Source organism: Gobius niger (assembly GCF_951799975.1).
Source record: "Gobius niger genome assembly, chromosome: 1".
Classification (NCBI taxonomy): Eukaryota; Metazoa; Chordata; class Actinopteri; order Gobiiformes; family Gobiidae; genus Gobius; species Gobius niger.
In genome coordinates, this window is record NC_136852.1 from 40,441,959 (window position 1) to 40,586,137 (window position 144,179).

The 144,179-nt window shown below is 42.3% G+C and overlaps 5 protein-coding genes across 6 annotated transcripts in view; 3 read left to right on the plus strand and 2 right to left on the minus strand.

Moving 5' to 3' along the window:
• Nucleotides 1-2,734, plus strand: part of shld3 (shieldin complex subunit 3) — a 15,049-nt gene extending 12,315 nt beyond the window's left edge. Inside the window, exon 5 of the mRNA XM_079568785.1 lies at nucleotides 2,461-2,734. Coding sequence (XP_079424911.1) covers nucleotides 2,461-2,667 — 207 coding nt within the window. The 3' untranslated portion in view covers nucleotides 2,668-2,734. The remainder of the gene's footprint in view (nucleotides 1-2,460) is intronic.
• An 8,675-nt stretch (nucleotides 2,735-11,409) lies between these two features.
• On the plus strand, nucleotides 11,410-29,267 carry LOC306971396 (phosphatidylinositol 3-kinase regulatory subunit alpha-like). Of its 2 annotated transcripts, XM_079567651.1 has the most exons (16): nucleotides 11,410-11,718; nucleotides 12,675-12,804; nucleotides 14,280-14,372; nucleotides 14,441-14,512; nucleotides 14,584-14,700; nucleotides 16,374-16,572; nucleotides 16,835-16,917; nucleotides 23,108-23,216; nucleotides 23,306-23,404; nucleotides 23,480-23,660; nucleotides 24,846-24,971; nucleotides 25,202-25,344; nucleotides 25,473-25,649; nucleotides 25,720-25,794; nucleotides 27,149-27,319; nucleotides 29,047-29,267. In XM_079567651.1, exons 1-16 carry the CDS (start codon nucleotides 11,527-11,529, stop codon nucleotides 29,234-29,236), a joined length of 2,157 nt encoding a protein of 718 aa, XP_079423777.1. In that variant the 5' UTR covers nucleotides 11,410-11,526; the 3' UTR covers nucleotides 29,237-29,267. The 2 variants fall into 2 exon arrangements, with proteins under 2 accessions (XP_079423777.1, XP_079423778.1); XM_079567652.1 differs by lacking the exons at nucleotides 11,410-11,718; nucleotides 12,675-12,804; nucleotides 14,280-14,372; ... (2 more) ...; nucleotides 16,374-16,572; nucleotides 16,835-16,917 and adding an exon at nucleotides 21,315-21,562.
• An 11,457-nt stretch (nucleotides 29,268-40,724) lies between these two features.
• On the minus strand, nucleotides 40,725-88,303 carry LOC306970745 (protein mono-ADP-ribosyltransferase PARP14-like). Its single transcript, XM_079566772.1, has 23 exons — nucleotides 88,062-88,303; nucleotides 85,942-86,027; nucleotides 83,321-83,348; nucleotides 83,180-83,236; nucleotides 72,804-73,043; nucleotides 69,904-70,029; nucleotides 69,351-69,452; nucleotides 64,706-66,884; nucleotides 63,341-63,451; nucleotides 62,519-62,591; nucleotides 62,205-62,441; nucleotides 56,961-57,182; nucleotides 55,421-55,526; nucleotides 55,207-55,359; nucleotides 54,607-54,669; nucleotides 54,351-54,536; nucleotides 54,075-54,275; nucleotides 52,600-52,724; nucleotides 52,238-52,470; nucleotides 44,082-44,353; nucleotides 43,474-43,613; nucleotides 43,216-43,390; nucleotides 40,725-41,150 (listed from the first exon to the last, which is right to left on the minus strand). The coding sequence occupies exons 1-23, from the start codon at nucleotides 88,234-88,236 to the stop codon at nucleotides 40,870-40,872; spliced, it is 5,571 nt and encodes a 1,856-aa protein (XP_079422898.1). The 5' UTR covers nucleotides 88,237-88,303; the 3' UTR covers nucleotides 40,725-40,869.
• Nucleotides 88,304-90,665: 2,362 nt separating this feature from the next.
• LOC306973848 (L-rhamnose-binding lectin ELEL-1-like) lies at nucleotides 90,666-99,802 on the minus strand. Its single transcript, XM_079570907.1, has 6 exons — nucleotides 99,594-99,802; nucleotides 96,952-96,987; nucleotides 96,816-96,866; nucleotides 94,910-95,039; nucleotides 94,658-94,821; nucleotides 90,666-90,701 (listed from the first exon to the last, which is right to left on the minus strand). Exons 1-6 carry the CDS (start codon nucleotides 99,622-99,624, stop codon nucleotides 90,673-90,675), a joined length of 441 nt encoding a protein of 146 aa, XP_079427033.1. The 5' UTR covers nucleotides 99,625-99,802; the 3' UTR covers nucleotides 90,666-90,672.
• A 37,099-nt stretch (nucleotides 99,803-136,901) lies between these two features.
• LOC306970477 (NLR family CARD domain-containing protein 3-like) overlaps nucleotides 136,902-144,179 on the plus strand; it is a 10,034-nt gene continuing 2,756 nt past the window's right edge. Inside the window, exons 1-5 of the mRNA XM_079566460.1 lie at nucleotides 136,902-136,977; nucleotides 137,045-138,804; nucleotides 138,962-139,021; nucleotides 142,348-142,382; nucleotides 142,644-142,811. Coding sequence (XP_079422586.1) covers nucleotides 136,923-136,977; nucleotides 137,045-138,804; nucleotides 138,962-139,021; nucleotides 142,348-142,382; nucleotides 142,644-142,811 — 2,078 coding nt within the window. The 5' untranslated portion in view covers nucleotides 136,902-136,922. The remainder of the gene's footprint in view (nucleotides 136,978-137,044; nucleotides 138,805-138,961; nucleotides 139,022-142,347; nucleotides 142,383-142,643; nucleotides 142,812-144,179) is intronic.

Here is a 144,179-nt window from a genome sequence, read left to right on the forward strand (position 1 = left end):
TGACAAAAATACAGCAAAAAAATGACAAAAATCCAGCAAAAAAGTGACAAAAATACAGCAAAAAAGTGACAAAAACACAGCAAAAAAGTGACAAAAATACAGCAAAAAAAGTGACAAAAATACAGCAAAAAAGTGACAAAAATACAGCAAAAAAGTGACAAAAATACAGCAAAAAAGTGGCAAAAATAGAGCAACAAATTGACAAAAATACAGCAAAAAAGTGGCAAAAATACAGCAAAAAAGTGACAAAAATACAGCAAAAAAGTGACAAAAATACAGCAAAAAAGTGACAAAAACACAGCAAAAAAGTGGCAAAAATACAGCAAAAAAGTGGCAAAAATACAGCAACAAATTGACAAAAATACAGCAAAAAAGTGACAAAAATACAGCAAAAAAGTGACAAAAATACAGCAAAGAAGTGGCAAAAATACAGCAACAAATTGACAAAAATACAGCAAAAAAATGACAAAAATACAGTAAAAAATGACAAAAATACAGCAAAAAGTGCCAAAAATACAGCAAAGAAGTGGCAAAAATACAGCAAAAAATGACCAAAATTCAGCAAAAAAGTGACAAAAATACAGCAAAAAAGTGACAAAAATACAGCAAAAAAGTGACAAAAATACAGCTAAAAAGTGACAAAAATACAGCAAAAAAGTGACAAAAATACAGCAAAGAAGTGGCAAAAATACAGCAACAAATTGACAAAAATACAGCAAAAAAGTGACAAAAATACAGCAAAGAAGTGGCAAAAATACAGCAACAAATTGACAAAAACACAGCAAAAAAGTGACAAAAATACAGCAAAAAAGTGACAAAAATACAACAAAAAAGTGACAAAAATACAGCAAAAAAGTGACAAAAATACAGCAAAAAAAGTGACAAAAATACAGCAAAAAAGTGACAAAAATACAGCTAAAAAGTGACAAAAATACAGCAACAAATTGACAAAAATACAGCAAAAAAAATGACAAAAATACAGCAAAAAATGACAAAAATACAGCAAAAAAGTGACAAAAATACAGCAAAGAAGTGACAAAAATACAGCAAAGAAGTGGCAAAAATACAGCAAAGAAGTGGCAAAAATACAGCAACAAATTGACAAAAATACAGCAAAGAAGTGGCAAAAATACAGCAACAAATTGACAAAAATACAGCTAAAAGGTGACCAAAATCCAGCAAAAAATGACCAAAATTCAGCAAAAAAGTGACCAAAATCCAGCAAAAAATGACAAAAATACAGCAAAAAAGTGACAAAAATACAGCAAAAAATTACAAAAATACAGCAAAAAAGTTACAAAAATATAGCAAAAAAGTGACAAAAATACAGCAAAAAATGACAAAAAATCAGCAAAAAAGTGACAAAAAAGGCAAAGAGGAGAGAATGCATTTGGTTTTGGCGGGTGGCAAGAAGCACTGGGAACAGAAAAAGGTTTCGGTACTACTGGTATTGAAAATAATAACAGTAACAAAACCAAACAAAATTCCAGTTTTGATGCCTGTTGGTCCAGGGACAGCTCAAATAAATGCTTTTAGATTTGGGTAAAGCCAAACTGGAGAAAATGTGCTCGGTTCAGGCGGGGGTTGTTCGTTGAAGTCGAAGTCATATAACAGCTCCAGTTAATTTGAGTAAAATCATGAAAACTTGACTTCAAAGCCACACCGCCTATACTTTTATCCAAGAAACAGAACTGAAATAGGAGCATTTCTTTTATGACAGATATTGAAAAATGCTTCATAAATGTACAAACAACCACATGCTTTTGCTGTGAGTGGCACATCTCTCCTATAAGACATGACTGTGACTTTACCAGGAGTGGGTGCGTCTCCAGCTCGTCTCCATGGAGATGTTGCTAAAGTCAGGAGAATTTTAGATTTAAAGACGTTAGATCCTTCATCCATGTCTATTCTTTGATTACCCACTGCAAAAATAGCGTTTTCTGTGTTGAGCTGGTCATTAGGAGCAGGTTTTGTGTTGATGGCAACGGTGTAGTCTAAAATGTTACGCTGTGTGCCTTTAACCTGAACCCCTTTCTCCTCTGGTTCAGGTGTTAAACTTAAAGGAACAGGCCACCGTTTTTTTTTACATACTGAGATATGTTCTTACCTGAGCTTAGACGAGTTGATGCGTACCTGTCTGGCCTTTGTGCGTGCGCTCAGTCATGCAAATAGACCAAATACGTTATACGGTTAGCATTTAGCATTTAGCCTCTCCCGGCATATTCCTATTTATGAAAACGTGGAGCAGCTTGGTCGCTTCTAACTTTGGAGCTATACCTATGCTGGGAGAGGCTAAATGCTAACAACGTATTTGGTCTATTTGCATGACTGAGCACACGCTTAAAGGTCAGACAGGTACGCATCAACTCGTCTAAGCTCAGGTATCTCAGTGTACAAACGGGGGCCTGTTCCTTTAAGTGTGGACAGTGTGGACTTGAACTCCTCTCTCCCCTGGTTCAGGTTTGGCGCTGCCTCTCTCGCCCGCCGCTCGGCCCCTCGCTGCCCTCCTGCTGCAACGCCCACATCGACCGCGGCCTGGCCCAGGTCTGGGTCTACTGTGACCTGCTTCAGTCCGAGCAGGTGGGGCTGAGGCTGAAGCACGGGCTGAAACTCCGAGGACAGATCTCACTGTGGGAGCGCAGACTGGGCAGCTTCTACAGCCTCTGACACACCGATGTGACAGTGAGGCGAGCGGCTGCAAACAGGGATGCATTTGCAGAGATCAGGAAGAAATGTGCTGCAGGCTTTCGGCATAAAATGTCCAAAATTGCCTGTGTTTGATGAGTTTTTCTCAAATCTGCAGCCTCTCGCCTTAAATGAAGACTGTGCATCTTTTCAACCGTTCAGTGCAATCAACACAAATGCAGTTGTTTAATTGCTGAGATGAGATTCTGAATCCGCATTTCAAAGCCACACGAAGGTAATTGTAAAGTACAGGCTGCCGTATTTAAAGGCAAGACAATAAAAATGTTCTTTAACCGCACAGTTCCATGCACAAGCGGCTCAAAGATGCGTGACAAACATGCCACCAAACTGGATTTGTGTAACCAACGCTGACAGACAAGTGGTAAATGAATGTGCGAGAGGCAGGTTCACTCTTGTAGCTCAGGGTGAGAGACTGACTTTGAAGTCACTCTGCTGTATGGAATATTGATGTACGGCCGGTCTGGGCCTTTAAACGGATATTTGTGAATAAGCTGAGGTCCACTGACGCTCCGTTCTTCCATTGTGCACAGCGTTTGCTTCTATTGCATTCAAGTCGAGCAGAGCGAAGGCGGTGTGGCCATAAACAGACTTTACATTCGACAAAGACCAGAACTGAAGAGAGTTGAACATAATCAAAATGAACTCTTGTGAGCTTTTAAGCTGTTGGGGTGGTTTTCCTGTGCAGTTAGAAGAAAAAAGAGAAAACCTCTCATGCCGCCTCTCTCAGGAGCTGCTGGAACATCAGCGCCAACTTTTTTTTTGCTGCTGTTGTGCAAATGTTTTGGATTATTACAAAGTCCACCCATCCATTTTCTTCCGCTTTATCGGGGGCCGGGTCGCGGTGCAGCAGTCTCAGCAGAGATGCCCCGACTGTAATGTCACAGTCTCCATGAGGAAAAGGTTTCTTTGGACGTCAAGGTGAAGCATCATTTTGAAGTTTCCAGGCCATGACACAAGGCCAGCTGCTCTTTATTTGTGCTCAGCATTTTACTAATGAACGCTTCAGTGGCATTGATGGCATTGATCTGCACAGCGCCACCTACTGTTCATAGAGTGAGCATTACTAGGAAAAATGGACTTTTGACTGTGGAGCCTTTTGCCAAGAACGTAGATTCCTGCCACAGTAATAGTTATATTATACTTATCGTTCAAATGTAATGGAGTAAAAGTAAAAAGTTCTCAACACAAATACTATTTGAGCAAAGTACAGATCCTCAAAAACTCTAAGTACAGTACTGTAGTAAATTTAAGTTTTTTTATTTACTTACTTACTTACTTACTTAATTTATTTACTACAGTACTGCAGAGTGCTAACGCTGATCGCACACTACCAAACAATCCAGCACCAAACTAAAAGGAAAGGAGTTTCATCTGATATGGGATCCGTTTATAGAGCGCTTCAACCAGTGTTCATTTCGTCGACTAAAATATTTAGTCTTAATTTTAGTCAGTGATATTTTTGACGACTAAAATTGGACTCAAACTGGACTAAACTAAATTAAAAGTTTTTCATGAGACAAGAAAAAAAGTTGTTTGAAAAAATGTTTGAAAACAAGTCGACTAAAAAAAAGACTAAATAAAAATGAAAAGGAGAGGCTAAAATCATCCAAACTTCTATTGAGCGTCTGAAAGAGCCTCAGATCATGAACATTCACTGTCAAAGGATCAGCTCTGAGCTTTGGTCATGTGGAGCAGAAACATAAAGCAGATTGTGATTAAATATGATTATAATGAATATTATAAATGTAAAATCGACAAATTTACTTGCAATTTTAGTTGACTAAAATTGAAGATATTTTTTTGACAAAATCTCGACTAAAATGTAATTACATTTTCATCAAAACTAAACTAAAACTAAATTAAAATATGCTGTCAAAATGAACACTGACTTCAACAAATTTAAACAAGCAAATGTATGAATGTAGAATGAGTGAATGGCCTGTGTTGGGGATGTGTGAGCTACAGAACTTGGTCAAAACTGATTTCAGGATGAATGCAGCCTGTTATTAAAGAACACTGGAGGAAAAGTGTCACTCATCAGCCTGGAAGCTGCTCATGGGACGCACTTGGACGTTCCATCATGACAACGGTCTAAAGCACAAGGCCATGTCGACCTCTCATTGGCTACAGCAGAATAAAGTGAGGGTTCTGGAGTGGCCATCTCAGTCTGCTGACCTCAACATCACTGAGCCACTCTGGGGAGATCTCAGACGTGCAGTTTATGAAGACAGCCCCGGAATTTACAGGAACTGGGGGCATTTTGTCAAAAAGAATGGCCAGTTTTACCATCCGAGGAAATAAAGAGGCTCATCCACAATAACCACAAAATAATCCAAGCTGTCATCGAGCAGTTTCTTTTTTCTTTATGATTTAAAAAGAATAAACTCACCATAAATGCCTTTGTTTGTGTTATCTTTCATATTCTTTGAAAAAAAAAAAAAAGGAATAAAATAGTAAAAACAGATCTGCCAAGGTAAATAAACTTTTTAGCACAACTGTACTATTATAACAATAATTTATGATCTAATCTTATAGCATATTCCTTTTGTAATTAATAGATTTAAGCTGTTTTTATGGCTTGCCTTGACTGGAGAAAGAGCTGAATTATCATGATAACTTTACTATGATATGATCTAACGGTAATGTTAGTGTATTTTAAAACCATTTTAGATTCTGGACGGATTCGTCCATTGACAGCAGCACATGGGGAAACCTTATTTCATGCTTTAATTCCACAGTGAAACAGAACAGCTGATGTACAGTGTGTCCTGAAATATCTCCCGCAGCAGAAGTGTCCTCATAAAGGGCATTTCTCCCACACACACGTAACACGTCTGGGAAAAAACGAGGCCAGAGCCGAGACAGCACGACCCCCATCCGCTCAGCTCAGCTCAGCAGCTTCTCTCCCTCGCTGTCATCCCCTTTCTCCCCTTTCTTCCGCCTCACTACTTCTCTTCCCCCCCCCCCGTCGCCTCTCTCTCCTTTATCTCTATTCCCTTTCATCATTCCTCTCCTTTCGTTCCACCCCCCTTTCTCCCCCCCTTCTGCATTAAAAAAAACACTGAAATATAGGTTAGCGGAAGTGACGTCAGAGTCGTGCCTCCCAGACTGTCCAACCCGATCTGTCAAAACCAATAATTTTCGCCTTTTTTTACCATGTGAACTAAGCAATATTTGCCTCAAAGCAAACTGAAACAAATAGCACGTGTTTCCTTTATCAGTTTTAGAGGAAAAAGTCGCGAATAATAACGTTTAAGAGCAGTGGTACAGATCTTGTAAAGACGATGTAGGTAAACAAGCGCAGTTATGTAACAAGCTTAGACAGGGCAAAATCCTATTAAAACGTAGAAACATTCGTATTCTCATCGCTATTCAAAAGTTAACAATGCTCTGTAATGATTGCACTAGACACCAAGCTTTAATTGTACGTTAATGACGTTTTTAAAGGCAAAACAGCGCTGAAACTTTTATGTTGACAACTCAAACCGGAAGTGGGCAAAATTGCTAGCTTGACATAATCCTGCGCTCAGACGTCTGAAGCCACGAGTGTTGGGGATTTGGTGGCATTTCTGAGGATTTCTCCGCATTTGGACATTACCTAATCGTGTTTGCGGATCGTTTCGGGTTCACACTTCGCGATGGCGCCAGCTTTTGGCATCGAGGAAGTGTTTTGATGCTGAAATTTGAAGCGGTAAGTCGGGACTCCCGCGAGAGCTAAATGCTAACGGCGGCTACCCTTACATTGGCGTTTCCCTCAAATAAAAGGCGTCCTCTGTCTGCCTCTCACGACTCCGCTTTTTCTGGATTTTTTTTTAACGATTTCACCGTTAAATCTTCTCCGTGGGAGACTTTACGAGCTGCAGTAAGACTTTCTGGTTAAATATTTCAACGCTGTTGGCCAAAAGCTCGTTACTTATTTATGCAGGCTAAAAACTAGACACTTCTTTGTAATAAAAAAACACACAGCTTTTGTTATTCGTTCAGTTTACTCAAAGGATTTAGTGCGTGTAATTCGGCAATGACAGATGTGAGTTGAATTAACTTGTATTGTCACGTTATGCCCCCGGGCTGTTGAAAGTATTAATCATTTGTGGAAATGGTCACTGTTTTCTCGCATGTTTGACAGCTCTTTTATTAAACAACTCTCGTCTACTCAAGCAGCGGCTTTGCATAAGGACATATCCTCACCTTTACAAACATGTTTCCATCCCGCCCATATTTGAGATATTTAGACTAAAATGAACGAATAATGTCTAGTAAGGTGTACATTATTACAGTTCTATTATTAGTATGTGTGTAATATATATTAGCGTCTCCATCACACGGACTTTGTAGTTCATTTAAATCGGTAATACGTCGCCAAATCCCTAAAGTCTGACTGAGAGAGCAAATTACAGATGGAGATTTTGCAAAGTCAGCCTAAAACAAGGCACACATTGAACTGTAGAAAAGGTCGGTTTAGCTCGAATTGACCGAATGTAGTTACATTTTAGCCTCGTCCAGATGCTGTTTCTACTATTGACACAATTTAGCAAAAAGAAAAGACTTAGAATTTCTATTTAAATTGAATGGAAAATGCCACTTTGAAAGCAATATTATCGTTATCTCAATAATGCTCAGTCATATATTTGTTTTTATGTTGTTGTGCAGCCCTAATAAAAACTCGTCAAATCGTGATATCAAGTGCTTACCGTGAGAGGAAGTCGACTGAAAATAACTTTTCTACTAATGATTTAAATTAAAAATCAAGTTGGTAAGTCAAATCGCTTCAATTTATTTTTTATTATTTTTTTATTAATCATTTGGATGTTCACCTATCCTGTAACATTGTATAATTACTACACCTTATTTAGTCTTATAAATGATGAGTTTTATCAATTACTTATTTGTGACAACCCTTAACAATGAATAAGTGAAGTATGTGAAGAACTGTTCATTATGAGTTTGGCATTAAATGTAGTTAAGTGTTAGTCACACTTAACTAATGAATTGTTCATGTTTATTTACGTGTTAATTCATCAATTATTAATGCTAAATAAGGTTATTATAAAGTGATACCAAAAATCTTTGTTAAAAAGCCTTTTTACAGTTTTACAGTTCCTTTTGCATTTTGTTGGTTTGCTGATGCACTTTAAAGGCACACTGCGTAACATTTTAGACTATAGTGTTGCCATCAACACCAACATGCTCGTAATGACCAGCTCGACACAGAAAAGGCTATTACTGCAGTGAGTTATCAAAGATTGGATCTGGATGAGAACCTATAACCTGTTTGAATCCCAAATCCTACAGACTTTAGTCACATCTCCATAGAGACGAACTAGAGACGTACCCACTCCCTGTGAAGGTACAGTCATGTCGTAGGTGAGCTGAGCCGCTCATGTTTGTTTGTGCATTTATTGGTATTTTTCAATAATGAAAATATCTCTCATGAAATAAATGCTTGTATTTCAATTTTATTTATTGAGTCAAATTCTGCGCGGTGTGGCTTTAACTAAAAACAATAAATATATCTCTTTACAATATATTTACAGTCAGCAGTTATTTTGTTTTAAATGAGGAAAAAAATAGTTGGGAGAAATCTCCAGCTCTACTTTGTACCGTGTCCGTTTGATAAACGTCGGTTTGTTGACGTTTCTGATCATGAGATGGATTTGCGACGCGTTTGTGGTGAGACAGTTTCCTGTGGAACTTTTCTGAGGTGTTTCATTACTCAGCTGATGCTCGCTTTGTCATCCGCTGAAGATTGGACAGAAATAGTTTCCTCTAGATTTAAGTATTTATTTATGTAAGCGCACGATTCACAGAACGCTGTACCGTCTTCTTGGTAGGAAGCGGCGTCTCCGGTTAGAAATGTTACAGGCCTCATTTATAACAAAACTAAGCAGCGAGAGGCAAACAGTTCAAAGCCAGTTCCGACACGCTCTAAAAATGGCTTTAGATTTTGTCAGTTCCTTGGTATGAAGTTTTCCACAGACCCAAGTGCTTCTCATTCTGCGGTGATGCAGGTTTTAGATGTGCATCAGTCACGTTTAGATTAGGGGCGAGCTGTGACTTTAATTTGCACTTCCACAACGGCAATAAAACTCCCATTGGCTGCTCTGTGTGCAGTGGTTTCTTTAACTCCTGGCTTCACAGACTAAAATAGAACCACATCAGTTTTATATGGCGATGTTCTAAAGGCACTGGAGTTACTTTTGTGCAGTTTTCATTCACACACAGTTACACAAGGGTCTTTCTTACTGCATAGATCTGCCTGAAACCCCAAAATTGTTTCAATCTGTGGCTGAAACTGTGTCATTTGTTCCCGTTTGCTTTTAAATATTATCTCCGATCATTTCTTTAGAGTAAAAACAGCCCAAACTCTCTTTACGAGGTTTATTCTCTGATGTTTTGTTGCTTTGAGCTAGAGATTTATCCAGGAAGTGACTCCAACATGGCTGTGGCGCTCCCTGGTCATTCCCACGCGTCTTCATTCACAAATACTGACATGTTTGGTATCCACGTGTAGCACGAAACGCTGTGACCGCGATGAATCTGTAGTCCAAATATGGTCATTTCCTTTGTGGGAGACAGCAGCGACTAAAGACGGGAGAAATATACGCAGGGCGCATGTGCAGACTAAACTTTAGGGCTGTTTTTATTCCACTCTTTAAAGCAGTACTACGTAACTTGTTTACCTTAATAAATCCTTCCCGTAGTCCCTCTGGGGGTAATACAAGTGGTAATGGGATGATTGGAGGGTCTTTCATCTCCCCCCGGTGTGTCTGGCCAGAAAACCTCACTTGCAACTTGACTGCCACCGGACCAGAGCCACCAATACACACTAATAGAATCATGAAGAAGAAGCTAACGGGCAAAGCTAACTGCGGGCTGGTGTTTGAGTGAAAAAAAAAATGTCCATTGTGTCATTGGATGTACAATATCTCTCTCTCCCTTCGCCTTTTCTGTCAGCGTAGTGTTTACTCTCACGGACAATTAATGAGTTAAAAAAAAATCGCAATTTGCTACGACACCTGCAGTTGCGCTAATGGCCTCTAGGGGTAAGAGTTACTTGGTACTGCTTAAACAACATCTGCACTCCTACAGACTTGTTAGATAATTCCTGCCTGATTCTTCACCCCAAAAAAGTAGATTTTTTGCAGGTTTTATGCTTTAAGTGGCTTATTTTTTATTTAATATAATATAAAATGACAGAAAATGTACGGAATATGTCAGTAATCTGCAGGAAATGTTTCAAATTGACATTTCACTTCACCGGCAGCATTAGTTATGTAACCAGTGCTTAAGTGTTTCCGTAGATGACGGCTTACGCAACTAAGTGAAGTCATCATTTTCATATGAATCTAAAAGTTTCCTACAGCCTATAGCCCAGTGCCTCATTTGAACGCTAAGACGCTTTGTTGACACTTTGTTGTGGCTTCTTTGTTGCGTTTTCATCTCGGTTTTTGTCGTTATTTTGAGACTTTTTTCGAGTTTTGATGTGGGAAATGCCAAACTGTCGAAATGTGCTGCGTTCAGGCGGGGGTTTAGAGGTTTAATAATAACTCCCTCTCTGTCGGCTTTTCCAGATGTGCGCCCCGCCTCCCCCCCTCCGCCCTGCCGCTCCCTCCAAGATGGCGTCCGCGCGTCCCCTCGACGTCTCGGCCGACTGACGCGGCCCGGATTCAGGATGGAGAGCGGAGAGACGCACGCCGCGCTCCCGCTGTGACCTCTCACCTCAGGAAGCAACGAAAACCCCATATTTTTGTATACTCCAGTCGCTCAGGTCCCAAAGCATTTCTCCTCCACACCCTCTGCTGCTACGACCGAGACTGTTCTGATCATCAGGGTTCTATTTCCAAATAAAGGCTATTTTTCTCACTCACGGCACAATATTTAACCTAATCTCAAGGAGTTTCCAGAAGAATCACTTTGACTAAAACGACTAAGCTTTTCTTTACTTAGCTGTGTAGGGCATCCGTCTTTTAAAACCTTACTTTTAAGTCACACAAGATAAAAATCCTTATTTTTTAAATTGTAGACAAATCCAACACCATCCTCCGGCAAAAGGTTAAGTCGGATGTTTTATCTTTTGCGGTTTGTGGATCAAAACCTCAGAAACATTGCCTAGAATATCTTCTGCAAGATCCGACAGAATCTTAGGAAATCTGAACCATTCCTTATTTTAAGTGTTTTCCACCAATTTATCTCAAGGAAAATCATTCCGCTTTTTCTATTACACTTCAACATTACGCAAACTTAATCCATTCTCTTGAAATTCAAGTTTGAAAAACAAGATCGTTTTTTTCTCCATCTAAACTTTCCGCTTGAACATCTTTTAAAGAACCTCTTTAAAGCTTAAACCTCCTGCCTTCCTGATTGCGCTGCTCATATTTATTCAGGCTTGGGACTGGCTCAGAGTACAAGACCAATCGGAAGTTAATTTTTTCCAAACGACAAACTTCCTTGGACAGTGTTTCTTCCGACTTCGAACATTCTCAGCTTTGAACGGCTGGGAGAGAACTCGTACTTTTTTGTGGATATTTTGTTTGTTTTTTTCCACCACCAAACCTTTTTGTTTCTCACTTTATAAGGAAATTTACTCCGTATTCCAGCAATTCTTCCTTTGTGGAGAGAGTACGTATTTTTGTTCCTTTTTTGGCCGCGATATTTTTAATTCTGCGATCACATTTGGACGTTTTCATTTGCGCTGATTCAAAGGACGTTGAACTTTGGTCGTCTGAGCGAAAGCTTTTTCTGCATCTTTTTGCGACAGTATTTTTTGATTCGCGGAGAGACTTTGAAGCTTATTTTTCACGTGGACATTTAGTCGAAGCCATGTCTTCCGAGGGGTTCCAGTACCGCGCTCTGTACGACTATAAGAAGGAGCGCGAGGAGGACATCGACCTCCACGTGGGCGACGTGCTGCTGGTGTCCAAAGCCGCGCTGCTCGCTCTGGGCTGCACCAACGGCGTGGAGGAGCGGCCGGCCGAGATCGGGTGGCTGCCCGGGTTCAACGAGACCACGCAGGTGAGCGCTCTGGGGTTTGAAAGGTTTTGCACTTGGGCTATGTTGAGATTTCCTTCCAATAACATCTTAGTTTTAATGTCAGAGTAAAAAATAGACCAAACTCTCCCTTTATGAGGTTTATTTTATGATGTTTTGTCGACTAGTTTTCCAGGAAGTGACTCCAAACATGGCTGTGTCGCTTCCTGGTCTTTTCCACACTTCTTCATTCACAAATACTGACAAGATTGGTATCCATGTGTAGTAGGGCAGCTCGATTATTGAAAAAATAATAATCACTATTATTTTTGTCATAATTGAAACCCCTATTATTCAAACAATTATTTGTTGCCTTTAAAAAAAAGTCTATCTTTATTTTATTTATTTATTAATCAAAACACTACACTACACTTTCTGTTTTCTGGACAGTCAACATAAAAGTACAAATAATTCCAAGTACGCCTTGATTAAAGAGAGGTCCCTGTTTCACACCTGCCCCCTGCTGGCCAGCCCTCACACTTTCGCAAGGCTGAGATGACACTGTAATCCAAATATGGTCCTTTGTGGGAGGCAGTTTGGAAAAAAGTTTGGAAACATTTTTGAAAATGTTTTTGAAAAATAAACAAATCAAAAATAAATTGACGGAAAAATGGGGGGAAAGGGAAAATATTAGTAATAAAAAAGGAACAAAAATGAGGGGAAAAAATTGGGAAAATTAAAAGAAGAAACTGGCAAAAATAAATACAAAAAATTGGTAAAATGTTGAAATAAATAAAAAAGGAAAAAGTTTGGGGGGGGAAAAGCATTTACTTGAGCTGAAACAGCCAAGTCACTTCCTTTAATACTGTCTCTGGACCAACATCAGCAAAACTTGGATCTAAACTTCTTCCCGATCCCAGACTGGTGCAACGTTATGAACCCTGGATTTGAACTTCAGATTTGGGGCTTGTGCTCATGTGTGTGGATCCTTGTGTTTTCAGGAGAAGGGAGATTTCCCAGGGACGTATGTGGAGTTCGTTGGCAGGAGGCGCATGTCTCCGCCCACCCCCAAGCCCCGCCCACCCAGGCCGCCCTCGGCCGCCTCCGCCCGCGGCGACTCTGAGTCCGAGGGTGAGTTTTTAATCCACACAAACATTTATTCTTCACACTGAGGTCAGTGTTTGGTCACTCAGCTCAGGTTGTTTTTGAAGTCCGCTCTCAAGACGCACTTCCTTTCCCCGGCTTTTGATTCTACTTAATAATTAACCCCGACTGAACCGAGCACATTTTCTCCAATTTGGCTTTACCCAAATCTGAAAGCGTCTTGAGAAAAGCGTCAAAATAACAACAAAAACGAGACAAAAACAAGGGAGGAGGTTAATCATGATTTTACTCCTCATTGCCTTTGTGTCGGCTCTTGTTCACTCTTTTACTTTTGTAGTTACTCATTAGTTTGTGCTGCACTTTGGAACAGTTGGATTGGACTGTGCTGTAACAGTTTTGTAAAAAATCACAAAAATATCACAATATTGCACAACTGTATGTTTTTTAAGAGCCGTAATTACTGCTACGGCTAATTACAACCGTGCAAACTGCAATTTTGATATGTGACTCTAACCCAGAGTCACTTAAAAATGGCTCAAGGTCTTTTAGAAAAACGCATAGTCACTTGTTTAAAGCATCGTTCTTCAGTTTCCTGCGTCTCCTCAATGATCAGATGTGAATGTTGTCGGCCGTCTCTGAGCCGCAGCAGCCGCTTCAGAGAAAACGGGAAGCAGCTCGTATGAACGCGTTCTTGCACAAAACCATTTCCTGTTAAAAGTCTCAGGTTTAACTCTATTTTTAGGTTTCGGATCTGAGGTTTATCTGAGAGAGGGATGAAAACTGTGGTCATAAAACCTGCTTCAAAGCGGCGCCGTTTTGTCAAATCAGCGCATCATTATAAAAGCCACACTGTGGAAAATATCGCCACAAAAGGAAAATATGGAATGATCTGCAAACGTTTGTTCCAAAGCTTCCTCAGAGTCCGGTCTGAGCAGAGGCCGCTCACAGCTGAGCACAGTATTTTCATGGACCATTTTCTCCATGGATGAAAGAGAAGCTTGGATTGGATTCTGTTTTTCAGGTCCAATGCTCTGCAGTTTGGCTTTAGGTCAATTTTACAGCCTTCAATTTCATTACAAAGCATCACCTTTGATTCTTGACATTACTTCACTATTTTTACTGCACACGTTCATCAGAAATACAACAATTCTGCAGTTTGAGCTGAAGTTTTTACTCTAACGTTCCCTGTTGTGTCCAATCATCTTTTGGATATAAATAAAGTCATATCCAATTCCTTCCTGATTTATTGAGCTTTGAACAAGGAGGAAATGAGGAGAAATTAGATTTTTGATTATTTTCACTAATTAGTAGCTTATTAAAAAACTAAACGAGGGATCTCAAATCCTCTCATCTCAATCTTTTTAAACCTGGCTCCATCAATTCTTTAGATTTTGTCGCTGAAATCCCTGAAATTTTGTTGAATATGTGAAATGTGTTTTCCCTATTCATCTGTAGCGCCGTAAAGATGAGGATCTCATTAGACTTTGAATGTTTTGTGTCAGGTTTTGCGCTCCCCGACCTCCCGGAGCAGTTCATGCCCCCGGACACGGCGCCCCCGCTGCTCAGCCGCCTCATGGAGGCCGTGGAGAACAAAGGTTTGTGCCTCAGACGCCCTCCCTCGCCCTGCAGTGCGTGAGTGTAACTGTGCCCTCTCCCCTCGTAGGCATCGACAGCCCGTCTCTGTATCGCAGCATGAGCGGAGGAGCTCTGGACACTCGACAACTGGCTGAAACCGGTCAGAACTGGCGTCAAAGCAGATCCAGATGTTTGGAGAGTTCCTGTTGTTCATGTTTTCTTCTGTTCCAGACCTGGAGCAGCTGGAGCTGTCGTCTGTGTGCGACGCCGTGATGCGGTTCCTGCAGGAGCTGCCGGGGCCAGTGTTACCCACAGCTCTGCAGGGAGACATGATCCAGGCCGTACACGGTCAGTGCACGGCTTTAATGTGGTCACTTTGGTTCTGTCCTGATATCTACACATGTTTGTGATGCGTTACTAATTACTAGATCGACACAATTTTGACAGAAAACCTAATTGCAATTTCTCTGACAGATATTGCGATTGTGATTTTAAGATTTTTTGTATAACTTTGGTTTTATTTTTCATGTAATTGAGCTGCAGATAAACGTCTAAAACTGCTATTAAACGTCCCGGTGCTCAGTTATTACATTTCAGCTTCATCAGCAACAAGATACAAATCTGCGAGAGGCAAAGAGGGATGTTAGAGAGTCAGAAAAACATCCTTAGCTCCATGAAAGCTTTCTGCTGGTTTTCTGAAAATCCGTCTCATATGGTTATATTTAGAAGCAGCTTTATGTCGTGTGTACGACGATGAGTCGAGGCACCCGCTCTGCGACGATGTTTCCGTGACACCGCAGGGAGTAAGACACTTGTTTGTTGCTGTGAGAATAACTTGCAGACAAACTTAATTGTTCTGCAACTTCTCCTGATTAGCTTGACATGTTTCGAGGTTAGGCTGTCACTGTAAATAAAACCTCCATTTTGATTTGATTAGGTTCATTGTGCAGCCCTAATGACTTCATTGATCCACGGTTATTGTACAAAAACAAATACAGAACAGAGTAACTAATTAGTTGAAAAATAACCAAAATAGATACTCCTGCAAATCTCAGTGAATAAGACCATTACTATTTTGATTTAGTTGCACCATCTCACAGTAGCTTTTCCTCTTTCTGAAGCTCTGAACCTGGAGATGGAGTTTGAACTTAAGCACTTGTTATTTTGATGGTGCCGCAAAGTTTAAGTTTAATGGTTTTGTAAAGCCCAACATCACAACAGGAGTCGCCTCACAGGGCTGCACCAAACATTAAGGCAATAAAACAGAGCAGTAAATAAGACAATTTAAAGTTCAGGTGAATGAAGTATCCAGGCAAACATAATGTCCAATAGGCGTGGGCAGCAGGTAGCGATGTCCTGTCCTTAGACTCTCCAGCACGGCGAGGAAAAACTCAAAAACCCGGCGGGAGAAAAGAGAAACCTTGGGGAGAACCACAGAAGGAGAGATCCAAATATTCCACCGCTTTAGCAGCATAAGAGATACTTATCTTTGTGTTGCATAAAGTTTCCTCGTCAAATTATGAGTCATTGATCCTCGAGCTCAAACGTCCCAAATCTTTGTCCATTTGACCACATTTGACCCACTTAACCCCGGCCATAACCAAGCTTTACCCAAATCTACAAAACTCATCTAAACAAATCATTTTAATTTTTTTCTGTTGCACTTTTTGGCTCTTTTGTTGCCAATTTTTGATACTTTTTGTCACTTTTTCCATCGCCTTTTCGTCGCTCTCTTGCATTTTCATCCTCGTTTTTGTCTAATTTTTGTGGCTTTTCATTTTTTTGTCACTTTATTGTTTCTCTTTTTTGTTGCAGTTTCTTTTCTTTCGTTTTTTTTCCACTTTGATATCGCTTTTTTGTCACTGTTTTGTCACTTTTTTTTCAAGACGCTTTTAGATTTGGGTGAAGCTGTGCTCGGTTAAGGGTAGGTCAGTTGAACCAAGTTGACTGGGACGATGAGTTTCTTCGCTGAGCACCAGCCTTTGTCGTCCTTTTCTTAATGTCTTGCTTCTCTCTGCCAGACGTGCGCGAGCTGGAGGAGTGCGCTCAGCTGCTGCGGACCATCGCCTCCACGTCTCTGACCCCGGCCCAGTTCGGACTCACCCTCCTCAGCGTGGTGCGCCACCTCTCCAGGGTCTGCCTCCACTCGCACCGCAACCAGCTCAGTCCCCGCGGGCTGGCGGAGAGCTTCAGCCCGCTGCTCTTCAGGAACAACTCCGGGTAAGAGAGACCCGGATTCCTCTAATGCTCCACTCTTAACCCCAAATCTAAAAGCTTCTGGGTAGGTCTTCGCTTTCAAATGAGGCCTTACACGGTTGCTTTCCAGTCAAGAAGCTTTTAGATTTGGGTAAACTGGAGAAAATGTTAAGAGGTTAAATTTCGAAATCACCCATTTGTCATAGATTTAGTTTCGGACCCTAAAACCAAAGCTAAGCCGTTTTTAAACATGGCTGAGATTCTCCTCTTCACTTCCTCCTTTCAGCGCTGACTCCGGCGTGGACCCGATGGTGCAGGTGCTGGAGATCCTCATCACCAGTGAACTCAACATGAACCAGGCTGCTCCAGGTAAGACCATGACCATGACCCGGACTCCCATCTGACTGATATTTAAACATTTCCAAAGAAAAGAGGAGCGAATGGTGGCTTTACGTTTGCAGAAGTTCTGTTTTGGGCTCGATTTGTCCTCATTTCTGTCCATTTATGCCTCGTTTTGGTCCAGATTGTTGAGTTTTCCACAATGTGACTCTGGTAAACAAAGCGCGTTCCTCCAGTTTGAGCAGTTGGTTGTTAAGTGGAGAGATCTCTCTGGTTTCACTTCCTGTTTGTCACACGGCGATGGCTCACACTCGCTCTGCTTCCTCTGACCCGAGCGCAGGAACAGTCTGTCGCAACGGGATTCACGTTCACGTCAAGATGCGGGAACGAAGTGTTGCATAAAACTAAATGTGGCTCAACTGCTATGTTTTTCTTTTGGTGTTGAGATGCACAGTAATATCGGCCTCCAATATCGGGTTTGACGGAATCGCCCATAATCTGATCATTCATTTTTAGCCCGATAATTACTGGCTCAAATTAGGGATGGGCGATACCACATTTTTTGGAATCGATGCGATACTTTTGGGGTCATTTTTGTCGATACCGATACTGGTCATTTCATATGGATGAATGTATTTCAATCAATATACATTTCTAAAACTGGTTATTTTATATAATAACTGGTCAATTAAAATTATATTACTTTAACTGGTTAATTAAACAATACTAATGTGAAATTAAATACATAAACAAAATTTTAAAGAGGGGGTATTCTGCTTTTTTCAGTCCCATATCACCAGTCTATATCTCTCTACAATGATGACCAAACCTTCTGTTGGTCTGTAAATGCAGTAAATTAGAATAACTGCCTTGTATGAAATGTCTCTCTCAAAATGGCTGTAGTGAATGTCTTGAAATAGGCCTCTGTTTCTTTAAGAACCTCTGAGCCTTTCCGACACGCCCCCTCCACACGCTGTCTGTGGCATCAGTGGGGAGGGGGTTCTGCTGAGGAGCAGTGGTTGGTTACTCGGCTGGTGACGAAAGCTCGGAGGCGTCTCCAGGAGGTGGGGACGTTCCTAGGAGGACTCAGGCAAACCTATTCCTAAAATGGCCGCCATCAGAGTTTTTACAGATTACTCAAAAATACGTGAATGTGCCAAGGCAACACTTCAGGCATGTTTTTAATGAGGGAATGACAGAATAACATGATGGAAAGCTTGAAAAAGTCGATTTTGCATAATACCCCCCCTTTAAATTAATACTTAAATGACAAACCTAAACCAGAATGATATGCCTGGCTCAGTTCAATCCATTGCTGTTGTGACTGTTTTGGCTCAGAACAAAGAAATAAATCATCCTTTTGGGTTGACAATTGCTGCCCCGCCTTCTTTTTACATAAGCAAATTAGTATCGATACTTTTTGCCCAATATCCATACTTAAAAAGTAGCCGTTTGGTATCGATATATTGATACTTTGGTATCGATCCGCCCATCCCTAGCTCAAATTGCATTGAATCTGCGGCTCCAGCTCGCTGCCTCTCACTGAGCGGCTCCGCCCCGCTCTCCTGCTGCCCGGAGCTGCTGCACTTTCAGGACCACAGAATCCTTACTTAACACATGAACAGAGATGCAGGAGCTACTGTGCCATGCAAATATGGTTTGGTAGTGTTTCGGCTACATTTAGGTTTATTAGTGTAATGTAATTGTGATCAAGCTGCACATATGTGACCAAAACATGACAAAAAGCAGGAAAAATGTGGCGTAAACAACTAAAAAGGACAAAAATGTGACGATCACAATGAGAAAGGAGCTCGATTCGTTTTGTGGGTCTTAGCTTTCAAATGAGGCGTTACTCTGGCCTGCAGTCGAGAAGCTTTTAGATTTGGGTGAAGCTGGACTGGAGAGAATGCAGGACTTCCAGCCAAAATGGAAGCCCAAATGTTTAGTATCAGCTCTGACATAGTGACACCCTCCGTTGCTGTGTAAAAAAAGGGGTGTGGGAGACCAGCCAATCGGCGCGCTCGGTTTGGGGACAGGCCTCCGGTTGTCACAGCGACGGGGGAAACGTCTGGATCCAATGCTGCAGAAAGGGAGAGGAATGCAGATTGGGTTAAAGTTTAGCTGCAGTTTTTAAAAGGAAAATGTCCTTCGTGCAAGTCCCGCTTTGTTTGAGGTTACACATCGTTTTCAGTCTGTGTCGTCCTGGATTAGGCCGGGTTTAGTTCACTTTTCAAGCTGCTTTAGTCTGGGTTTAGCTGTGGTGCAGCTCTGGAGGTACAGCCAAATATTTTATTATAATTTTACATTTCCTCTTTAGTCACTCCGGAAGAGCGACTAAAGTCAACTTTCCAGTCTTGGACTTATCAAGATTTGGAAGGTTTCTTTTTGTTTCTTTTCAATATTGAATTCCTGCCTCAACTATGCCTAAAACTAAGACTCTTTTGCCCCATGCTGATCTTTTCATGACAGTCTGAACGACACGGATCCGATGTTTTCATTTGTGACTCAGGCCACTTGGACATGACCTAACTCCGATACGTATCTGATCTTTTGTAATGACTTCAGCCAGGTCGTATTTATCCAACATGGGGCTGTGCAATTAATAGAAATTCTATTACGATTTCGATTACAACAGTAAACAATTACAGCATAATTGCAAAAAAAAGATTATAATTTTTTTTTTTTTTCAATTTTTCTATTTTTTCCCCCCATTTTTTGACGATGTCATCAGGCCGCACTGCTCAGTTTGCTTGCGCAGGTGTGAGGGCTGGCCAGCAGGGGGCAGGTGTGAAACAGAGACCTCTCTTTAATCAAGGCGTACTTGAAATCATTTGTACTTTTATGACTGTCCAGAAAACATAGTGTAGTGTAGTGTTTTGATTAATAAATAAATAAAATAAAGATAGACTTTTTTTTTTTTAAAGGCAACAAATAATCGTTTGAATAATCGTGATTTCAGTTATGGCAAAAATAATCGTGATTGTGATTTTTTTTCAATACTCGAGCAGCCCTAATCCGACACACCTCATCGATGCTCTGAAAACACCATTCATTCTGCATTAAAGTGGACGGGAGTGAAAACTACACGTGCACTTGTTATGAGTAAAGTTGGCGTGAGTGAAGTCGCTCGTCTCCTTCTCCACAAGATGTGACTTAAACTCAACCAAAAAAATGACAAAAATTCAACAAAAAGCGACAAAAACTCAACCAAAAGGTGACAAAAACTCAACCAAAGAGTGTCAAAAATTCAACAAAAATGTGACAAAAATTCAACAAAGATGTGACAAAAATTCAACAAAAATGTGACAAAAATTCAACAAAAATGTGACAAAAATGGAAAAAAACAAAGAAAGAAAAAAACATACAAAAGGTGACACAACACAGCAACAACGCGAGGAAAAAGATCAGTTTTGTGGGTCTTAGCTTTCAAATAATAGCCAAAGAGGACAGCATGCATTTGGTTTCGGCGGGTTGTAAGAGGTTAACCGGCCCCCTAGTGGCTGGAGTGAGCATTCTGGTGTTTATTTCTTTTTAAAATCCCTAACTCTGCACAGGAACGGGCTAACATTCTCCATTTGTGCTGTACAAGTCATGGGCCGGCTTGAATCGTCTCGTGGAAGTGGCCCGCGGGCCGCCTGTTGGAGACCCCGGCCTTACAGGCTCGGGCTCAACAACCTTTGGAAGGATGTGTTTCAATGTCTAATAAATAAAATATCGTCAGTTTTCTCCTTCTTTGTGGATGCTGTGCCTTGTTTTGCGGTAAAAAGACAAAATGAGAGAAAACTTGCACTACATGATTGTGTCCCACTTGAAACCTTTGCTGTAGATCAGTGATACAAGTGGACACCTCTACATTTAAACCCTCTCCTTATTCACCTGCAGCGCCTCGCTCTCTCCTCCCTCCATTCATTATTTTGGAGTCAATGACATCACCGCTCCGTCCCCCGCTCTGATTGGCCGGCGCTGCTGGTGACATCACACGTCTCCGGGCTGCGGTGGCTTTCCTCTCCCTCCCTCTCTCTCTCCCCCCTCTCGCTCGCTCTCTCGGAGCTGCACACGCATTTTCAAATGTGTCGCCACAGTAACGCACCTGCATTTCCAGCAAACCGCTTCAAACGAGGGATTTCGGAGACTCCGCCGGCCTCCCATCTTCATCCATCCTTTCCTACACTGCTTCCCCGTCTCCCTGCTTTTATCCGTTCTTTGCAAATGCGGCTTTTTTCTTGGACTAAATGCTTCACACCAATGGAATAATAGAAGATTTCCTGCCCGTCCTTCGTTTCCAGCGTCTTCTGGCATTTCAACATTTCTCGCAGTTCTTTGTATCCGTCCGAGCTCCCACCTTCCACACTTCATCTGTGCCGTTTACTTTTTACGTTTTCAAACCGTTTATTACCCCATTGTTGCGTCATGTCGTAACATGTCGCATAAATAAAATGGATTTCCCGTTTTTTTGCGACTCGCCGTCCTCGCTCATTGGAAACGCACCTCGTCTTGGTCCAGCGACGTCAGATTTTTAGATTCCAGACCCAATGGATTTCTCGACGGACGCTCCTCGTTCGAGAGTTGGGAAAAGTTTGTAGATTTTGATCAGAAATGGATCGAAGCGAAGGGGAAAGTGTCGGGACGCGAGGCCGAGAGAAGATCCTCTGCTACATCAACATGAAGAGCCCAGGTATCGACAGGCCGCCAACGAGCGCACATTTACGAACACGGTTTTAGAAAAGGAGCCTAGTTTAAACGCTACCGAGCACATTTAAAAGCTTCTCGACTGGAGCTTACAGCCTGTACACCAGTGTAATGCCTCATTTGAAAGCTAAGACCTACAAAACTAATCTAAGCTTCTTGTTATGAATGGCACGTTTTCATCCTTTATGGTTGGTGTTTTGGTCACATTTTTGTTGCTTGATCAGTTAAAAACAAATGAAATGCGGCCAAAACGCTACAAAGAGAGGAATTATTTGTTTTTCTGTCGCCTGTTTTGCTGCATTTGTTGCAGAAACTACAAGATAATGCACCGGCCTAAACAAAAAGGCAACAAAAACACGACTAAAAAGCAACGAAAACATGACAAAAAAGGGAAAAAACAGGACTTAAAAAGCAGTTAAGAGGGTAACAGATTTTTCACCTACACATTTTGTTGCTGCAATTTTGGCAATTTATATATAAAATACACCCCCCCTAACTTAGGTTTAAGTGAAGAGGGCGTATGATCAAATATGGTGCCTGCCTTTTTCATGCTGTTTGCTGATATCTGATGGTTTTGGAGGACGTAGTGAAATATCATCACTCAGCACAATTGTTCACCAAAAAAATGTGTTTCATCAACTTGCCGGGGTTAGTTTTCAAGTTATGTAAAGAAATGTGCCACAGATTTAGCTTTTCAGAGAAAACAGGAAGTTGAGAGCACGACCGGCCTCTGCTGATTGGTCAAATGCCACAGAGGTGGGATCTGTGATGTAGGGTGATCTCTTCTGATTGGCTGAGTGAGGACCACATGCTTCTTTATAGGGCTGCTCGATTATTGAATAAATAATAATCACGATTTTTTTTGTCATAATTGAAATCTCGATTATTTGTTGCCTTTAAAAAAAAGTATCTTTATTTTATTTATTTATTAATGAAAACACTACACTACACTTTGTTTTCTGGACAGTCATAAAATTACAAATGATTTCAAGTTTGCCTTGATTAAAGAGAGGTTCCTGTTTCACACCTGCCCCCTGCTGGCCAGCCCTCACACCTGCGCAAGTAAACTGAGCAGCGCGGCCTGATGACATCATCACACAGCGCTGTTTGTTTTTATGTCAGGCAAAAGCACGAGCCATGGCACGGAAAAAAGCGAAGGGAAAATAATCCCAGCGCCATGAAATAACGCAAGTCTGGCCAAAAAATGACCAAAGAAAAAAAAAATTGAAGAAAAAAAAATATATATATATATTGTTATCGATTTTTTTGCAATTATGCTAATTTTGTTATCGTTTACTGTTGTAATCGAAATCGTTATCGAATTTCGATTAATTGCACAGCACTGCTTCTTTACATATGGCCTCAGTGCGGAAATTACCAAAAATAATAATTTGTCTTTTTTCCTCCAAATTTTGGCAAAGCAAGACTTGAAAACAATCCTACATTGGGACCAAAACAAGGCTCAAATGGAAGTAAATGAAGGACTGGTTTGTATTTATTTCTTGTAAAAATGAATGTTTTCTCCTGGCAGCGCTGCCGCCCAAACCGTCGAAGTCTTCGGCTCCTCCTCCCGCCGCCTCCAGCTTCAACAACAGCATCTCGCTCCAGGACGCCGAGTGGTACTGGGGCGACATCTCAAGGTAACGGTTCAACGCTCAAAATCCCACCGCTACGTACCAAGAGTAACAGACTTAAGACAGTCGCTTTAACCCACACGTCTCTGTGACAGGGAGGAGGTGAACGAGAAGCTGCGGGACACGGCCGACGGGACGTTCCTGGTGCGGGACGCCTCCACGAAGATGCACGGAGACTACACTCTGACTCTGAGGTAACGGCTCCGACACCAGCGCGATGTTATTACACACATGCAACATTATTTTAAAGCTTCCGCCTCTGTCCACAGGAAAGGAGGCAACAACAAACTGATCAAGATCTTCCACCGCGAGGGCAAGTACGGCTTCTCCGACCCCCTGACCTTCAGCTCCGTGGTGGAGCTCATCAACCACTACCGGCACGAGTCTCTGGCCCAGTACAACCCCAAACTGGACGTCAAGCTGCTGTACCCTGTGTCCAAGCACCAGCAGGTCAGTGACGGAGCAACCCGTGTCCATGCAGGAGAGAATCATCCGGTTTAACCTCTTGACTCCCGCCTGAACCGAGAGGATCTTTTTCCTCACGTCATCAGATTTTTTTTCCATCATTTTTTTGTTGGGTGTTCAACTCATTTTTGTAACTTTTTTGTCATTTTTTTGTCATTTTTTATCACATTTTTGTAATTTTTTTTGTCACATTTTTGTAATTTTTTTGTCAATTTTTTTGTCAATTTTTTAATCACTTTTTCGTCACTTTTTTGTCAAATTTTGTCAAATTTTTTCGTCAATTTTTTGTGACATTTTTGTCACATTTCCATCATCGTTTTCGTCTCAGTTTTGTTGCTTTTTTCACACCTTTTTCCAGAAGCTTTTGGACTAAAGCCAAACTGGAGAAAATGTGCTCGGTTCAGGAGGGAGTTTAGGGGTTAAAGATGTTAGTTTGGAGAGTGCATTTGGATATTTGTCTTCATTTTCAAATCCCTATACCTTCAGCGTCTTGCTTTAGTTTAGTTTCAGCCTCATTTCAGTGCCAACAAAATGTGACAAATGTGATAAAAAATTGACGAACAAATGACAAAAAAAATGACTAATATGTGACTTAAAAATGACAAAAATGTGACAAAAATGACAAAAATGTAACAAAATGTGACAAATGTGATAAAAAAATTGACGAACAAATGACAAAAAAATGATAAATATGTGACTTAAAAATGACAAAAATGTGACCAAAAAAAATGACAAAAATGACACAAAAAATGACACAAAAAAATGACAAAAAAAATGACAAAAATGTGACAAAAAATGACAAAAAAAAAGACCCAAAATGTGATAAAAAATTGACGAACAAATGACAAAAAAATGACTAATATGTGACTTAAAAATGACAAAAATGTGACAAAAAAAATGACAAAAATGTGACAAAAAATGACAAAAAAAAGACCAAAAATGTGACAAAATGTGATAAAAAATTGACGAACAAAAGACAAAAAAATGACTAATATGTGACTTAAAAATGACAAAAATGTGACAAAAAAATGACAAAAATTTGATTTAAAAAAATGATGAAAAATGTCTTGCTTTAGTTTAGTTTCAGCCTCATTTCAGTCCCAAACCTCTGACTTTGACTGTGGTGAAGAGGTTGTGGGTTAGATTCCTGACTGTGTGTTGTGATTCCAGGACCAGGTGGTGAAGGAGGACAGTATCGAGGCTGTGGGGAAGCAGCTCCATGAGTACCACCTTCAGTATCAGAAGAAAAACAGCGAGTACGACCGCCTCTACGAGGAGTACACCCGCACGTCTCAGGTACAGCTCCGCCTTTACACCGGGACATGGACGACTGTCTCCTATAAAAGACAAAATAAAATATAGAAGTCATTCAAAGCAAAGACCTACAAATCTAACTTTTTGTTTTTGTTGCTCCGTGCCGTTGTCCCACAGTGACCCCTAGAGGACATTAGACTGTACTTGTTTCTCTCCCTTAAGGAGGAGACAGTATATCATATAACATGTCCCGTGTGCTCGTTGGTTTGCAGGAGATCCAGATGAAGCGGACGGCGATCGAGGCGTTCAACGAGACGATAAAGATCTTCGAGGAGCAGTGTCAGACTCAGGAGCGCTTCAGTAAAGAATACATCGAGAAGTTCAAACGCGAAGGCAACGACAAGGAGATCCAGAGGTACAGCACCGACTCCAGCTTGGCCACGTTGAAAGCTTTTAGATTTATATGGAAGGACCTCTCCTCCTGCACAAGTGTCTCGCCTTAAAGTAACGCTGTATCTTCTTCCTGTTCTCCGTCTGCCGCAGGATCATGGAGAACTACGACAAGTTGAAGTCCCGCATCTCCGAGATCGTGGACAGCAAGCGCCACTTAGAGGTGGACCTGAAGAAGCAGGCGGCGGATTACAGGGAGATCGACAAGAAGATGAACAGCATCAAACCGGACCTGATCCAGCTGAGGAAGACCAGGGACCAGTACCTGATGTGCGTGAGCGTCTCCTCCGAGCCTCGGCCTCTCTCCTGGATCACGGCCTAAACGTGTGTGTGTTTGCAGGTGGCTGACGCAGAAAGGCGTGAGGCAGCGGAAACTCAACGAGTGGCTCGGACTGAAGAACGAGAACACGGAGGAGTGAGTCCATTTTGTTTTTCTACACATCTCACACTGTTGGCTGAGCAACGTGGCAAAAAGAACAAATGTCCCTTATTCCAAATCTTAAAGTGTGCTCAGATCTTTTGGGATTTGTGGCGCTGAAGTGCATCTGACACTTTAGACACAATTTTTTGCTAAAACATAGTCAACACAATTATATTTAGGATTATACTAACAAACAAAATGTTCCCCGTTTTCTTCAGTTTGATCATTTTTGTGATGTTTACAGTTTCACTTCCTTATTGGACACTGACAGGAAGTGACATCGATAGAGGACCGACCATGTTATAACAGTTTAGCCCAGCGTTTCATCATTAACCCCTTAACTCCCACCTGAACCGAGCACATTTTCTCCAGTTTGGCTTTACCCCAGTCCAAAAGCTTCTGGAAAAAAGCTGTGAAAATAGCAACAAAACTGGGACGAAAATAATGATGGAAAAGTGACAAAAAAGTGAGAAAACATTTACAAAAAATTGACAAATACATTTATGAAGAAGTGGTAAAAATGTCACAAGAAATTGACAAAAAATTGACCAAAAAATGTGACCAAAAAAATGACTGACATGTGATGAAAATGTGATTAAAGATGTGACAAAAATGACAAAAATGTGACAAAAATGTGATAAAAAATGTGACAAAAATGACAAAAATTTGACCAAAAAAACGACAAAAAATGGCAAAAAAAAGACCAAAAAAATGACCAAAATGTGATAAAAAAAAATGACGAAAGTTACAAAAATGAGTTGAATACCCAACAAAAAAATGACAAAAATGTGACAAAAAAAGACAAAAATGTGACTTCAAAATGTGGCAAAAAAAATGACAAAAATTTGATTTAAAAAAATGATGAAAAATGACAAAAATGTGACAAAATGTGACAAATGTGATAAAAAATTGACGAACAAATGACAAAAAAATGACAAATATGTGACTTAAAAATGACAAAAATGTGACCAAAAAAATGACAAAAATGTGACAAAAAATGACAACAAAAAAAAGACCAAAATGTGGCAAAAAATTGACGAAAAAATGACCAAAAAGGTACAAAAATGAGTCGAATACCCAACAAAAAAATTATGGAAAAAAAAAAATCTGACGTGAGGGAAAAGATCCTCTCGGTTCAGGCGGGAGTTAAGGGGTTAAAATTGCCACTTCACTGAAATAAAATAATAATTACTTATAACAGTAACAAAGGCATATTGTAAAAAGCATGAAAACCTGTCGCGTGCACTTTAAACATTTAGGCTTTGAACATGAACATGAAAAAGAATGAAAATGCTGCAGCCTATAGAAGCCCTTTGTTTGGACGTGTCTGACTGAAGCCTGTTCTCAGTGAGTACAGCCTGGTGGAGGACGAGGAGGACCTGCCTCATCACGACGAGCGTCTGTGGCGTCTGGGAAACATCAACCGGATCCAGGCGGAGTCTCTGCTGCGAGGGAAGAGGGACGGCACCTTCCTGGTGCGGGACAGCAGCAAACCGGGCTGCTACGCCTGCTCCGTCGTGTACGCAATGCTCTTCTTCTTACTTTAAAGGGACTAGACAGAGTTTGAAGTATTTTCCTCCCTTTACGTGTTCCAACAATGTCCTAATGTGTAGAATGAGCCCAGACCTGTTCACCAAATCCTGTCACTCAAAAAGGTGTTGCCATTGTCGTCACTTTTTATTTCCCTTTTGTGTTTTTGTCACTTTTTTATTACTTTTTTGCTGCTCTTTTGTCACTTTTTTGCTGGATTTTTTTCTTTCTTTTTTTCTTCTTTTTTTGCTGGATTTTTGTCACTTTTTTCTGGATTTTTTTCTTTCTTTTTTGCTGGATTTTTTTCTTTTTTTTTTTCTTTTTTTGCTGGATTTTTGTCAATTTTTTTCTGGATTTTTGTCTTTTTTTTGCTTGATTTTTGTCACTTTTTGCTGTTTTTTGTCACTTTTTTTGCTGGATTTTTGTCACTTTTTTGCTGGATTTTTGTCACTTTTTTGCTGGATTTTTGTCACTTTTTTGTTGAGTTTTTGTCATTTTTAGCGTTATTTTTGTTGCGATTACATCCTCATTTTCTTCTCGTTTTTTGCCTCTGTTTTGAAGGAGCTTTTAGATTTGGAGAATTTGGAGAAAACGTGTTCAGGCGGGAGTTAAGAGGTTAATTCGGGTCTGAAGTGCCGTCATGCACGAGCTTAATATAGAAGCTGCAGTTACTCACTGCTGCCACCTCAGGTTATATGTGTATCAAATGGCTATCTTGCATCTAGCCTCTTTAAACTGGAAAAACACTCAGCTTTGATGGTCAAATGTCTGGGGCTCCTCCTGGTGGCAGCTGTAGGAACAACTTTGTTAGCTTTTTTTTTTCTCTTAACCCCTTAACTCCCATCTGAACCGAGCACATTTTCTAAAAAAAAATGACCAAAATGTAACAAAAAATGACAAAAATTTGATAAAAAATGTGATAAAAAAATTGACGAAAAAATTAAAGAAATGTGACCAAAAATGACCCAAAAAAAAAATGACAAAGATGTGATGAAAATTTGTCCAAAAAAATAAATAAAAATTGACAATTACAAAAAAATGACAAAAATGTGATGAAAAAATTGATGAAAAATTGACAAAAATGACAAAAAGTGATGAAAAAGTGGCAAAAATGTCACAAGGAATTGACAAAAAAAATTGACAAAAAAATACAAAAATATGACCAAAATGTAACAAAATAACAAAAATTTAAAAAAAAAATGTGACAATTTTTTTTTTTTAAATGACAAAAATGTGACACAATGTGACAAAAATGAAAAAAAAGACAAAATGTGACAAAAAAATTACAAAAATTTGACAATTACAAAAAAAGTACAAAAATGTGATGAAAAAATTGACGAAAAAATGACCAAAATGTGACAAAAAGTGATGAAAAATTTATGAAAAAGTGGCAAAAATGTCACAAGAAATTGACAAAAAATTTACAAAAAAATAAAAAAAATAAACCAAAATAAGACAAATGTGACAAAATGTGACCAAAAAACATTCAAAAATGTGATAAAAATTTGACAAAAAAAATGACCAAAATGAGTTGAATACCCAACAAAAAAATGATGGAAAAAAAATCTGATGACTTGAGGAAAAAAAACCTCTCGGTTCAGGCGGGAGTTCAGAGGTTAAATGTTTTAGTCCAGGCTTCTGTCTTTGTTTTCCAGTGCTAGAATGTGTTCAGCGCAGCAGTGCCTCTTTAACTCGTCTCTGTGTGTGTCTGTGCAGCGTGGACGGGGAGGTGAAGCACTGCGTCATCAACAAAACCAGCTCGGGCTTCGGATTCGCCGAGCCGTACAACCTTTACTCCTCGCTCAAAGAACTGGTGCTCCACTACCAGCACACGTCGCTGGTGCAGCACAACGACTCGCTCAACGTCACGCTGGCCTTCCCCGTGTACAGCCAGCAGCGGCGGTGACGCTCACGCAGGCGACGCTCACGCAGGCCGGGCACGGATCCACCGCAAAGCAACCGCGAAGCAACCGCAAAGGAACCGCAAAGGAACCGAGGATCGGGCGACAGGCGGTTTTGAAAAGGAGATTTTTGGACTCGGAACGCGACACTCGGAAACCCGGCGGATCATGAGCAGAACGAAGACTCCGGAGCTTCTATATCCCGCTCTTTTCAGGCTTTGGCATCACCTGCAGGAACACTCTGAATAATAAGCCACTCAAATTCAAGGATTTAGCTGTCAAATAATTGCGACTTTAAGGTTGTTTTTTTTTCACTCCGATACTCGGGCTCAGTGTAGTAGGTGCTAAAGGAGAAAGCTCCCACTTTGGGCGATTAAAGTCAGGAATGAGGACGATGCTACACCTCAGAACACAACTCCATTCTGCCCGTCCTGCTTCCTCTCAAGGCCAGACGCTGCAGGTGAAAGACTAAAGGTTTAGCCTGCACTACCAGCTGACTTTACAATACTACAGGTTTGTGAGAAGCCCTGGAGACACTGTCGGTGCCGGTCTTTGTAGCGCTCCTCATGCCTGTAGATTTACCTTTTTTTTCTCCTGCACATTCTCTAAAAAACGTCAGTGGAGCTAAGTTACCAAACTTTAGGGCCGTTCATTGCCGAGATACCAAGAGACTTTCTTAAAAGTGGCTTTCTCTGAGTGTAACATTAAAGTGACTCTTATTTCCATTTTAAGATCAATAAAGTCATATTTTACTGTCATGATGTTACCGATCAGTTATTATATCTATTGATAAACTCATGGAAAAGCTTTAAACAAAGATCACCGGACTTTTCTACACTGAATACTAGGGCTGATACATATCACGACACCCAGGGGCTGATCGGATACGTATTGTGATACAGTAAGTCATTATAACAACTGATATGTTTACCTTAAACTGTGTAAAAAGTCATGTGTCCAGAGTGTTTAGACCAGGGGTGTCCAAATTTTTTTCATGGGGGGCCACATATTGGAGCGTACACGGGGTAAAGGGCCATGGGTCGGTGGTTAGTTCCACGAAACCTTCGAGTAGCAGAGGTTTAAATTGTGCCTCATGCCTTTATTTATGCTTAAAACCCTAATGCCAGCTCTGTCTCACAATAAAATGCTAGTTGTTAGGTTAGAATTGTGTAGAATTATTACATATTAAATAAAAAGGACCATCTCTGATGACGTGAACCGATTCAGCAAGCAGCTCGAGGGCCACCAAACATTGGTCTGAGGGCCACATTTGGCCCGCGGGCCGCACTTTGGACACCCCTGGTTTAGACTGAGAAGTGCAGTAACACAAAATGTACCAAAGTGCAGTAACTGTTACTGGAAAACAAAGGAGTGTGATTAAACATAAAGTATTATAATATATAAAGCAGTTTTTAGTCAGTGAAAGGTGTGTTTTTAGGCGGTGAGAGCCAAAATTGATAAACGTACTTTTTCAGTATCTGCTCCGATATCAGTATCTGATCGCCACAGCCATAGGTCATCCCACTCTTCAGTCGCTCCTACAGACTCCACACATTTCGAAGCTTTTTCCACACGGATGTAATTCCTGATTTATTTAGGGAGATTTCGGCGCTGAAAACATCGGCCATTTTTATGTTTTCTTTCTATAGAAAAACATCAAATGAAAACTTCCAATATATTTGTTTGTGTCCAGAATCTACAGCAAAGGTTTCAAGTAGATTTTTCTCCTTCACCTGCAGCGTCTCGCCTTGAACGAACACGCTCGTGTCAGAAGCCCATTTGGACTCTTCCATTTCTCTTGGTTTGGGGCCGGCACAAAGCATCAACAGGAGGTTTTTCTTATCGTGAAAGGACCATTAACAGGATCAGTATTAATCCTTCAAAAAAAAAAACACTTAATTTTGCTCAAGTCCTCAAATCTGGCAGTTCCATCGCTTCCTGTTTGGATTCGTACCTGAACGTGTGGAGCTGATTTTTCTGGAGGATTTCAAAGACTTTGGAAAGCGGAGAAGCCGTAAAGGATCGTTTGGGACGAGAAAGAACTAACACTGTGACTTGGAACCAAAAGTTTGCAAAGATTCACCGAGAGATCGCACCCAAAGACGTTCACCTTCTGTTCTGCGCATGTTTCCACTTCTTCTTCAGCCATTTTTCTTCTTCTTTTTTTCAAAATCTTACAAAGAAATAATCTGACTTTTCTGGACTTCAGCGAGTTGTGGAGAAGCTTGTGCTGCTGCTGTGAGACATTTGTGGAGCTTTTTGTGACGGAAATGTGTATTCACAAAGTTCTGGGCAAAGAAAGCCACTTCTAGGGCTGGGCACCGCGACGTTTTTGTTCCCGATACCGGTACTTTAACGATACTTTTACCGATATACTCAAATATTTGAACAGAAATAAGAAAAATTTGGGGAAATCAGAAGAAAAAAAAACGGTATCCAGCCCTAGTGAAAAGGAAGGTCTGAGTTTATAGTTAAAGTATTTGTGATTATTTAGACGCGTCGAGTTAAATCACCTGAACAAGCCCGATTTGAACCATGTAGCATCTGACAAAATAAAAACAATCAAATTAAACCAAAATTGAGTCTGAAATATTAACATTTCCGAGAAGTTTCACGTAACTCAACTAAATCCAGTTTCCGTACAGTTTGATCAAACGTGGCTCAGACGCGATAACCATGTTTTTGTGTGTTTTTTTTCCTGATGTTTTTTCTGTTTCACAAACGGTTGGTCTTTAACCTCTCACTCTGCTCAAATAAATGACTGTCATCTGAACCTCGGGTCTTTGGGGTTTGTTCAAGGTACCGCACGTCTGTTTGCTGATGGGTTACTTCAAAGGTGCTATGTGTTATTAGAGTATTATTGTAGAAGGGAATGTCCCCAATGCCATACAAATACAAAATGTAAACATATTCTCACATTTTAGGATGTCTTCTAGTTATTCGTATCGCTAGGTAACATCCTAAAACACATGGCTTTAGAGAAGTGGGCTTTTAAAAGAAGGTTTGGAGTCGAACCACCATTGGAGGACGTTTCACATGACACATTATTCTTATTCTGCTGACCAACATCACGCTCATGTTTCTGAGTATTGTCTCCACTTTATGAGGAAATGTTTAGACCATAGTTTATATCAGTGGTTCTCAACCTTTTGGAGCCGCGACCCCCATTATAACAGTTAAAGGGGTTTGTGAACATTAGCCTACATAATTCTTAAAAAAACAAAGAAAAAAACATGGCTAAAATAAAATTAATCAAATTACGAACATATAATGGCACTCTGGTAAAATAGCACTCACAGGGTGCTTCCTCGTACTATGTAAAAAAAAAAAAAATTAAATCTGCTTTCCTCCAACCCTGCATTACACGATGCTTGTTATAGAGAAGCTGTAAAAAAAAGTTTTAGCTGAAAATATTGATATTTAGGACTTGCTCAACTCTACTGAAGTTTTTACCTTTTAAGTCACACGGCGCCAATCCAAGATTCAGACATTTTTATTACTTTCAATTAAATCAAAACAAGCTCAACTATATACGGTCTAAAAAGACTACAGTTTTGGTGTCAGGTGGTAAAACCGATGTAAAAATTGGAAAATATTACTTTAGTTTAAAAGTCTTCAGTTGTTTTAAAAGAAAATGTTTACCCATGCTAACAAATGTTAACGCTAATGCAAGAGTCCACATAAAAGCCAATTTAATTTGAAATTAGTTGCTAATGTCAGGTGGTGCAACTGCAAAAAACAGCAAATAAAAATCTGAAAAATATAGGGATGCACTTATCCAACACTGGTATAAGTTATCAGAGTCAAAACCAGAAAAAAAAATCAGATATTGGTTCAAAACATCCGATACTGAACCGATCACAGTTTTGGGCAGACACCGAGCACTCTGACCCTGGTCCTCTGGCTTTATTGCTGATTCCAGCATCAGTCAGTTACAAATTACTGATGAAATGTTCAGAGGAGAAAGGCTGTCTAAGATACACTTGGCAAAGATTTGACTTTGTACAATTTTTTTGGAAACTATTTAAATTTTAGAGAAAACTCCTGACACTTTTTATACAGAGAAGCTACAAATACATCAAATACATTTAAATACTTGTTAAATGTTATTTAACAAACATAACTTGTTTGTTAAATAACAAAATTATCGACTCAAAAATATGCATGCATCAGTTTTGAAAAAACTTTTTGAAAATATGCTTTTAGACCCTAATACAACATATCCATCCATTTTCTTCCACTTTTCCGTTGCCGGGTTGTGTGGGCAGCTGTTGGAGCTGCACCAGCCCCTATGGCGCCCCCTGTAGGTGGTGGGTCCACAGAAGGACGGCCTCATGGTTCTGACCGGGCCTGCTGGTCTCTCATAAGGGGCTTCTGAACCGTTCTTTGTCTGACCCGTCACCTAGGACCAGTTTGCCATGGGAGACCCTACTGGGGCACGAAGCCTGTGACAACAGAGCTCCAGGATCATTCGATTCTATTATTTATATTTTTGAACATTAAATCGCATTGAGCAAGTTCTAAATATTCTTTGAATTAAATAATATTTTGGCTACTGAATCTTTATATGACCCATAGGTGCATCCCTATATTTTTCAGATGGTAATTTGGTGTTTTTTGCAGTTGCACCACCTGACATTAGCAACTAATTTCAAATTAAATTGGCTTTTATGTGGACTCTTGCATTAGCGTTAGCATTTGTTAGCATGGGTAAACATTTTCTTTTAAAACAACTGAAGACTTTTAAACTAAAGTAATATTTTCCAATATTTACATCGGTTTTACCACCTGACACTAACCTGGCTAACACCAGGCTGCTGTGTGCGCTCGAATTATTTCGAACTGCACAACAGCCTGGGGACCATGGCCAAATCTCCGGTGGATTTGGGAACCAATCACAGAGCGAGGAGGGACGGCAAGACGATGACGCGCTATTCGATATATGGAAGCTTGTAGTTTATTTACGGATAATTTAAAAAATAGTTTATTTACGGATCCAACATGACAGCAGCAGACACGATGGTATTTTTTGATCAAGCTTTAGACCTTGTTCTAAATAATTTAGCTCAAAAGTTTACAGCGGGTACGTCATACGTCATCTCATACGATGATATGATTGGCTGGGGCTACGTGCAGACGCATGAGACTTTTTTTTTTTTTTTTTCGTATCGCCCAATAAACGAGTATGGACGATCGTAAACCACACCTCTCCTACGAGAAAATAGGTGTGTTTAAGATGAGCGAGGCGCTGCAGGCGGCTGCAGGCGAGCGGTGCATGCCGGTCAGAATCGCTGTGACGCCACCTGTGCGACGGTGCCCGTATTCTCGTGAGACCGAGGCGGCTGGAGCGCCTTGGGTAGGCGAGCGAAGTTGCTTTTCTCCGCCTCGCTCGGCTGGCTGAACTACAAAGGCCAAAGGGATTGTGGGAAATGAAGTGCCGTAAACACGTACGCTGACAGAGGACTGACAGATGATTGGATATGAGTTGTGTTTAGATCGGAGACGTGTTGCCGTGACGCTCCGCAGCTCCTGCATCCTTTTTTCTCATCACCAAGATCTACTTACATCTGCAGAAATGCTTCAGAGTCTTCATATTTGACATAAAGTGCCCGTGTGTTCAACATATGGCCTACATTTAAATATGCATAAGTTTATTATTCTAATCCCAAACTGTAAGAGGAGAGTCTGTTATTTTAGCTGTAGTGATGGGGCGTCTGTCTGGTGTGTGGGAGAAGCAGAAATGTGTCACAAACTTTTAAAATAGTTTTATTCCCAAACTCTTTCTAATAAACGCGAGACGCTGCGTGATCTGAGGCTCCTCTCTGTTCTCGGGGCTGAGATGTGTCTGCCTTGATTAGAGGCGCCTTTCTCCGCCCTCTGACGCCACCGCCTGGTCTCGTCTGGAATCGAGGCGAGGCGCCTCGCATCTTAAAGGAATAGGCCACCGTTTTTACATACTGAGATATGTTCTTACCTCACTTTAGACGTGTTAATATATCCCCGTCTGGTCTTTGTCCGTGCGCTCTGTCAGGCAAACGGAGCACATACGCAGCCTCTCCCACATGTCACATAGCTCCGAAAAAGCTCACGATAGAAGCTACCAAGCTCTTCCACGTGTTCCCTATTTAAATAAAGTTACGTGAAGTGTTTTCATGCGAAGTATATTTACACAGAAATGTAACATGTCGATTTTATAAGCAAATAAAAAGGGGGACTATATTGTGAGGCGTAATGATACGAGGAGCACAGCGTCCGCGTAGTAACTCCTAAAGACTTCCCCCCGCTCACTTCCGTCAATAACCTTTAGGAGTTACTGCGCGGACGTTTTACTCCTCGTATCATTACGCCTCACAATATAGTCCCCCTTTTTATTTGCTTATAAAATCGACATGTTACATTTCTGTGTAAATATACTTCGCATGAAAACACTTCACGTAACTTTATTTAAATAGGGAACACGAGGAAGAGCTTGGTAGCTTCTACCGTGAGCTTTTTTGGAGCTATGTGACATGTGGGAGAGGCTGCGTATGTGCTCCGTTTGCGTGACAGAGCGCACGGACAAAGACCAGACGGGGATATATTAACACGTCTAAAGTGAGGTAAGAACATATTTTAGTATGTAAAAACGGTGGCCTATTCCTTTAAACACACCTAGTGAATTGGTGGTCCCCAGACTAAATATCACTTGTGATTTTAGTCTGGTGTTAGCCAGGCTAACCTGACACCAAAACTGTAGTCTTTTTAGACCGTATATAGTTGAGCTTGTTTTGATTTAATTGAAAGTAATAAAAATGTCTGAATCTTGGATTGGTGCCATGTGACTTAAAAGGTAAAAACTTCAGTAGAGTTGAGCAAGTCCTAAATATCAATATTTTCAGCTAAAACTTATATTTACAGCTTCTCTATAACAAGCATCATGTAATGCAGGGTTGGAGAACACTGCCCTGAAACTTTCATTTTTTAGAAGCAACAGTAAAATATAATATACGCTAAAAAAAAGTATGTATATTTTATCTACATGATCTGGCGATCCCCCAAATTTGTCTCGCGACCCCCTTAGGGGTCCCGACCCCCAGGTTGAGAACCGCTGGTTTATATGAGCTGGAAGAGAAGACTTTTTTGTTTCATGTGAATTGGACCAGGAATTACAGAGAAATTCGAAACAAGCTAATACGTTACAGTGGTCACATGGAAGCTGCTTCACCTCATTGTTAAAGTATACATGCTTTCCAGTCATGTGACCTTTGTTGTTTTGACAGCCATTTTTGAATACCGAAGTAGAATTATGCAGTCCTACATGTAACAATATCTCTACTCAGGATTTCTCGTAATCATTGCAGAAGAAGATGACAGTTAAAACACGGCCCCAGAGACGCACGTTTATGTGAAGAAACCAGTGAGTCGGTGTTTTAGCTGCTCAAGACGTTAGCATGCTACCGGTTAGCATTTAGCTTCAGCAGCTCAGCTCTGAACACTGGACACAACATGTGACAGAGGTCAGAGCTGAGCTGTGACTGTAGTATTTCCTCAGTGTTCATAGATGTGAGCCACATGTGTTTATCATGTTGAAGCCGTTGACAGTTGATTGCTAACCGGTAGCATGCTAACGTCTTGAGCAACTTAAGCACTGACTCAGACTGAGACTCTGTTGACATGACAAACTGTAAAAATCTGTTTCCTCTTTGATGTGTTCATTTAGTCTGAGCAGTGAAGCAGATCTTCCTGTAGCTCGACAGACAGAGCTCCACATTTGTTGGTTATATCACATAAACGTGAGTCTCTGGGGCCGTGTTTAAACTGTTATCTTCTTGAGCAATGATCACGAGTTCATAAAAATGCCACTGTTGTCTTTTCATTTTCATGCTGAGTAGAGATATCGTTACATGTATGCCCATACATGCTCAGTGGACATGGCGAGGCCGCGTGTGTGGGACTAACTTTGTCATCAAGGTTCAGTTTCACACGTACGGCCTCGCCATATCCACTGAGCATGTATAGGCTCAGTGGATATGGCGAGGCCGTAAGTCTGTAGCCCATACCTGTGCGGAGGTATGGATTTTTAACCTCTTACCACCTGCCCAAACCAAATATATTCTCTCCTCTTTGCCATTGTCGTCACTTTTAATTTCCCTTTTGTGTTTTTGTCACTCTTTTATTACTTTTTTGCTGGATTTTTGTTTTTTTCTGCTGGATTTTTGTCATTTTTTTGCTGGATTTTGTCCTTTTTTTTGCTGGATTTTTGTAATTTTTTTGTAATTTTTTTCTGGATTTTTGTGTTTTTTTTGCTGGATTTTAGTCATTATTTTGTCATTTTTTGGGGGATTTTTGTCATTTTTTTCTGGATTTTTGTCTTTTTCTGCTGTTTTTTTGTCGTTTTTTGCTGGATTTTTGTCGTTTTTTGCTGGAGTTTTGTCATTTTTTGGTCTTTTTTTGCTGGATTTTTATCTTTTTTTTTTGCTGGATTTTTATCTTTTTTTTGCTGGATTTTTGTCTTTTTTTGCTGGATTTTTGTCACTTTTTTGTTGAGTTTTTGTCATTTTTGTCGCTTTTTTTGGTCACTTTTTAGCGTTTTTTTTTGTTGCGTTTTCAATCTCATTTTCTTCTCGTTTTTTGCCTCTGTTTTGAAGAAGCTTTTAGATTTGGAGAATTTGGAGAAAACATGTTCAGGCGGGAGTTAAGAGCTTAAAGAAATAACCAGTCTGCTCACTCCAGCCACTAGGGGGCAGCTTAAATTTAAAAAAGGGAAAGAATTCCACACGTGTCCAGCAGAGGGCACTGACATAAGAGATCAGGATATAAACAGCATGTTATGGCCATTATAGGTAAATGGTCAGTCTGCTCCAGGGCAGCTGTGGCTACAATAGTAACTGACTGCCGTTGAGTGTGGAGTGAATGAATAATGACTTCATGTAGCACTTTGAGAAACAACATTAAAATCATTTCCCCAGCTCTTAGTCTCTGACCAGCATTGAGAATAAGCTTTAACAGCCAGGACCGGGAATTGAACCCACAACCTTTCCATGTTTGCCATTATTATCATGATTGTCTTTCATGAGGCTATATTTGCATTAAAATGTTGACCTCTACGTCCAGTTTAATGTGAGTGCAGTTCTTTTTCAGGACAGTAGGTGGCGGTGGAGCGGAGTAAAAACTAAAAGCAGACAGACTTCCAGATTTGGGCAGATTTTATTGCATAGCAGCAAAACGATCCAGTGCAAAGTTTCACGATTGGCATCAAACAAAAAACAAGTAAATATTTAAGGCATTTTTATCAAACCCCTGACACTACGTCCACTTTAGTAGGTACGCTTGTTTAAATCAACTACAAAATGATCTCCTTCTGCTGTAGATGCTGACATAAAAGAAAGAAGTATTGCACATTTTTTGATTGTTTAACGTTTTCATAATGAACTAAAGCGCTTTATAATGAAAGTGGCTGAAGTTGTCTCTATTTCGAAGCACAAAATCGCATTTATAGAACGAGCCAGGTTTAAAATGATGAAATTATGCGATTTTAATGTTGATGTAAGTGTATATTACAGAGAGGACTTCATAGCAGATAATCCAACAATTTCACCTCGTCTTCATCTGTTAAATGCTAATTAAATCCGGGTGGAAGTGAAAGACATCGGCAAATCCCTCTGAAAACAAAACCAAACTACTAAAGTGGCCGCTCAGTGCGTTCCCGTAAACGCGTGTGGACTTCAGAGAAAAGGCAGTTTCCGCAGCATTTCGGTCGGTCTGAGCACTTCGGGTTTCGTTGCTTAAATTGTGCTTATTTCCCAGACAGCAGACAACAAGAAAGTTCAAAGACAACACTGCAATGTGTAAACATTTGGCGAAGCGTGAGAATGAGCTAAATAACAGAGGTCGACCGATATATCCAGCGCCCATAAAAAGCCGACATCCCAGAGACCGAAAGTGATGAAGTCAGGGCTTTAAAACGAGTCCTCACACGACTCCCTCGGCCTCAGGGGGACGGAGAAATAGAAATAGGTGAGCTACAAGTCTGTTAAACTAAACTTGAGTGAATATGGACATGCTGTATGTCCTTTTGAAGCTCAGAACTTGGAGAATTTAATTGCTGAGTTAGTTTTAACACATTCCTGATCGTAATGTCACTGCTAGAAATAGTATGCTAATGCTAACGGCAGCGTGGTGATGCTAACAGCAACTGATCAAAGCTGGGACGGACACTATGATCATTTAAGTCAGGAGTGTCCAAACGTTTTTCATGGGAGGCCACATATTGGAGCGTACACGGGGTAAAGGGCCATGGGTCGGTGGTTAGTTCCACGAAACCTTTAAATTGTGCCTCAAGCCTTTATTTATGCTTAAAACCTTAATGCCAGCTCTGTCTCACAATAAAATGCTAGTTGTTAGGCTAGAATTGTGTAGAATTATTACAAATTAAATAAAAAGGACCATCTCTGATGTTGTGAACCGATTCAGCAAGAAGCCTGAGGGCCACATTTGGCCCGCGGGCCGCACTTTGGACACCCCTGATTTAAGTGCTGGAGAGGCCTATTTATGTTTTTACAGGAGTATAGACCAGATATTTGGCCAAAAATATCGACTGAGCACATCGGCATCGCCCTGAGAAAATCCCATACCAGTCGACCTCTTCTAAATAACTTGCTACATGGTGAATAAATTGCCCTGTAGCGCCCCCTGGATAAAGGAACAGTTGCATTGTGTGAGCTAATTTTGTCAGGCATGATTATGTAACTCCTGGCAGGGGAGAAGCAGATAAATAAGCATAAGTCTGGCTGGGCTTAAACCTAAACGCATATACATAATGTGTACCCAGCTCTAATAATGTGCGAGGTCACTAATAGGTCAGGGCAACGATACTTGGTTTTCAAAACCTATACTAGAATATTTGTCGTCTAGAACCAGAAAACAGAACAATGTGTGGAAGATCTGCAAATTTACAATATCACGTTAATCTTCAATGCCAAGAAATGTGGGGGAAATGGGGAATAATTTGGGAAAATTGGGGCAGAATTGTGAGGAACTGTGGCGAAGTTAAGGACATTTTTATTTAAAAAAAATGGGGGGAAAAGTAGGGAAAAAATGGGGGGAAATTGGAAAATATTAATAATAAAAAGCCTTTGAGCTGAAACATCCATTCAGCATTTCTTTAATGCTGTCTCTGGACCAACAGCATCAAAACTTGGACCTAAAGAGAGAAGATTTTTTTCAGTTTCTGCTGTTGATACTGGTTTAACGGTACCCAGCCCTGCGCTTACTCTAGTTCCTCCTTTAGAAAAAACTTTTTATCTGCTGAAAAACCTTGGCCAAAACTGAAAGGTGATTTGTTTAAACATTGCCTTTAGAATGTTCAATATTTGAACATTTTTTAAGACCCCAGGCCCAGAATAGATCACCATTCTCATCATCTTGGTTTTTGGCTCAAGGATCAAACGAGGTCGAGTTGGAACAAAAAATGCTGGACTGAAGACAACTCGGACTAAAAGTGGGAGTCACAAATGGGCGGATAATGGGCTTAACCGGCTTGTGTTTGCATAGTTCGCCATAACTCTACATATAGTTTAAGAAAAAGGCGACACTGAAAGGCCTGAGCGTTTCTTTGGCATCACTCGGCTGCAGCCTCCGTCCTGTTTGTAATTGTAGCTCAGGTGAAAGTGATGAGGTACTGCGGGTAAGCCTGGACATCGTTGAAGATTATAAACATGGTTGGGTTTGGCGTTTGGTCGGTGACGCTGTCGTAGAGTTCGCTGGGGTTGCCTTTCGCCGGGGGAGTGATCATTCCCTGTTGACCTTTGGTGAACTCTCCGACCAGCACCAGAGCCACGTACAGACGCTTGTGCCCATTGGTATCCGGTTTGGAATAGCCTCGCTTAACGGAGTAGGCGGGGTCCACGGCGAAGTACGTACCGTTGCCGAACATCGCAGCTGTGAGGAGAAAAGGCAGCAATCAAGGGACGAACTGTACAGGTGCTCATCATATAAATAGAATATCATGAAAAAGTTTATTTATTTCAGGAATTCCATTTAAAAAAAACGTTTGTAGTGTATACATTCATTCCACACAGACTGTTATATTTCAAGTATTTTTAATTTTTTTATCGCTGAAACAAATGAAAACCCCAAATCAGTATCTTAAAAAAATCTGAATATTGTGAAAGGGTTCAATATTGAAGACACCTGGTGCCACACTCTTGTCAGATAATGGACCCAAAACACCTGCAAAGGCCTTTAAATGGTCTCTCAGTTGTTATAGACGACACAATCATGGGGAAGACTGCTGACTTGACAGTTGTCCAAAAGACGACCATTGACATCTTTCACAAGGAGGGCATGACACAAAAGGTCATTGCTAAATGAGACAGAGCTCTGTGTCCAAGCACATTAATAGAGACGCGAAGGAAGGAAAAGATGTGGTAGAAAAAAGTGTACAAGCAAAAGGGATAACCACGCCCTGGAGAGGATTGTGAAACAAAACCCATTTAAAAATGTGGCGGAGATTCACAAAGAGCGGACTGCAGCTGGAGTCAGTGCTTCAGTAGTATGCAAGACATGGGTCTCTATTGAACAAGAGGCAGCGTCAGAAGCGTCTCGCCTGGGCTAAAGACAAAAAGGACTGGACTGCTGCTGAGTGGTCCAAAGTTATGTTCTCTGATGAAAGTACATTTGGCATTTCCTTTGGAAATCAAGGTCCCAGAGTCTGGAGGAAGAGAGAAGAGGCACAGAATCCACATTGCTTGAAGTCCACACAGTGCCAAAGCTACCAGTATCTGGTTTAAGGTGTTCTTGATTGGCCAGCAAACTCGCCTGACCTTAACCTTAACTTGTGAAGAGGAAGATGCGATGCGCAAAACCCAACAATGCAGACGAGCTGAAGGCCACTATCAGAGCAGCATGGGCTCTCATAACACCTGAGCAGCGCCATAGACTGATCCACTCCATGCCACACTGCATTGCTGCAGTAATTCAGGCTAAAGGAGCCCCAACTAAGTATTGAGTGCCGTACATGCTCATACATTCCATGTTCATACTTTTCTGTTGGCAAACATTTCTAAAAAACCTTTGTTTGTATTCATCTCAAGTAATATTCAAATTTTCAGAGATACTGAATTTGGGATTCAGCTATAAACATCAAAATAAGATAAGACAAGAAATAAACACTTGAAATATATCGGTTTGTGTGTAATAAATGGATAAAAATACAAGTTTCACTATTGAATGGAATTACTGAATTTAAATAACCTGGCTAACACCAGTCTGCTGTGTGCGCTCGAATCATTTGGAACTGCACAGCAGCCTGGGGACCATGGCCGGAATTTTCGCATGGATTTGGGAACCAATCACAGAGCGAGGAGGGACGGCAAGATGATGACGCGCTATTCGATATACGGAAGCTTGTAGTTTATTTACGGATAAAAAAAAAAAAAAGTTTATTTACGGATCAAACATGACAGCAGCAGACGCGACGCTATTTTTCGATTAAGCTTTAGGCCGTGTTCTAAATAGTTTAGCTCTAAAGTTTACAGCGGGTACGTCATACGTCATCGGATACGATGATACGATTGGTTGTGGCCTCGTGCAGACGGATATGATAGACATTCGTAGCGTCCAATAAACGACTATGGACGATCGTAAACCACACCTCTCCTACGAGAAAATGAATTGGTGGTCCCCAAACTAAATATCACTTGTGATTTTAGTCTGGTGTTAGCCAGGCTAGAATTTAAATAAATGTTTTCACGATATTCCAATTATATGACGAGCACCTGTATATTATGAGACCTGGGGGCTCATTTATAAACCTCACGTACTAACTGTTCTGCACCAAAAAAATTGTGTTTTTCTTAAAACAAAGTAACTGCTGACTGTAAATATATTTTAGCCGCAGTACTGTTCGTACGTGAGCTTTTGGCCTCATTTTGTCCGTACATGAGCTTTATAAATGAGCCCCCAGATCTCTGCTGAGCAGCCCTACATAAGTAAGACTGTTTACCGTGAGTTCCTGCGTAGCTGCGGTTGAAGCCTTGTTTGTTGATGAGGTCGATGGAGTTGGGGCCGGTTCCATGAAAAAGCACCTTCTCGTTGTTTTGGTGTTTGTTCTTCGTGTCCATCTCCTCCTTCTTTATCTGATAATTCTTCCACAGAGTCACGTTCTGCACGCGCTCGATCTAAAAGGGACAAATGTCTGGATTAAACCTGGTTTAGTCTTTACCAAGCCTATATTTATCTGGTCCAGTCCTGGTTAACGTACAGAGAGGATGTTGAGCTGCAGCGTCGCCACTTCAGCCTCCACTTTCTGAAACTCCTTTGAGCCCGGTTTGAGTGTGACCAGTTTGAGCAGTTCCTTGCTCTTCATGTCGCTCCACTCTGTCGGCACCGAGGCGTCAGCGGCTACAAACACACAAAGTAAGACATTTTTGTTTAATATCTCTGCTGATGGGTTTTACCAACAGTCAACAGTCGACTAATGTGAAAGTCATAAGGAAAGCTGAATTAACAGTTACTGTCAGATGAGGCAATCAGAATGATGAACACTTAACCACCAAGCTTGGCCATATAATTCCAGCAACTGAACAATAACGCGTAACTGAAAGTGCTGCATTAAAACATAATTTTCATTATGTGTTTTTGAGCGTTTAGCACTTCAGGTTCTCCTTTGTATGAGAGTCTGTGAAAGCCCATAGTTAGAGGCAGATTTGTAATGACTTGTGACTGACTTTTCACACTAAACTGAACTGAAAATTGTTTTACCTAAATTCTTTTGTGCAAACTAAGAAGACGTTCAACTTTGTGACACTTTTTGTTTCATGTGGATAGGCCCAGTAATTCTATATTCAGATTGTTAAATTGAACTCTCACCTTTAACCTCCCTCCTGAAAATCTCCACTGTTTTCCTTCCGGAATCACAGACTGCTCTCATCCTCTGAGGGTCCGCAGTGAACGTCTGATTGTTTATGGTGATCTGTGTGGTTTTGTTTTTGGCCATAGCTTCCTCCAGAGCCAGGTTGGTCATTATATCAAAGGCTTGCTTGTCTCCATTGCCCAGGACGAGCTGCCACTCCACCTCACCGCTCAGGTAAAAGGCGTCCTTCTTCCGACTCTCAGAGCGCTCCAGTTTGCGGATCATGTCCCTGAAATCACAAAATTCACGTATCAAGTATCAAGTGTCTCTGACCTCTGATGTAAAAGTAACAAGACGTATGAGCCGTTTACACTGCTCTCAAACAACGCTACGTTAGTATTGGCCACATGCATTTTTTTTTACAACGCACATTTTTTTCCTCTAACCCCGGGCTTCACTGCAAAGGTAGGCCGTACTCATGTGGACAGGAGAGAACGCATTCAGAACCCCATCTGAACTGTGATTGGCTGAACTCACCAGTCACCATCTCATATTTTGTTGTGAGGCTTCTCACTAGAGGTCAATCGATATATGGACCAGCCGATATCTCAGGCTGATATTTGTTTTACAATATCAATAAATTAAAATGGGCCACTCCTGGAGCTGCCAAGTGTTTGTGTTTTAGTTTATGAAATAATTGATCTAACATATTTGTAAATTGCAACCTAAAGCCTGTCATTGATCCTTTAAAGGGGCTAGATGCAAGTTTACCATTTTATACTCACTACTGCCACCTCAGGTCATACGCGTAACTGCACCTTCTATATTAAGCTCGAGCATGACGCCACTTCGGTCCTGAATTAACACCTTTTTGAGTGACAGTGCAGGATTTTAGAGGCAGTTGTGGTGAACAGGTCTGGGCTCATTCTACACATTAGGACATGGAGGAACATGTAGGGGGAGGAAAATACATCATTTTAACATTTTTAAACTCCGTATAGTCCCCTCAAAGGAAGGGTATTGGGATTGGTTAATGCTGAAAGCTACTCAAACTCCGAGTATTGGTATCTGGAGCAGAAAACCTGGATCGGTGCATCTCTAGTAGCCTATTGACTGAAATGTTTTAATAAGCCCTATGCCCCTAATAAAGTGCCCCATGCTGTCCCAGTTTAGTTTAGAAGCTTCATACACAGGATTATAGACCAGACATTTGGAAGAATCTGACAAAAATATCGGTCAAAAATAACGGCCGTGCATATCGGCATCAGCATTAGAAAAACCCACATCGGTCAACTTCTAATTCACACATTTATATTTAGTCAGATAATGGCCTGTGAATAATTTGCAATGACCTACTTTTACTTTACAGAGCTTCAGAGTGGCCTCAGAAAGCCACAACATACGTTTTCAGGAAACTGCAGACCAATCTCAAAGTTGCTTTTTCTATCTAAAATTCTTGAAAAAAATGTTTGTAGTCAGTTGCACACTTGAATGAGCACAAATCATTTTAAGATTTTCCAATCTGGCTTTAAGACAATGCACAGCACAGAATCAGCACTTTTAAGGGTTTTTAATGACATTCTTTTATCGTATGATTCTGGCAACTTTGTGGTCCTTGTACTTCTTGACTTAACAATTTCACGGTCCACACAGTGGACAATGAAATTTAATTGCACGCCTTGAACTGTGAGTTGGCATAAAGGGTGTAGCTCTGGACTGGTTTGAATCCTATTTAAATGAAAGGACTTTTTGTATTAGTTTGGAGGACTGTAAGTCTTCTCATGCACCTCTGTACTATGGAGTTCCACAAGGGTCCATATTGGGCCCCATTTTTTTCCCGTTGTATTTGTTGCCTCTGGGATCCATAGGAGACATGGCATCTCCTTCCACTGTTATATGGATGTTTGCCAGATTTACTGTATGTACGCTTGAGAAAGAAGGACGGACTTTCTGTGGACTCTTTACAAATGTGTCTTAGTGACATAAAATCCTGGATGCCTATTAATTTCCTCAATTTCAATGACTCAAAGACTGAGGTGATGGTGTCTGGTCCCAGCTCCGGTGTCAGTTCTGTAGTAGAGTAGCACGATCTTGATATGTACTGTAAACAGGAGCTTGTGAATTTGGGTTTTAAAATGGATCCTGAATTTAAGCTTGACAGCCAAGTTTGCTCAGTTGTAAGGTCCGGCTTCTTCCATTTGAGGCAGTTGGCCAAAGCAATGCACTGTCTGTCACGTTAGCACTTTGAAACTGTAATTCATGTCTTCAGCACTACACTACACTACACTTTATTTTCAGGGCAGTCCTGCATTTCCCGACTGCAGTTAGTGCAAAATGCGTCTGCACGGCTTTTAACTGGTACACGCAAATTTGAGCACATCACCCCAATATTATCTTCTCTTCACTGGCTGCCTGTAGCCTGGCTAGCGCCAGACTGCTGTGTGCGCTCAAATCATTTGGAACTGCACAGCAGCCTGGGGACCATGCCCAAAATCTTCGCATGGATTTGGGGACCAATCACAGAACGAGGAGGGACGTCAAGACGATGACGCGCTATTCGACATACGTAAGCTTGTGGTTTATTTAAAAGTAAAAAAAGGAAGAAATAAAAACTAAAAAATAACTTTAAAAAAAAAGTAAAATAGTTAAGCTCAAAAGTTTACAGCAAGCACGTCACACGTCATGATAGACATTCGTAGCACCCAATGAACAGCTATGGATAATTGTAAATCACACCTCCCCTACGAGAAAATGAATTGGTGGTCCCCAGACCAAATATTAGGGGTGCGCCAAGATACAAATCCCACGAGACGAGACACAAGATTGAGATTTTGACATAATTTGCAATGATAAATAATATTTAGCAATTACCAGCATTTCCTTTGTACGGAGCCATTGTATTGTATTGTTTGTAACAAAATGAACAAACTAATAAGAATGGGAATTGATAAGATTTTACCAATATCATCAGGCTCTATTTGTGTGCATACAGTTTAATATTAGAACAAGGCTAATAATTGGTCAGCTCCCTTCATATTTGCAAAGGGATGCTGCAGCTTACAATCTTTGCTCACAAGATGACCTTTTATTATTAGTACCAAGGGTCAGATCCGAGTTTGGAAAGAAGGCCTTTCAGTTTTCTGCTCCAACTTGCATGGAGCACATTGCAGAATGTTTTGAAGTTGAAGGAACTGGTCTCGGTAGAGCCTTTTAAGAGAATTTTGATAATTCATGATTTGGAAAATTCAGTGTGTAACTGCTTTTAATTGATTTTGACTCTGTTTCTGGACGTTGACAGTATGTAAAATGTGTTTCTGCTGGATAGGCTCACTAACTTTGATTATTAATGTGATACGTGTGTTTGTGTTCTGATATTTTAGATTTGTAATCTGTGCTGCCATTTTTGGCCTGGACACTCTTGAAAAAGAGATTCTTAATTTCAATAAGTCTTTTCCTGGTTAAATAAAGGTTGAATAAAAAAAATAAAAATACATTTGGCTCTTTTGACAGGCGTATTCTGATTACCAAATTCTAAATAATTAAATATAATCTGAAGCTTTGTTTTGAAAAGTTGATTTCAGGTTGAGGAGGAGGAGACAGGTTTACATTTAGAATCTAAACAGTCTGTGCCAGACACTAACGCACAGGAGTTAATGATTTTCTTTTATAAATCATTGGTTGTCTGGATAAGAAATTTTAGTTAAATATATTTATATATATATTTAGGAGACAAACACAGTGTTATTTGAGAAGATTTGAGTGAAATAAAGTTTGTAAAAAGTGTGCAAGAATTATTTAAACAAAATTAGGCATGTGCATAAATTTAGGCACCACAAAATAAAAATTAAGTCAATATTTAGTGGATCCTCCTTTTGCAGAAATGCTTTCTAAAGCTTCCAATTAGAGTCTGGATTCTGGTGGAACGTATTTTGGACCATTCCTCTTTACAAAACATCTCCAGCTCTGTCAGGTTTGATGGTTTCTGAGCCTGGACAGCCCGCTTTAAATCACAACACAAATGTTCAAAAATATTCAGGTCTGGGGACTGAGACGGCCGTTCCAGAACGTTGTACTTGTTCGGCTGCTCTGCTTTGTGGCAACAACACTAAGGGCTGCCATTGGTCCGCCATTGCTGTAGTACCTCCATATCGCCGCTAGTCTCCCATTGAAATGCATTGGACTTAAGACACGTGAAAAACAACTTTAGAGCCTGGTCTAGGGATGGGCGATATGACAAAAATAGAATATCACGATTTTTGAATAATATACTCCCGATTTCGACTTTATCACAATTTTTTTTATAGTGACAACTTAAATTACACACTGAAGAAAAAAAAGATTGAATGAATATACTAATTCATTCTACTTTGTGATAATCAACACAGCAAAAATAGACTTACAACTAACTCTATACATTAGAAAACACAATTAAACTCTAGACAATAAAAGCAAAATAGGAACACAAATTTTGGTAAAGGCGTGTTGTTAAAGGATCTGTATCATGCTATTTTAGCCATTCCAAAGTAAAGTATAGGCATTCATATGATGTATTGTACCACTAATACTATGGAGCACTATTTTTTGTGATAAATATATAAGTATATATATTATGGCGTTCCATGTAAGCTTTCCCTGCCAGCATCGTACACCCTGCAGTTATGTAAAGCTGGATTGTCTCATTGGCCTCTTTGCACAGTCTACACCTGGGGTCTTGTCTGGTGTGATAGATCTGGGCCTCTATTGCTCTGGTGCTCTGGTACTCAAGGTCTGCTCCTGTGCAGCCATGATGAGTGCCTATATATATATATATATATATATATATATATATATATATATATATATATACAGTATATATATATATATATATATATATATATAGTATTTTCTGGAGGTACTATTCAAACCCGGAAGACACAACGCTTCGGATCAGTAAAATCCACCCCCTCTCTCCCCCTTGACTCACCACCGCTCTGGTCCATCGCTGTTTACATTAAGGGATTTGCGTTAGTTATAAAAGTTAATCCACTTTGATTCTGGCGAAGGTTCACCAAACATCCATCAAGAGACAGTCACAGAAAAACAATATTTTGGTGATAGTCTGGCTGTGATCTACGCAGAGCAGAGACTCCAGATTGAGGAGCCTGGTCATGGATGCGACGAGGAGCGACTTGCTGTTAAATGCTCGCATTAGCGTCCGTCATTGCATAGAAAGTTGAAAAGTTAGCAGACTGGGTTTCCTTCACTGACCGTGAAAAGAGTCAACCGTGCTGAAGTGTTCAAAGCCGTGATAAAATGATCCCACAAAAATGACAGATCGTCAGCTCTGGAGATCTTAAGACTGGTCCCTAATTTTCTTCAACTTTCTACAGCTAGATATTCCTCCTGTGATAACGCTGGGGTACTTACAATTAAGGAGACCAGGCTGGTTTTCGAAAGAAAATGTTTCAAAATCTCGTACTAATGAGGGCTGGACTGTTAGCACTGGGGCTGCACGAACTACACGTCACGCAAGGGCTGAGTCTACAGTGAAGATCCCGCCCTTATGCCCTTTTTAGGAACATGCTTCGTCAGAGCTGGGGAGGGGGAGTCTGTAAACCTGCCATGACTTCCCCTTCGAGCATAGCCATTGTGGCAAACGGGACGTCTCTTCTTCTTAACGGTCTATGGTTCCTCTGCATGAATGCGTTAGTAGATTTTGAGCAGTGTTTAGGGTCGTTGTCTTGTTGAAAGACCCAGCCCCAGCGCAACTTCGACTTCCAGAATCTGATGATATTGAGTGGAATCCATGCGACCCTCAACTTTAACAAGATTCCCAGTCTCTGCACTGACCACACAGCCCCACAGCATGATGGAACCACCACCACATTTTACTGTAGGTAGCAAGTGTTTTCCTTGGCATGTTGTGTTCTTTTTCCACCAAATAACTCAAGCGACACCGTTTGTGGCGTGTGCACAGAAAAGGCTTTTTCTGCTTTACTCGTCCACACAGCATCTCCTTGTGTAAAGTGCGCTGAATAGTTGAACTATGCACAGTGGCACCATCTGCGGAAGGTGATGTTGTAGGTCTTTGGAGCTGGTCTGTGGGTTGACTGTGACTGTTCTCACTAGGGTTGGGCGATGTCCCCTTAATTGTCAGTTGATGATGTTTACAGTGAACCATCGTGATGGACGATGATATCGTCCATTTCTCATTATAAGCATTTTTTAAAGACATTTACATAGCCTATATATAAGCTGCATATTATTTATGTTAAAAATGTTAAAAATGTGAGATTGCAGGAGAAATGGATCTAAACGAAACATAATCTGAACAATCATGGAACACAAATTTTAAGAGGAGAGGAGAGAGGAGAACGACTTATTCATCTGCCCCCCCAGTCCGTGTGCTCATAGCCTCGTAGCTCCTGCATCGCCTCGCTCTCTCCTCTCTCTCCTCTCGGTCCTTCGTGAGAATAATCTAAACCCATGCGCGCTCTGCTAACTCCGATGTGAGAGCCATCTCGTCATTTTAGAACGGTTTAGTTTCCGGTTTAGCAAAGCAAAGCAAACCCATGCTCTGTTAAACTCCGAGTTGCAGAGAGAGAGCGTCAGAAATAGAGCAGCTGCGTCTTTACGTTAACAATTACGGCAAACACATAATGGCTTCTGGCAGGCTACTGACACTAGCGTGTATATTAGTTATATTTGTGATTTAATTTACAGTGCAATCCCTGCAAAGTTTGAAGGTTTACAAGGCCCAATCAATAAAATGACAAGGGTGCCTAAATGTATGCACATGCCTAATTTTGTCTAAAATTCTTGCACACTTTCCATAAATCATATAAACTTTATTTCACTTCTCAAATATCACTGTGTTTGTCTCCTATATGATATATTTAACTGAAATCTCTTATCCAGACGACCAATTGTCTACTTGCACATGACCCATAATGCTTTGCGCCTTGGGGGGTAGCTAAAACCTGGAGGCCTTTGAGTGCGAGTGAAGCTCCAGACAAACAATGATGAAAAACACCTTCTGCTGTGCTCGTAATTGCTCCAACAATCGAAAACGGAATTCGTAACTACAAAGCCCTGCACACGAGGTTCACCAGAGCTTTTTCATGATTGACTTTTCAAAATCAATAGATACAAAGGTACACATTTTTAAAGCTTTGGCTTTGTGGTATTTATAAGATTTATATTAGTCTCTTCGATGACAGCTCGCAACGCCATATTGTTTACATTAGCGACCCCCCAAGGCGCAATGCATTATGGTATTGCGCAAGTAGCGAATGATTTATAAAAGGAAAATCCTGAAAATTTACAGGGGTGCCCAAACTTTTGCATACCCAGCCGGCTGACCTTAAAAACTTCAACCATTTTTCAACTGCTTTCATTTGTTTTTAAATGTTTAAATGATGGTGCCCCTTTGTACATCTTTGAGCTCCTCAAACCCTCCTCTCCTTCTCAATTTCTTAGGTCAGCCGTCCAGCTCCTCCTCCTTTGTCCAAAGACAAATCAGAAGCTCAGAGGGGACCGGGCTTTTGCAGTTTATTTATAAAGCTTCTTTTCCTGTTTTTAAATCTCTTCTTAAAACTCAGCTTTTTAATTTGGCCTTTGGTATACCCTAAGAAGTTGACTTTTTTGTTTTTTGCTTTTAGTGCAATTTTAAGTTTATTTGTATTTTGTAGCACTTTGGTCAACTTGTTTGTTTTTAAAGTACGTTATAAATAAAGTTGCAGTTGCAGAATCCTACTATGGTGTTGTTTTTTAAATGGTTGTAAAATGATAATTGATGATTGCGCGTTCCAGGCAACTGGTAACTGGTTTCTTTCCCACTTGAAAATGACGACTTACGACCTCAATGCGTCCAGGTGAATAAAGTCGTATGTAACAAAACAGCTAATGCTACAACAGCTAGCTCATACTATGCAAACGTTCTAACGTTCAGATATAATTAAAAAGCAAAAGCAACGTTCACGTTACTGATGGAGTGGTTTTGTGGTGTTGCTGTATCTGAACTCGGAGCTCTCTGGAGGTCTCCGAGTTTACAAGCTGTAATTACCAGTTCAAGCGGCTCCAAAGCATTTTTCCAAGTGGGAGGTGGGAAGTTACCAGTTACCAGTTTCCTTGAATACATCATTAGTTCACAGTATAACAGATAGTTGTGTGAGACGGGGCTGTGAGCTCTGACCTGACGGCAGACTCAGCCGTGGACACGTCTCTGGTCAGTCCCTCCAGATGAACACACGTCTCCTCCTCACTCTTGCTCTCCAGTCTGATGTGCACCGTGTGGTTCCTCTGCATCGCCTTCAGTGTGTCCACGTCCGACTGGGTCAAATTCACCAGGACTGGGTCAGAGATGGTCCTCTGGGCCTGCTCTGAAATGATCAACTCCTCGATTCTCTTTTTCGCCTGGAATACGGCCTGTGGACAAACAACACTCAATGACCTGATCACATATTCACAAAGCACATTTCCATAAAGTATTTCTGATTCTGGCTCATCACTGAGAGCATTTAGGTTAAACCAGTTTAGAACCTGGAACCTTCTTACCCTCTGTGTTTCCGCACACAGCTGAAAGACTGTGGGCTCAAACTCCTGATTCTCCAGAACCGGGGCATCTTTGAGCGGAGTCTCACGGCTCAGACCCAGGTAAGACGTCAGGGGTGACACGAAGTCTGCGAATCACACAGCAAAAACCTGATTAATCCATATGAAACCAATTTTCTATTCCAAAGAGTGAGTATTTTATTTAGAGATGAGCAAATTTTAATTTCAACGCATCTTCAGTCCTATTTGTTTTGAGAAACTCAAAACAGCAGAAGGCATCCGCCGTTTGACTGATAGGCATGTTCGCCAAGCAAAATAAACCTCACTTTCTTTGGCAGATTGGATTGGATCGGATTTAATGACTGGACCAGGTCTGACTCCCCAAAAGACGGCCCTGAATCTGCAGCGGCTCCGGCCTGCAGATTTACCGCAATGCTGCTAATGCTGTCGCTAAGGTACCACTGCTAACAGCCACAGCCTGAATGCTAACTGAGGATACCTCGCAGCCACTAAAACAAAAATAATGGCAAAGAAAGTATCCTTGTTTTCTATGCACAGATTCATTTAACCTTTTTTACAGAGGAGTCAGACTCCAACCCAGCATCCAACCCAACAGCAGAGATGATAGCGCTCTTATAATTAGCCATGTGCTCCTAGTATGGGTGGGCCAAGATACAAATCTCACGAGACGAGACAAGACACGAGATTGAGTCCACGAGAACGAGACGAGATTTTGGCACAACTTGCAATAATAAATACTATTTTGTTCTTATGTTTGCTTTGTATGGAACATGCTATCTCCTCCAAGGAAAACCTGGTGAAAAAGATCTAGAGAAGTGAGGAACCACTTTGTGGATTTTCTGCAGCGTAGCCGCAAACCTAAAATGTAAAAATATGCTTCAGTTTGCAGATATAGTGTGACATGTCAACCAAAATTAAGCGCAGAGTGCTCAGCTTTACTCTACTCCCATACTTTGTCCAAAAATCCTAAAACTGAGACCATAGGGGAAAAAGTTAAAAAACAAATAAACATAAAGGCAGTAGCAATACCGTAATTTTATATTGAGGGAGACAAAAGGGAGCGAAGCGCCCCTTGCTTTGGGCAGGGCGGTCGGCGAGGGCCGATAATCGCCGCTTTGCGGCTATATTTGTCATTGGTCTTTTGTTCCTAAAACTTATTTTTTGCATCTTGCAGCAGAGATAACCTGCCTGCCTCAGAGACCTCCTGCCAGACCAGTCTTAAATAATAAATAACAAAAAAACATTTTGTTTGTCATAGCTGCCATTGTGTCTGCTTTGGGGTGCACATAACAACAGTTCTGGAAGTAGGCTTTATAAAAAATATTAACATTACAAATAAGACTGCAAACACAATATCTTGCAATTTGGCTTTCTGCAGTTTTAGTCTTGTTATATTGACAGTATAATTATTGCGGCTCTTGTGATTCGATAATTGCACTGTGACCATCTGTTCTTACCTTTCACCTTTTCCATAAAGCTCTTGTTCAGCGGCTGTCCTTCGCGGATCGTCATGCTCTTGTGAAACTCTGAGATCATGGCGGTTTGGAAGATCAGGATTTTGACGCTGCGCACGGACTTGGGCGATTTCTTCCTCACAAAGTCCTCCACGGCGCCCACCATCGCGTCAGCCACGAGGGAGGGGTTTGCTCCACCCGCTCCTGTAAAGAACAGAACAAGAACATCAGAACCATGTGAGACTTTAAAGGTTTCTCAGACGGAGCGGCGTCTCTGACCTGTTCCTAACGCGGGGAAGGCCACAGACTGCAGCTTGTTCTCCTCACACATTTTGAGCACATTGTAGACCAGGTCCTTTACGGAGGCCGGGTCCTTGCTTCCTGTGACGTGGATGATGTTCTTCGACGGTAGCTGGCCTGCGGATGTTATAATTATGGATCTGGGCTGGTATCCCGGAGAACTCACTGTGGGAGAAAGTGGAAATTCATATTTAACTGTAAGAAAAGAAAAGGAAGGATATTTTTCCTGTCATACCAATGTTCGCACACTCAAATTCTACTCCACGTCCAGCAGCGTCTAAGATGGCCTTGGACACGCCTGAAACACAAAAGCAAAGTATTCTTCAGGCCTAGGGCTGAGTACTGCCACATTTTTTTTTATACCAATACTTTAACGATACATTGTGTAAAAGAAAAAAATGGGGGAAAGTGAAGGAAAAAAGAGAAAATATTAGCAAATTTTTTTACTTGCGATTAATTAAAAATTAATCGCAAGTTAACTATGATTAAGTATTTTAATCAATTGACGGCACTAGAGAATAGACAACACTTATTGATCTGACTCTGGAGAAAAGAGGATCATTCACAAAACCTCATAAAATAATCCTTGTAAAAGGAAGGGTTAGGTCTATTTTTTACTCTGACATTAAAACTAAAATGTTATTGGAGGAAAATCTCAACATAGCACTGACTGCAGGTGAAAAACCCCGAAACCCGAGAGCGCTCACCGCAGCCATGTTGTGGTTACTTTCTGGATTTCATAAAATAGGTATTGTACAGGGTAAGTTTTGTCTTTTTTTACTCTGACATTTAAACTAATCTACTGCCTCGCCTTAAACATGAAATGATGACTCACCTGACTTCAAGGTGAAGTTCTGATTGGACGAGTTGATGATGACATCACAGGTCTCTTTGGTGATGTCACCAGAGGAGACCTCGAGGGTCACATGACCCATCTGCATCTGGTGAACGCCGAGCGACAGCGTCTGCACCTGACCGAAGGAGGAGGCTGGACACAGGGTTTGAAGCATTACTCTCATCACACGCTACAGGAAATAAACATGTCTCACCTGACGACTGCTGTGATTGGCTGCTGGCTCGAGGCCACTGCTCAAACTCGGCCTCTGATTGGACGCTCCTCTGGGTGTTCTGACCTTTGAACTCTTTGGTGAAGCACTAGGAAAGACAGATGTTATAGTTCAGTAAATTTAGGTCTGATATCGATATGAAGGGGATGCACAGGCCTATATAGCGGCTGATATATTTGAAGTATTTCCTGTCTCCCAAATTGCTTAGAGTTACATTTTTAATGTCCAGCTAAAAAGATTCTTCTTTAGCTTCTTTAGGAGGAGTGCCCCAACATTCTATCTGTGAAGGACAAAATGGAAATGTGCCTGTGGGCCGCGGGCCAAACACAGCCATTTTAGGCGTGAAACACATATTACAGCGAATAATAATAGTTACTTTCTTTTATTTTTTTCAGTATACAGTTGCACTTTATTGTATTGTGCAAATAACATGCTACATCAAAACAAATGTTAACTATGGAAAAAGCTTAGTTTTAGTAGGACAAAAACAACAATTGAGAATGAACAGTGTTGGGGAAACGTATTACAAAAGTAACGAGTTACAAAAATATATGACTTTTTCAGTAACTAAGGAACATAACCTATCACTTACACAAACATGGGAATAAATTAGTCGTTACAATTCAAATAACTCGAGGTGCAAGTGCATTTAAATGTACAAACGAAAAAATGCCCAACTCCCCTCAAATAAAATGCAGCATGCCAGATCAAGTTGGACACTGGTGTATTAGATCTGCATTTACAAAACACAAGAGGATAAAATCTCCTACTGCACTTTTGCTCGGTGGCATTATTAGTATTTTCACTTTATATTTTGCCAAAACTAACTCAAAGTAATGTAACTCCGCTACATTTTTGAAACAGTAATATGTAATACAAACTTATTACATTTTTTAAGCTGTAATCACTAATATAACATATATTACATTTTTAAGTAACTTGCCCAACACTGAGAATGAATGGGAAAAGATATGAGAGTTAGTATCAACCATAAGCTGCTGCAAAAGTAGGTCGCCCTCTGGCGGGCCAGTGGAATTGTTGCGCTGGGCAAAATTTAGCCCGCGGGCCCCACTTTGGGCATCCCTACTTTAGACCAAGTTGCTTTTGGCTCTAAGCATTTAGGGTTCATGGGCTAACATTATCACTTGTTGCTTTGTCACTATTTTGCAACTAATTTAACTCCATGCAACCGCCATGCAAACAGTGGGCACATTCTGAGGATGAAAAAGACTAGTTTTAAACAAAACAATCTCCAAACGTTGTTTGGAACCCATGGACTACATGAACTAATGTAAAAAAGTAGTTCTGTAAAAGGATGGAGCCATTTTGGACAAACATTTTCAACAGTTATTTCACACAGCTTCACAAGGGAGGACATAATTATAAAGCACTAACCCTCCTCATTCCAAGTCAACATCTGCAGTATTATGGCTGAGATATCGATATAGCCCTGGTGCATAAATTATTGCAGGTTCTGAATGTCCCCGCGTGACCCCTCTGTTCCCCCCCCCTCTGTTCTCACCTCCACAGTGCGCTCGTCCGAGGGGTGCACCACCACGCTCACGGCCCGCAGGTGTCGGGGTCGTCGGTCACGACTGAAGGCGTGCACCTCCTGCAGCAGCAGAGCGGACACCACGCCTGCGGGGAAGCCCAGGGCCCCCGTCCCGAGAGCAGGCAGAGACAGAGAGGACATCTGCAGTCTCTCAGCATCCTTCAAACACTTGCCGATAATGCCCTCCAGCAGCTGAACAGCAAGAAAACACGAGGAAAGGGCATAAGTGCAATGCAAAAAATATTTTGATTGAGGGGAACCTACTGTACATGTTTTCAGTGGTAGGAGAAACTGGAGTACGGGGAAGAACATACAAACTCCACACAGATGGGAATTGAACCTGAGGCACGAGTGCTAACTGCTGCGCTACCGTGCAGTATAAAATACATATACAGTAAACTTTACATTTGCTAATGTGCTCAACCATGTGATCATCCACCCCCGGCAAGGCTCCGGGGGTGGATGAGATTCGCCCTGAGTACCTTAAGTCTCTGGATGTTGTAGGACTGTCTTGGCTGACACGTCTCTGCAACATCGCGTGGCGGTCGGGGACAGTGCCCCTGGATTGGCAGACCGGGGTGGTGGTCCCTCTCTTTAAGAAGGGGGACCGGAGGGTGTGTTCCAATTACAGAGGGATCACCCAATCCATCCAATCCAACTTTATTTATAATGCACTTTAAAAACAACATAGTTGACCAAAGTGCAGAACACAACAGCAAAAGGTCACAGTAAAAATTAAGAGCACATAGGTAAAAAGAATACAAGGAATACAGGCAAAAAAGATAAAATACAAAAGATTCTTAACTCAATTAAAAGCTACAGTAAACAGATAAGTTTTAAGAGCCGACTTAAAAACAGAAAGTGACTCGGCCTGTCTAAGGTGCGAGGGCAGTGCATTCCACAATGACGGGCCTGCAACTGAAAAGGCACGATCGCCTCTCAGTTTCCTTTGAGACCTTGGGACGACTAACAAAGATTGGTCTCCCGACCTGAGGCTGCGAGCCGGAGTGTGAGGCTGAATAAGGTCGGACAGGTACGAAGGTGCAAGGCCGTGAAGGCATTTAAAAACAAATAGGAGGATTTTAAAGTCAATGCGGCTACGGACAGGGAGCCAATGTAAGGACTTTAAAACAGGCGTTATGTGCTCACACTTTTTAGTGCCTGATAGGAGGCGTGCAGCAGCATTTTGGACAAGTTGAAGTCGGGCTAGGGAAGTTTGGTTTAGCCCAGTGTACAAAGCATTACAATAATCCAGGCGACTGGTGATAAAGGCGTGGATTAAAATCTCAAAGTGGTGCCGTGAAAGAACGGATTTTACTTTAGACAGTTGTCGAATCTGGAAGAAGCTACTTTTCACAACGGAGTTCACCTGAGCGTCAAGTTTAAGATCGCAGTCAAACCTCACACCAAGATCTGTGACAACAGGCTTCAGGTACTGAGACAGCGCCCCCACATCACCATGGGCAGAGGAAGCTCGACTCGGCCCAAACACGATGACCTCAGTCTTTTTATCATTTAAGAGAAGGAAGTTTAAAGACATCCATTTCTTAATTTCCTCAATACAATCTAAAAGCTGACATGCACTATAGGCATTATCTCTCTTTAGAGGCATGTAAATTTGTGTGTCGTCCGCATAGAGGTGGAAATCAATGCCACATTTTTTAAATATTGACCCAAGAGGGAGGAGATACAATGAAAAAAGAAGAGGCCCAAGAATCGATCCCTGAGGCACTCCACAAGTAAGACTGGATGCAGAGGACTCAGACGATCCAACACGAACACAGAACTTTCTATCAGTAAGATACGACTTCAACCATTCCAACGCGCTGCCTCGAATGCCAACACAATTTTCCAGACGCGACAAGAGGATGTGGTGGTCCACAGTGTCAAAGGCTGCAGTTAGGTCCAGCAGGACCAGAATGACATTGTGACCAGAGTCCGTAGCTACGAGGACATCATTAAAAACTCTTAGAAGGGCTGTCTCAGTGCTATGTCTGGATTTAAAGCCGGACTGGAACACCTCAAGAATGTCATGATCATCTAGGAACTCTTTCAGCTGGCAATAGACCACCTTTTCTAACATTTTCGAAATAAGTGGGAGCTTAGAGATGGGTCTAAAATTTGACAGGTCAGATGTGTCTAAGCCAGGCTTTTTAAGTAGCGGCTGTACCACAGCATGCTTAAAACCTTTCGGTACAACTCCACTTAAAAGGCTGCAATTTATAATTTCTAGCACGTGTTGAGCCACAGAAGAAAATATCTCTTTAAACAAACGTGGCGGAATGACATCATTTGGAGATCCAGAAGGCTTCATACTGCGAAGAATTTCTTCCAAAAAATTCAACGTGACAGGCTCAAATTGGTCAAGAATCACAGAGGAACTGACCACCATAGAAGGATCAGGTGAAGGAGGGCTAATTTGGGCCCTAGTGCTCTCCACTTTAGTAACAAAAAAGTTCAAAAAATCCTCACATAGTTCCACTGTAGGTTCAACACATGCTGACTGAGGGGCATTGATGACATTATTTATTGTTTTGAACAACACACGTGGGTTGTTGCGGTTTGACATGATTATGTCTGAAAAGTGACTCATTTTAGCTGTTTTTACAACTTTCTGATAAGAGCGCAGACTTTCTCTCAATATCTGGAAGGACACTTGAAGTTTGTCTTTTTTCCATCTGCGTTCAGCTTTTCTACATTCACTTCTAGCCGCACGTGTAACGTCATTTAGCCAAGGCTCATTACAAGATTTGGAGCGCCTCATTTTCACTGGAGCCACAGAGTCCAAAATAGACTGACAAGTAGAATTAAAGCATTGCGAAAGTGCCTCCACATCAGCAATGGGACAATCAGGCATATTATTCACATTTTTAATAAATGCATCTGAGAACTTAGCAGCAGTGGTGGAGTTAACAATACGACAACGTCTCGTGAAAGTATTGGCCTTGGTCGAATGGCAAGATAGAGGGAGATCAAAAACAACAGGGCTGTGGTCAGAGAACGTTGCATCACAAACACTTAAATTGGAGACAGTAAACCCATGCGTTAAAACCAAATCAAGTGTGTGCCCGCGCTCTTGTGTGGGGCCAGAGACAGACTGTATAAGACTAAAAGAATCAATCAGGTTCACAAAGTCCTTCGTTAACTGTATATCTGTGCAACACACGTGGATATTAAAGTCACCCATGATCAGGACACGATCATATTTTGGCATAAGATAAGATAAGAAGTCCGCAAAGTCTCCCAAAAAGTTTTTGTTGTATTTAGGTGGCCTGTAAATAACAGCGCACGCCATTGGCGAAACTGTGCCCAGTTCAAACAAGATCATCTCAAAGCTGGAGTAAGCTGTCATTGAGAGCTGTCTACAAACATATTTGTTTAGAAAGACGGTCGCTATGCCTCCCCCACGTCCCGTCAATCTAGGGGAATTGAAATAGCTACAGTCAGACGGTAAGAGCTCACGAAGAGCGCTAGACTCACCAACAGGAATCCAGGTCTCGGTGACGCATAAGAAATCCAACTCGTTCGACCTAAAGAAATCCTTTAGAATGAAGGTTTTATTGGCTAGCGATCTAGCGTTCACGAGTGCTATCCTGGCTGGAGCAGGAAGCGGAGCCGCGGTGGGAGCCCGCTCCACGGGTTGCAAGTTGTGGAGATTCACGCCGCGGAAGGAGAGGCGAAATGGGGGATGACGATTCGGCTGCAGACTCCCGTCCAAGCCGACCACTGGAACAAGGCTTGAGGCGATGGGATCCAGAAAGCGCCAGGGAACAGTACGGCGATGTGGCGAATCAGTAAATCCAAGAAATGCAGAGGGAGAGGTTCTGAGACGGGTCTTCAGCTTAACCAGCTTTCCACTGCGTTTCCCACGGTGTCTGCGCGCTCGGCGTAGAGGTGGAGCCGGTGGCACGAGCAGGTGAGTCGGTACACCAGAAAGAAGAGGGGGGCAAGACCTGCTGTTACCCCCTTCATTGCAGTCAAAATTCACCAAATAATTGAGCGGTGGTCGCAAATCCAGTAAGGTTTGGCGATCATACACCAGCTGACAGTTGACATCCAGGATGACAACAGACAAAAGTAGCAAAAATACAATCAGTGCTCGGACAGATAGGCAGCCGGCTACACACACTGGCGCCATCTTGGTTTCACTATTCCCCCAAGAATTTGGGGGAATAGTGAACCCTCCTTAGCCTCCCCGGTAAGGTCTACTCCAGGGTGCTGGAGAGGAGGATCCGGCCGATGGTTGAACCTCGGATCCAGGAGGAACAATGCGGTTTTCGTCCTGGTCGTGGCACACTGGACCAGCTCTATACCCTTCATCGGGTACTCGAGGGTTCATGGGAGTTCGCCCAACCAGTCCACATGTGTTTCGTGGACCTGGAGAAAGCGTTCGACCGCGTCCCTCGTGGTGCCCTGTGGGGGGTGCTCCGGGAGTATGGGGTCCTGGGTCCTCTGCTAAGGGCTGTCCGTTCCCTGTATGACCGCAGCAGGAGCTTGGTTCGCATTGCCGGCAGTAAGTCAGACCTGTTCCCGGTGTGTGTTGGTCTCCGCCATGGCTGCCCTTGTCACCGGTTCTGTTCATTACTTTTATGGACAGAATTTCTCGGCGCAGCCAGGGGCCGGAGGGTGTCCGGTTTGGGAGCCTCAGAGTCTCATCTCTGCTGTTTGCGGATGATGTTGTTCTGTTGGCTTCAACGAACCAGGACCTTCAGCTGCTCTGGGGCGGTTTGCAGCCGAGTGTGTAGCGGCCGGGATGAGGATCAGCACCTCCAAATCTGAGGCCATGGTTCTCCACCAGAAAAAGGTGGCTTCCCCTCTTCAGGTCGGTGAGTCTGAGAGTGTGACTGACCGTCTGTAGTTTCATGTTCTGAGTCTGAGAGTGCGACTGACCGTCTGTAGTTTCATGTTCTGAGTCTGAGAGTGTGACTGACCGTCTGTAGTTTAATGTTTTGAGTCTGAGTGTGACTGACCGTCTGTAGTTTCATGTTCTGAGTCTGAGAGTGTGACTGACCGTCTGTAGTTTAATGTTTTGAGTCTGAGTGTGACTGACCGTCTGTAGTTTCATGTTCTGAGTCTGAGAGTGTGACTGACCGTCTGTATTTTCATGTTCTGAGTCTGAGAGTGTGACTGACCGTCTATAGTTTCATGTTCTGAGTCTGAGAGTGTGACTGACCGTCTGTATTTTAATGTTCTGAGTCTGAGAGTGTGACTGACCGTCTGAGCCTGCCCCGTCCCCTTGTCCCAGGGCGGGCACACTGTGTGGAACACTTTCTGGCAGCGCAGGTTAAAGCCGTTGGTGATGACCACTTCCCCAAGCGGCAGCGGGTTGTTTGCACCGGCAGAGAGCACCGCAGCCTGTAGACCGGGGCCCGCCGCCCCCAGCAGAGCCTTCGACACCGCCCCCTGCTGGAGGTTCCTGTTCTCTGCAATGGTGTTCACAATCACGTCCGTCTGACACGAGACAACGTTACAATGAATGCACTTAAAACAAACCACTGCTAAAGACAAACAGGTTCATAAAGACTCACGGTTTGGTCCTGGATGTTTCCCTTCACCAGTCTGATGCTGACGCCTTCAGGTGTGGTCTGCTCCAGCTTCTGCCTGCAGCCAATCAGAGCGCAGCACAGTGAAGATGACATTTATAGCTTTGTTTTTTTAAACAATCATCAATGTTATTCTCTGGTGAAGGTTCTTGAGTCATCGTCTGTAGCTGAAGAGTAGAAAGTTTCACCTCTTCCTCCTAAAGGCTTCATCAGCGACACTAAAGCAGCTCTGACGTGGACTAAATATAGACAACAAGGAGGAGTTAACTTCCTTCCTTCTGTTAATGGGTGCTCTCCACCTTTGGGTAAAAAGTCTCAGCTAATCACTTAAACTGCAGAGTACAAGACTCAAGGACCTTCATCGATGATGGACAACTCCTACACAGACATCGATGTTATTGCTATTTTTTACTATTTTGTGTGCTACAATAGAAGGGTCATAAAGCTGATATGTAAATGAGAAAATGTGCATTTGTTTATTTGTTATGGACTGTGCATGTAAACCTCTTAACCCCGCCTGAACCAGGCAAATTTTCTGCAGCTCAAATCTAAGAGCTTCATGAACAAAGCGTCAAAACAGCAACAAAAACTTGACGTAAACAAGGAAGAAAAAGCAACAAAAACACCAAAGTGACAAAAATAATGCAACAAAGAAGTTACTAATAAGCAGTAAAAAGTTACAAAAATAAGCATTAATGGGGGGGGGGATTTGGGTAAAGCCGAACTGGAGAAAATGTGCTCGGTTAAGGCGGGGGTGTCAGTGCACATGAGCAAAGACTGAAATGACCCTCTTCGTTTAGTTCTTACCCTTTAGGTCCTGGTTTAAATTGTGCAACTGGACCGGGTTTGGGTTGAGCTCTCTTAGGTTGTTGATCTATTTCTTCATTAACAATCGCTTCCCATCCATCCTCACCTCCGCTGTAAAATAACAGTAAAAAAAAGGTCAAAACTATTTCTAAAGCAATTTATTAGAAGTCTAGAGAAGTTTTGCTTAAAAGGTATTGGTAAAACTGGTGGTCTCAATCCTGCACAGTTCTATTGTTCATCAATCATTGTAATTATGACTTGATTAGTATCAATAAAAACCTTCCTTTGTAAAAATATCTATAGCTTTCTTCTTGTGTTGCAAGGATTGACGTAACGTATGTGACACATCACGTCTTCAGCCTGAGAGCCACGGCACAAAGTAAACCACTAATGGGGAAGTAGAGATGCGCTTTTTCATGCTTGAAATACAACATAGTCACTATTTTGAGTTTGTGTCAGATAAAGATGACAATATTAAGGTTTGTTGTACGCTCTGCGTGTTATCTAGCTTCAAAAACATTTGGAGTTGCCGCACGGCAGTCAAGAAATTCCCATCGGGCGAAGCAAACAGGAGGAGACGGTTTATGTCAGTGTCAGGATCTGAGGCATGAGACACGCCCGTAAGCTTCATGGAAAATGCATTGATTTAGCCATAGCACTGAACAGCACTGAAGTGAAGCAGACTCAATCATCAACAGTAATGTAGTGTCCTCTAGTGGTCATGTACCCAAACTACGGTAGCTGTTTTTACAAAGACTACCCTCAGAGCAGTCGGCAGCTGCTAAATGTAACACATGAGTAATCTAACTTAAAAGGGACTATACAGAGTTTAAAAATGTTAAAATTATGTATTTTCCTCCTTCTACATGTTCGAAGGATTCTCCCTACTTAAGAATGTGTTGTGAATCTGGCACAGCTTCCTGACACTGCCTTTGTAAGGACAGTTTCTTAAGAAGATGTTTATGAAAGAGGCCCAATGCTTGTTGCTTCTCTGAGTAGCAGAATTCAAGGAGGAACAAGGTATTATTTAACAGTTACCGTTTTTAGCAGTTACTAGAATATGCACTAAAACGAGCTCATTCACGCCCTGTTTTCATACTATTTCACATTACTGTTTACTGAACATGAGTACTGTCAGTAGCTAGCAGCCTCAGGGAGGGCACATTTCTTTCCAATGTAAAAAAAAAAGCATGTTTCTATCACTTTTCGTTTCGAGGATATTCGCTAAAATCATTGGTAAAATAATATCAACTACAGTATATTGACAATGTTATGTCCGATTGCTGATATTTCTCTGGGTGCCTACATCAGACGGCTATTCTTCAAGTCTACACATTCTTCACAAATAAAGAAGTCTGAGCTCACCCCGCAGCTCCCTGCGTCTGGACTCTTTTCTCTCCAGACTCCGTCGTCGGCCCCAGGTCTGAAAACTCCGTCTTCACAGCTTCAGCCAGAGCCTTCACCGTTTTATTGTTATTATCCACCAGCAGCACCTCTCGTAGCGCCGGCTGCTGGTTTACCGGATCATCACAGAACTCTCTCACGGCTTGGGCGATGGTCTCCACGCAAAGTTCCACCGGGAAACCAAAAATCCCTGAACTTATTGCCGGTAACGCCACGCTCGAACACCGCAACTTCTCCGCTTGAGTCAGACTGTCTTTGACCGCGAGCTTCAGGAGGAGGCTGGCAAGTTTGGCTTCTTTCTCCGTGTACCTCGGCCCGACGGCGTGGATCACATGTTTGCACGGGAGTCGGTAGGACTTGGTCGCAAAGGTCTGCCCCGGAGGAAGCGTCCCATTTTGCTTGATGAATCCGTCACAATCACGCTGTAACTCGGGCCCGGCCGCGTTCAAGAGCGCCAACGCCAACCCGCCGATGTGCTTCAGCTCCTCATTGGCCGCGTTCACTACCGCGTCGACTTTCAGCTTGCACATATCCGCTTTCTTCACTGAAACCGTGATCCCGCTCACCGTTCGGACCTTCACGCCGCACTCGCCCTCTCTAACGTTCGGTATTTCTTCGTAATCTTCCTCGTCATCTGGGAGGTCGGGACGCAGAATCACCGCGCAGCCGAATTCGGTCAAAATGGTCGACAGAAAGAGCGCGCCTTGAGTCATGAAGAACTTTCTCGCGCCCGGTTTCTGCACCTGGAACGTGTCGGTGACGAGGGATTGCGTTAGTTTGAGAAAGAGCACTTTGGCGTTGTGTGCGTGAAGGCGCGGGCCGGATATCGTGAACTTCGGTCGCTCCGGGTCGAACTCCGCGTTGACTTGGTTGTCTCGGGCGATGTTGGACCATTCCTCCATCTTCTTCTTTTCGATGAACTGAATGACCGCGCATGACGCGACTTTTACCCTCTCCTGAACTCTCGAGAAGTCGTGGATGAACTTGCCTAAATTTTGGCCGGTCTCGTCCACAGGATTCGCGAAACCTGCGATTGTGATTTTCTGCGGTTGAACTTGGACTTGCACTATCCGCTTACTCGAAGTGTTGTACGATTCGAGCAGATTGTTAACCAGTTCCGACCACTTTTTGAGCTTCACGACCTCTTCATCTTGACAGCTTAGCGTCTTAACGATCAAAGTGGACTCTAGTTTCTTCTCTGCGTCGCCAATAAAGCGCTCTGAACTTCCTACGAGAAACAGCCCCTTCGTTTCGACGCTAATGAACGCGCAAATGCCCTGCGAGGTGAACAAGTCCTCTGACAGCTGCATGACATCAACGTTTCGGAGGAAATCTTGAAGCGGATTCGCCAAATCCAGCCTTCTCTTCTCTCTCTCAAACGAAAACGTTTTCTCGAGAATCCAGTTTTTTAATTTGAAAACCTCGCCTTGCAAACCGGAAATCGCCAAAACCCCTTGGTCAAAATGCACGCGCATGTCTGGGGAGATGTCTCGCACCTCTTTCTGTAACCCGCTATGGCTTAAGATGTGGAACATGGCCGGAGCGAGCGGCATTTTCTCCTCGACTCCGTTCATTTCTCGGTCGATCTGTTTGACAGCTTTGCCCACCGTGTCCTCCACTGCAACCCTAAGGCGTTTAATATCCTTCATTCTCCCGGCTACGGTGAGAACTCTCTTTGCCTGATCCAAACTCAACTCGACGTCATCTTTCACGATCGTGCGCACCTCTCTCTCAGCCTGCCTCCACGCCCCGTCGTTGACCGTGCACTCGAACGCGGCGTACTCGTTCATCTGCTCGCGAAACGCCTTCAGCGCAGAGCTTTGCCAGCCTTCCACCCGGTCTTTGGTGAGGTCCTTCTGGCGCAGAAAGTTCGCCGAGGGGCTGAGTTTGACCTGCGGCTTGTCCAAATTGACATGGCAGAAGTGCGCGCCCATGTTGTGGTTGATGGAGTTTGAGAGGCCTTTGCTGTGGAGAAACTTCCAGACCGGCACATGCAGGGGTTCAAAGAAAGAGTCGGGCATTTTGAACTCTGGACGATCCGGGCCCATCAGAGCCGCGTCCAAAGACTTGTAATATGGATAGACTTTGATACGAGTGGACTTGAGGGTGAGGTCTTTTAGGGAGCAGATGTCCTTCACCACTGCAGAGGAAAGAAGAGAAAATATTATCATAAGTATGCACCAGGCTCATAATGATTTTGGGAAATACACATTGTAACCAGTTCCCAGCCGTCCATCACCTGTAAATTGTGTTTTACTCATATCTTACACAGATTTTCCGAAACTACAAGGCCGTAGCTTTCAAATGAGGCATTGCAATTGCCTATGGGCTATAGTTGCTCAATTTTGATGAAAAACCTAAGCCATTTTTCTGACAGATATTACGGCTGTGATTTGATTTGTGATGTTAATATTTTATGTATAGTCTATGTTTTATTTTTCATTGCGCTGCAGATAAACTTCTAAAACTGTTGTTAAACATTATGGTGCTCATTTATTACATTTCAGCTTCATCAGCAATAAGATACAAATCTGCGACAGGCAAAGAGGCATTTTATGGAGAAAAACATCCTTAGTTTTATTAGGGCTGGGTAGTGTTTTTTTCCCCCGATACCACTACTTTAACGATACCTGCTTTTCGGTACCGGTGCCTTAACAGTACTTTTTGTGATACCTATGTTATTTTAATTGAATTAAAATAATGTGTATAAAAAAGCATCGTTCAAGAGAAAATCCTAAAAAAGCACAAGAGAAAGAACAGCAGCAGCGTCAAATGTAACTTCAGTTTTTGAGCAGAATTCCAACTTAAGCAGTGATAAAAAGAGAGAAACATTATTACATCATTACCTCCTGAGCTGAAGGAACAGACCAGATCCACATCAGGACACTGTTATCTTTCAGCTAAACTTTTCTAAACACACTGCGCTGTTCAACAGTGAAAGCTCCTCACACGTCAAAGATCTGTTACATAGTGAGAGCGCTCAGTCTGTCACTAATAATTTACCAAACTGTTCCAAAAATGGCTAATGCAGAATGAGCGCTCACTTTATCCACAAACAATCTTTCATCTCCTCCTCCTCCAGTGCAGCCATTTGGAGCAGCTGGAGTTTAGTAACAACAGCAGTAACTTCGGACTCTGCGGGGCTAAAGCTAAAGGTAAAGATGTTCTTCTTGTTGTCACTGCTTTTCTCTTTGTCTAAGAGTCTAGTTTTTTATTCAGTTCTGGTTTAGTCCTGGTTTTTAACCACTTTACTGTAAGTCCTGGTTTAGTCCTGGTTTAGTCCTGGCTTAAACCGCGGCTCTGCCATCTCTGATAATGACTTAAGTGTTAGTAAGTTATGGCTTTACGTCATCAGATTTTTTTTCCATCTTTTTTTTTGGTGGGTATTTAACTCATTTTTGTAACTTTTTTGTCAAATTTTTATCACATTTTTGTCAAATTTTTGTCATTTTTTCGGAATTTTTTTGTCATTTTCTTGTGACATTTTTGCCACTTTTTCATCAATTTTTCGTCACTTTTTGGTCAATGTTTTCTCACTTTTTTGTCACATTTCCATCATTGTTTTCGTTTCAGTTTTCCAGAAGCCTTTGGACTGGGGTAAAGCCAAACTGTAGAAAATGTGCTCGGTTCAGGTGGGAGTTAAGGGGTTAAGAAAACATCTGCATTTGCGCTGAAGCTGCTCATGAGTTCAGGCTTTTTTAGACTCACTGCGGATCATTTATTGACGTTTGGAGAGAAAAAAGTACAGAAAATTGGCACTGAAAAAAAAAAAAAAAAGATTCTAATGATTCTCTACTCTTTCTCCCTGTTTAGCTACAAACAGTAAATGCATTTTCTCATATTTAAATCACAAACCTACGGTAAAGACGTTGCATTTAGACGCAGTTTAGCACAATGCTACACACGCGTACGGTGAACCCCCCCTGCAAACAAAAGATGATCTTCAGGTCAGACTAACCGTTATGTATATCTCAAAGTACAGCGCCAAGAATGACTTCACTGTCAGTTTAGGCCAGAACAGTCCTTGGGAGGCAACGGCAGCCACGAAAACAAGCACATGAGCAAAACACACTGATAGGCTGTCTGCAATATGTGACAAAGGTTCAGCAGTAGCTCAGAGAACCTCAAAGGCAGACATTACAGGCTGCGTATTGTAATGGAGATTTGGAAACATTGGGATAGAAAGTGGACTAAAATTGAAAGAAAAAATGGTGGAAAGAAAGGGAAGAATTGGGAAGAGATTGAAAGAAAAAATGAGGGAAAATGTGGAAAGTGTGTTTTTTCCCCTTTTGATGTTAAAGGAAGTTTCTTGGTTGTTTCACCTCAAATTAATGATGCAAATATAAAACAAATTCAATGGAAGGAAAAGGAACACATGATTCATCTATTTGATGGTTCTGTATGAGAAATATTTTGGTATAGGTAACAATTAAAGTATCGTTGCTGTATCGGTATCGTAAACCAAGTATAGTTAAAGCACTGGTATCGAAAAAAGAGTTTAACAGTGCCCTGCCCTAGTGACAAATGGTGAGAGAATCTGAATATGGTTCATCCAATAATACCATTGAAGCTTTTAAATGTGAGTTTGTCATGTGAGCGGTCTTACCTTTGGGGTTGGAGAAAGAGAGGACTGCCGCCTGCTCCTCCGGGATCATCACGATATCGTCTGGAGCCGCCCAGTTCTTCTCAAAATACAGGTCCAACATGTCTGAGCAGAGTTTAACACAACTTTATCAGGTCAGCAACGAAACAGGACGAACTGTGGCTCTAAGAATGAGCTGGTGCAGAACAGCTTCAGATTCACTTTCATGAGCTGTTCAATTGATTCATTTATGACTGAAATGCCTATAAATATATGATGATAATTTAAATTTCAACAGTTCAAGTAGATGTAATGAAGGTGACTCAATTAAATATAGAAATATCAAGTTAAAACGTTTGCAGTTGATTACTGACATGAATATGAGGAAAAAATGAAAGGTTTCCATATAAAAGTCAGTGTCTTATTTGTAAAATTAGCCAAAAAATGTACAATATTTTCAGCACCGAAATCTAGGGTCTCGCCTTCAGTACAAAATAAAGCCCAGAGCCAGATCTACACTCGCTGCCGTGGCATCTCTATCTTAGTTGCTGCTACAGTGGCTGGATTGGTGCGTCACCTTTGACCACGTGGGGCGGGAGGTTCTCCACTCGGACACTGGTCGCCGGCTGCAGGAGAGTCGCTGCCAGGCCATATTTTCGGAATTTACTGTTGCTCTTGCTCACAGACACGAACTTCTCAGCGTCTGGAAAAGAAGGATAGTGTTCATTGACTTTGTACAGAACTTTTTATTTGTGTTTTTCACTGCAGTTGTTGCATCTGATCTGCGTCTGAAAGTGCATTGATTTGAGCTCAGTATCGGCATGTTGAGAAACATCGTCTTCTTTAACGAGAATGTCATGTCACCAGTTTGTGTTTTTGCATTGGTTTATATTTCTGTGAAGCACTTTGGTCTTCCTGGTGTTGTTGTAAAGTGCTATAGAAATACAACGGACCTCGTAGCAACTGATAACGTAATAACACTATTATGTTATTGGCCTCCCACGGGAGGTGTTCCAGGCATGTCCTAGTGGGACAAGGCCTCGTGGAAGACCCAGGACACGGTGGTGGGACTATGTCTCCGAGCTGGCCTGGTGTGGCCTCGGGGTCCCCCCAGAACAGCTGGAGGAGGTGTGTGTGGATCGGGAAGTTTGGGCATCTCTGCTGAGACTGCTGCCCCGCGACCCGGCCCCGGATAAAGCGGAAGAAAATGGATGGATGGATGTTATTGGCCTGTTGTAACGCAATCTTTATTACAATAACGTAGTAAAGATTAACAGGCTAATAGTGCAGTTTTCAGACCCGTTATTTTGTGGGTTTTTCATAAACTTTTGTATTTTAGTGTGTTTTTACTGTTTTATTATTTTTTCCCTATAACTTGTCCCATCTGCCTGTGTGCAAAGCAAAGCGGACGAATGCAGCGCAAAGCTCTCCCCTCCCCTCAAACATGCGCTCCTCTCTCGCCCCGTGCACACACATACATAATGCAAAAATCAACATTGTAAATGTACAGAGCCCATACAGGATAGAGTGCGGATCGGGCCGTTTTTTTCTGTCCGAGCCCGGCCCTCGTCCGACAGAGCAGTGATCAAATCCGAACCGAGCCCGACAAGCATTAAGATATTTGTGTCCGAGTCCGACCGAGCCCGACACATTTAAAATCACAATATTTCCATAAGCCTAATGACACAGTAGGATGTGATATTGTTTGTGTGGAAAAAGTCAGATTTTATCCATCAAAAGGAATTCGGAACGTCAACACAGATGAGCGGAGCACGCACGGCCGCACGGCCGCACGCACGCACGCACGCACGCACGCGCGCACGCACGCGGAGCAACAGTTTTACCTGTGCGGTCACTGCACGTGTTTCGTTGTCACAGCAGTTCACAACTTCTTAAAAGCATTACTGCGTGCGCACTGCGCAGTGCATAAGCGGGTTTAAATGCCGCATCTTCTGTTTATTTATTTATTTAGTTTAATGACAAATGAACGCTTGCAATGCATGAAATGAAATAGACCCATTTTATTTTAATTTTTTATTATCGTGCTGATGTGTCCGAGTCCGACCCGAGCCCGAAAATAAGTTCTAAATATTTGTCCGAATCTGACCGAGCCCGTCGGGTTCCGACGGGTCCTGTCGGACGTCGGACGGGTTGCAGCACTCTAATACAGGAATTACATGGAGAGTAAAAAATGTTGTTTCACGAAAATAATTTCACACAAAATTCCATTTGGTCCAATAAAAAAAGTCAATCAATACCATATTTTTCAACGTCCCATTTTATTCTATTGGGAAAATGTTAAAATTATTTTTCTATCTGCTGAAAATCATCTAGAGTGTGGACTCAAAAGTTGTCCAAGTACTTGGAAAACAACTATGGATTTTTTGAGGCGCAGCCACAACCCTAAAGTACCGTAATTTTCAGCCAATAACCCGCTACTTTTTCCCCTGCGGACTTCACATCCTTACACTTTCACTTTGAGAAGTGCACATTACATTTTACACTTTGTAAATTGTAAATAGTTTATGTGTTGCCTGCCTAGTGACTACAGATGGAAACTAGCATCTCTGCTATAATCTGGCATATTTACAGTGCTCATGTGCAACTGTTCATTAATATGTATTGTCCCTATCAAATAAATAAAGAAGAGATAAGCTACACTGGCCATTTCAGCGTGCCTTTTGTACGCGTTTATCACGGCCGTCCCTGCCGCCCTCCCTCTGCCCACAACTGCACCTTCCTCCTCACCCGCGCCATGAGCCACGACACTATGAAAACCTGCGGCTTATATTCGAGTGCGGCCTGTTTGTGAACAAGGACGCAAATATAGCTGGCGCGGCTTATAGTAAGGTAACATTTATGGTATATATTTTAACAGACTGCTTCAGTTTGTGCATATAGAGTGAAACAAATTCATACACATTATTCTCTGTATAAGGTCAACTAAAACTGAGCGCAGAGCATTGTCACAAAACACGTTTTCACTGTGTCAAGCACAGAGAGGGCACGTTAGCGCCTCCTGCTAAAAGAAAAACTCAATCACTTAAGCAATCGCCATAATATTGCATTTCAAAGTCCAAAAACTAAGACTAAGACTCCTGAGGGTTTAACTCGTACCTGTGTGACTCCTGAGGGTTTAACTCATACCTGTGTGACTCCTGAGGGTCTAACTCGTACCTGTGTGACCCCTGAGGGTTTAACTCGTACCTGTGTGACTCCTGAGGGTTTAACTCGTACCTGTGTGACCCCTGAGGGTTTAACTCGTACCTGTGTGACTCCTGAGGGTTTAACTCGTACCTGTGTGACTCCTGAGGGTTTAACTCGTACCTGTGTGACTCCTGAGAGTTTAACTCGTACCTGTGTGACTCCTGAGGGTCTAACTCGTACCTGTGTGACCCCTGAGGGTTTAACTCGTACCTGTGTGACTCCTGAGGGTTTAACTCGTACCTGTGTGACCCCTGAGGGTCTAGCTCGTACCTGTGTGACTCCTGAACGTGACCACTGCGACGCTGCTCTCCCAGATCAGCTCCAGGTCGTACTCGCCCTCCTCCACACCCGACAGGTTCTCCACCAGGACGCCCAGCATGTCCCTGGGGAGGCTCTCGGAGACTGGGCCTAAAGTGACGCTGCAGCCACGCCCATCCTCTGGGGCGGGGCCCAGAGCCTCATTACGCCCAGGACTCAGACGGGTGTCTGACTCAACACCGGAGCCTTTTTCTGGGGGACACAGGAGAGATTAATGTCACACCGCCCTGAGAATGAAGACGGGCCTGGGAGGCCAGACCCAGGGGGAAAGAGACTCTGGATAAGCCTCATAATAATAATAACAATTGGTTTGTTTGGTTGGCATTCCTAATCACTTGTTAACTGAGTTTTTAAACGGAGACACTCTGGTACAGCCAAATTAAATACAAGAGAACATTTTGAGCTAGTGTGTCAAGTCAAAAATGATTTCAAGGTCTCAGCCAGTGCATCGATCGGATCGTTCAGATTCACTTGTTGTTCCGTTCACTTGCAGGACACAAGTACATTTAACAGGTTAGGCTCATTTTTAAGGCAATTATACTTCAGACTTCGCTATAAATTTGACTTTGTATGAATTACAGTGTAACAAAATGGATGAATATTTAGTGAGATTTATTAGCATTTCCCTTTATTATTGAGCTAGGGCACAGGATGGAGCATAGGAAGTGAATTGTCTATAACTATGAACTCCAGCTGAGCTTCTAATGAACTAAAGTGAACAATGGGAATGTAGAAGTGAATAAGACAGGCTAATGCTTTTGAAAATATGACTTATTTAGAAGGACAACATCAGTTGCGTTATCATTTTATTTCAGTGAAGAAAAGTAATTGTTATTGTTTTTAAGCTCCTGACAGGAAGTGGCATGGATACAGGTAAAGTTCACAGGTAAAGTTCCCACTGACTTGTTCTTCATCTAAGTCACTTCCTGTCGGTGCTACAGCCTATGCCAGTGTGATGCCTTATTTGAAAGCCAAGACCTTCTAGTTTCTAAAAATATGTGTGAGATCTGTGTGAGTGAAACACAACTTACATTACATTTGCCGTTCTTAACCCTAAACATCCTGATTAGGGTTAACTCGCCCTAACCCTCGCAGGTGACAGGTTAATGAACATACATGGGTCTCAAACACGGCACACCGGATTGTAGCCTTGGGTTTATTTCCATCCGTCGTCCCCCATGTGCACTCTCAATCACACTCTCACTCATCCTGGCCTATTGTACATGGGCCGTGATGTGCAATAGGCCCATTGTACATCCTATCATGCGACCCTTTTAGTAGTAGGGGAAACCGGAGTGCCCAGGGGAAACCTTGATGAAAAAGAAGTTTGGACACCCCTGTCCTACATGACTTTAAGGAAAAGAATCCTTCAGAACAGGATTTTGTACAGGATTTTATCCTACAGGATCATCTACACGACTCCGTAAGAATCCTCAGTCATCCTACTGGGTTTTATTATTTTCGATTTCTGTAATTGTTTCTACAATAATAGGAAATCCAAAAGGATTAAATCTTACAGGATTTCAATAAGAATTTTTTCAAATCCTGTTGGAATTCTTATATTAACCTTTTGATTCTGTTACTGCACCTTTTGGAGCCGCGACCCTCACTATAACAATTAATATTTAGTAATTATCTAACCAACCAATGAGAAGTATAGATACAGACGGCATCTCGTCATAGAAGGGGGCGTGGCTTCGCCGAGGGGGAAAATACAATCTTTAGAGAAACACAATTTTTCACTCTTTTTTGCCATTTTCTGGTGGAATATCAACTTATTTATCACACATAAATAAAGTCAAGTGTAAATCAGGCCCATATGGATATTTTCTCACAGCAGATTGTTCAGTAGAAGTGAAAAAACGGCAGTTGTAGCTAGCGCAAGCTAACCGTTAGTATTAGCCCGATGCTAACATGTAGCATCAGGTTAGCATTCTCCGTTATTTATGTATTTATGGGCTGTAGAACCACTTTGCTCCTCCCCATGTCTTTGTATCATTATTTAGTAGAAACTATATTCATAATTCAGCATTTGTTACAGTAGTTTTTGAATAATTAGAGAAAAAATTTTTTTTTCAAAATTGTTTTCCCCCTTAACTGTTTTTAAAAATGACCATATATGGGCGATTCCAGAGATGCCGTCTGTATCTATGGTCCAGGAGAGAAGATCGTTGCTATGGAAACCTGCTGTGGAGTTCTGATGGTGATGTCGTTTGCTTAGAATGACATCACCATCAGAACTTCGTTGCTATGGAATTCTGATGGTGATTTGCATAGAATAGTATATTCAGAATGTTTAGTGACGTCACCTGTCATTACCGTCTGCCCGCACACAAGAGACACACGCATTTGCCCTTCTCTGAGCAAAACTGATCGTCTTTTCGTGCCTTTGACAAAGTGAATTTAGGAAAGTAGAAGTTCTTGTCATCTCCTTCAAGGAAAGAGACAGGCTTCATCTTGAACATACCTCAGACCTCGAACAAGGAGACCACAGACTGAAGAGATGTCTCAAACTGCTGTGAGCTTCAACACGGAGAGCGCACAGACTGAAGAGATGTCTCAAACTGCTGTGAGCTTCAACACGGAGAGCGCACAGACTGAAGAGATGTCTCAAACTGCTGTGAGCTTTAACACGGAGAGCGCACAGACTGAAGAGATGTCTCAAACTGCTGTGAGCTTCAACACGGAGAGCGCACAGACTGACCCCTCCACCATGGAGGCAGAGATGCCGGAGGAGGCTTATAAAACTGACCTGACTCGCCTGCACGACCTCGCCGTTCTGCACAAGTTACACGTGCAGTTCAAAGAATTGAAACACATCGGCACACCGCAGGCAAGGATCTTCCAAATAGAGTTGCGTGTGGGGGAGTTTGTCGGCCTTGGGAGTGGACCGACCAAAAAGAAGGCCAAATTACAAGCTTCCAAAGAAGTGGTTAATAAACTGGCAATGCTCCCAGTGCCAGAAACTGTGACTCCGTACTGGTCTAGGCCCCAGACTGATCTTGTGGACATACAGGATCGTGAACATTTCTTTTTTAACAAAAATCCTGTCTGCGCCCTTGTGGAAGTGCTTACAGTGAGGCGAGAGAAGCCCCCGGAGTTCACAAACATCAAGACCACTTATAAAGGCCACGTCCCCTGGTACACGGTGGAGGTGAGAGTGGGTGAGATGACTACCCAAGCTGAGGCGCCTCATAAGAAGAAAATTGCAAAGGAAATGGCTGCCGACCGCATGCTGGTGATGATGGGATTTGAAGATCAAATGAGAAAGGACCAATTGCTGGCCCAGGGACCCCAGCGAGCGTTTATTGCTCCAGTCAGGTCAGCCCAAGCTCCCAGGCCAGTAAAACTACCTCCGACTACAGCGACAAGGACTAATCCTCCTGAGGTCCTACAGATGACAGTGGACAATGGACCAAAGGAGGTCTCCAGCTCAGCACAGCCCTCGCCTCCACAGAAGCCTGCAGAGTCAGTACCTCCAGAACCACGAGTCTCCACCCCAGAAAAGCTCACGACACCACAGGATTTGGCCAGGAGAACTGACTCGGTCACTCCAGCAGAGGGTGCTGTACCAGAAGTCTCCACCTCTGACCATGAGCAGTTCTCACAGACCATCCCTGATCCCACAGAGCCTTTCATTCTAGTAGAGGGCTCCACCCCCCCAGAGGACATCACTGAACCAGAGACCCTCAGCTCCCAGAAGCCTTCACCTCTACAGGACACTGTAAGTCCGCCAGAGGATCTTAGTGAAGGCTTTATTGAATCAGAGACCCTCAGCACTGAGCAGTATTCACCTCTACTGGACACTGTAAGTCCGCCAGAGGATCTTAGTGAGGACATCACTGAACCAGAGACCCTCAGCTCCCAGAAGCCTTCACCTCTACAGGACACTGTAAGTCCGCCAGAGGATCTTAGTGAGGGCTTCACTGAATCAGAGACCCTCAGCACTGTGGACCATGTCAGTCCAACAGAGGGCCTTGTCCCTCCAGAGGACTTCATGGAAGCAGAGGCCTCTTGCCCTGTACCACAGCAGTTCTCAGCGCCACTGGATTTAACCAGTGCCACTGAACCCACTTCATCAGAGGACTCCCCTTATGCACTCGAGGACTTCACCAATCCAGAGGACTTCCCTTATGCACTCGAGGACTTCACCAATCCAGAGGACTCCCCTTATGCACTCGAGGACTTCACCAATCCAGAGGACTCCCCTTATGCACTCGAGGACTTCACCAATCCAGAGGACTCCCCTTATGCACTCGAGGACTTCACCAATCCAGAGGACTCCCCTTATGCACTCGAGGACTTCACCAATCCAGAGGACTCCTCTTATGCACTCGAGGACTTCACCAATCCAGAGAACTCCTCTTATGCACTCGAGGACTTCATTGATCCAGAGGACTCCTCTTATGCACTCGAGGACTTCATTGATCCAGAGGACTCCCCTTGTGCACTAGAGGACTTCATTGATCCAGAGGACTCCTCTTATGCACTCGAGGACTTCATTGATCCAGAGGACTCCCCTTGTGCACTAGAGGACTTCATTGATCCAGCTTTCTCCAGCGCTCCACAGACCACTAGCCTATCATCTCATCTGGATCAACCAGACCTTCCTGCAGCAGGAAGCTTAACTGAGGCCTCTGCTCAGTCGCTGACCTGCACGTATCCTCAGGAGAGTGTGGTGCCACAAGCCTCAGCCACTGTTCACAGTTTGGTCAAAGCCATGGCCAAGAAACTGCTCAAAAAATCCCCTGTGTCCCTTGACACTCAGCAACAAGTGGACCTTGTTCACAAACTCAGAGAGGTGGAGAGCAGAGTCCTGGTCCCTGAGAACCTTGAGCTCAGAGCCATAATGCTGAAAAGAATCGGCAAAGCAGCTGCCAAAGGCCTGCTGCTGGAGTTTGGCTCCTCCTCTACGCTTTTATCACAGAGTGAGGAAGATTTTATCATGGCCACTGTCAAACATCTGCAGATCCGCATCAAGGGTTCACTGACCCATCCTCTCACTGCAAAACCGTGGCACAAAAGAGTCTTAAGTAAGGTATTCAAGAGAAACAGAATCCCCGCGGGTTCATTCAGCGACTACCTGTCATCAGAGCCGAGGGTCTGAATCAGTTTTTTAGATACAGCAAACATAACATCCTGTAGACATATAAGTCCCAACGCCCTCTTAGCACCATCTCATCCCAGCCAAACTTCTAAATTTAAACATGAATCTTATTATAATTTTACATTCATCTTATTTTTGAAGAATCGTTCAGATGAAACAAAAAACAAAAACATAGGATTATAATCGCAGTGAAGCTTGAATCATCGTCTGGACTGGTTTTGTTTAAGTTGAGGATGTCTTTCTATCCACAGAAGACGCTTCTTCACTCTTGTAGTCAGAATGTGACACTACACCCAAGCTAGAGCGGTCTCGTGACGGACTCGGGAACCAAAACTACAAACAACCATCCATTCAAGCTGTTTAAAGTAGCACTCGATTCAGAAGTGATGCTGTTAAGTGAACAACTTGAATGGAAGGCTGTTGGCAGCTCTGGCACCTGAACCTGTCACGAGCCCGCTCTAGCTTGGGTGTAGTGCAACATTCTGACTACAAGAGAGAAGAAGCGTCTTCTGTGGATAGAAGCAAGACATCCTCAACTTAAACAATAATACTTTCTGGACGAATGAGAGCCCACACTATCATAGGATTATAATGTGAGTTAGAAGCATTGATCCAGGCTGACTCCCTAACACCCAGGGCCGTATTACAATAAAATGTGACCTGGGTTTTTTCAGGCTCTGTACTCCCCCTTTGCCTGTCTATAATTAACAAGTCAATGCTTTTATTTGATTAAATCACCCATAAAATGTGCACAAAGTCAATTATTCATTTATTTTTAGTTCATTAATTCTAAGTTCCATGTTATTAGGCAAAAAATATCACATTTCAATTGGCGTCTGTGGGGTTTAGATGTGGTCTTAAACATGGATTGCGTAATATTGGCACATTATAATGGGCTTCAATGCAATAGATGAATGATTAAATACAAGGTTCAAATAATATAGTGTTATTGGTGCTGGGGGCAAGTGGGGCAACATCATTTAGCTGTTTCTAATCGCCACCGTCCGACTTGTTGAATCGTCTGCCAGGACTTCTTGTAGATAAGCTACGAGATCTAGCGTTAGCGCGTACCATTGTTAGTCGCTGACCTGGGCTAATCTTTTAATAAAAAACGTGAGAAATATTATGTAGGATAGAGTTTTGTTGTTTCACATGTGAGTCGCAATAGATGTTATGGACAAATGTCCAGATCCATGAAGGATGCGAGTGGGAAAGGATACAAGTCTATTAGTACTACTCGCAGTAAAATATAACCACTATCTTAAAGGGAGGGAGGGGTGTTGAGTAAAATCGACCTTTTGGCTTTTTGCCAAGTTATAATGTTGTTCCCTGATCTAAAACAGAGCTAGAGTTGAGTGTCCAGGAACTAGCACAACTTTCTTTGAATCTTCCTCAGTGCAAGGAATGAATGAATGAAAGAATGAATGAACTGAGCTCCTTCACTTTTTGGTTTCATTTTGTCAGACACTAGGGGTTAGAGATGTTAAAGAGGGGGTATTATGCTTTTTTCACTCACATGGCACCAGTCTATATCACACTACAATGATGACCAAACCTTCTGTTGGTCTGTAAATGCAGTAAATTAGAATAACTGCCTTGTATAAAATCACTCTCTCAAAATGGCTGTAGTGAATGTCTTGAAATAGGCCTCTGTCTCTTTAAGAACCTCTCAGCCTTTCCGACACGCCCCCTCCACACGCTGTCTGTGGCATCAGTGGGGAGGGGGTTCTGCTGAGGAGCAGTGGTTGGTTACTCGGCTGGTGACCAAAGCTCGGAGGCGTCTCCAGGAGGTGGGGGCGTTCCTAGGAGGACTCAGGCAAACCTATCCCTAAAATGGCCGCCATCCGAGTTTTTACAGATTACTCTGTAGAAAGATCTTTTACCTTTACATGTTTCAGCGCCATCTGCAGGCCGTCAGAAGTATCACCGGCGTGCGGTGACGTGTCACTTATTAGCTGTTCTTACTTCCGAGGCGTGACCAGTCTGACGGTCCCAACAGGTCCGACAGACTGGCCACGCCCCCTGCCACCCGGTGGATTCAGGGACACAGGGGGTGTAATCATTGGAGGAGGGTGTCCCAGGTGTGGGACAGGAGAAACGCTCCTACGTCACGGTTGATGGTGTCGGTGCAAAAAAACAGCTGATAAGTGACTCGTCACCGCACGCCGGTGATACTTCTGATGACGGCCTGCAGATGGCGCTGAAACATGTAAAGGTAAAAGGTTTTCAACATCTCTAACCCTAGTGTCTGACTAAATGAACCCAAAAAGTGATACTGTAACACAAGTAGACACGATGAACGTTAGCTCCTCCTGAGGTCTACATGCTCTATGTTCGTGGTTTATTTGATCGGGACAGTGCACTTAACTGTCAAAGAAAAAAAGAAATGATCTGAAGAGGGCTATGCCGAAACGTAATCTTGAATAAATAACATAAATCCACTTTTTGGCTATGAGCGTGCTTAATTTTTGATGATTTTCCTCAACATCTGCACCTCGGTTACCACTTTTGTGTTGCTCCTCTTCTCTCAACCACTTTACTGCCACCTTAGGGCTAGGGTTAACAATTATTTACATCCAAAGCTTACCAGTGTTAATTTCGTCGACTAAAATATTTAGTCTTAAAGGAATAGGCCACCGTTTTTACATACTAAGATATGTTCTTACCTCACTTTAGACGTGTTAATATATCCCCGTCTGGTCTTTGTCCGTGCGCTCTGTCAGGCAAACGGAGCACATACGCAGCCTCTCCCACATGTCATATAGCTCCGAAAAAGCTCACGATAGAAGCTACCAAGCTCTTCCATGTGTTCCCTATTTAAATAAAGTTACGTGAAGTGTTTTCATGCGAAGTATATTTACCCAGAAATGTAGCATGTCGATTTTATAAGCAGATAAAAAGGGGGACTATATTGTGAGGCGTAATGATACGAGGAGTAAAACGTCCGCGCAGTAACTCCTAAAGGTTATTGACGGAAGTGAGCGGGGAAGTCTTTAGGAGTTACTACGCGGACGCTGTGCTCCTCGTATCATTACGCCTCACAATATAGTCCCCCTCTTTATTTGCTTATAAAATCGACATGCTACATTTCTGGGTAAATATACTTCGCATGAAAACACTTCACGTAACTTTATTTAAATAGGGAACACGTGGAAGAGCTTGGTAGCTTCTATCGTGAGCTTTTTCGGAGCTATGTGACATGTGGGAGAGGCTGCGTATGTGCTCCGTTTGCCTGACAGAGCGCACGGACAAAGACCAGACGGGGATATATTAACTCGACTAAAGTGAGCTAAGAACATATCTTAGTATGTAAAAACGGTGGCCTATTCCTTTAATTTTAGTCAAAGTGATATTTTGTCGACTAAAATTGGACTAAAACTAAATTAAAAGTTTTACATGAGACTAAAACTAAAATGTCCAGATATTTTAGTCGACTAAAATAAGACTAAATGAAAATGAAAAGGAGAGACTAAAATCATCCAAACTTCTATTGAGCGTCTGAAAGAGCCTCAGATCATGTAAATTCTCTGCCAAAGGATCAGCTCTGAGCTTTGTTCATGTGGAGCAGCTCCATGAAGCAGAGGAACAAGATTAAATATGATTATAATGAATATTATCAATGCAAAGTCGACTAAATTCGTCTTAAATTTAGTCGACTAAATTTACTTGCAATTTTAGTCGACTAAAACTAGACTAAAATTGAATTACATTTTCGTCAAAAGACTAAGACTAAAACTAAATTAAAATATGTTGTCAAAATTAACACTGGCGTCCAATAAGGAAGTGAATTGTGTTTACTATGTTTTAGCAAAAACTGTGTTAAATGTGTCATATGCACTTTAAGCTTTCTTAACATTATTTAGTCACATGGTGAAGTAGTGATTTTACATGTCTCCACGGTAACACTGAGGGGAGTCTTTAGTCTGAGACTGCTCTTCCTGAGGTCCTCTTCATGTCACCAATGTTTTAGAGTGTACACATTGCTAAACGCCAGAGGTGGGAGACTCGAGCAACATGACTTGACTCGAGTCAGACTCGAGTCGCAATTTTCGGGACTTTCGGGATTTTACTTGACCAAAGCTCCAAAAAGACTTGACTTGACTTGGGACTTGCTGTTTGTGAGAGACTTAACTTGGACTTGAGGCCAATGACTCTCAATGACTCGCTGTGACTTTATAGTTATTTATTTATCTGAGTGAAACTGTTGAAAGATCAGGATTCATTTCGTAAAAGCGGTGCATCTATGTTTACATTATGGTAATTATCCACATGCGTGTTCGGTTTCCCGACACAGCGCTTCACAGGCAGGAGGAAATACGACGTCGAAATACGTGCATTAAAAGTTTTCTAAACAGAGTGAAGAGGAGGAGATTTATGGACAGGAAAATGTTTGAAACAATGGACTGGACCTACAGCGCAGACGGAGCCTCCAGAACGACGATGCGTAAGAGCTGAATAATCAACAGGAATCTGGGGGGTTTTCGACGTTCACACAAAGTTTAGAGCATTAGAGGTTATTTTACACATCTATACACAGCCCAGTGACAGCGGGACTGAAGGCTACGCAGAATCTACTTTGAGCAGGGGCGAATCCGAGTATACAGGGGCTGGGGCATTACAGGGAATCACTGACAGAAAAACTGCCAGAAACTAACAAAAATAAAAATATTATTTTGTATTTATGTTTCAGACTGCAGGGAAAAGCAGCTCATGTTTAAAATACTATATTTCATATTTTTTAAGTCGCCCCCCGGGCCCCCTTCCTTAAAATGCTGTCCCAGCAATTTTGTACATAGACTGTTTATTTATAATACATATATTTTGAATGTTGTGGCGTTTAAATATTAATTAGACTTTAAATCCAAATCCATGAGATTTAAAAAAGTTTGATTTTAGCCTAAATTTTAAAAATGACGGTATCTTGAGAAAGCACTTGTTATTTTCAAGATTAAACACATGAAAAGACACGCTGGCGTTTGTGACTTGAGGTGACTTGCCGGCTAAAGCAAGACTTGACTTGACTTGACTTGACAAAAGCTATGACTTGACTTGACCCCATGACCGATTGACTTGGACTTACTTGAGACTTGGACTTGACTCGAGACTTGCATTTAGTGACTCACTCCCACCTCCGCTAAACGCTTTCTTCATGAAATTGCCAAGTCACTTTTGAAAGTGTTTTTGGAATGTGAGCGTAAAACCGCCCCGGGGCCGTCTGTACCTGGTGGACTCGCTGGAGCTTCATGTCTCTGACGCTTCACTTCAGTTTCCTGGGGATCTAAAGACAAAACAGACAAAAATGAACCGCATCGTTCACGGCAGAAGTGGATGAGTTTGATTTTAGGCAGAACGGGAGCTTTACCTGGATTGCTGTTTGTGGAGGTTTGAATCTGTGGAAGAAAAATAATAACATTTGATTAATACATTTTTTTTTTTAAATAAAGTGAATGTGCAACAAATAGACAGTGACACGGAAGGTTCACACTAACATCATTTACCACTGATTTAGACCGTGTTATCACTCAATCCCATTGACCGATCCTCTGACGACACAGTCATCAGCTGTGACTTCCTTATTGTGCTGCAGCTGAGGCTTTAGGCGTGTCCCTGACTTTGTTTACAGCTGATCCAGTCAGTCCAAACTCAACCCCAGATGAACCTGGCGTGTGACTTTTACTGCAGCGAGGAACTGCTAAACCTCACTCACAGAAAACACCAAGGAGTTAAAAAAGCTTTTCAAGTTTCATAGTACTGGAGTTTCCAAAGTCGGAGTCTGTATCTGCAACTAAACGCTCTGTTCATTTAAATGACACATATTTAATAGATGCTTATGTAATGCATTTAAGTTCAGAAACACAAATAGGTTGATTCTAGGTCCCTTTTAGACCCGGTTCAGTCCTGGTTTGATCTGGATCTAGGCCTGGTGAGACTCGGAAGGTCAGATGTTTGATGAGGTTGTTCTCGGTGTGAAAAGTTTGACAAAAGGTCAGTGTGTCCAATCTCAATTTTTACATCAGCGCAAACATTCCATCAACGTGAGGAATGAAATTTCAACATTCAAAAGGAAATTGAAAACAACGGACAAAAGTGCAGGTGAATGTGAACTTCTGGATGAAACTTTTAGTATTTCTGATAAATGTATTCAGTATAATAGTGAGCAACATACAATCTTCAACGAAATTTTGATGTAATGTCAGTTTGAAGGAACTAGATTGAGTTTAAAAATGATGTATTTTCCACCCCCAGCTCATTGTTCCAGCCATGTCCTAATGTGTAGAATGAGCCCAGACCTGTTCACCACAACTGCCTCTAAAATCCTGCACTGACACTCAGAAAGCTGTTACTTTTGTCCCGACGAGACTAATATAGAGAGACAAGGTGGGGTGGGGGGGGTGCTGTGAGGTGAGGGAGGTGCAGCGCTGGTCTCCTTCTGTGGCACAAAGTCCGCTGCTGTTTGCCAGTGTGGCGCATCTGGCGACGCTTGACAGGAATGCAACGTTGCCGGACCGGCAAAACGGGATCACTTAGAGTAGCTTTCGATCCAAGGTAAGATCTAATTCAAAGGCACTCAGTGTAATTTAGGATTGTTCCCGTTGCCAAATCAAAACCTGCTCCTAATGAGCAGCTCGTCGATAATCAAAGAATGGATTTGGATGAGGACCGAACCTATGCAAAGCTCAGAATACTGCCTTTGGTCACATCTCCATGGAGACGAGCTGGAGACGTCAGGCTAAAGTAAAGCTACAGTCAGGTCTGAGGGCACAATAAAAATATCTGTAATAAAACAAATGATGAACTTGTAACACTGGCTTGTAAAAGTGCAAAGTGTAAGCCATTATCATCATTATAATTTGGTAATTTTATTCTATTTATTAGATAAAAGTCACACAGGGTAGACTTAAGGCCTTCATTTTTAAAAGCATTAATTATTTAATGATAATATTTTTTAATGTTATTACAAGCATCAAGTTTAGGAACTAGAGGTAGTATCAATCAATCAATCAATCAATCAATCAATCAATCAATCAATCAATCAATCAATCAATCAAACAATCAAATTTTGTTCGTATAGTGCGCGACAACAGCCAGAAGGTGCCTTTCCAGGATGAAATCAAGAATCACAATAGACTTCAATAAATACAAACAGTGGCTATGAATCGAATGTTTTTTCTGAAAAGATGTGTCTTCACCTGTGATTTAAAAACTCTCAACTCAGTGATGTTTCGCAGCTGTACTGGAAGTGCGTTCCACAGCTTTGGGCCTTGGGCGGCAAATGACCGGAGTGACGAGGCAGGTGTGTTCAGAGGAGCTCAGAGTCCTGGCTGGTTCGTAGACCGTTACTACGTGCATCATCTCCTTACTGTCTTACTGCAGTACTGTGTGTCTGTAGTGAGTAACAGTACTCTCAGGGTGTTTTCACACGTGTTGGAGCCTCGCGGGTCGACCCCAGGCCACCCGAGCTCCAACTGTCTTTACTTGAAAGTTCAGTCCATGTTCACACGTACCTGCACCGAACATCGCACCATCAGCCACGTAACAACGATCAGCTGTTCAACAAACTTATTCCCATGACAACGGACATCCAGCTGTCAGCGCGCCGACATGCACACGTACGTGCGCACTTCCCCAATGTTACTCTGCAGTCACACCGAACTAGAGACTGTGTGAAAACGCCCTCTGACGGACGTTTGGCTCTTGTTATTTCCTTAAATAACAACTACTTTCACGGACCCCCTTGAGTAGTAATAAGTAATAAATAGCGGTAACGGTAGCGGTAGTAGTAGTAGTAGTAGTAGTAGCAGTAGTAGTAGTAGTAGCAGTAGTAGTGGTAGTAGTAGTAGTAGTAGTAGTAGTAGTAGTAGTAGCAGTAGTAGTAGTAGTAGTAGTAGCAGTAGTAGTGGTAGTAGTAGTAGCAGTAGTAGTAGTAGTAGTAGTAGCAGTAGTAGTGGTAGTAGTAGTAGTAGTAGTAGTAGTAGTACTCACTGGAGAGTCCGCACTGACTCGCAGCCTCACAGTTCTCTGCTCCAGTGTGATTTCATGGCTGGCTTTGGCCAAAACTCGTTCTCTCACTGTAAAAACAAAACATCTTTACAACATTTACTTAAAGCTGTGGTACCTGATTTTTTTGGTGTTGTAGATACATTTATTTTTGCCACCTCAGAGTGTGATGTAAACACAGCAAAACACAGACCTTGTTGTATTGTCGTCACCTAAAGATTTATTGAGCGATGGATGATAGAAGTCGAATCTAAATTAGTAGAATTTATCTTGGGGTTGGCCCCGCCCCTGCTTCACTTGGTCACCTCTCAGTGCTGTATATGGGTGTTAAATGTGCATATAATCATATTATTTGAACAATTTGAATACACAAAAGGGACTGTGAGAGCTAGAAACAAGTTTGGGGCAAACTGAACAGGAAAAATCAGGTACCCCAGCTTTAAAGAATGACAGATTCTCCTTCTCACAGCATGGAGCAGGTCAAATATCTTTTGATTTTGTGGCTGGGTAATTAGAAGGATAAACACACTAAACTCACTAAAAAAGTAGGGTGAATATGAGTAAAGTGGGACACTTTTTGTTTCCACCCCATTTTTGGTTTAGAATTAAATGCCAAAGTCTTTAATGTTACATATTTTTAAAACGCTTTAGATTCTATTTTACACCAGTGGAGGAAAAAAAGTCAAATGTTCAACACGTAAAGTGGGACACTATTAACATGGTAATTTTTGTTTTCAAAATCATTAATATTATTGTAGCAACTACTTTTATGAATATGTGAAGAAGTTATGAATAATAATAACAGAGCATGGTTGTAATGGTTATTCTAACTGTGTGAAACATAGGCCCATCATGGACCTGTGTCTGATGTGCAGCCTGTGCTGTCAGACATGTTCCAGTGTGGAATAACTAACCGGGAGCTTTGGTATAAACTGAAAACAAGTGACAGGACAATGAAAGAATAATACTGTAAAGTGCCTTCATCAGATTTACTTTTGTTTATAAATGAGTGAGGATGAATAATATGAAGGACATGCCCAAAAAAACACGTTAATCTGTGAACTCAGGCCGCCTTTGATTGGTGAAGTAGGAACAAGCATGTTTTAAAGATTTGCAAAGAAATATATATAGCCGATATTTTAAAAAAATCTACAATTAAAGAACTTAGAAACCTCAAAGAACAACTTAATGTTGAAATGTTGCTAAACGGCGATCAGGAGTTCATAGTGAACAAGAGCTACAGTTAAAACTTCAATCAGAAATGTGATCATCAGAAAACTTGAGCAAAACAAGAAATATAGAGTTAAATTTATCTAACTTGAAGATGTGTAAATAAAAGAAACACCTAATACCCAGGATTTTCCACAAAAATACACTGTCCCACTTTACCAATAGCTCATTGGTAAAGTGGGACAGTGATAAAATCTCTTATAAAAATAAAAGTATAAAGAATAAACATGTGATTTTGAGATGTTTTGTTTGCAGCTGCATTCCCTTATATAATTTATCAACAAAAATCTGCATGTCTGTTAGTTTTAAAAAGTTATAACCTTAAGATCATAAATCCCCAAATTCTATGTCACCGGACACACCTCTGCTTTTTTACTACTTGTCGTAGATTATGGTTTGCCACGCCATATGAAGTGAAATTATATCCACAGAACCATTATTTTCTTATCCTGCACATCTAATTATTTGGTGTGTTTGTATTTTTAGTGATAAAATATGACACATAAAAAAAAATACTATGATTATAGTTAAGTGTCCCACTTTACCCATATTCACCCTATTTCTATCTGTGTTTTATGTATGTGTTTTCATCAATTATTTGTTTCCTCTGGTCTGGCGTGTTGTTGTAACTTGTCACATTGAGTAGCTGTTTAAATGCGGCCTATAAATAAAGTAGTCTTGCCTACTTCTGTTGTCCACTAGACTTTTGAAGGTACGTCATCATAAATGGCAACAATAAAACAAGTAGACCGCACTTCCTTCCTCACGCTGGCAGCTAGCTAAACAAACTTAAGTCACAAACTAAAGATAAAACACTGTCAGACGAAGTGTTTTGTTAGTTTTATATATTTCGAACATGATATTCGTAAACAAACCTCCGCGTGACGTGAAGACGACGGTAGCCCTCGCGACCCCGTCCACCGGGTCCACGCGACACTCTCCTCCGCCGGACTTCTTCTCGCTCAGGAAATGTTTGAGCAGCTTGTTCCTCACGGTCTTGTTCTGCTCCGGGGCCCAGTCGCCCTCCACCACGACGCCGCACTCGTCCATGCTCCTGCCGGGACAGAGACGAACTGACTCAGGGCAGCTCCTCCCGGAAGAGAACAGGCAGCTTTTCTTTCACTTTCGATTCCTCCTCACAGCCAGAGAAATGGAAAACTAAACTGAATGACTCAGGGGTTATGGAGGCTGATAATCCCCCAGGAAAATACCACCGGCTTCAGCCTAAACATCATTAAAGGTCATTATAAAGTACATTTACTGAAGTACGCTGACGGCTGAGGAGGATCTGTACTTTACTTAACCTCTTAAACACCACATGATCACATTTTCTCCACTTCGGCTTTACCCAAATGTAAAAGCTTCCCAACTGGAGAGAAACAGTGTTTAACGCCTCATTTGAACCTATAAAATTGATCATAACTTTCCGTAACGTTTTGTCACATTTTTAAAGGAACAGTTCACCGTTTTTCCTTACTGAGATATGTTCTTACCTGAGCTTAGACGAGTTGATGTGTACCTGTCTGGTCTTTATGTGTGCTCTCAGTCATGCAAAAAGACTAAAGATGTTGTTAGTATCTGGCCTCTCCCAGTATATTCCTATAGCTCCAAACGGGGGTGAAGTTGGAAGCGCCCACGCTCTTCCACGGGCACAAAGACCAGACAGGTACGGATCAACTCGTCTAAGCTCAGGTAAGAACATATCTTATGTCTTTGTAGGTATTTGTTGCTTTTTTCATTGTTTTTTGTTGTTGTGTTTCGTGCACTTTTGTCACTTTTGTGTTGCATTGTCATCCTCGTTTTTGTCGTTATTTTTATGCTTTTTTTTGTATAAGCTTTTAGATTTGAGTAAAGCCAAACTTGAGAAAACGCGCTAGGTTTAGAAGATCTTTATTTATATAGAAGAAGATCTTTATTTATATAGCGCCTTTCACAGACATGGTCACAAAGCGCTTTACATGAGACAGTTTAGGTGGGGGTTGAGAGATTGCCTGATTTTGTTCTAGCAGTTCAACATGTGTTCTGCCCTCTTTTAGTGTGAACTCAAACATTTGTGGGAAAACACATTTCAAAACATTTGTATCAGTTTTCTGAAGTATTTGTATTGGTTTTATTTCAAGTGAGTTTTTTTGGTGAAATGTTTTTATTTTTTGTAATGAATAAAAAACAATGGGCGAGGTCCTTGGGGAGCTGACATTGCTGTAATACTGGTGGCCAGGGGCGAGTCCAATAGACACTTGGGAGCACTGATTCTAATGGAACTTCGAACGTCCCAAGAACTTCTTAAAAGTCTGGCTCCAAAGAGTTTTTCTTTTTTTTAAATCGCATATATGACCCATGTGACAACGCTGGGGTGGGAGAAATATTTTCAACCACGCTAGTTTTTGTTTATCAGGTCGAAATTTGGAAGCATTTTCAGTACAGTGACTGGCTCCAGAGCGGCCATTAAGGTTCACACAGGACTCGGGACCTTTTTCATCCTCGTTTTCGTCGCTGTTTTGATTTAAAGGCTTTTCAAGACACTTTTAGATTTGGGTAAAGCCGAACTTGAGAGAATTGGCTTGGTTCAGGTGGGGGTTAAGAGGTTAATGCAGATGTAGCCTTTTTTTCTCATTTCACAATATACTCCGAGACAACACAGCACAGACACTACTCCTGGTCACGTATTTCTCCAATAAAAGTTAAAGTTGCATTACTTAAGTGAAAAGTACTTTTTCACTGTTAAAAATATTTCAGTATTAAAAATGAACGTAGTGGAGTATCTTTCATATTTTCTCATGTTCATCATCATCATCTGAGTACGCTTAACCCCTCAGTGCCCAACTGAACCCACCACATTTTCTCAAGTTCAGCTTTACCCAAATCTTTTTCTTGGGAAAAAAACGTCAAAAACAGTAACAAAAACGAGACCAAAAAAGTGAAGAAACAGTGACGAAAAAGCCACAAAACAGCAACAAAAAGGGACAATAAAAGCAACAAGAGTGACCTAAATGTGACAAAACCGTGACAAAAAAGCAACAGTGAAGTGACAAAAAAAGTGACAAAAGCACAACAGCAACACGGCAACAACACAAGGAAAAAGATCTGTTAAGAGCAATTGTAGCTTCCAAATGAGGCGTTACCCTGGCCTATATATATATGAGCTCCAGTCAAGAAGCTTTGTGATTTGGGTAAAGCTGAACTAGAGAAAATGTGGTTGGTAAAGGCATTATGGCAGAAGTTTGGGTTCATTTATTCTTCAGAGGTCCGGGAGCCAGACACACTGGATCTGTGATGTAGTGTCGCCACCTGCTGTTAGCGAGAGGACACTTCAGATATTCATTCATTTCTATTCACGAAGCCAAGTGCAAATACAACATTGTACGAACACATTCTCCGACGTGAGGTGTGGTGTTACTCGGTTTATTTGTGATTGAAAACACACAAACGGAATCCGCATCGAAGTGTTTATTACCAAAGTAAAAAAATGATGAGGTGAAAGTGACTTTATTCTTCTGCTGCAGGTTTGTCCACACCTGAAATAGAACAGGAGCATTTACAGGTTCATATTTACAGTTTCATTTGCATTTGACTTTATAACAGATCATGAGGTTTCTGCCATTAACTATTGTCAATGATCTCTTTCACACTTGCAGGTAATTTCTCTTAAAAGTAGGACGAAGGCCAATTTGGAAACATATCAAACAAGACCAGTGGTTCTCCAACATTTCACACAACCTTAACCTCAATTTTAAATTGTCATCTCTAAACGAACTCTTACAAGAGAACTTCTAAACAAGAACCAACCACAGAGAGGACAAAAACAGCGGTACTGGCACCACGTAACGTCACATCATTCTAAAGAGCCTATTTTTAAATTGAGTCAGTAACTATGGTGATTGTCTAGATTTCTAGTCTTAGGGCTGCGATTTTTTTGTCGTTAAGATTTTTAGATGTCACACACGACGTGGGGATTGTAAAATCATGAGCTACTCTGGTCTCACTGTGCGACGGTTCAAAGAGAGAATCGTAGCTCCGATCAAAGTTTTGTCGCAGCAGTTTGAGGCTCCAGACGGCGTGCGTTTAGCTGAGGCGAGTGCCGCATGTTAGCGGGGTTTATTTCAGCCGAAAAGTGCAAGGAAAGTCCTGTAAATTGCAGAGCCGGACTCTCTCAGGCCTGGCTTCTGTTGCTTATGAGACCCCAGACACACTGGCCACGTTTCCTGCTCTGTGTAAGCGCATTGCCTTTTTGACCCATTTTGACATAGATTTTACTGAAGGTGAATTGAAAAGAAAATAAATAGACAAAAAGAAAGAAATCAAGAAAGAAAGTGAAAAAATAATGGAATGAAATTGAAGAGAAAAACAGCAAAACAGTAATTACTAACATTGTTAACATAATAATAAAATGATAATAATAATGGTATACAGAAAAAAAAACAAAAAAAAACAACGACAACAACTTTACAACAGATTATTACTGCTATTTATGATGCTACGTTTTTTTTTTATTATTGATATTATTTTGGTTTATTTATTTTGGTTTCTGTTAAGGGGAAGTGGGTGGGACATGAGGGGTAAAACCACATAGATGTTTGTTGGCAACTTATGTGAAATAAAAAGATAATGAACACAAAAAAAAACCTTTTACAGAAGTTGAATTGGAGCGGCCACACTGAGCTGTGCGTAACGCGCGCCATGGGCAATGCATGAGACAAATTCTTCAAAATAGAACCAGTACTATCTTTCCATGCGTGTTGACGGGTCACTGACAGAGATCCTCTCTGCAACAGAGGAGGCTCACTCTGAGACTGTCCCAAAATATCAGACACTGCCCCGGATGTCGGTCATAGCTCGTGCTTGGTCGTACGATGGCTCTATTTTGAATCTTTGTCCCTGTCTCACTGTACGATCAAAATCGACAAAATCGGCCAGTGTGCACCCGGTCTTAGTTTATTTCTCTAATTCCTGTGCCAACTCACATGAATTTCTCCATTGTGGGATCAATAAAGCCTTGTCTTATCTTATCTTATCTTATCTTATGAAACTGTCACAAAGTTCAAAGTCCTCTCTTCCTCTAATTATTTCCTCTAAAAGGCGTCCAAAAGTGGAGACGATATTCAAAAACATGAGTGTGATGTTGGTCAGTGGAATAAGAATAATGTGGCAAGTTTGTGAAACCAATCATTGTCAAAAAAATGATCAGGGAAAACATTTAGACATTTGCTTTTTGGGAAATTCCTTTCAAAAAACGTTTCCCTCCCGTAGAGTTGTGTTATATAATCTTTCTGGTGTAATTTAACATCTTGGATCATTAGGTCTCGTTCAGATTGTAGCAGTGATACAATTGGTTGAATTCTCAATAGACAGCTACATGGGTACTATTACACTTTTTATATACCGGTACCTGAACGATCCTTTACCTAGACTCAAAACTACACTCAAATATTTGTCGAGGTGGGAAGTTTCTGCCTAAATTGGTCATATAATGTGGTCTCATCTTCATCAGAATCATAAAAATGAATAAACAGTGTCTGCTTAAACTAATGCCACCCAAACATTTACATTTTGTCATATTTTTTATTGGCCACAACATGTAAACATTCACAGGACAGTGTGGAATAAGTAAGTGCACCCCCTGAATCTCGTTGAATTGCAGAGGAATGGTCTAAGATTCACCCTGATCTTTGTGAGCGTCTAATCTGCAACTACAGAAAGGTAGTTATTGCTGCAAAAAAAGGATCCGCAGGTATTTAACACAGGGGTTCACTTACTTATTCACACACTGTTGTGAATGTCTCAGGTTTTTCTTATAATATTTTTGATAAACCTGTGAATTAATTTTTCCATTGATGATCTCATGTTGTCCAGGCCCTGGGACAACACAACAGCCCCACCCCATGATTCTCCTGCTCCAGACTTCACAGTGAGGATAGTGTAAAGATGTTGGTGCTGTTCCATTTGTCCTCCACACATGACGTTGTGTGTTCCTCCCAAACTATTCAACTTTGGTTTCATTCGTCCACAGTATATTTTTCCAGTAGTGCTGTGGAGTATCCAAGTGCTCCCTCGCAAACCAAAGTTGATCAATTTTTTCGATACCGGTAGAACCTTAATGTTTTTCCCCAGCCTTAGATACGATCAGACAGGTTTCAGGTTCTTACATTAGTAGATCTGTGATGTTGTGATACAGTCAGGTTCCTACATTAGTAGATCTGAGATGATGTGATATAGTCAGGTTCCTACATTAGTAGATCTGTGATGATGTGATATAGTCAGGTTCCTACATTAGTAGATCTGTGATGTTGTGATACAGTCAGGTTCCTACATTAGTAGATCTGAGATGATGTGATATAGTCAGGTTCCTACATTAGTAGATCTGAGATGATGTGATATAGTCAGGTTCCTACATTAGTAGATCTGTGATGATGTGATATAGTCAGGTTCCTACATTAGTAGATCTGTGATGTTGTGATACACTCAGGTTCTTACATTAGTAGATCTGTGATGTTGTGATCCACTCAGGTTCCTACATTAGTAGATCTGTGATGTTGTGATGCAGTCAGGTTCTTACATTAGTAGATCTGTGATGTTGTGATGATACGTACACTCAGGTTCCTACATTAGTAGATCTGTGATGTTGTGATACAGTCAGGTTCCTACATTAGTAGATCTGTGATGTTGTGGTACAGTCAGGTTCTTACATTAGTAGATCTGTGATGTTGTGATGATACGTACACTCAGGTTCCTACATTAGTAGATCTGTGATGTTGTGATACACTCAGGTTCCTACATTAGTAGATCTGTGATGTTGTGATACACTCAGGTTCCTACATTAGTAGATCTGTGATGTTGTGATACAGTCAGGTTCCTACATTAGTAGATCTGTGATGTTGTGATACAGTCAGGTTCCTACATTAGTAGATCTGAGATGATGTGATACACTCAGGTTCCTACATTAGTAGATCTGTGATGTTGTGATGATACGTACACTCAGGTTCCTACATTAGTAGATCTGTGATGTTGTGATACAGTCAGGTTCCTACATTAGTAGATCTGTGATGTTGTGATACAGTCAGGTTCCTACATTAGTAGATCTGTGATGTTGTCATACGTACAGTCAGGTTCCTACATTAGTAGATCTGTGATGTTGTGATACAGTCAGGTTCCTACATTAGTAGATCTGTGATGTTGTGGTACACTCAGGTTCCTACATTAGTAGATCTGTGATGTTGTGGTACACTCAGGTTCCTACATTAGTAGATCTGTGATGTTGTGGTACACTCAGGTTCCTACATTAGTAGATCTGTGATGTTGTGGTACACTCAGGTTCCTACATTAGTAGATCTGTGATGTCATATGTACAGTCAGGTTCCTACATTAGTAGATCTGTGATGTTGTGGTACAGTCAGGTTCCTACATTAGTAGATCTGTGATGTTGTGATACACTCAGGTTCCTACATTAGTAGATCTGTGATGATGTCATACGTACAGTCAGGTTTGGTGGGAGCAGGAGGCGGCGGTGGAGGCGGAGGAGGAGTTGGAGGTTTGGCGCAGTTGTAGGACACCTCCAGGTATCGAGTCTCCTCTTTACAGGGATACTCTCCAAACACGTACTCTGTGACCGGGACTCTGCAGGACCTTCTGTCGGCACAACTGACAAACAGGAGAGAGAAGAGAGTTCAGGAGAAAACCGTAAATCAGCTGGATTTCAAAGAGCGGTTGTACTATCTTTTGTTCTTACAGATCCTCGACCACCATCTCTGCCCAGGGGAAGGTGCAGGGCTCGTCAGGTTCAGCTTTGCCTTCTCCACAGCGAGTCCCGACGCCCACTTTGTACAAGATGTGCTCCAGTTTGATCTTAGTGCCCACCTCTGCGAGGTGGCAAGAAATCAGATTATGTATATGAATATAAGGTTATGTATATCACATAGAGGTGTAACAAGGCACCGTGGCACAGCACGGTTCACCGCAGTGCAAAGAATCTGACGACATGCGCTGTACGAAAGTGACGGTGCAAGTCTATGGGCCCCATCTTGTGTTTCAGAACGCAGACTATAGTGCAACATTTTGTGCTAAGTAGGAACACGATCTTACAGCTCCAGACTTAGCACACTTAAGTGGGAAGTACATTGGGTGGAGAAACGCTTTTTCCTCCAACCAGACTCCACGGGAAAGAGGGGGGGTGAACATGTGCATATATTTGTTTCGTGTAACTCCAGGCCGATCCGCCACATCGGACCAGCATAGGCATCTATTTCTCTCAAGACACGAGCATTGTTTAGCTCATGATGGGGTTAATAAAGGTTTTATTTTGACCTGTGAGAGCCTTAAGGAAGAACACAATGCAGTGCCATGTAAACGAAATGAATGTCAGCCGTGCTCCCCTCACAGCAGTCACCACCTCTTGCGACACCCTCTTGCAAGTGGTGAAGGCGCATAGAGCATAGCTCCGCCACTCGGAAAATCCCAATTTGCTAAAGGCCTGTGCACCCTGTGCGCCAGGCACAAGATCTGGCCCTATATTTTGGGATATTTAAAGGAATAGGCCACAGTTTTTCCATACTGAGACATGTTCTTACCTGAGCTTAGACGAGTTGATGTGTACCAGTCTGGTCTTTACGCGTGCGCTCAGTCATGCAAAAAGACCAAGGATGTTGTTAGCATTTAGCCTCCTTAGCTTTTCGACATCCGCACAGTGAGGTGTTTTTACGCCTCACAATACAGTTCCCCTTTTTATCTGCTTAGAAAATCGACATGTTTAATTTTGTGTGACTAGACTGGGATCGTGTAACTGCTCACGTAACTGTATTTAAATAGGGGAAACTTGGAAGAAATTGGTCGCTTCTAACTTCACCCCCGCGTGGGTCCATAGAGGAGAGGAACAACATCTAACGACATCTTTGATCTCTTTGCATGACTGAGCGCACGCGTAAAGACCAGACAGTTACGTATTAACTCGTAGGTAAGAACATATCTCAGGATGTAAAAACGGTGGCCTGTTCCTTTAAGCTCCATGTCATGCGTATGTGTATGTGCATGTGCGTGTGCGTGTGCGTGTGCGCGTATGCGTGTGCGTGCGTGCGCGTGTATGTGCGCGTGCACGTGCACGTGCATGTGTATGTGTGTATGTATGTGCGCACCTAAACACAGAATGCATGTGTGTCATCAGTAACCACTAAACTGAAGGCTGTGGACTCTCCACACCTGTACAGTTACATCCTCTAAAACACATCCATCTGTGTGGCTTTGTGAAGGTTTGTCCTGCTGAGGACCAGGCTGTGGTGAGTGATAGATCCAGTGCACAGACAAATGCATAAGATCCAATCTTAGTCATAATCCGCCTCAAAGCTTTGTTTACAAAAACATACAAGGTGGTCAAAGAACAGCCTCAAACTTAATGCGCTGCTGTGAGTGTTTTAGCTGCCTATGGAAAACAAAACTGAAACTCATCACCAATTTTACTCTGAGATTATAAATACTGCTAAAATGTATTGCACTTGAGATACTGAACCATTACACCCCTAATATCAGATTATGCTGTTTACACGTCCCTTCAATAATCTGAGAACTCCAGAAATCAGATCATGATCAGCAACATCATGTGAAATCACTTGTTTTATTTTGATGTTAAAAAGCAGATTTCTTACCACACTCCATGGTGGCAGTGTCGTTGACGCAGGCGTAGACCACCTCTCCCTCTGTCCAGCACAAACCAAGCACAAACACTTTAGCTGCTTCTGCTTTACACGACATGACGGTAGTGATAATCAAAATGTTACTCACCGGTCACTGGGGTCAGAGACCAGGCTGCAGCCAGCACTAAACACAAACCAAACACTCAGATACAACTTTGAAGCTCTGAACCCCCGCCTGAACCCAGCACACTTTCTCCAGCTCCACTCTCGACGACGAAAAAGTGACGCAAAAGCAACAAAAACGTGACGACGACTGGAGAAAATGTGCCGGGTTTAGGGTAGGGGGTTTTCAGCAGAACATGAACGACAATGGAGCTCATACGGAAAGAGTTCATTCACTTCCAGTCAGTGTAAGAAAATCTCAAAGTCACATCATCTCACGTGCAGGGAGGGAGAGGGGAGACCTGAGTGGTTGAACTTCGAAGCTGGATTTAGAGGGTCTACTGGATCACTCTCTATCAGGGTAGATCTCCATGGGAACATCTGTGACATAGTTCTCCAGTTCTTTGTTTGCATTAATATGGCACAGATACACCAGCGCTTTAGGCACTGTTATCTCGGCCTGAGCTAAGAGCTTTATAGCACCACTTATCCAAAAGCTGCATGTCAGGGTTTGTCGACCCGAGTTAGAGGAGCAAATCCAGGTTAAGTTCAGCCGACTTCATAGTATTGCCCTCTGCTGTGTTCAAAACAAGTCTCCAAACCATTGTTGGTCAGTGATGGACTTTACTAACTCATATAAATACACTCACAGAGGGGATGTGCCCAGTAATTACACTGATATTAACCGTAAACCAGTCCAAATGTAAGGCTGGGTACCGTTAAATGACACCAGTCTGGTTTAGGTTCTACTAGTATCGACAAAAGTGAGAGTATCCAAAGCAAGAACCCAAAGAAAAAAAAAATAATGACTAGATTTAAGTGTTGATGCTATGGGGGGAATGGGAAAAACGGGGCAACAGAAAAGGTGACCCAAAAAAAAGGTAAAAATGGGGGGAAAGTGGCAAACTTTGGGAGAAAAAAAGGAACAATAAAAAAAAAAAAATAGGGAAACGAGTGGAAAAATAGAGGAAAATTTGAGAAAAATGGAAAATTTGGGGGGAGACGTTAAAAAATTGGGATAAATGAGGGAAACAAGTGGGAAAATTAGGAAAAGGTTGACAAAAAGGGGTAAAAAAAAAATGCAGAAAGTGTTTTTTTCTGCCCTTTTGTCATTAAAGGGACTATATAGAGTCCTCCCCCTACATGTTCCAGCCATGTTCCTAATGTGTAGAATGAGCTCAGACCTGTTCACCACAACTGCCTCTAAAGTCCTGTCACTCAGAAAGGTGTTACTTCGGGTCTGAAGTGCCGTCATGCACGAGCTTAATATAGAACAGGGGTGGGCAAGTTTTCTTGGCGGAGGGGCCAATTTTCTTGATTGTAAATATAGACCGAGGGCCGAAGCTGCTGATTATTAGCCCAAAGTAAAGAACACTGGAAAAATGACCATCATGAGATAAATGACTTAAAATTGCTAGAATGAAAGTTCTTCTATGTTGAATTTGAGTCGGTTTGAACTAATCCAAGATACAAATGCTAAAGCGCCAATGGAACAAGAATAAAACCCAACTTGAAATCAGACAAATAATTGTTTTTCACTTGAAATGACACAAAATTATCTGAATTAAGAGAATAACTACAACTAGAGGTTTTATCTCATCTAAGACCTAATTTTGACAACATATTTTATTTTAGTTTTAGTCTTAGTCTTTTGACTAAACTGTAATTTAATTTTAGTCGAGATTTAGTCGAAAAAATCATTTAAATTTTAGTCTAGTTTTAGTCGACTAAAATTGCATGTCAATTTAGTCTACGAATTTAGTCGACTTTGCATTGATGATATTCGTTATAATTATATTTAATCTTGTTCCTCTGCTTCATGGAGCTGCTCCACATGAACAAAGCTCAGAGCTGATCCTCTTTCAGACGCTCAATAGAAGTTTGGATGATTTTAGTCTCTCCTTTTCATTTTTATTTAGTCTTATTTTAGTCGAATAAAATATCTTTTTTATTTTAGTCATAGTTTTAGTCTCATGAAAAACTTTTAATTTAGTTTTTGTCCAATTTTAGTCGACAAAAATAACACTTTGACTAAAATGAAGACTAAATATTTTAGTCGACGAAGTTAACACTGCTAAGACCAGACCAAATCTACTCAAACCTTAGATTTAATCTCTTAATTAAAGTAGATTAACGTCATTTCTTCCTTAAAACTATGCACTTCTTTCTAATGCCAGTGTTGAACATAATATATGACTGGGTGTATTGACCGTACCGTTCTACCTTTGTTTCTCCCATTTAACTCTAACAATGTTCAAAGTACTCTCTGATTTGTGTAAAAATGTTTCTCATAATCATCTTGAGGGCCAGAGGTTCTGTGCTGGAGGGTCAGATTTGGCCCCCGGGCCTGATGTTGCCTACCCCTGATATAGAAGGTGCAGTTACACGTATGACCTGAGGTGGCAGTAGTGAGTATAAAATGGCCATCTAGCCCCTTTAAAGGAAGTTTGTTTATTTTTTTACTTTAAATATATTATATGAAAGTTCTGGTATCGTGAGGAAAAGTAACAGTACACAGCCGTAGATCCAAACGTGTTTTAGCAGCAGATCCTACACTCACATGTTCAAACAAAAATAATATCATAACAATCAACAATGAACAATCAAGTCGTCCTGAGCGAGACTCACGGCCGAACGCGAGGATCCTCACTGGGACCATGCTGTCGCTCTCTGTCCGCTCTTCAGTTTTTCTTCTGGTAATGTGTCCCGTGTCTGAAGCTTTTGGCCCGGACGCTCCGTATTTAAAGGTTCGGGTCAGACATGCAGACGCCTGTCCCGTCGCTGAGGCATGTGGGGCCCCCGTCCCAGATGTGAAGGGCCTTTAAAAACGAGCTGCAGGAGTCAGGCTGTAAACCCGCGGGCGAGTCGGCACACACCTCCAGCTCATTAACGCTCTCTCTCTGAACCACAGATCAGTTATTACAGCGTCATGTGTGTAGCATGTTCTCTTCAGAGGGTCTTCAGGAGGAAGTTCTACCAAAGCTGACCATGAGAAGAACATCCATGACGCTGTATGCACGGATCATTACGCTGCCATGTGAATGATGTTCTATCAACACAACTGTTCCTATTTAACCTCTCAACCCCCACCTGAACCGCCCTGGCTTTACCCAAATCGAAAAGCTTCTTCAGAAAAGAGTCCAAAATGAAAATGCGCTGGAAAAGCAACAATAGCACAATAAAAAAAGCGACAAAAACACGACTATACACTGATGAAGAAGCAACAAAAAAGTGACGCAAAAGCAATGAAAAAGCAACAAAACATGGCAAAGATACGACGGAAACGCAACAAAAAAGTGACAAAAACAAAAAGTGACAAAAAACTAAAAGTGACCAAAAGAAGTGACAAAAAATACATTAAAAGTGAAAAAAATAACAAAAACAAAAAAGTGAAAAAAAAATAAAAAATGACAAAAAAGTGACCAATAGAAGTGACAAAAAAATAAATAAAGTGACAAAAACAAAAAGTGACAAAAAAATGACAAGAAAATACATTAAAAGTAAAAAAAATAACAAAAAAAGTGACAAAAACAATGAAAAAGCAACAAAACATGGCAAAGATACGACGGAAACACAACGAAAAAGTGACAAAAACAAAAAAGTGACACAAAAAAAACAAAAGTGACAAAAAAGTGACAAAATAGAAGTGACAAAAAACAAAAGTGACAAAAAAGTGACCAAAAGAAGTGACAAAAAAATAAATAAAAAAGGAAAAAAACAAAAAAGTGACAAAACAAAAAAGTGAAAAAAAAACAAGTGACAAAAAAGTGACCAATAGAAGTGACCAAAAAAAGGAAAAAAAAAAGTGACAAAAACAAAAAAGTGACCAATAGAAGTGACCAAAAAAAAGTAAAACAAAAAAGTGACAAAAACAAAAAAGTGACAAAAAAACAAAAAAGTGACAAAAACAAAAAAGTGACAAAAAAAACAAAAGTGACAAAAAAGTGACCAATAGAAGTGACAAAAAATAAATAAAAAAAGGAAAAAAACAAAAAAGTAACAAAAACAAAAAGTGACAAAAAAAACTACAAAAAGTGACAAAAACAAATTGTTACAAAAAAGGGACAAAAAAAGGGAAAAAAACAAAAAATGTCAAAAATGTGACAAAAATGTGGCGACAATGCAACAGAAAAGTTTCGATCAGTTCTGTAGGTCGTAGCTTTCAAACGTAAGCTCCAGTCGAAAAGCTTTTAGATTTGGGTAATGCTGAACTGGGTTAAGGTGGGGGGTAAGAGGTTAAAGGCAAGAAGTTAGTCCTGAATATGAATACAAATTAAAGGTATGATTACCGGGTCACAGCAAATACGTACACGTGGACCTAAATCAAAATGAAACCATGCTGGGGAAACAAGTAGACAAAGCTAAACTTATGTCTGATCTTTCTTGGACAGCTTTACCCAAATCTAAAAGCTTCTCGACTCTTGCTTTTTCGTCACGTTATTATTTTCCTCTTCGTATATTCATCACTTTATCAACACTTTCTCTTTGTCGTGTTTTCATCGTGTTTTGTGTGCTTTTTTGTCGCTTTTCTTTTTTCATTTTTGTTGCGTTTTTGTTTACAGGCGGTGGACAGCCTGGGTAAATCCTGTGCACAATCGGAATAGAATGGCATCCAATGGTCAAATAACAACACGACATCCTAAAAACAGTTCTCTACAGAGCTATATCCACCTGGAACCGGATTCCAGTGAGAATTTGGGAACTTAGAAGCAAGATTTTATTTGAAAACAGTTTATTGCACCATGAAAATCTACATATATTTTAAGCCAAATACATATGCTTTTTTAAAATACTGCAGACTAGTTGACTGCTTAATGCTCTCAGCTAATGGGTCCATATAAAAAAAACAAATAAATATGTGTTATATCATGGGCAATCTGAATCTGATATGAGTAATATGTCGAGACTGAACGGGTGAATTCAAAACTTCCTTTTCTGTGACTGTGATCCTGTTGGAAGGTGATTGTAAATGGGTATTGGGTGGGTAAATCAGCTATTTTTGATTATTTTGTTGTGTATTTTAACTGTGGGTCCCAAAACATACAAAGTTCTACACTTCTGGAGATTTCCCTTTTACAAAATGGACTCTAAGATCCCCCAAAATGAGTGATATATAATAAATAATAAATCATTACCTGGAGATGGAAGAGCGTGTGGGTTGTCGCTGTGATGATTACAGAGCGTAAAGGCAGTGAGAGGGTCCGAGCATGCATCAGCAGCTTTCAGCCCAGGTCCAGGTGGCCCCTGGAGCCTCGTAAATTCCACAGAGTCAGCCATAACTCTCCGGGATCCAGCTCCTGCACACGTGGAACTACACCAGCAGCAGCAGCAGCAGCACGGCGCGCTCACGTCTGCTTTCCACTGTCAACACAATTAGTTTGATCAACCACCGCAGTGTCTTTAAACTGGAAAGGAGCGGCCGCTGTGTGGGTCTGGGGTCTTTCCTTTATTTTGTCACAATTTCCCCCCATTTTTCTTGACATTGGAGATGAACCTGATATTGAAAATATGCAGATCTTCCACACATTATTGTTCTTTCTGGGAAAAGTATTGTTCAGGTATCGGTATCGACATTTTTTTACCAGTATCCAGCCCGAGCGGCGGGGGTCACGGTCTACGACATCATCACTCAGAACAGTCAGTTACACCCAGAGAAAAGATGCTTTTTGTTGGCATCAAATTGCACTGTTCCTTGTTTGTTCTCCACTTTCCAACTGCACACACGTTCTACCCGGGGCGTCGAGTGTTTCCACTGGTCAGACCAGGGTCAAACAGGGTCAGCCAGGTACGAGTTTAGCCCTGAGCTCAGCCCTAGGCTAAAACTGAACTGATGCTAACGTGACATGATCAGAATGTCTGAAGAACCTCGGGGTATTTTTCGACAGCAGTTTTAAATTTGATCAGCCAAGACTTTTTCAAATCGCACCGACCGGCCACCGTTTTTTCATTCTGAGATATGTTCTTACCTGAGCTTAGACGAGTTGATGCGTACCTGTCTGGTCTTTGTGCGTGCCCTCAGTCACGCAAAACGACCAAAGATGTTGTTAGCATTTGGCCTCTCCCAATGTATTGAAGTTTGAAGTGACCACGTTCTTCCACGGGCACAAAGACCAGACAGGTGCGTATAAACTCGTCTAAGCTCAGGTGAGAACATATCTCAGTGTGTAAAAACGATGGCCTGTTCCTTTAAAGGACTATTCATACTTTTATCAGTTCACAGAGAGCACACTTTCTGTCGGCGTTTCCCAGTCATCCCACAGCCGCCTCCGTCAACATATGACCCCAGTCCTTTTCTCCCTACACTGGCTCCCAGTGTCTTCTAGGATTGATCTTAAAATGTTGCTTTTTGTTTAAAAAGGCCTCAGTGGCCTTGTCAGACCTTCTGACTGTCCGTAACTAACAGGGACGTCCCCAGAGCCAAGTGCAAACACCGAGGCAGACTCTGGGACAAGCTGCCCCGACGTGCACCAGCACTTTAGCATTTTTAAAGCCCGGCTTAAAATCTATTCATTCAGACTAGCTTTTAGCTAGCTCATGTGATCTATTTTAAGTTTTTATTTAATTTGAGCTTATTGTTGATGCATATTTTATAGTTGTCTACAGTCTACGTAATTGTTTGCATTTTTTTCTCATTTTGCCTGATTTTACTGTAAAGCACTTTGGTCACCGTGAAGGTTGTAAAGGGCTTTATAAATGTTGACTGATTGTTGATCGAGCTCTGATTGGCCAGAGGAGAGAGGACCACCCACTAACACAGGCAGGTCATACGGATCTAATGTTTCACATCATACGCTGTAGAAAAAGGGGATTCATTTGGCTGGTGTTAGCATAACATTAGCGAGTAGCTCCCCTTCATAACTCGTGTTTCCTTTAACTTTTTCCTCAGCTCTGAATAATTCCACTAACAGGCTATGATTAAATAGTGAAGTTGCACTTATGCCAGGGGTAAAAAAATGAAATACAAAATGATTACAAAACACAAACACAAAAATAAAACACAGAGATAAGACCCACAAAACTGATCTTTTTCCTCGCGTTGTTGCTGTGTTGTGTCACCTTTTTTATGTTTTTTTTGTTTGGTCACATTTTTGTTGAGTTTTTGTCACATTTTTATTGAGTTTTTGTCACATTTTTATTGAGTTTTTGTCACATTTTTATTGAGTTTTTGTCACATTTTTGTCACTTTTTTGTTGCGTTTACATCCTTGTTTTCTTCTCATTTTTCGTGGCTGTTTTGGTGCTTTTTCCCCAAGAAGCTTTTTGATTAGGGTAAAGCCAAACTGGAGAAAATGGGATCCGTTCAGGTGGGAGTGGGTAGAGAACGAGGCCGCCGCGTTTAGACATCACCCTACACTGTCATCCTCCGCACACAATGGAGCATGAATGGGGGAATTAACTGACCTTTATTTCAAATTGTCAGAAATAACTTTCCTGAATTACAAAGAACTCCTCCACAGTGCACCAATTTAAAAAAAAAACAGTTCAAATTAACAAACAGGCCTATCAACTCTTACACACTACAGTAAATATTAGATTTTAATTCTAAAAACAGTAGCACCTAGCTTAAAAAGAGAAACGAGCTTCGATCCGTTTTGTAGTTCTTAGCTTTCAAATGAGGCGTTGCACTGGCCTAAAGGCTGCAAACTCTCATGTCAAGAAGCTCTTAGATTTGGGTAAAGCTGAACTGGAGAAAACGCACTCGGTTAAGGCGGGAGTTGAGGGGTTTGTTGGAAAGTGCTCCCCCTGGTGTTCGGTTTCGATATCTTCCTGTAAATGTATCTTTATTTGACTTATGTGGGTATCATTTTATGTTGTCAGTTCCGTGTTACCATGTGCACCTCTGTATTTTCCTGTTTAATTAAGGCTTATTCACTTTTGTATCCTGATTTATATATAACTCATTCATCCCTTGTTTATTATTTCACGCCTTCATCAGTGGTTCGCGATGTTTGTTTGCAGTATTGTATTGTTGAGTCATTTACCTGCATGATTGCCAGTTTATCTTTATTATGCCCCATATCAGGGAGCTGACATGTCCATGCTCAGGCCAGTGGTGCAGTCTTCAGTTTCCTAGTGGGTAAAGCCTACTGTATTTTTTAGCAGGCGCGGGGCTACATGCACTAAAAAAAAAATTGCCCGTCACAAACTTAATAATATCAAATGTATCATAGATAATTAAACAGATTTTAAACCAAACTGAATATAAATGTTATTGAAATAACAAGCAATAGACCTATAGGAATGTTCTAGAAATTCAAAGGCTGTAGCTAGACTATAAGGCTGTGGGACTGAAGCCAAAATGAAAACTTCAATGTTATTAATTTACGTTTTAAACCCAGTCTGCTTTACCGACCCCTCCACCGGTCAACCAGCAGACTCTCGCGCCTGCAAACTCCCCCACACACAAAACCATGCGCGGTGCTTCTGGAGAACCACTCTTTTAGGACATTTTTTAATGAACAGGAGCGCGCGTGGCTCGGTCAGCGCTGTGGGCGGGGCACATCCACTTTTCAGTCTCTGTCAAGGGACAGCTTTAGTGTCTGAGAGTAAAACGCACACTTCGAACAGTCTACGCGGTCTTTCCCGTGGACTTCAGCGCTTTGTAATACAGAAGTAATACAGGTTGTTATCCGCCTGCACCTGTCACTGACTTTGCCAGAGGCCGCTCTCACGCGCGGCTGCAGGGGAGGGAGAGAAGCGTTCTGCATTGTGGACTCCCAGAGCGGGGATGAACAGGGAAAGTGTCTTTGACGGGGAGACGCTGACCTGAGACGTACACGCCTCCTCCAGCGCCGTGAGGACGGTTAATAAGGTTTTATTTTGTGCACATGTTCAGTTTGTGCTGGTCTCCAAACGGACAGAAAGCGCAAAAATAACACTGCGCAAAAGAGTGATCTATCTATCGTATCTTTTCCCACTTTGTAGTGGTTACACTGAAATTCTGGCTTTATAGTGGTTATACGGCGTATACCTGCGTATCACGTTGACTACACCACTGGTATAGGCGACCTGAGTTATTTACTTATTATTCTGTCCTTCTGTTTATTTGTCTCAGACACATTCACCTTCATTTACCCAAACACAATGAACAAACTCCGTCCCAGACACCTCTCCTCTGGATTATTACCACACCGTCCTGTTAGTTTACACAGTGGGCCATCCTTAGTGCCTCCACTTCAGGGTTTAGTTCCAGGTCAGGTTCTGAGTGCTGTGAGTGTGCCAGTAGATGGCGCTAGGGTCTGTCATATGCTTCAACACGCTGCAGTTAATTTAACCGAGGATAAAGGAAAAAAAAAACAGTTCAGAAGAGACTTAAATCCAGAGGCAAGTTATTCTACAGCACAGACTGAGCAGCACATTCTCATGTTAACCTCTTAACTCCCGCCTGAACCGAGAGGATCTTTTTCCTCACGTCATCAGATTTTTTTTTCCATCTTTTTTGTCAATTTTATATCAAATTTTTATCAATTTTTGTGATTCATTTGTTACATTTTGGTCATTTTTTGTCACATTTTTGCATTTTTTTTTGGTCAAATTTTTATCACATTTTTGTCATTTTTTTTCACATTTTTGTCATTTTTTGTCACATTTTTGTCATTTTTTTATCACATTTGTATAAAAAAATTTTTTATCATTTTTTTGTTACATTTTTGTCATTTTTTTGTTACATTTTTGCCACTTTTTCATCAGCACTTTTTCCAGCACTAAACTCAAACGAACGAATAATAATTATCCTACTGCATTAAAACGTGACACGAGCTCTTGATTTTGGCGGCTTTAATCGACCTCCAGCCACATGATTTCCTGTAAACGCGTCAAAAGCGAAACTGAAAGCAGGCAGTTGGAGCACCCCATTTTGTGAACAGACGCCCTGATGCAGTGAGTGACTTTCCCCTTGTTTTCCGGGTGAAACGCTCGGTTCGTGGTGTTTGGTGCGGCTTCGTGTCTTTGTTAGTGACTGTTGTAATGAGGAATAGTTCGAGTGTTTAGGTAAAGCGCATCTAAATTGTTGTGTACAGACTCGCACTTGTGCCCGAGGCCTGGACAAAAGGGTTTTACTGTAATCTGCTTCAGCTTTTATTTAGCGACACACAGGCGTCAGTATATTTTAATAACATAGTAACATAGTACTGTAGTGTAAAGGCTAAAGGCAGTTCCATATGGAGACGAAGCGGATGAAGTTTAAACTGACGAAGTTGTGTATAAAAGTTATTGCGCTACGTCTATAGAAAAACAGTCAGTTATTTATATATCACAGGAAGTCGAAGTCACGGCTCTTTCAAAATAAAATGTCAGTCACTCCACAGCGCTAGGGTGAACTTTATTGTGTCGTGTAAAATATCGGAGCATTATCGCTGAGTAAAGAGTTAAAGCCTGATGCAACTGAGTACGATCCGCCTCAGAGAAAAAAGAGGAAGGACATAGGCCAGGCCCTGTCCCAACACCCACACTGCTCCCTGCGCTCCTCTGCGAAGTGTGCACTTGTTTGAAGTGCAGGCAAGGGTTCGAGTGCGCAGGTTACAAGTGTGCAAAAATGGGACACTGCGGCTGACGTCATTTTCAGACCTAAACTTAATAAAGTTGAAGGTAATTATAGTAGCAGTAGTTTATGAGTTGACGTTAAAACACGTTGAAATAAATATATATTAGATATTAGTAATTTATTTGAGCTCGCTGTATAATTTTTATTTATACAGTGGATTTTAGTGGATTTTAACCTCTTAACTCCCACCTGAACATGTTTTCTCCTGTTCTCCAAATTCTCCAAATCTAAAAGCTTCTTCAAAATAGCGACAAAAAACGAGAAGAAAATGAGGATGTAAATTGACAAAAATTACAAAAATCAAGCAAAAAAGACAAAAATCCAGCAAAAAAAAGACAAAAATCCAGCAAAAAAAAGACAAAAATCCAGCAAAAAAATGACAAAAATCCAGCAAAAAAATGACAAAAATCCAGCAAAAAAATGACAAAAATCCAGCAAAAAAAGACAAAAATCAAGCAAAAAATGACAAAAATCCAGCAAAAAAAGACAAAAATTCAGCAAAAAAATGACACAAATCTAGCAAAAAAAATGACAAAAATCCAGCAAAAAATGTGAAATTGCTGCATAATGTCCGTAAATACCGGTGCGAAAATCATCGTGGTGCTTCATCAGATATTTATGCTTCTTTCCAAGTAACACAGCAAACCTTGATTGTATTTACAGATATACAGCATGAGCGCAAAGAGGGCGGAGCCTAAGACCCCTCTGGAGGATTGGGACGCACTCGCACCCAACATTGGGAACGGGCATATGAGGGGCGCGAGGGTGGAAGTGCGAGTATTGGGACAGGGCCATAATAGTAACTTTGTAGTCAGTTGTGTTCATGTTTTACCGTTTTGATGATGCCATAATCTTAGTTGGACAGAAGGGGGGGGGGGCTCTCAGAGTGATAAACAGTTTATGAAAGACATTTACAAATTTAAATGTGACAAATGTTGGACCTGGTCATTATTTCGTAGTTTATTGGCGCCACAAATGTCCTTTCTAGAGGATGCCTGTATGAGGAAATAACTGGACCTTATTTTGTTTGCTGAAGGAGGATATGTTGAACTGTGTGACTGTTTTTGTTTATTGTAGATTGTCCTAGTAGTAAAAAATATATATATTTGGCATAAACAAGGACAAAAAAGAAATCAGCATTTTGACAGCCACAAGTTTCTCTGCTTTTAGTGACAACTCCTTCAAATGAGTCAGAGACTGGTGGAAATAATACATCACTACAGCTGTTCGTTATTGTCAAAAAGAAAGTCTGAGAAACTGTCTGGAGACACTTATTATACACACATATTATTATGATGTTTCTTATGTTTGTCATTTAGAGCCGGTGCTGAAGTGTGTGACGTCTTCAATTGAAAATGGCTTCGAATAAAAAACAAAAATCGCAGTAAGTACTTTTACCTTTTGACAGTTTGCAAACATTTTCTTATTGCCATTGAGTTGTTTAATCTATTTTTCCAGATAGTAGTTGTTTTATTTTGTTTGTTTTATTTGATCCAATTCACATTCTGAACAACAGTTACTCTACTCTGTGCCTAGAGCTGGGTATTGTTACATTTTTTTCAATACCAGTACTTTAATGATACTTGGTTTTCGATACCGATACTAAAATATTTGTCACCTAGAACCAGAAAACAGAACAATAACATCTCCAATGTCAAGATGTCAATGTGTGAAAAATGGGGAATCATTTGGAAAGAAAACTAATGGGAAAATTGGGAGCAATTGTGGCGGAAGGGGAAAATGGAGCAAAAATGATTAAAAAAAAAAAGTGTTAAAAATAAAATGGGCAACAGCAGCGCAAACTTAGCGCATGGGTCCTGATGAATATTCAAACCAAGGCTATTTTGCCAATATTTGAGGTCAGTAATTCACTAGCAGTCACCGTGTTAATTAATAGGAGCAAGAAGTTATCAGCTGCTAAAAACACTGTTGCATGTTTTACACATAATAAAACAGGTCAAATTACCTTTACTACATAGAGCTACAAATTCTTCGCTGCTCACACGAGAGAATCCAGGAGGAAAAGTTGCGTATTTATTGAATGCTAACAGTTGTGGAGTCATAGCTTTCATTAAGCTAGCTTATCACAGACACACTTTATTTCAATTCACGTACTGCCCATGGACATGGATTTGCATAGTCTGTGATCACAAGCAATGCACATGGGCTAGTTTTATTAAAGTATACTGAATAGAAGACTTCAAGTATTGTGTTAAAGTTGCTGTAATTGTTCCACTGTTGTCTTACTGTTAACTGTTATTACCTTGTATATTTTAACAGGTCTCTCTTGCAAATGAGACATTGGGCCAGATCTTGTGACTGGCGCAGTCCACGCGCGATCTTGCATGTTGCGCTAAAGGCTGCGCCACTAGGGAGAAGGTGTTATTTAAGAAAAAGAGGCCGACTGAGGCCTGGTTCATTACAAGCAGCACTTGGAGCCGCTCTTCTGTGTTAACCTTCACATTATGTTCCTCTTTACACCGTGCTGCCTTGTCTTCCTCCTTAGAATCGACGTCAAATTGAAAACAAAAGCAAAATTGCCTTGAAAAGTCTGTTTGAGCGTCGGTTACGCACGGGTTTACTTTGATACAGTAGATCAACGCACACCTAACACCAAAACAACAACAGTTGTCCATAAATAAACCACACGTGCCTCAAGTGCCACAACACCAGGTCTAATCTGAGTTTTAAGGAGACATTTCCATCGTGTGTCAGTCTTTACCTCCTTGTGTAGCCACAGCTCAGTCCAAAAGAAAGAAGCGCATTATACAGGGCGCAGAGCAACTTTTTTTTTTCAATTCAGCCGCTCCAAGAATCCTGCAGCTGTAGCGCAAATGTTCTAATACGCTAGTTTTCTTGCAACTACTGTACAGCTCTACAACTCATCTGCAGCCGATATGACAGTTTCTGATCAGTTAAATCCTTCACATTTCGTATCTGGGCGCCAGGGGCGTCGGACTGGGGGGGTAAAGGGTACTGAGTACCCAGGGCCCAGAGCAGGGGAGGGGCCCTCAAAAATGCTGCAAAAAGCGTTATGTATTGTACTTTCTAAGTTTCCTCATAATTAATACCATAAGAACTGAACAACCGGGCTGAAATACAGTGGTTGCTACACAGACGTTTGCACAAACAATAATGATTGATAATATCTCAGGGCCCTGACACCCCTTTAAAAATGTGCCAAATGGTTCAGGCCACACCGGTGTTCAGCACCAGCTTCAGCTCAGCAGTGACTCTGATGAGGTGGACTCTGTAATGTAATGACACAGAGCTAAGAAAGACAGATATTAGTCTTGCTTCGCTCTAATGTGCTTTTATTCAACACTAGCCTGTTCTAGCGGACCTTAGAGGAAACCTTGTCATAAATGACACTTAAACATGAGGTGAGGCGAGACCTGCCTCTGCCTGCGCTGAGAAGAGGATGGTGCAGGTGCAGAGTCAGAGACAGAGACAGAGCTGCTTCTCTCCTCGTTTTAACCTCTAAAGTTTCTCTTTCCTCATGTTTATTATAATTGAGCCATCAGGCCAAACAGTGACAATAGCCAAAGCTCGCTCACGCCGTTTTCGCCGAATTAATGATGCTAATTAGCCGTGCACATTTGGAGACTCGCATTATAAATGTGCAGCTTTGGAGACGAGTCAACCTGGTTCTAGTGAAAGGTGGAGCTCGTGCCATTTAGCCTATTCCAACGTAACTTTTTACAACAACAATTTACTGATAATACACTTAAAGGTAAAGGCTTCAAATATGGTGAGACTAAATCAGACTGAAGCCCTTGAGTTTTTTGTTCAGGCCAGTGGCCACAGAGACATCATAGAGTATCATCATTTTTTGTAAAATAGCATTTTAATGCCTATTTTAAAGTGACAAATGTGTTATTCTCAGCACAAATATCCCATGTCCCTGGTGCAGCCCTCCTGTTTAATGTGGTCTGATAATAATCATTATGCTCTACCTAAAACTAGCCATTTCAATTGGCCCAATGAAAGTAGAATATTCCACCCTAATCTAAATATCTGTGTCACTACAGGATTAAAGGTTATTCAATTTCTGTAACTGAATCAGATGAAAATCAGATGCAATTTCAAGTCAAACATTGACTTGAAACAAATAAACAAACAAACAAACAAACAAACAAACAAACAAACAAACCATGAACTAAGAATCCGTGTACCCTTCGATCATTAGTTATTCCGTTTCAAAATAAAATCAGAAAAACTAATTATGTGGTTGTTTTATTGTATTTCCATTTTCTAAATTAAATTGGAAAGGCAAAAAATTCTAAATAAAATATTGACCCATTTCTTTGCTATGCAATGGAAACAAACACTGCTAAAACAACTTCCGTTATTTTGTTCACTACTGCTTCGGTTTGATTTGCTACTGGAAATGATTAGTAACTTTCTCTCTGCCTCTCTCTCCCTCGCGCAAGAGGGAAACAAAAACAAACAAAAGAGGTCGAGCTTCAATGCGATCTCCTCTGTAACCGTTGTTTATTATGTCATTAGGACTTTTATTTCTCAAACTCGTTGCTGCTCACTTTGAGCTCCTCGTGGAGCTGCTGCAGCAGCAGCCGAGGTGACCGGGGCGGAGGAGGAGGAGGCCAAGAGCGGAGCTGAGCGAACATGTGGAAGATGTGAGTGTCGGGGCTCCTGCCTCGTCACTCACGGACTCCACGCGCCTTTTTCTCTCCCATGGCCCGGGAGAGCTGGTGCCGGGAGCGTTCGGGAGCTCTCTTTCTCTGTTTCCCCAGAGCCGCGCTCTAAAACCCTTTCCCGTCGTGCATTCCCAAACTGTCCCTCTGCCACTCCTCTCTCCGTCCCCCCCACTTCAGCAGTGACTTTTGTTTTGCAAAGTAATCATGCACAACTAAAGTGAGGAAGAGGAATAAAAAAATAAATAATAACGCGCATACCCGTCGCTATGGGCGGGCCATAGGGGGCCGTGCCCGTCCCCCAAGATGCTTGTGCCCCCCAGACACAGATGTGTTGTAGTCTACGTGAGACGCAGGTATACGCTGTATAACCACGAGAAGCCACTACAAACTGGGCAAAGATAGGCTACGTATCACTGTTACTTTTGCGCTTTCTGCCTGATTAGAGACCAGCCCAAACTCCACAACAAGTAACTATTTCCTCTCCTGACACCGAGAGAGGGGACCGGCGGCATTTCATCCCTCTCTCTCTTTCTCTGACACGGTTCCCTCTAAGCTGCGCTCGTGCGCAATTGCGCACGGCTCCCGTGTTGTCTGGGCACAAAATAAAATATAGCTGATATGATATGAGTATTAACGATCATCCTCCGCTCTGAGAGTCCACGATGTCGCCTCTTTATGCTCATTTCCCGTCCTGGCTCGTGAGAGGCAAAGGCAGTGACAGGTGCTCGTGTGTATTTTACTACAAAGCGCTGAAGTCCACTGAAAAGAGCCCGCGTTCCAAGTGTGCGTTTTACACTCAGACACTGGAGCTTTAGTGAAGGCTGAGAGAGACTGAAAAGTGGACGCGGCCACAGCACTGACCGAGCCATATTCATGGTCCAAAAACAGTGGTGAGGGGCGTGTGGGGGAACAGGTGCTACAGCCCCAGAGTCCGGTCGTTTTCCACACTCAGAAACGTGTTTTCGTTGCATCGGCGCAGTATTCTGCACAGACGAGAGGCCCAGCTCATTCAGCTGCTTTTGAAAAGGACCTCACTCTCATAAATTCAAGTTTGAGTAGAAGGATGTGTTGATGAGGAGGTTCAACTCGGAGAAACGCCACCTGCAACATACTGACGTTTCCGCCACGAGGACTCGTGTTGCAGCTGTAGTTGGTCTGGTCATATTTGCTGTTGATTATGTTTAATGTAATGATCAGTGTGCGCCAGGGCTACGTGAATACCATATGAAAAATATGTATTTAATAGTAAATGTGCCCCCCCGTGGATTTCATATGCCCCCATGACTGACGTCTGGCGACGGGACTGATAACGCGTGTGTCCTCTCCTCCCGGCGCCTGCAGCTGCATTTCCCGTGTTCGCGCTGCTTTCCGCCGGCTTCAGTGTCGCTGCCACAGGGCCAGGACCGCACGACTCGCAAAAAATATCAAACATGTTTGAAAACCTTGTGACCGTGCGATTTTCACTCGTACGTTCGTCGTGAGCAGCTATTCGTGGCTCGTAGCCCCCTGTACACTGCATGACAGAGACGCACAGTGTCTGCCCAGCTTTTTAAGGTTGTTTTCCAAGCAGAATCTCCTCACGGATATTTCTGAGCAACCATTCCCTCCGTGGTAATATAAAGCATCATGTGTTGCCCAATTTTTAAAAAGTATATGCATAAAACTTTCCAAACAAGTGTAGGAGCGGCTCTGAGCTGAGGTCTCTCCTCACTTCCGGTGTCGAAAACAATAATAAAACGAAATTAAAGCCGCGCGCGGCGATAAAGGCCCTCGCCCCTGGCGCACTCCCCGCTCGCTCTCGTCCCTTGCGACCACTCTTCATCACACTAGGTCCTTGCGAGCCCCATAATTGAACTCGCTCATTTTGACGCGAAAATCCCTATTAAGTTGCATTACAGTGCATTTTATGCGAAAGTCCCTTGAAGTTGCATTACAGTACATTATATGCGAAAGTCCCTTTAAGTTGCATTACAGTGCATTATATGCGAAAGTCCCTTTAATTGCATTATAGTGCTATTGTGAAAGTTCCTATGTAGTGGCATAATTGTGTTGTAATTACAAAAATCCATATTTTGTTGCAGAAACTGTAAAAACTGTTTTAATTGCAGAAACTCTTAAAACTGTATAAACTGTTAAAATCACAGACAGACTTCCCTGTATCAAAATCCTATTAAAATGCTGGCAAGAAAAGAGAAAGCATTAGAAAAGTGTCACAGCCATATTTGAACCAGCAACCTCCTACACCAAAGACAAGCACACTATCACTGATCTGTAGCTCCATAGTGGTCTGATCCTGATGTGTACTAGTTTTGTCCAAGTTATCGAGCAGAAGTTAGTTCCCAGCATCCCACTGGAGGAGAGAGGTAGCTTCAAGTCATGCCCCCCCCCTACATATTCTCGATTGTTTTCGACATTTTCCCTAGTGTTGCCTCAATTGTTTTCCTACGATCCCCCCATTTCTAGCTCTTTAGTGACGCATATGAAAGCGTTTTTCATGAGATTGGGACCGTAGGTGCGGTAAAAAAAAAAAAAAAGAGCTGGAAAGTGCTAAGTCCAAAAGAAAAAAAAAATGAAAAAGAGTCAAGGTCGGAATTTGATCCAGCAACCTCCTGTACATTAACCCAGCTTTCTACCAATGGAGCTACTTAGGCTGAGAAAAGAATAGGGGATGTGAAATAAATGTCATGAGAGACTGTGCACTTGTGTGTTTGCAGGAAACGGATTAACAGCTTAGAAAATAATATATTGTATTATTTTGTAATTGGGGTAAATTCCTGGCTGCCCAAAGAATCGTTGAGAGGGGGTTTCAGCCCTGCAGCACCCTCGATATTGAAGCAATTATTTGGTAAGACCCATATAGTACGAGGAACACACAGAGAGACGGACAGGAAACAGTCGAATTGAACATCCTGTGATTGTACAGTTGAGAAAAACGTGAATTTGGAGGCAAAAACGTCCAAATTAAAGCTGATGTCTGTGACAGAGGGGTAGTATAAGTATATACGAGTCCAAAAGTGTAGCTTTTGTGAAGAAAGGGGGAAATTTGGAAAACTGGCGAATTTCAGGAGAAACCTCTGACAGAAGCCAGCATGCTGCCAGGCTAAGACCTCTGGCGATTTTCACGGAGGATGGGCCGGCCACTTACAAGCCACTTAAAAGACACTTGAAAGGCATTTTTGGCGATGGCGGCTGCGTTTGCCCACCATTAGGTCCAGGTGGGGAATGTGCACGCGCGCCGGATTGGGTCCGTTCCAATCCGGCCAAGTCTGTGAAAGATATGAGGCTGTGAAATTTGCTGAAAATGGCCTCTCAGTTGCGGCCTTGTCATGACCACGCCCAATAGTTTAAAAAAAAATGTAATTGATGATTTTGAAAGCCACATGGGTTTGGGACACGTTGGCCAAAATTGGAGGCTTTCCATCGAAAGCTCGGGGATCAGGGGCCAGAAGTTCAAGAGGTACGATTTTGAAGGTTTGAGGTTCGGGCCAAGATGGCCGACTTCCTGTAGCATTTAGGGCGGGGTCATAATATCATTTTTGACATGTCCTGACGTGGTCTATGTCCTTGGCCAATGTCACTTTTGTACGATGATTTTTTTTTCGACCCCTCCTCCATTGGGTCAATGTAAACTGCCTGTTTGAGGGGGCGCCACAGAGCCATCTTTTATTATTCTCTCTCGCGAACCCCACCCAAAATTAGAGCTTGCGGAGCACTACGTTTTGACCCCTGTTACTTGCGAATCGGTTCACGTTTGCTATGTGAATTCTTGCGTTTTCGTCCCCCGTTAACGGTTTTAATTAGTCCCTCGCGGGACACTGCGTGTCCGTTGCTCGGGCCTAATAATAGTAACGTCATAATTTTGGAGGGAATTAAAAACAACTAGAACCAAAACAAACACATTGACATTGACGTTTACAAGATTTCTTTTTCTAATTCAAGTTTAGAAAGGGAAAAAAACAAAAAAACAAATGGAAATGTTGTTTTTCTGATTTTATTTTGAAACGGAATAACTAATGATCGAAAGGTACACGGATTACTAAGAATCCGTGTACCTTTCGATCATTAGTTATTCCATTTCAAAATAAAATCAGAAAAACAACATTTCCATTTGTTTTTTTGTTTTTTTCCCTTTCTAAACTTGAATTAGAAAAAGAAATCTTGTAAACGTCAATGTCAATGTGTTTGTTTTGGTTCTAGTTGTTTTTAATTCCCTCCAAAATTATGACGTTACTATTATTTCGTTTTATTATTGTTTTCGACACCGGAAGTGAGGAGAGACCTCAGCTCAGAGCCGCTCCTACACTTGTTTGGAAAGTTTTATGCAGATACTTTTTAAAAATGGTGCAACACATGCAGAGATCAGAGATGCTTTATATTACCACGGAGGGAATGGTTGCTCAGAAATATCCGTGAGGAGATTCTGCTTGGAAAACAACCTTAAAAAGCTGGGCAGACACTGTGCGTCTCTGTCATGCAGTGTACAGGGGGCTACGAGCCACGAATACCGTGAAAATCGCACGGTCACAAGGTTTTCAAACATGTTTGATATTTTTTGCGAGTCGTGCGGTCCTGGCCCTGTGGCAGCGACACTGAAGCCGGCGGAAAGCAGCGCGAACACGGGGAAATGCAGCTGCAGGCGCCGGGAGGAGAGGACACACGCATTATCAGTCCCGTCGCCAGACGTCAGTCTTAAGGGCGGCAAATGAAATCCATGGGGGGCACATTTACTATTAAATGAATATTTTTCATCTGGTATTCACGTAGCCCTGGCGCACACTGATCATTACATTAAACATAATCAACAGCAAATATGACCAGACCAACTACAGCTGCAACATGAGTCCTCGTGGCGGAAACGTCAGTATGTTGCAGGTGGCGTTTCTCCGAGTTGAACCTCCTCATCAACACATCCTTCAACTCAAACTTGAATTCATGAGAGTGAGGTCCTTTTCAAAAGCAGCTGAATGAGCTGGGCCTTGCGTATGTGCAGAATACTGCGCCGATGCAACGAAAACACGTTTCTGAGTGTGGAAAACGACCGGACTCTGAGGCTGTAGAACGAGCACCTGTACCCCCACACCCCCACCCCCCTCACCACCGTTTCTGGACCATGAATATGGCTCGGTGTCAGTGCTGTGGCCGCCTCCACTTTTCAGTCTTTCTCAGCCTTCACTAAAGCTCCAGTGTCTGAGTGTAAAACGCACACTTGGAACACGGGGTCTTTTCGGCGGACTTCAGCGCTTTGTAGTAAAATACACACGAGCACCTGTCACTGCCTTTGCCTCTCACGAGCCAGGACGGGAAATGAGCATAAAGAGGCGACATCGTGGACTCTCAGAGCGGAGGATGATCGTTAATACTCATATCATATCAGCTATATTTTATTTTGTGCCCAGACAATACGGGAGCCGTGCGCAATTACGCACGAGCGCAGCTTAGAGGGAACCGTGCCAGAGAAAGAGAGAGAGGAATGAAATGCCGCCGGTCCCCTCTCTCGGTGTCAGGGGAGGAAATAGTTACTTGTTGTGGAGTTTGGGCTGGTCTCTAATCAGGCAGAAAGCGCAAAAGTAACAGTGATACGTAGCCTATCTTTGCCCAGTTTGTAGTGGCTTCTCGTGGTTATACGGCGTATACCTGCGTCTCACGTAGACTACAACACATCTGTGTCTGGGGGGCACAAGCATCTTGGGGGACGGGCACGGCCCCCTATGGCCCGCCCATAGCGACGGGTATGCGCGTTATTATATATATTTTTTATTCCTCTTCGTCACTTTAGTTGTGCATGATTACTTTGCAAAACAAAAGTCACTGCTGAAGTGGGGTGGACGGAGAGAGGAGTGGCAGAGGGACAGTTTGGGAATGCACGACTGGAAAGGGTTTTAGAGCGCGGCTCTGGGGAAACAGAGAAAGAGAGCTCCCGAACGCTCCCAGCACCAGCTCTCCCGGGCCATGGGAGAGAAAAAGGCGCGTGGAGTCCGTGAGTGACGAGGCAGGAGCCCCGACACTCACATCTTCCACCTGTTCGCTCAGCTCCGCTCTTGGCCGCCTCCGAAGCGACATCATCGCCCACTGCCTCCTCCTGCTCCGCCCCGGTCACCTCAGCTGCTGCTGCAGCTCTACGAGGAGCTCAAAGTGAGCAGCAACGAGTTTGAGAAATAAAAGTCCTAATGACATAATAAACAACGGTTACAGAGGAGATCGCGTTGAAGCTCGACCTCTTTTGCTTAAGTTTGTTTTTGTTTCCCTCTTGCGCGAGGGAGAGAGAGGCAGAGAAAAAGTTACTCATCATTTCCAGTAGCAAATCAAACCGAAGCAGTAGTGAACAAAATAAGGGAAGTTGTTTTAGCAGAGTTTGTTTCCACTGCATAGCAAAGAAATGGGTCAATATTCTATTTAGAATTTTTTGCCTTTCCAATTTAATTTAGAAAATGGAAATACAATAAAACAACCACATAATTAGTTTTTCTGATTTTATTTTGAAACGGAATAACTAATGATCGAAAGGTACACGGATTACTAAGCACCCATTGGATTGGATATGTGTTTGTATATGAAGCACTTTTTTGGCCAACCCATTTTGTCACTTCGTTAATAAAGTTATAATAGAATGAACTGCACTGTCAAACCACTAAACCACTGTTATGTGGTCAAAGAACATAGAATATGAAATGTGAATTTCATATGGGGGGGTCCACCAAGATAGTTTGTACCCAGGGCCCAGAATTTGGTGCTACGCCCCTGCTTGGCGCATTCGAACGGTGTCCAGAGCGAGGCTGCTGCCTCTCTGTCCCGCCCGCTCATCTTGATCTGCAGCGAGTGGCTGCAGCAGCGGAGGGACACTTTTATTTCTTTAATCTTTATTAAACATTGCACACAACATTGCAATAAGAGTCTGTCCCCCCTCCTGTCCTGCCCACTTTTTGCGCCAGGTATGACACTGAAGATTGCAAGGAGCGCCACCCGTCTGCGTACTCGTCTTCTCTACAGCCTGCGCCATGAACCACAAGATCTGGCCCATTGAGTCTTAAGAGACCACCTGTATAAATAAATAATAATAATAAACTGACGCGTTATTGATTTAACTGGGCTTTTACAATGCTTTATCTCTGTTCTTCTATTAGCCTACATTAAGCTTGTTTTGAAGCCTAACACTGCCTCTGGATACGATTTTCACATGTTGTATGTATATGTCACTGTAGGCTAAGCTGAATTTATGAAACTAAACTAGTCAAATCTTTGTAATCTTCTCTGGTGGAGCTGCCTGCGGCTGCGTGCATGGGCATGGGCACCCTCACATCAAACCAGAGGGAAAGGATACGCGCCTATGGGTCAGCCATGTGTGTAGGTTGGGGAGCACAGGGCGTGGTCATGTGCAGATCTTTTCATTTTGAGGATCTTCCACACAGGTTTTGCACATATGTAGGTACTTAGGCTTGTAAAGAGGAAGGCGAGCATTAGGGGCCTACAGCACTTTTGGTGTCGTATTGCTTGGTCCAATGCAGTCAGGTCCATAAATATTGGGACATCTACTCAATTCTTGTGTTTTTTGCTCTATAAAAAAAACACAATCGATTTCAATTGAAACAACGCAGATGTGCATACACTGCAGGCGTTCAGCTTTAATTTGAGAGTATTTACATCCAAATTGGATGTACGGTGTAGGAATTACAAGCGTTTCTATGTGAGCCCCCCACTTTTCAAAGGACCATAACCAAGTAATGGGACAAGTGGCTGCTCAGCTGTTGCATAGCTTGTTGTGCAATGCTCTTCCCTCATTATCCCATTTTTAAGAAAAAGGTGAGTCCAGAGTTAATTTCAAGTGTGATATTTGTACTTTGGATACTGTTGCTATCATTTTCAATATGAGATCCAAAGAGCTATCACTATCAGTGAAGCAAGACATTATTAGGCTGAAAAATCAGAGAGATAACAAACAAATAGGCTACATGCACAGTTTTCCCACGTGACGTCTTCCTGGACAGTCAGCCAGACGCTGGACTTCCTGTCGAAGATCGTTTACTTTCACAACTCGCAGGGTCCCACTCAAATATAGAGATAGCTCAGGATCTGGTCAAGGACAATGAGTTACTGATGGACAGATATTATATTACAAACATCATGTTCGCTGTGAATCCAGCCCCAAAGGAAACGCCAGCTGTCGTGAGGTAGGAGCTTTTATCTAAGAGCTAAAGGCTAGTGTTAAAAAAATGATAATATAACATGTAAACAAGTAAATATTATTTAAACTACTAATTCGCTCACAAGGACCACAACCTCAGATACGATGTACACACGTACGTTTATTGATAAACACGTGATAAATGTCGTTTTGGGGCTTCGATGAGGGAAGCTCACGGGTTCGCGTCCCCAAAAAAGCCAAGGAGAGAAGCGTGGAATGAGCTTCTTGCGGATCCCGAAGGTTGTGACGTGTGTAGACCTCGTAGGCTGAGGAAGACCAACGGCCTAAGATCTTGATGAGATGGTTGGGCACGCCTCGGCTGTAAGCAGACGTAGCTGCTCTGACTTGGAATGAGTCCCCAGGAAAAATTCTGGGCAGATGTTGGACTTCGAAACAAACCTGAATAAAAGGGTTGAACCATGATCTAGTCGCGGGAAGGCCGAGTTCAGTTATGAAAAGTGGATTCTGGAGGGAAGAGCCGCTCCACAACCTATGCTGGATGTCGTTCAAGAGGGGCTCAAACGGGCTTAAGTAAGAGTTGAGTTTGATACGTCAATAGGAACAGAAATGCCACTCCAGTTGGTTTTGCTTTGCTTGAAGTGAAAACCAAACATTTGTTGAAAACTACCTGGAGGTCGCCCACGTGAAGAAGACTTGCTGACCCGTGCACTAGAGAAGGCGGGCTGAATTCAGTAATGAAGGAGCCGAAGAAAGCCAACAGGAACATAGACTCGAACGTGCGTGATATGTGCGAATGAGCGAATAGAAACTAGGCATCTCATGAGCGGGTCCGACGTGAGAGGGAGTTGGCGGTGTGTGACGCTGCAAGCCTTTCAGGACCTGACTGACCTGATAGAATATGGGGGCCGAAAGAGGCATGCCTGTAAGCTCTTTAGCAAAGAACCCTGACGATAACTTGGTCTAAAGTGGGTTAACAGATGTTCATGATTATGTCGGAACATGGAATCACCGGGCGGAAGGCAAGGAAGACGGAAACCTGAAGCCTCAACAGCAACTTCCGGAGCTGACCGGGAGGTAGGACAGAGTACTGGCTGTACGAAATAGCGGACAGGGAGGCAACAAAGATAAGAAGTTCCTGAGGGAAGCTGCGGGTGTGTGAACTAGTATCCTTTTTAGGTTAAGCGGTGCACGCACTCTAGGACGCTCCGGATGCCTGTGTCAGGACAAATTAACAGTCAAACTGATGAAGCCTTGTGAGAAAGTACATGCAACGCTACACCTGAATCCCCCCAAAAAACGGCTGAGAAGGAATGACATCCACGGTAACATCTTGAGGCCGGAGGGGACGTCTGGGAACCTGCTACGAACTAATCCGGACGGGGCATTTCCGCACCGAAGGAATCTAGACCTGATATCTGAGAAGGAACCTGGTGGCGACATCTTCGACCTGCGACGGAACCTAGATGGGGCATCACGGTGCTGGAGAAACCGGGCGACGACATCCTGGACAGGTGAAGGAACCTAGACGAGGCATCTCGGTGCTTGGGAAGGAACCTAGGTGAGGCAGCTCCACTCCCGCGAAGAAACCTGGACGGGGCATCTCGGAGCTTGGGAAGGAACCTAGGTGAGGCAGCTCCATTCCCGCGAAGAAACCTGGACAGGGCATCTCGGAGCTTGGGAAGGAACCCAGTGACGATGTCTTAGACCTGCGAAGGGAACCTGGACGGGGCATCTCGGTGCCTGATAAGGAACCCGGTGACGACGTCTTCAACCTGCGAAGGGACCTGGACGGAGCTTCTCGGTGCTTGAGAAGGGACCTGGTGACGACATCTCGGGCCTGCGAAGGAACCTGGATGTGGAATCTAGCGAAGGAATCCAGACGGAGAAGGAACGTTGTCTCCATACTAGCGAAGGAACCTAGACGGGGCATCTTGGTGCCAGAGAGGGAAGCTGGTGACGACGTCTTCGACCTGTGAAGGGACCTAGACGAGGCCTCTGTGCTTGCGAAGGAATCTAGACAGGGCGCATTGGGCCTGCAAAGCAACCTACGTGGGCAACTCAGTGTTTGGAACGACTACGAAGGACTCACGGCCAGGGACAACGAGGTAAAAGCATTGCCAGGGATAGCGGAGGCAACTCTAAAAGCACGGCTGAGAACGACGAAGATCTGAGACAGCGCTGGCAAAGATTAAGGTGAAGGAAGCGAAGGGGACGACACAAGCAGGGGCATCGCTGGGCATGACGAGCAGTGGTGCCGGAGATTGCGAATGTAGAGGCATTGTTGCGCACGAAGAAAGAGGCCTTGGTTGAGGCAAGGCAAAAAAGCCGCCCAGGACAAAGGGGGTGAAGATAATGCCGCCGGGGACGATGGGAGCGAGAGGGCAGCGGGTAACGTTGGCGGGGGCGGGACTGTTTTTGACGAACTGAGACAAGGGATGCAATGTCTGAGATGACCGAGGCGAAGAAGGCAACATCTGGGCCAATGAGGCGAGGGAGGCAGCGTCTGGGAACCCGGCATACCCCGGGGGCGGGGCAGCCGCAGCGTAGGACGTGGAAGGAAAGGACTGGTAACTGGACAAACCGGAAAGAGCCGGTATCCCGTAGCCTCCGAGGTAAGAGGGGCCAGCAAGCGCGGTGTAGGGGAACCCTGGCAAAACGCGGGAGAGGGCCCTAAGAGACCCGCGCCGCTTCCTGGAGGCGCGCAGTGGGAAAAAGGGGGCGGGGCCTGCAACCCGGAGCCGAGGGACAGGGCCGACAGTGTGGCAAGAAGGGACGGTGGCAGCGCGGTGGTAGCTGCAGTTGAGATGTCGGGCTGGACCGCTGGAACTGTGGCCGAAACCTGAGGCAGGGCCATAACGGCGGGGGGGGACCTCCGCTAAAATGGGCGGGGCCCAAGTGACTGGAGGTGGGGCCGACAAGGCCAGAGGCGGGGCCGACGAGGGCGGAGACGGGGCCGATGAGGCTGGGGCGGGGCCAAAACGGCAGTGGGGGGGGCTTCCGCTAAAATGGGCGAGAGTCGGTCACACCACATTTGATTAAATGATATTTAAAAAAAAAAAAAAAGCTTATAAGCCTTTGTAGCTTATAGGCCTTTGTAGACTTTACATTCAACTCAATTATTGTATAGGTATATAATATTTTCTGTTCCTATTTTGCTAAAGTATTTTTAATTTAATTAAAGATTGTTCTAAATATAGCCTATTTTCCATAGGTTTTCTGTCCTCACTTTTGAGCTCAAGTGTCCTACTTTTCATTCTTAACTGGTGTCCCTACTTCTGGTGCTCATTTTTGGTATGGTAATGGTAAACAGAATAATATGGAATATCAAATATTTCCAGCACAAGTTTCCGTCATCAGGAAAATACAAAGTAAGAAATGATTGGCACGATACACCGATGAAGAAAAATCTACCTTTTTTTTCACCACCCAATGTTGGCAAGTATGGAACGGGTTCCCTTTTATTTATTGATGATGTGACTCTTGACAAAAGCAGCAGGATAAATTCTGAAGTGTTTCGGGCAATATTATGAGCTCATATTCAGCCAAAGGCTTGGACGCCGCTTCACAGTGCAGATGGACAAGGACCCAAAACTACTGCCAAAGCCACCAACGAAGTGGAATGTTATTCAGTGTTCAATCAGTGGTGGTTCAAGTCAAGTCAATCGCCTGATATGAATCAAATTGAGCAGCATTTCACTTGCTGAAAGCCAAACTGAAGGAAAAATACCCCAATAACAAGCAGGAACTGAAGACATTTACAGTGCGGGTGGGGAGCTGCTGACCTCGACTGGGGATGTTGTCGGGCGGTGGAAGGAGTACTTCGAGGATCTCCTCAATCCAACCATCACGTCTTCCGATGAGGATGAGTCTGGGGACTCAGAGGGGGGCTCGCCCATCACCCAAGCTTTCACCCAAGTCACCGAGGTGGTTGGAAAGCTCCTCGGTGGCAGGGCTCCGGGGGTGGATGAGATTCGTCTTCCTGAGTACCTTAAGTCTCTGGATGTTGTAGGACTGTCTTAGCTGACACGTCTCTGCAACATCGCGTGGTGGTCCCTTTCTTTACGAAGGGGGATCGGAGGGTGTGCTCCATTTACAGAGGGATCACACTCCTCAGCCTCCCCGGTAAAGTCTACTCCAGGGTGCTGGAGAGGAGGATCCGGCCAATAGTCGAACCTTGCATTCAGGAGGAACAATGCAGTTTCCATCCTGGTTGCTGCACACTGGGTCCCTATATGCAGCAGGGGTGAACCAAACCCTTTATAATATGTCGAGAGGGGGTTGTATATTTATATATAACTGTTGTGTACAGCTCTTAATGGTTACGGTACCAGGGCTGACAACGCCACATCAGGAATCTCGCCTGGAGAATACCACGGTTACAGCACACAGGCTCGCTTTTACGGAGAGGCAGGAGACTGTTCGGTTCAATTTGACAATTTTTATTTATAGTAGAAAAGTTAAGACTTAGCTTTACTAAACATGCTTCTTTTTCAATAAAATGGTACCAAGTTTCTTTAAAATACACAATCAATATAAGTACCTGGGAGTGGGGCTTAGCTGTGGATTGAGTGGGGGACAACCGTGGGTGGAACAAGTTAAACTAATATCAAAGCACAACAAAACAATCCAGTAAATAGTGCAACACAAACCAAAGGGGCCACCACCAGGGGATCCACCACCACCACCACGGGCTTGGCCGCCTGCTCCTAGGAAAACAAAGTTACGTTAAAATTACATTTTGTAGCAACAGTCCCAAGGCGCATTTAGTTGCCTTGTGTACGAAATGCGCGGTATAAATAAAGTTGCCTTGCCTTGCTTATCCAAGCAACAATGTTCACAGCATCGTTGCTGCGCTTCTTCCTTGCGGCTCACGTTAGAGTTCTTCGGATTTAAGCGTGAATCAATTGTCAATGCACAGACCGAACAGCACTCAAACCGCTGTTCGTAGTAGGACAGGAAAAGTAGTCCAAACGCAATGGAGTCGCAGAGAGGAGACTGATAGCAGAGTATTAATGCTAGCAGAACAGACATGGCCAGGTTGTGACAGCCGTGAGAACAGGCGACGCAGTACTTGAAGTATAGCGAGAGCAGCGTAAACAGTTGCAGCAGTACAGCGATTGTGCTTAGCAACGTAGAGCAAAACAGCAACGTCTAGAGTGAAAAGTGGGGGACGAAATATTAGATTAAAAATATTGGAGCCCTTATACCAAAGTCGCAGACATTACTCACCACTTTGAGCTGAAATGCAGCTCCTATGAGGGGAGGGACTCGGCTGGAGAGCTACACTGGCTGCCTATAACAATAGAATGCTACGTTAATGCTAACCACCAGCAGGACTCTAGTGCTCAAAACTTGGGAAATGCTTACCATCGGCTTTATAGCGAGAGGCACAGGTCGTGTGTGTGTACGTGCGACTATCCGTGCTAAAAATAGAGTGTCCGATTTGTAAATGAAGACTAGAATTTGGGGGAGAGAAGCACGGAGCTCCTCTTACCTGTCGGTAAACACAGAAGTGGAGTACCGGTGGGCGGGCACATGCGTGAGGTCAAAGGGGGAACGACAAAAAAGAAGGCACTTTTATAGTTCGCCGACTAGCGCTAGTAACCAATGAGGACTCGGGCCCTCAAGTGGAATGCCCGCCTCCAGGCATGTAGTGCCACAATAATGTCATTCAATGTGAAGAACCTGGTCACAGAGGGTATAAAATAATGTTACTGTAATAATTCCCTTGGAATCAACCCATCGAAGTAACTTTGCGTGTGGTTCTTAGAACAAGGCATCATCCACTCCACACCGATGATGAACAAAGGACCTGCTGTTTAGAGTTTCTCCACGCTCAAACAATGGCCACCCAGGCGAATTTGTTCCCCCCCCCATCACTTCCTGTAATGCTGTCCCTGGACCAACACCATAACATTTTTTTTTTCTCCTGTAGCCTACAAGTAGAACCTGACCTTTTTCTAATACTAGACTGGTATTGTTTAATGATACCCAGCACTATCCTGTGCCTCTGAGATTTATTTATGAGGTAAAGGTGGACCTTGATCAGCTCGATGAGTTAAAGGCTTATGTTACAGTTACTTTCAAAAGAAGCCTGAAAATATAGCAAATTTACAGCACTTACTTCACATACTTTCCTCAAAAGCATTCAGCCATATCAGTAAAGCTAAAAAATAAAATTTAATGCAGCTGCACATGCTATCTCAGCAACAGAGAAATCAGCCACACCGAGAAAAGGTAATTTGTGCAGGTTTGTTTCAACAGGATCAAGCTGATGAGCCAGTTTTTTGTGTTCAGCCTTGTTAAACTAAAACTATGCAACCAACCTTATTTTTAGTTTTGGTTTTGTTAGTGCCATAAATGATATGAATCATACCACTTGCACTTGTAATTGTTGTTTCTGTACATCATTGTGTTGTTTGCAGACCGTCGGCTGTTTCCGAGAAGAGTGACCGCTCTAAAGGCCTTTCTCCAGAATTCAGCGCAGACTTGTAAGAAAACACACTGCTTTAAAATGTCAGAGGTGAAATAACACACATTAGGAAGATTACTTAAAGATATTTTATTTTTTATCTTTTTAGTGCCCCATGTTCATAACCTTGCAAATATGATCTACTCAAGCAGTTTACATCCTTCATTTCATTTGACTTTTGAAGCCCCTGCCCCTGTGTCCTACAGTCAGTGTTTCTGCTGCTCTGATGGATCTGAGTGTAACATTAGTTACATCTGCACCTGGTCCTAACTTTATCCAAATCACCTAAAGTGCGCATGCAAATTATATTGTGTCCACAACGATCAGAGTAATTTAAAGTACCCCCTGCTAAGTCCTTGCGTAACCCCTGGGGTCCCTGTACCTCTGGTTGGGAATCGGTGGACCACACAACTGACGGCCTCACAAACGTTGCTCCGAGGTCACACAGGACTGTGGGCACTGTTGCTCTGAGCCGTCGCTCTGTCATTAGATGTGACAGAAAGGGGATGATTTGGAGTGGGTTGACACGATGAACATGTGCGACAATAAATAGGGTTGTCACAGTTTATAGAGCACATTATCTTAGTGTTGGATTAAGAGTTCCATTAATGATATGAAACATTCCACTTCAGAGTTATGTCATTGTGTTGTTTGCAGACCGTCGGTTGTTTCCCTGAAGAGTGACCGCTCTAAAGGCCTGCCCCTAGAATTCAGAGGACGAGGCCCACACTTGTAAGAAAACACACTGCTTTATTATGTCAGAGGTGAAATAACACATGCTGGGCTCTGGTAGGGGGTGCTATCGAAAAAACAAAATTCTCTCAGTGCTAAGTTTCAGTACTTTACTCTCCAGACTTCAATATCTGACCGCAGTAAGTCTAAAAAAAAGCAACATGAGTGTCCGCAGATAATTAGCCGCTTCAGCGCAAATGCAGTTGTTTTCTTAAAGCAAAGCAAAACTATAACTTACTAAACTTTATTAATTATTAGAGATGGCAGAGTCTGCGGGAGGACTGAGCCAAGACTAAACCAGGACTTTGACTAAACCGGTTGTAAACCAGGACTAAACCAGGACTGAATGAGAAACTTGAGTTTTTAGACAAATTGAAAGGCATAACAGAGCAGTGACAACATGAAAGACATCTTTACCTTTAGCCACGGAGGCTGTTGATTACTCTGCAGCGTGAGGGGAATATCAAAGATTGTTTGTGGAAAAGTAAGTGCTCACTGTGTATGAGACCTTTTTGCTACAGTTTTGGTAAATGATTAGTGACAGAGTGAACACTCTTCCTGCTGTGTCCTGTGTTGCTTTCTGTTGTGTTGTTTTATGACACCCTGAACGATACTTTTTTATACAATGCAAACGAACTGTGACTTGCTAACTGTCCGCAGATGACTTTTTATTTCTATGATTTAACTTGACTGGACTACATGTTTGAAATAATGATTGTTAGTATTGGAATTTTTCCTGACTATGATATACTGTAACTAGGGTTGTCCCAGCTTATAGAGTTCACCAAATTATTTTTAGTGTTGGATTAAGAGTTCCATAACCAAAATGATATGAAACTTCCCACTTCAGAGTTGCGTAATTGTTTTTTCTGTACATCATTGTGTTGTTTGCAGACCGTCGGCTGTTTCCCTGAAGAGTGACCGGTCTAAAGGCCTGCCCCTAGAATTCAGCTCAGACTTGTAAGAAAACACACTGCTTACTAATGTCAGAGAAAGAACACATGCTGGGCTCTGGTAGGGGGTGCTATCGAAAAAACAAAATGCTCTCAGTGCTAAGTTTCAGTACTTTACTCTCCAGACGTCAATATCTGACCGCAGTAAGTCTAAAAAAAAGCAACATGAGTGTCCGCAGATAATTAGCCGCTTCAGCGCAAATGCAGCTGTTTTCTTAAAGTGGGGGTATTATGCAAAATCGACTTTTTCCAGCTTTACATCATGTTATTAAGTCATTCCCTCATTAAAAACATGCCTGAAGTGTTGCCTTGGCACATTCACGTATTTTCGAGTAATCTGTAAAAACTCTGATGGCGGCCATTTTAGGGATAAAACGCCTGATTCCTTCAGGGAACGCCTCGACCTCCTGGAGACGCCCCGATCCTTTCGTCACCAGCCGAGTAACCAACCACTGCTCCTCAGCAGAACCCCCTCCCCGCAGTGTCTAGCCCTGCTCACTGTGTATGAGACCTTTTTGCTACAGTTTTGGCAAATGATTAGTGACAGAGTGAACACTCTCCCTGCTGTGGCCTGTGTTGCTTTCTGTTGTGTTGTTTTATGACACCCTGAACGATACTTTTTTATACAATGCTAAGGAAATGTGACTTGCTAACTGTCCGCAGATGACTTTTTATTTCTATGATTTAACTTGACTGGACATGAGCTGGAAATCTTTGCCCGTACCCGATGGGTTCGGGCATAATTTATCCCATTTTAGTCGGGCCCGGGCCGGTCTCGGGCTTGCGCTATGACTTTCGCGGTAAATGAGCGGTCATATGATGCGTTTCAATCAGCATGAGAAAGCTGCCAAAATGGATGCTGAGGAGGTGAAACGGAGGCTAGCCTCTGGTGACTACGTTTTGGCTGACCCAGCAACGAAAGCAAGATCTGAGGTGTGGAAGAATTTTGACCATGTAGACGATGAAAATAATAAGCCAGTGGGTTACGTTAAAGGCAAAAAATGCAACGCTTTGTTAAGTATGACAGCAAAAAAACAGGAAATTCATCGCTGACAAGACATGTTGATCGGAGCTGTTCAACTTCAAAACTTGCCCAGGATCATCAACCCACAATGAAAGCATTTGTTACAGCATCGACAAGACCCATACCTTTAAAAGTAAAACAAACGGTGACAGAGAAGTGTGTGAGCTTTTACTGTAAGGACATTAGGCCTTTTAATGTCGTAAATGGCGAAGGATTTGCAGAGATGGCACAAGAACTAATTAATGTCGGGGCTGCATACGGGAGAGTTCCCGTAGATGGTGTTATTCCCTGCCATAAGACAATTGCGAGCAGGTGCATTGACATGGCAGAAGAAAAGAGGGCAGCTTTAGTGCAGACACTTAATACTCTGCTGAAGGATTTCACCGTAGCAATGACCACAGACATGTGGACAGATGATTACCGGAAGATTAGTTATTTGACAATCACATGCCATTTCATTAACGAAGATATGGAACTGGTGAATAAAACCCTGACGACTGCAATGTTCCCTTTGGAGGAGGCAAAAACAGGAGAAAATATCAGACGGGAGATATTGAAACTGCTGGTGACTAAGTTTGTCCTTCACGCCTCCTCTCTCAACAAAATTGTATGGGTAACTGATGAGGTAGCAAACATTAAATTAGCTCTGCAGCCATATCAGAGATTGAACTGCATTGACCATGTCCTCAATACGGCGCTGCGCCATGGACTCGACATCGCAGAGTTATCCAAACCCGATGGTGCTCCAGACAAAGGAGACACACTTACCGCTGCTAAAGGGTTAGTAAAGTACGTGAAACAGTCGGGGTTGGCTGCACAACTTACAACAACGTTGCTGCAAATGGGAGACACCCGTTTCAGTACAGTGTACCTCACGCTGACTTCTATCCAGGCCGTTTATCAGGAGCTCCATGAGAAGCTGGAGATGCGCGGGGAGAGCGCACGCTTGAGGGAGACAAATATCCAACACTTAATCATGTGTGTCTCTGGAGTGAGAAATTGAAACGCCACTGTCAACCTAATGCGCTTGACTCCCCTCAGCAAGCTTTCGTGCGTAAACGGCACGAAGACTGGCTCATGTGTAAAGTGGTGATACAGGACCTCCACAAGATCGCCACTTTCCTCTGGCCAAAATTTAACCAGATGAGAATGCTGTCACCCTCAGACAGGAATGCATTATATGCTCATGTCCGCACTCTTCTGCGTGCCATGGCTGAAGATAGGGGGCCTACAGATGTGGACTTTGTGGTGCTCCCTGAGCCTGAGGTCGAAGCGAAACCTCCTCCTCCTCCAGCAAAAAAAACGCATTTTGCCGAATGGGAAAATGTACAGCAAGCTGACTGGGAAGATGACGAGGTCAATCGCTACACCGAAATGGCTGTCATGGAAAATGATATGGATGTTCTTGACTGGTGGAAGATCAACAAAGCATCCTTCCCAAAATTGACAAAGTTAGCTCGATCAGTGCTATGCATCCCGGCCAGTAGCAGCAGCAGCGAAAGGGTGTTCAGTGCTGCTGGACGCACCATCAGTCAGCGCAGAACCGCGCTGAAGCCATCAACAGTGGATTCAATCATTTTCCTCCACAAAAACATGTAGCCTTGGTGAGTAAAGGTTTTTGAAAGTATAATTTAAAAGCATAATGTAGAGATCAAGTTTGTAGGCTTATGATGACACTGTTCTTTTATTAACTTTCAGCTGCATATGCACCTGCACCGTCACGTTGAGGCTGGATTGTGGAGAGAGAAGTGCCGAGGCAAATGAGCCTTTGTCTATAATTTCGTTATTGCCAAACACCCATCTTAATTTAGAATTGGTGTTAATTTCATTTAATTTCATTTGAAATACTTTTTATTGGCATGTTGGAATAGCCTATTCGAAAAGTATTATCCTTTTGTTCTCTTTCTGTTCACAATTTAATACACCTTAGACACCAAACGAAAGTGTAGATATGTTGTGGACATTTTAACATTAACTAGGCCGAAATTTCACGCACGACGTTGTGAATCGTGCATATGTCAGTTTTGTGTAACTTTTTTTGTCATTTCGTTATTGCGATATATAATAATCTTAATCTAGAATTGTTCTGGGTTTAATTTGGTAAACAAAGACTCGTTTTTATAGGCGCATATGCCTGTTTGTGCACACCGAGGCAAGGTCTATTTAGATGCCTTTTGTACCCGATACGATGTTAACGGAGAACTTATTTTACTTGTGTGTTCAAAGTTCAAACATGGCCTTTTTGTCGTGAATAAAACAAATCTAAAAATGTTCATCTCAAAATGTCTCATTCTTGACAAAAGTATAGGAAGAAGAGCTGCGCTGAGCGCTCCTCTCTCCTGGCGCTTCTGCTGCTGAAATGAATGCATTGCGCAGGGGCTCTGACCGGGCATTAAATAAATAATTATTTACGTCGGGTTTTTCTCGGGCTCGAGTTGGGTCGGGCTTGATTTTTTGAGCCCGTTTCCAGCTCTAGACTGGACTACATGTTCGAAATAATGATTGTTAGCATTGGAATTTTTCCTGACTATGATATACTGTAACTAGGGTTGTCCCAGCTTATAGAGTTCACCAAATTATTTTTAGTGTTGGATTAAGAGTTCCATAACCAAAATGATATGAAACTTCCCACTTCAGAGTTGCGTAATTGTTTTTTCTGTACATCATTGTGTTGTTTGCAGACCGTCGGCTGTTTCCCTGAAGAGTGACCGGTCTAAAGGCCTGCCCCTAGAATTCAGCTCAGACTTGTAAGAAAACACACTGCTTAATAATGTCAGAGAAAGAACACATGAGTGACTCCGTGTTTATAGAAAACATTTTTGAAATGATCCTTCAATCAATCCTTCAAAGAAATGTGTGCAAGCTGGCAAAGAAGGCCCAGTTAGTCTTTTGACTTGCTGTATCTGACCTATTATTGTAGAAAGTAGTTTCTAGTACATAAAGATATGAGATATAATTGATTTAAACATTAAGGTAGGGCAATATAAACAAAAATGTATATCAAATGTATGAAAAAGAAATATCACAATAACGATGTATTTGGCGATATAATTTACACCTGACAAAATACGGCGGGGCAGACGCAAATGTACACACACAGGAGGGAAAGAGGTCTCACAGGTGAGAAGGATGTTATTAGCCTTAACTGCGTTTGTATCGTGGTCTTCGTCACCGTGTTGTTAGTTAGCGCCAAGCTAAAAGTTAGGAAAGTTAGCTAGCAAGGCAGTGCTACAAAGTCCTGAGCCCTTTCCTCGCAAATATGAACAACGTGCCCCCTTGCTTTGGGCACGGTGGTTGGCGAGGGCCGATAATCGCCGATTTGCGGCTATATTTGCTCTACATCATTGTGTTGGCAGACCGAAGAGCGACCTGATTTATAATGTCATTTATAATGTCATAATGTCATGTTGCCTTCAATCATTCATCATTCAATGTTTCCCTGATCCGATCGGCGAACTACCTAGGCTGACTCACAAATTTTAGAACCATGAAGAAAAAAATAAGGTCCCTCCAACGCTCACAAGCACGCATGATTGTTTTGATTACTACAGACTGCAGAACTTAGATGTGTTCAGAGGAGCAGCGGGAGAGGCAGCCAACATGTGAAATTTACATTTTCTAACATTTCTAAAAATGTATATTTTGGGTTAGTGATGTTGCCACTTACAAGTATAAGAAGAGATGCACCGATCCAGCTTTTTTTGCTTTCGATACCAGTATTGGGAGTTTGAGAATCTGCCGATCAGTGTTGGAAATATAGAAGGAATATAACATATTACTTACACAAAATAAAGGAATATATTAGTCATTACAATGTAAGTAACTCAACTGCATTTAAATGGTTTGTATTGAAATGCCAAACTCCCCTCAAATAATATCCATCATACCAAATCAAGTTACTAATACAAGATCTGCAGTTGCGTGACGCGAACGTCATCAAAACAAAACACTAGCTCAGTGGCTTTATTACTGTTTTCAGTTATGGTTTACAAGAATAACACGGAAGGAACTGAAAGTGCTATAAAGATCAGTTATTTCATGAACTAAAACACAAACACTTTGCCGCTCCAGCAGTGGCCAATTTTATTTTATCACTTTAGGTCAGGGGTGGCCAACCCGCGGCTCTCGAGCCGCATGCGGCTCTTGGCCAATCAGAGTGCGGCTCTTTGCATGATTGGATATGTTTAATACAATGCGGCTCTTTGCAAAATAATTGGTAAATATTCCCCATAAACTGTAACAGTCTTTGACCAAAAATCCAACCATCGTCCTACAGACCCTGTTTCCATCTCTACATGAATGAGAGTCCGTATCTCCCTCCTTTTCGAGGCGGCGCGTAAAAGGTGCCCGTGCAGCCTCACTCAAAGCGGGATGTAGGTTAAACAACAGGCAGATCGTGGCACTAGGATTAGCTCCTGTGCTTTTCAGGTTTCTGATCAGCCTACTCTTTATTTGATGTAATTTGGCCTCATATCCACAGAAAAAGATCAAAATTAGGAAATGGAAAAAAGCGGAGCTCTTTTGAAGCATATGATGCGAAGCGCGACATCGTAACGCGGAAATACGCAAAGTCATTGACTTTTCTTTCACACGTGCTATAACTGTAACAGATGCAACTTAAAACAGACTCTCAGATCCTCCAGAGGCTCCTGATTAAAGTTTATGAACTTTATGCAGCCTAGAGTGCGTTCTCTGCACAGTCCAGTCAGGACGAAGCTGCAGGCACTGAGCGCTCAGGCCAGGGGCGAATCAGAGGAGGGGGCTCAGTGGGCAGGGCCCCACATACATTATAAATTAAATAATAATAATTATCTAATTCTGTCTCAGTCAGAGCTGAAAGCACAAAATGTCATTTAATATACATGTATTTCAATCTTGTTGAGGAGTAAAACCATTCAATCTAACACAATTATTAAAAAAAAGAAAGAAAAAGGCATAAAGTTATAGTTTATTGTGATTAAATAAAACGGTCACATTCTATTTAATCACAATAAACCACCGCCCCGGAATCTCGCTAATGGTCGGTGCCTTTGTGGCTCTTCACAGGATCAAGGTTGAAAATTTCGGCTCTTGGTCTCTGACTGGTTGGCCACCCCTGCTTTAGGTGATCCAATTTGACCCATCCTTGATTAGTTGATGTTAGCATGCTGGTTCTGCAAACTGACATAAAGCAGGTTCATATTCACTTAGATTTAGTTGGTGAAACTTTCGAAACTACAACATTTCGATTCACACGGGACTGTTATTCACCATGTACATCAATGATCTCCCCCAGTATTGCCCCTGTGGGTCTGTTCATATGTACGCAGATGATACAGTTTTGTAAGTTCCTGCTAAAACAGAAGCAGGCGTCTATCTGACTTGTGCATTGCAAGCAGTCTCAGAATGGCTCACAATGTCACATCTCACGTTGAATGTTCAAAAAACAGTATCGATTTGCTTTACTATGTGCAACAGGATAAATAGTGACGTCCAGGTGACTGCCTCTGGTGAGAAAATTCACCAAGTCAACGAAATCAAGTATCTTGGTATTAATCTTGATCAAAATCTTAAATTTAATTTTCACACAAAATATTTGGCAAAAAAAATCAAAACTAATTGATTGACTGCGGAATTCTTCCGCAGTCAATTATTGGTTTTCATGTTCTTTATTATTATTCCTCTTCCATCTTTTTCCCGATTTTCTCCAGCTTTCAGCACTTTCATGCTTTGTGCAATTTATGCAAGTTATGCATCAAAATGTTCCGCATGTTGAGGAGAAGGTGCTATTACTTTTGGGACTTCTGCAACTTACGGTTTTTCCGCAATCGGCCAAAATGTCGGAGATTTTTCCCATTGACTTATAATGGGGCTGCCGCAAATCCATGCTTTTCTGCATTTTATGCAATTTCTGCACTTTGTGCATGTTCAGCTTCTGCAACTTGTGGGTTTTGAGAAAAAATTGGCTTTCTGCAGTTTTCCAGTTTTTTTATACGAGAGTTTGAAATTTTTGCATTAGTGTGTATGTGCGAATCCAGCCAATGGGGAAACTCCAGGCCTTTCAGCCATTTGTGCAGCTTCTGCCAATCAAGCACTTTCAACAGTTTGACCAGTTTATGGAATATAAAAGTGTATGCATTTTAAAGCGTTTATGCAATTTACATAATTTATGCAAATTAACCCATTCATGCATTTTACCACTTTATGCAGTTTATACAGTTTATGCAACATGACATTTTATGCATTTTACCAGTTTATGCAAATTTGATTATGCAATTTGAAGAGTTTATGCAATTTCTGCATTCGCTTCCCGCATTCCCGCATTTCTAGTTTGAATTGCTTTCGTTTCATTCGTAGAGCTATAACTCACCATACAGCTAACTTATACAGTATATGAATGCAATGACTTCTCATAATGCTTCACCACTTGGTCTCAACCCCGACACTGGCATCATGGTGAAATTAGACAGAAGTATACATTTAAAAATTTTGAGAACTTTATTAATTTTAACTCTGACTCACTCCCACATTCAGAATTAGCCGTGCATATAAACTGTACTACAAGAGGTGTAACCAATGGTACGTAATTGTATTGTTCCAATGTTTAGATCGAGCTTTGGTCTGTCTGCCTTCTCAGCTGTCGGAGCCAGGCTCTGGAATGATTTACCAACAGGCTTAAAACTAAAACGATACCAAATTTGATGAAAGATGAAATTAAAAAACTACTTAAAATCCACTCAACTTTGTTCTCATAAATAACAAAATGATTCAAATGTATGAATTCTTTTGTTGTCATGACTTGCATGTCATGCATGTCATGTTTTAATATGTACTGTTGTTAGTGCTTTAATGGACAGGTGCTGTAAATTAGCACTTGTGCTAACACACTATAAACATTGCATCTGGTTTGTCCATTGTACATGTGATGTCCGTAATAAACATATAAAAAAAATAAAAAAAATCAGGATGATCAGAGTTTTCAGAATTACCCTAAAGCTAAAAATCAGGGGTATCTTTCTTTACCTTTCAAATATCTGTCTGCAGATTTGTAAGGACAGGAAAACAGGAGACAACAGTAATGTTTTCTTTTCGCCGGAGGTCCCTTGGTCAATCTAATCCGTGTGAACAGGGCAAAAGACTCAGAGAGAATGTGAGCTGTTTGTTGTGTCTTTGTCACAGAGTGAAGCAGGCTCCAGAGCTCAGAGCTCAGCAACATCACACTCAGCTGGACTCCATATTTAAGGTGAGTCTTTCACTGAAGTTTGGAGAGGTTCAGATGAATGGACTAGTTTCACACAAATCGGACACTAACTGCATTTATGTTGTAGCTTTTGGAGGAGGACATCTTCACTTTTGTCCAGAAGGAGCTGAAGAAGCTCCACAAGGTTCTGAGCACAGATCACCCAGAATGCTTAGAGCCTGAGGATGAGGATGGAGAGGCTTTTCTGAAGATCACTATGAACTTCCTGAGGAGGAGGCAGCAAAAGGAGCTGGCTGAGCGTCTGTGGAGCAGTAGGTCCATTTCACTCAGTCATTTGATCTTCTCTGAGACTCAGGCTCTGTCTGTGTCTTCATTCAGGGAGTCGTGCTGGAGTTCTTCAGCGTAAACTGAAGCGTGACCTGCAGCAGAAGTGTCAGTGTGTGTTTGAGGGCGTGGCTAAAGCAGGAAGCCCCGTCCTCCTACAACAGATCTACACAGAGCTCTACATCACAGAGGGAGGGGCCTCAGAGGTCAACCAGGAACATGAGGTCAGACACATGGAAACAGCCTCCAGGAAAGCAGGCGGAGCAGAGACAGCCATCACATGTGAAGACATGTTTAAAGGCCCCGCGGACACAGAGGCGCCCGTCAGAACAGTGCTGACAAAGGGAGTGGCTGGCATCGGGAAAACAGTGCTCACTCAGAAGTTCAGTCTGGACTGGGCTGAAGGCAAAGCCCATCAGGACGTCCAGCTGCTGTTCCCCTTCACCTTCAGAGCACTCAATGTGCTGAGGGACAGGAGCTTCAGCCTGGTGCAGCTGCTCCATCACTTCTTTAGAGGAACAGAAGAAGTGAGCAGCTTTGAAGAGCTGCAGCTGCTCTTTATCTTGGACGGTCTGGACGAGTGCAGACTTCCTCTGGACTTCACCCAAACCAAGGTCCTGACGGAGCCCACAGAGAGCGCCTCAGTGGAGGAGCTGCTGGTGAACCTCATCAGGGGGAACCTGCTTCCCTCCGCTTGCCTCTGGATAACCACACGCCCAGCAGCGGCCAATCAGATCCCGGCTGAGTGCGTCTCCATGGTGACAGAGGTCCGAGGGTTCACTGACCCACAGAAAGAGCTGTACTTCAGGAACAGGTTCAGAGATGAGGCCCACACAATCATCTCCCACATCAAGAGCATCCGCAGCCTCCACATCATGTGCTTCATGCCAGTCTTCTCCTGGATCCTCTCCACAGTCCTGGAGCATGTGCTGAAAACCAGAGAGAGAGCAGAGCTGCCCAAGACCCTGACTCAGATGTACATCCACTTCCTGGTGGTTCAGGCCAAAGTCAAGCGCATCAAGTATGATGGAGGATCTGCGACAGACCCACACTGGAGTCCAGAGACCAGGGAGATGGTGCGGTCTCTGGGAAAACTGGCCTTTGAGCAGCTGCAGAAAGGAAACCTGATCTTCTACGAGAGTGACCTGAGCGAGTGTGGGCTGGACGCTGCAGCCGCCTCAGTGTACTCTGGAGTCTTCACACAGATCTTTAGAGAGGAGCCAGGCCTGTACCAGGACAAGGTCTACTGCTTCATCCATCTGACTGTGCAGGAGTTTCTGGCTGCTCTTCACGTCCATCAGACCTTCGTCAATACTGGAATCAACTTGCTCTCGACAAAAACACAGGAGTCCACTCTGCTCAGAGTCAAACCTAAACTGACACATCTGCACCAGACGGCGGTGGACCAGGCCTTACAGAGTCCAAACGGACATCTGGACTTGTTCCTGCGCTTTCTCCTAGGTCTTTCACTGCCGACCAATCAGAGCCTTCTCCAAAGTCTGCTAACACAGACAGGAAGTAGCTCCCAGACCAATCAGGAAACAGCCAAGTACATCAAGCAAAAGCTGAATGAGGAAGTGTCTGCAGAGAGAAGCATCAGCCTGCTCCACTGTCTGAATGAACTGAATGATGGTTCTCTGGTGGAGCAGGTCCAATGTTACCTGAAATCAGGACGTCTGTCTAAAGGTAGACTGTCTCCTGCTCAGTGGTCAGCTCTAGCCTTCATCTTACTGTCGTTAGAAGAAGATCTGGAGCAGTTTGAGCTGAAGAAATACTGTGCTTCAGAGGAGGCTCTTCTGAGGCTACTGCCAGTGGTCAAAGCCTCCAACAAAGCTCTGTGAGTGAGGTCGATGTAAGTATGAACCTTCTAAACTTCTCCTAAATCAGTGTGTTCTCTCCAGACTTAGCGGCTGTAACCTGTCAGAGAGAAGCTGTGAAGCTCTGTCCTCAGTCCTCAGCTCCTCTAGTCTGACCATCCTGGACCTCAGTAACAACAGCCTTAAGGATTCAGGGCTGAAGATGTTGTCTCTTGGACTGAAGAGTCCTCACTGTAAACTGCAGCAGCTCAGGTTTGGAGGATCTTTTTTACTACTTTTTACTACTTCACTCTAATGAGAAATCCTTCAGTGTCACAGTCTGTGTTATAGTCGGCGTCCAATGTGGGTCCAATTCATTCGCGTCATGTTTTTAGGACACATGACCAGGCGTTGGTGCTGGACATTGCGAAGTCATTAGGTGTGTTTAAGATGCCGTTGCGGCTCGCCTCGATGATCAGCGAGAGTAGCCGGCGCAACGGGGGCGGAGAAAAAAAGTCTGAAGCCCATCCGACCCTCCACATGCAGAGAACAACGAGAGCGGCCTCTGATCACGCAGTGTCTCGTTCAGATATCGCGTTAATTTAAAGTTTATCCCAAATAAAAGTCATTCACCTCCTGCTCTGTTTCCTTTACTCCAGAGACATTATCCTTCATCAGAGGAAACTTTCCCATTCGTTTGTTTGTTCAAGTTTGTGAGATAAAACACGTCCTTTTAAATCATTAGTTTGTTCTGAAAAGCATCAAACATGAGCTCTATTTTAGGGGGCGATGCATAACTTAACCCTTGTGTCGCCTTCGCGGGTCTTTTTGACCCGCTGTCATGTTCCGGGCATTTGGATGCAAGGTGACACAAGGGGGCGCCCTTCCAACCTTCTCAGTGTAAATGTGAGTTGACTTTCTTCAGAGTGAGACTTTAGGTCAGACACCATGAGTGACAGAAACATGACGCTAAATACAGTGAGCTCTTTGTTTGCAGTAAAAAGTCAGAGGCCTCATTGCTCTTCAGTCACAGACTGAGAAGTGAAGAAGGAAGTCATGGAGCATCTGCTCTAGACAGAACTTCAGACTTCTGCTGCTTGTTTGGGTCGTATTACATCATATCAAGTGTTGCAATCTGTAAAGCACTTTGTGATATCTTTCTTTATGAAAAGTGCTTTATAAATAAAGTTTGATTGATTGATCATATTCTGAAACTCAAATCTGTAGTGAAAACATTATATATGGAAAATAACTACAATTACAAAAATGCTGTATCTAATAAAAAAAAATATATATTTTTTAAATTCACTCTCAATCTAAAAAAGAAAACCCAAACAAACCCTAACCATGTGTATCTGCTGTAAAGTCATGTTTGTCCCAGTTCCTCTGAGTTGTGGTGCAGCAGGACTGACGTGGACAGATGTTACAGAAGAAGCTCATGAGGTTCATTTCTTCAACAGTTACTATAGTAACTATTTTCTCCAAAGTAAAAGTAGATCTACCACAGTCCTGTCCACATCTGTCACGGTCCACCAGGACCCACCACGACTCAGAGGAACTGGGACACACATGACCTACAGCAGATACAAATGTTTTTTTTGTTTTTTGTTTTTTTAGAATGAGACTAAATAAAACTATTTTTTTGATTAGATAGATGATTTTCAAATATTTTTCTTTTTGTAATTGTAATAATTATTTCCATATATTATGTTTTTACTACAGATTTGAGTTTCAGATTATGATCAATGAATCTTTATTTATAAAGCACTTTGCATATCGAAAGGTATCACAAAGTGCTTTACAGATTACAACATTTGATATGATATAATATGACTGCTACATGCAGCAGAAGTCTGAAGTTCTGTCTAAAGCAGAAGCTCCATGACTTCCTTCTTCACTTCTCAGTCTGTGACTGAAGAGCAATGAGGCCTCTGACTTTTTACTGCAAACAAAGAGCTCACTGTATTTAGCGTCATGTTACTGTCACTCATGGTGTCCGACCTAAAGTCTAACTCTGAAGAAAGTCAACTCACATTTACACTGAGAAGGTTGGAAGGGCGCCCCCTTGTGTCACCTTGCATCCAAATGCCCGGAACATGACAGCGGGTCAAAAAGACCCGCGAAGGCGACACGAGGGTTAAATAGTTTCAGTCATAGTTTATTTGTTCAGATCTAAAGAGGAGAGAGGAGGGGGCGAGGAGCACGTTTCTGATCACAGCAGACTCGTATCCAATCACCTGAGTGTGAGCCGTGGACAGGTGGGTGTTTTCCCGTCATGCACGGGGCCGTGGAGCCGCTGCAGTTGCCTCTGGAGAGATGCAGCGTCTGATCAAGTCGGCTGCTCTCGTTGGGGTCTCACGATCCGTGCCCCACGTGCCCGTGACATCAGAGCCCGTCTGGAGCAAGTCGGACAGAAATCTAACCGGCACCGAGAGTCTGCAGTCGGCTGTAAAACTGCTTCCGTCTGGCTCATCTCAAACACACCTAATGGCACGTCATGTGACAACAGTCAACCACTGTGCTGTTCTTGGCTTTTTCTTCCACAGTGATTGTGTTTCCTGCAAAAATAAAGAGTCGGCCCACTGTTAACTGGCCACATGTGATCAGGACTTCACGTTAAGCTTAATCAGTGCAAATAGTTCTCTCTTTTTAAAGACATTTACAGGATGAATAGAAACAAATGCAGCACTCTCCAAAAAATCCGGTTGTTACAAATGTAGTGATAATACTAAGTAACTTCTGGACTAAACTAAGTAACTTTCCGTAGTCCCTCTGGGGGTACTACCAATTGTTAATGGGATGATTGGGGGGTCTTTCATCTCCCCCTGGTGTACAGAAAAACACCCTTGCAACTTCCCTGCGTTGTGCCATTGAAATATTGCACAATGTACAATATCCCTCTCTCCCTGTGTCTTTTCTGTCAGCGTAGTATTTACTCTCACAAACAATTAATGATTCAAAAAAAAAAAATCGCAACATGCTATGACACCTGTGGTGTGTTGTGGTGGCGCTAGCCGCGCTAGCCGCATAACACCACTTAAAAGAACGGCGTTAGTAACAACGCTATTTGCTTGTGTGTTTGTATACTTTATTCTCCCCGTAGGGAAATTTGTCCTCTGCATTTAACTCATCCTTTGAATCCATAAGGAGCAGTGGTTGACGGCAGTGCCGCACCCAAGGACTCAACTTCATGATGTGAAGCCAGGCTGGTGGTCTGAATCACCTGGCTGGAGGATTCACTTTTTGTACATGTTTTTAGTGGTAGGGGAAACTGGAGTACCCGGAGGAAAGCAACGCAGACACGGGGAGAACATGTAAACTCCACACAGAAAGGCCCCGTCCAGGTGGGAATCGAACCCGGACCTTCTAGCTGTGAAGCGGAGGCGCTAACCGCTGCGCTACCGTGCTGCCCTTTTCATGTCATTTTTTCAGTAACGGGTAATCTAATTAATTACTGTTCCAGTTGTTACAACGCCGTTAACGTTACTGGACGGAAAATGTGGTGCGTTATATGCATTGATTGAATAAACTGTGTAATCCGTACGTACCCCTGGTTCACAGCTCGTGAGGAGCTGGTTTAAGGTGAGACACGGCAGGTAAAAGTATTAATTGTCGTCAGTCACAAAACGTTTCCATGGCCACAAGGCAAAGATGACATCATTTTGTTCTGCAGCTCAGGGTGCAAGAACAAGAAGTTCTTGCTTCTTGTGAAGTATGAATGAGCCTTTAGTTTAAAACAGTTTTAAAAGGTTCATTTATGTACTGATGTTTGTGTCACTTGTCTCACAGAAAGTCTTCAGCCTTTGTCTCCTCAGTCTGTAGAGTTTCCTGTAATGATCATTGTCTCCTCTCTCCAGACTGAGCGGCTGTAACTTGCTAGAGAGCAGCTGTGAAGCTCTGTCCTCAGTCCTCAGCTCCTCTAGTCTGACTGTCCTGGACCTCAGCAACAACAACCTGAAGGACTCAGGGCTGAAGATGTTGTCTGTTGGACTGAAGAGTCCTCATTGTAAACTGCAGCAGCTCAGGTCAGAGGGTTTACTCTTCATCTCTGTTAGTCTGTCATGTGTTGTAGGGCGGTTCACAAAATGTACTTTGGTCAAATTTTGACAGATCGCTTTTTGCCTGGTTCTGATTGGTATCGTAAACATCTGTAAAATGGAGTCAGTCGCTGCACATTTGGTTTTGCTCTGCGTTGTGCACGGACACAGAGATAAAGTATCAAAGAGAACAAAGTCATTGCATCCAATAATTTGTTTGAACTGTTCTAATTAGAGATGCACCAATCCAGCTTTTTTTGCTTCCGATGCCGATACGGCCTCTGTTATATCAGTTATTCAACATTTCATAAACTAAAATGCACAGAGGCATATTTTATTTTATTTTATTAGCTGATCCAATCAGTTTCCCAGCTTTGATTAGTTGACGTGAGCAACCCCAGCAGTTTGCTGGCTGGGGCATTTTTCGCGGCGAATAAAAATATGTTTGCGGAGGTTAAAACTAACTCATCCTCCTCATTCTAACCTTCAAAATGACATACAGCATGTCCATATTCACGTATATTTAGTTGCTGAAAGCTGTGTTTTTAAAGCGGTAAGAGCCAAAACAGGTATTGGCTGAGTATGGGATATTTGTAGTCGATATCCCATATCGTATTTTTTTCCACTATCGGCTCTGATATCCAATTCCAGCATCAGATCGGAGCATCCCTAGTTAAAATGTCATTAATGTTATTACTTTACTGGAGTCTTATTGGCTCACTTTTTGGTACAGATGGTCAAAAATATCAATAAGCTGAATGCCCATCTCGACTGCGCATGCGTGGGTGAATCAGGCTCCTAATTTCAGCCCAAACAAACCACTCCATGCCATTGAAATGTGTGAGCGAGTCCAGGTAGCGGAGCGTGAACACTGAAGTGAGAAGAGCCATAACCGTGAATTATAAGGCTTACGGGCATTGGTTTAAAGACTATGGGCCAGATCTTGTGGCTGGCGCAGTCCGTGCGCAACTCTAAACGCAATGTGGTGCACGCGCGATCTTGCATGTGTGCGCTAAAGGCTGCGCCACAAGGGAGAGGGCGTTATTTAAGAAAAAGAGGCCGACTGAGGTGTGGTTCATTACAAGCAGCACAATTAAAAAACAAAAGCGAAATTGCCTTGAAAAGTCTGTTTGAGCGTAGGTTACACACAAGCTTACTTTGATACTGTAGATCAACACGAACACCCCGACACCAAAACAACAACAGTTTTCCATAAATAAACCACACGTGCCTCAAGTGCCACAACACCAGGTCTGATCTGAGTTTTAATGTGACATTTCCATCGTGTGTCAGTCTTTACCTCCTGATGATGCTCCTTGTGTAGCCACAGCTCAGTCCAAAAGAAAGAAGCGGATT

Bases quoted from the DNA above. Each gene is read 5' to 3' on its own strand.
- LOC306970745 (XM_079566772.1), bottom strand. From the start codon at position 88,236: ATGGACGAGTGCGGCGTCGTGGTGGAGGGCGACTGGGCCCCGGAGCAG. The intron at 63,452-64,705 runs GTGAGCTCAGAC...GTTATTTTACAG, and splicing joins CAGACGCAGGGAGCTGCGGG to CGGAGGTGAGGATGGATGGG. The intron at 44,354-52,237 runs GTCAGAGCTCAC...TTGTGATTTCAG, and splicing joins ACGGCTGAGTCTGCCGTCAG to GGACATGATCCGCAAACTGG.
- LOC306971396 (XM_079567651.1), top strand. From the start codon at position 11,527: ATGTCTTCCGAGGGGTTCCAGTACCGCGCTCTGTACGACTATAAGAAG. The intron at 23,217-23,305 runs GTAACGGTTCAA...TCTCTGTGACAG, and splicing joins TACTGGGGCGACATCTCAAG to GGAGGAGGTGAACGAGAAGC. The intron at 25,795-27,148 runs GTGAGTCCATTT...GCCTGTTCTCAG, and splicing joins AAGAACGAGAACACGGAGGA to TGAGTACAGCCTGGTGGAGG.
- LOC306973848 (XM_079570907.1), bottom strand. From the start codon at position 99,624: ATGGTCCCAGTGAGGATCCTCGCGTTCGGCC. The intron at 96,988-99,593 runs GTGAGTCTCGCT...GTTTGTGTTTAG, and splicing joins GAGGATCCTCGCGTTCGGCC to TGCTGGCTGCAGCCTGGTCT. The intron at 90,702-94,657 runs GTACGTATGACA...GTTCTATTTCAG, and splicing joins TGCTCCCACCAAACCTGACT to GTGTGGACAAACCTGCAGCA.